At 57.5% G+C, this 121,141-nt stretch overlaps 4 protein-coding genes across 20 annotated transcripts; 3 read left to right on the top strand and 1 right to left on the bottom strand.

The window, feature by feature from the left end:
- The first annotated feature begins 14,093 nt into the window (after positions 1-14,093).
- On the top strand, positions 14,094-82,423 carry CAMK2B (calcium/calmodulin dependent protein kinase II beta). Of its 14 annotated transcripts, none has more exons than XM_066353689.1 (24): positions 14,095-14,303; positions 35,272-35,366; positions 46,701-46,760; positions 50,691-50,745; positions 54,294-54,359; positions 58,830-58,902; positions 62,537-62,639; positions 62,717-62,800; positions 63,338-63,432; positions 63,518-63,640; positions 63,749-63,832; positions 64,498-64,540; positions 65,322-65,396; positions 69,650-69,687; positions 69,783-69,854; positions 70,983-71,027; positions 73,007-73,055; positions 74,499-74,612; positions 74,845-74,925; positions 75,599-75,712; positions 79,958-80,033; positions 80,146-80,240; positions 80,384-80,618; positions 80,749-82,423. In XM_066353689.1, exons 1-23 carry the CDS (start codon positions 14,239-14,241, stop codon positions 80,614-80,616), a joined length of 1,938 nt encoding a protein of 645 aa, XP_066209786.1. In that variant the 5' UTR covers positions 14,095-14,238; the 3' UTR covers positions 80,617-80,618; positions 80,749-82,423. The 14 variants fall into 14 exon arrangements, with proteins under 14 accessions (XP_066209787.1, XP_066209791.1, XP_066209790.1 ...); XM_066353688.1 differs by having other exon boundaries at positions 69,647-69,687; XM_066353690.1 differs by lacking the exon at positions 70,983-71,027 and having other exon boundaries at positions 14,094-14,303; positions 69,647-69,687.
- Positions 82,424-84,439: 2,016 nt separating this feature from the next.
- YKT6 (YKT6 v-SNARE homolog) lies at positions 84,440-94,516 on the bottom strand. 2 transcript variants are annotated; one of them, XM_066353707.1, is made up of 8 exons: positions 94,269-94,405; positions 93,702-93,863; positions 90,669-90,751; positions 89,024-89,124; positions 88,116-88,220; positions 87,787-87,852; positions 86,705-86,806; positions 84,440-86,033 (listed from the first exon to the last, which is right to left on the bottom strand). In XM_066353707.1, the coding sequence occupies exons 3-8, from the start codon at positions 90,736-90,738 to the stop codon at positions 85,998-86,000; spliced, it is 480 nt and encodes a 159-aa protein (XP_066209804.1). In that variant the 5' UTR covers positions 90,739-90,751; positions 93,702-93,863; positions 94,269-94,405; the 3' UTR covers positions 84,440-85,997. The 2 variants fall into 2 exon arrangements, with proteins under 2 accessions (XP_066209804.1, XP_066209803.1); XM_066353706.1 differs by lacking the exon at positions 93,702-93,863 and having other exon boundaries at positions 94,269-94,516.
- A 43-nt stretch (positions 94,517-94,559) lies between these two features.
- GCK (glucokinase) lies at positions 94,560-116,391 on the top strand. 3 transcript variants are annotated; one of them, XM_066353704.1, is made up of 12 exons: positions 94,560-95,960; positions 96,513-96,635; positions 98,923-99,344; positions 108,768-108,930; positions 109,421-109,575; positions 109,996-110,115; positions 111,037-111,132; positions 111,290-111,389; positions 112,926-113,061; positions 114,350-114,505; positions 114,866-115,099; positions 115,394-116,391. In XM_066353704.1, the coding sequence occupies exons 3-12, from the start codon at positions 99,321-99,323 to the stop codon at positions 115,536-115,538; spliced, it is 1,329 nt and encodes a 442-aa protein (XP_066209801.1). In that variant the 5' UTR covers positions 94,560-95,960; positions 96,513-96,635; positions 98,923-99,320; the 3' UTR covers positions 115,539-116,391. The 3 variants fall into 3 exon arrangements, with proteins under 3 accessions (XP_066209801.1, XP_066209800.1, XP_066209802.1); XM_066353703.1 differs by having other exon boundaries at positions 112,926-113,109; XM_066353705.1 differs by lacking the exons at positions 94,560-95,960; positions 96,513-96,635; positions 98,923-99,344; ... (2 more) ...; positions 109,996-110,115; positions 111,037-111,132 and having other exon boundaries at positions 111,292-111,373; positions 112,926-113,109.
- Positions 116,392-117,887: 1,496 nt separating this feature from the next.
- Positions 117,888-120,240, top strand: MYL7 (myosin light chain 7). Its single transcript, XM_066353709.1, has 7 exons — positions 117,888-117,929; positions 118,154-118,267; positions 118,448-118,523; positions 118,778-118,882; positions 119,314-119,392; positions 119,549-119,597; positions 120,076-120,240. Exons 1-7 carry the CDS (start codon positions 117,927-117,929, stop codon positions 120,175-120,177), a joined length of 528 nt encoding a protein of 175 aa, XP_066209806.1. The 5' UTR covers positions 117,888-117,926; the 3' UTR covers positions 120,178-120,240.
- Positions 120,241-121,141: the final 901 nt, after the last annotated feature.

Raw genomic sequence — 121,141 nt, 5'->3', positions numbered from 1 at the left:
AAATGATACTAAAGGAATGCATAAGTAACAGGCTAATAGATGAGGGAGAGGAATAATAAAAAATACTGAAGCCCTCCCTACCCACCCAAAGGCAAGAAAGGAAAGGACTTAAAGGAATGTAAAACAGGTGAGATAAATAGAAAAAATCACCTCGTAGGTATAAATGCAAATATATGACAAAGTACCCGGAATATAAACGGACTAAGTTCTCTAAGTAAAGACTGAGGAAGACTGCATCCAACGACAAGAAAAAATGAAACCGCATGTTGCTGCAAGATGCACATCTTAAACACGAGGACGCAGAGAGGTTGACAGCAAAGGGATGGACAGATGTAACGGAGGTGCGTCACACGTCGCTAGGACCAGGCTCAGGCCCGGGTCACTAGAAGGACTCGCAGGACCGACACTGTCACGATCACAGTGGGAGATGGACTGAAATCAGCAAAGAGAAAGGAATTTCAGGAGACATCAGGCACCTGGTCCCCCTACCCCCATGAAGCTGTGTGGGACGTGCTTTCTTCTCCCAACAATGTATGACGACACACACGGGGAGGCGTTGCTGCTGGGAGTCCGTCATGCTGCCTGCATGACTACCCTTAGCGACTGGGTCTTCAGAGCCCAGAGATGGAACTGGTGCAGCAGGGCCCAGGGCCTCCCGCAGACAGAAGCAGGCATTCAGCACAAGTCACGTTGGCGTAAGCTGTCTGGTTGTATTAGTCAGCTCGGGCTGCCATAACAAGGTACCACAGGCTGGAGAGCTGACACAACAGAAATCACTTTCTCACAGTTCTGGAAGCTGGAAGATCAGAATGTCAGCAGGTCTGGTGTCTCCTGAGGCTTTTCTTCATGGTTTGCAGATGACTGCCTTCTTGTTCTGTCCTCACATGGCCTTTTCTCTGTGCCAGTGCCTCCCTGGTGTCTCCTATGTGTGTCCTAATCTCTTTATGAGGTCATTAGTAAGATAGGATTAGGGCTCACCCAAATGGTATCCCTTTAACTTAATTAACCTCTTTAAAGACCCTATCTCCAAATGCAGTCAATTCTGAGGTACTGAGGTTTAGGGTTTCAACATATGGACTTGGAGGGCACATTTAATTAATAATGCTGGTCAAATGGTATGGCCCAAGGCCTCGGGCATCCAGAAAAACGGTCTTTCTTTTTTCTTCTTTTCCAAGTGAGAGGAGGGAAGATAGATTCCTGCATGTGCCGAGACCAGAATCCACCTGGCAACCCCGTCTTGGGCTGATGCTTTGCCCATCCGTGGCCATGCTCGCAACCGAGTCAGAGAGAGGGATAGATAGGGACAGACAGACAGAAACTGAGAGAGATGAGAAGCATCAATCATTAGTTTTTTGTTGCGGCACCTTAGTTGTTCATCGATTGCTTTCTCATATGTGCCTTGACCGTGGAGCTACAGCAGACCGAGTAACCCCTTGCTCGAGCCAGTGACCTTGGGTCCAAGCTGGTGAGCTTTGCTCAAACCAGATTAGCCCGCGCTCAAGCTGGCGACCTCGAGGTCTCGAACCTGAGTCCTCTGCATCCCAGTCCAACGCTCTATCCACTGCGCCACCGCCTGGTCAGGCAATATACCAGCAACAATTAACAACATTTTAAGAATTGTCATTTGCAATAGGATTTTCAAAACGTCAAAAAAAGCCCAAAACACAACTAGTAATAAATCTAACAAAAGACATGCAAAACCTGTATACAGGAAATTATAAATTTTATAGAGGTAAATGAAAGTACACTTAAATGAAGGCTAAGTTAATAAAATTTAACTGAATAGACCGGAGAGCTGTTGGCTTTATAAAACGATTCAAGAGTGGAGTCTGGCCAAGAGGAGAGACCCTAGGAGGGATTATGCAGAATGGAAGGCCCGCAGGGCAGACAGTCACCGGCAGGGAAACATAAAAGGTCATTGGAGGGAAATAAGTTCAGGTAACAGGATAGCTTCTCATTGGCCGGGATTGTTGCTGGGCGAGAAGAAAATCTTCCTGCTGCCGGGTTATCAAGTGTTGCACTCTTCGGAGTGGGAGGTAGTTTCTTCCTGTTGGGGGTCTGTAACTGAATCCACGGATGCTGTGATTGATTGACAGCTGTGATTGACGGGGCGTCCTGTTCGGGGTAATGGACGGCAGTGGTGGGGCGCGAGAGCTCCCCCACTACAGGCATTTCCAACTCCCGTTTTAGTTCCGATTCCTTGACTTTCCTACATAAACGATCCTGTGTGTGAATTGGAAGGCTCAGTATGGAAATGATTACAGTTTTCTGCAATCTAAGCTATCTATTTAATGCACATCGCTCCCCAGAATACTGGCAGGGGAGTGTGCGTGTGTGTGTGAAATTGCAGGCTGATTCTAAAATTTCCTTGAGGCTGCAAAGGACCAGGAGCCGACGAATTAGAGGAGGAGGAAAAACGAGCTGTCGGGAAGCCACAATACTGTCCTACTTTCCAGCCGAAGCCCCCAGCTGTTAACAGTTGAGTACATTTGCCTCATAGGTCTTGTTCTCTGTATGCTGATCTTATTTCCGACTCACTTGGTCGTAAAGCTGTGGGCACGGTCCTTCATCACCCCTCTCCCACATAAAGCAGTGTAACACTTCCATCGAGGCATTACTCTTGCGGCTGCACCACCACGAACTCAAGACCCCGGCCACGCTGCTGGCTTCCCCAGTGTGTCCTCTGGGCTCCGCACTCCATCCCGCCCAGGGTGCACCTGGCCGTGTGCGACCAGGTTCTTTGGGCCCAGAAAGCTCTTCAGTCTTCACTTGCCTTTCAGGACTTGACGTTTTTGAAGAGTTCAGGTCAGCGGCTCCACAAACATCTCTTCTGTCTCGCTTCTTCTGCCTTTCCTGATAGGTGATGCAGAGGCGATGCTGTAATGTCCACTTGTCCTGCTCCTGGTGATGTTCCTTCTGCCATGAGGCTTGGATGGCACCTGCCAGGTCTGCCCCACTCTGTCACCCCTCCTGTAGCCCTGAGCATCACCTGAACGTCACCTGAGCATCCCCCCTCAAGCTGGGGGACGTCCAAGCCTGCACAGTGGGTCCTTCTGCCGTGGAGTCTCTACTTCATTTGCATGAATGTCTTTATGTCAACCTTGTTTTTCTGAGGGCATTTTTACTGGGTAAGAATTTGGGGGGGGGAGGTTGACAACTTTTGTCCCTCAGAACCTTGCTGATATCACATCACTGTCTTCTGACTTGCACGGTTTCTGGTGAGAACAGAGTTACAATTCTTACAGTTGTTCCCTTGTAGGCAATGTGTCTTTTCCTCTGGCTGCTTTCCGGATTTTCCTTGGTTTTCAGAACTGTGGGTGTTTGAGTGTGGTTCTCTTTATATTTATGCTGATTGGTGTTTGTTGAGATTACTGGATATGTAAATTGATGTTTTCCATCAAATTTGGGAAGTTTTTGGCCATTATATTTTCAAATATTTATTCTGCCTCAATCTCATGCCCTTTCTTCTGAGACTCCAATTACATGTGTGGGGGACCATTCGTGGTTGTCCCCCAGTCTCCGAGGCTCTCTCATTTTCCTTCTTACTCATAATCTTCAGACTCGATCATTTCTATTCATCTGCCTTTATGCATACCTTCTGTTTTGGGACTGAGATTTTTGATCCATTTACTGATTAAAACTGTATCTTTCCTTAGTTCTTGAAACATATTTATAATATTTGTCTTACAATCTGCTAAATTCAACATCTGGGTTATTTTATGCTCGATTTCTCAGTTTCTTTTTTTTTTTTTTTTTTTTTGCCTGGGATCACATTTTTCTGTTTCTTTGTATACCCAGTGTTTTTAAACTCACATACGGGACACTGGCTGATACCTTGTGAAACTCGCTATTCTGTTAACTTCTTCCGTAGGCAGTCCAGTCTCTGACCGATGACCTAAATCACTGGGTCTGGTTTCGTGTGTTGTCGTTCCTCATACTGGAACCTCTGAGGTGCTCCCAGAGCCCCCTCCTTCTGTGTGACCCCATCCTTCCCTGAACACGCACAGCCTGGCTGGCAGTCAGGACTCACGGGTCCCTACGTGCAGTCTGGGGGACCTGCACAGCCCCCTTTCTTGGATCCTACCCCTCAACCCCACTGCTCTGCTGCCCTGGCTCTGGTCTCTACCTCATCTGGCCCCTGGACTCTCTGTGCCAGTCAGGAGCTGTCTCCCAGTGAGAGTGGAGTGACTGTAAGTTGTCCTGTGGGGGACTGCAGTCCACACCGTCTGCCCACGGTCTGGGAACAGCTGTGTCGTACACCTTGTCCAAGGTTATGCTTACTCATGGTGGGAGAGTGGGTCTGGTACCAGCTCTCCGTTTGTAAGGGGACGTTACAGATGAGCTTCATTTTACTTTAAAATTTTTTTTATTTATTCATTTAATGGAGGGGAGGAGCAGGAAGCATCAACTCCCATATGTGCCTTGACCAGGCAAGCCCAGGGTTTTGAACCAGCAACCTCAGCGTTCCAGGTCAATGCTTTACCCACTGCGACACCACAGGTCAGGCACACATGAGCTTCTCGATGGAGAAGGCAATGCCTGTCTCCACTGCCTGCCCCACACCCTTCCAGACCCCCTGTGCCCCAGTCCCATGGCCTAGGAACTTCTCTGCTGGACACTCCCACCCAAAGCTTCCAGGGAGCTTGTCTCCCAGCCTCTCACCCCCTGCTTGGTCCTTCTTAGCTTCCTGATCAACCCTTCCTCAGACCATCTGCCCCGTGCTGACTTCCACCAGACACCCCACACTGGCCCCTTTCTCTCCTCCTGGTGACATGTGCTAGGCTGTGGCTTCCACTCCTTCTTTTTGATGATTCCAGGTCTGTGCCTTCAGTCCTTGTCTCTGTTCTGGCCTGCAGGCCTGTCTTGCCCGCACACTGCCTGAGCGGATCCAGACATCTTTCCCGTGAACCTGCTCCTGTCAGGTGCTTCTCCACCCTGATGCCCTCAGCAGCTCTGGTCCCTACACTCACTTCTCCTTGCAGTGGTCACCAATTCCCGATTCTGAATCAGCCTTCCAAGTGGACCCCTCTGGCCGCGACAAACACAGGCTCTACTACTGGTATTAACATCCACACAACAAAGATGGCGGGGGTGCGCTTTCCAGGTCTGGCTCCAGAAACTTCCATCGGGGCCAGGGCTGTGGTAGAGCAGGGCACGGGAAGGACAGGCCAGAGACCCTGGGTCTAGCTGCGGTCAACAGCCAGGCAGCAAGCCCTGGACACCACTCACTTTGACTGAGACCTGATGGGGGATTGGAGGGAGCCGTCCTTGTCTGCCAGGCCCAGGGGTCAGGTGGTGGGAGGGGCAGCTGCTTGGGGGCCAACCGCAGTCAGGGCTGCTTTCCAGCCTGCACTAGCCGCTGCCCAGCACCTGGCTGACCCCTGTAAGGGTCCAAGTCCACAGTCTGCTAAGACCCCACCTGAGTCCTGCTTTCTGGCTGCGGAGACCTGACCTCTGCTGCTGTCTCCCCGAGACAGCCCCTCCTCCTGGGGGCTCAGGTAGCCTGCCAGGCGTGGGCTGTGATGCGGCAGGGGCAGTGGGGCCTTGTCCACTGTGTGCAGTTTCTGCCCCGACTGGGAAGGCTAGATGCCGCAGTAGCCGCAGCAACCTGGGTGCCTCGGCTGGGGCCTGGGCAGGACTGGCTGCAGGGCACTTCTCTCCGCAGGGCTCAGGGTCCACCACGCTCCCTCCTCCACTCACTGCCCTCAAGACTCCTGGCTAGAGAGGAGACCTGTCACTGGGGGACCCTGAACCTGGAGACACCTCAGAGGGGGCTGACGGGGCTGGGGGTGGGAGGCGGACGAGGAGCATGGTACTTCTCATGTCCGGGAGCTCAGAGGCAGATGGTGCACCTCGGGGGCAAAGGACCAGGTCCTCAGAGTTCTGTCTTCCTCATCTGGACCCTTTGCAAGTGGCCTGCACACCCGCTTGCTGGCCCACAGGCCTGGGGTCTGGGGGGACCCTGCACCGGGCTGGTTTCCTTACCCCCTCACTGCCCTGGGCTCCACCTCTCCGAACCCAGTAGCCTTCTTTGCAGAGTAAGGTGACACAGTACCTGCACAGGAGGGCGACGACTGGCCGGCAGACACCGGGAGCCGCAGTGTCCCATAATTACGCGCTGTGTGCAAACTGCGTTATATTTGGCTCCGCCCACGCACGTGGCTCTGGTCTCCAGGGAGCTCTCCCTCCCGTCATGTCACGTGCTGGCATCTTCATCCCCTCCTCCGTGTATCTGCCAGGCCGGTCCCCGAGAGGGGGGGTTTTGGGTTGTTTCCAGTTTTCTCGGTTATAAATAGCACCGCTGTGCATGTCTTTATTACAAATCCTTTCTCCGAAACCCTGAATAACTGAGCCCCAGGGGCACCCAGGACCCAGAGAGCACATCTTACAAAACCCTTCTCGCTTCCCGGCGGGTCGCACCTCACTTTGCAGGTCACGCTGCAGGTGGACCGAGGGCCTGGGGACAGGACCCCCCACCCCACCCCCCGCAGGGATGCTGGTCCTTCCAGGTTCAGGACAGATGCGAAGCCAGTGCCAAAGGAAAAGAGGCACCAATGTTTCCTGGTGTTTTATTCCCTTATATTTAGGAAGGTCTCCAAACACCTGGGCCCCCGCGTTTGGAGGGAGACTTCATTCCCTCCTTGAGACTGCTGGGTTTGCTTGTTTTCTATATAATTCTCATTGGCATTTTTTATTAGTACAAATATGATATATGGAAACATTTTTATTGTTTCACGTTCAGCACAGGTTTTACATTTCTTTTATGGTATTTTAATTTTCTTAAGCCAAATGAAAAATTTCCCATTTCAAATACATTTTTCTATTTCTTGGTAAAATGTGCATGGTGTTCTTTCATCATCTAGCTCCTGTTTTGTTTCTGTCCTCCATTTTGTTATTGACCAGACTAATCAACGATTTCTCTGTTTCACTGTTAACACCTTTTTTTTTTTTTTTTTTCAAAGACCTGTCTAGGTTTTGGTGATCTTGATTGGCTATTCTGTTGATGGTCTTCATTTCATTTGTTTCTGTTTGGCCTTATCAGACTCAGCCTTCACCTTTCTTTTTTTTTTTTTTTTTTTTCCTTTTTATTTTTTTATTTATTCATTTTTAGAGAGGAGAGACCGAGAGGGAGAGAAAGGAGAGAGAGACAGAAAGAGAGAAGGGGGGAGGAACTGGAAGCATCAACTCCCATATGTGCCTTGACCAGGCAAGCCAGGGTTTCGAACCGGCGACCTCAGCATTCCAGGTCGACGCTTTATCCACTGCGCCACCACAGGTCAGGCCAGCCTTCACCTTTCTTGGGCTATTTTCTTGTTCTTTTCTGGCTGCTCCAGCTGTGAACCCGCCTCTGTCCCCTCCCCCCCCTCGGAAGTCAGCCGGCTCCTCCCTGCGTGCAGGACCGCGTCTGGTGCGCGGGGCTGAGCTCCTGTCTGTCTATAACCTTCAGTTTTGCAGTTCGTAACGTGAATTTCCTGCTGAGTGAAGCTATTTGGCTTCCTTCAGTTATGTCCTTTGAATGTGATTGCACTGTTGTCACTGACTCCTGCTTTTGCAGGGTTTCCTTTGTGTCCTGACCCTCAGCCAGTCACTGAGACTGTTCCGTGTGACCCAGAAGAACATCTTCTCCATGGGACAGCAGCGCCCATGCGGTTCTAGTGACTTTAAAGTTGAGGTATACTTTACGCACGTAATTACATGTAAACGATACATGAATTACATTGACACACAAAATTACATGTAACTCCAGGTAAATTACACGTACACCAACACACGCTGTTCTGAGCGCACCTCAGTTTTTGACAAATGAACGCACTGGTGTAACCACAAGAAAGCAGAACACTCCAGCATTCTGGAACCGTGGGCGGTCCTGGCTCACACGCAGCAGGCACTCCGCATCTCTGCGGGGACAGGCACCTCTCAGACTGTGCCGTGGATTCGGCCCAGGATCCTGCAGAAATGGAACCACGAGTGTGTTCTGTGTGTCTGGCTCCTTTCATTCCGCGTTGGCCCGCGAGGTTTGCCGTGCTGTGGATGTCACGGTTGACCTCGCCATGCACACGCGTGGTGTCCTGCACTCCTGACACTCATCACTTCCTGTACTGGAGACTATGAACATTCTTGTACACATTTCTCTCTCTCTTGCTCTCTCTCTCTTTTTACACATTTTTTTTTTTTTTTTTTTTGGGGGGGGGGTATACCTAAGAGAGGAATAAGTCACAGAGAAGGTATTTGTTTATGAGAAATGCCAAGAGCTGTCGTGTGTATGCAGATTTTCTTTCAGGTGTTTTGTATCTGTCACAAAGCAGAGACTCCTGCCAGAGTGAGAATTAGAGCTGGGCTGCTTTTTCTGACACACCAGCCTCAACAGATCCTGGCTCCTTAGGATCGATACCCAGAGAACAGGCAGAGCAAACACACAGGTGGGGAGGCCGCTGCTGGTGCCCAAGACCCTCTCTTCCCTATTCTTCAGTGATAGGTCCCATATTTTGAGGCAAGACCTTTTCCCCAGCATCCCTTGCAGCTAAGTGAGTCATGTGATTAGGTTCTGGCAAGTAAGGTCGTCAGGGGAGGGTCATGTGGCCAAAGCAGCCAAGCGTCCACTGTCCATCCTCACTTTCACTATCTGGTCACCAAGAAACTGGATGCAATGTTTGAGTGTCCAGGTTGGAGCCCAAGACGAGGGCCAGCCCTGACAGCAGAGCAGAGAGCTGGGTGTAGCCTGGAGCCCAGCATCATGAGCAGCAGGAATCCCACCTCTGGGTGCTAGGATGCAGGGAAGTCCAGGCTGGTGCACACAGTGCTCTGTGCCCACACCAAGAGCCTCACACTAGTAGCCACGTCAGCATGCCCTGCCTGCCAGCAAGGGAAAGGTGAGCAGGTGGGAATGGGAGGGACCCGAGGGCATGGTCCCCTGACTGACTCACCAACGACAAGTTCCGGTGTCTGTGGGGAGGGAAGTACAAGCTGGGAGTGACTCCCCAGCCCCTGCTGGCCATTTGGGACACTAGAGTCACGCTCCTGAGCAGCCCTCGTTGATGGAGATGCCTGTGTGACCCAGCACAGGATCGGGGGAGCTGGGTCGGGACAAGGCCTGGCCTTCTGGGGCCCAAGGCCAAAGGCACCTCCAGGAGTATGGTGGTGACACCCATCAGGAGAGATGTGGTGAAGTGGGACAGGAAGGGGTCACTCCCGTGGGGGTGGGGAGGGAATCCTATCCAGCCAGAGGCCTGCAAGGCACAGGAGAGGGACAGGAGCAGGGCTGAGTCTCAGCCTGGCAGTGAACTGGGCAGGGGTTCCTGTATTCTGAGACTGTGGCCTCTCATAGATGGCATTACCCACCTTGTCTTGGATGTCTAGTGAGGGAGAGGAGGTCTGCAGGGCCTGTCCCCTCAGGTCTTTGGGCTCAGCCTTTGTGCAGGACCCTGGCCATGCCTCAGGATTACTGGTACCTTTACAGCTTTGCTTGTTAGTCATTTAGGGAGCTAGATTCCCTTAGGAGACTCAGGTGCCACGCAGAATGTGCAGGTGAAGAAAACAGAATGTGGTGATGCCTCGTGGGCCCTTTCTTCCCCATCTTTTTTTTTTTTTTTTTTTCTTCCTTTCATTTTTCTGAAGCTGGAAACAGGGAGAGACAGTCAGATAGACTCCCGCATGCGCCCGACCGGGATCCACCCGGCACGCCCACCAGGGGCGACGCTCTGCCCACCAGGGGGCGATGCTCTGCCCATCCTGGGCGTTGCCATGTTGCGACCAGAGCCACTCTAGCGCCTGAGGCAGAGGCCACAGAGCCATCTCCAGCGCCCGGGCCATCTTTGCTCCAATGGAGCCTTGGCTGCGGGAGGGGAAGAGAAAGACAGAGAGGAAAGCGCGGCGGAGGGGTGGAGAAGCAAATGGGCGCTTCTCCTGTGTGCCCTGGCCGGGAATCGAACCCGGGTCCTCCGCACGCTAGGCCAACGCTTCCCCATCTTTTTCATCCTGAAACACCAGCCGGTTCCAGCCACGGGGCCTTTGCACAGTTGCTGCTTCTGCCTGCAGTGCCCTTCTCCTATTTTAGTGTCCCTCTGTCACTCAGATCTCAGCTTAGATGTCACCTCCTCTGAGGGGCCTTCCTTGGGCACCCACTCGGAAGCTGCCGCCCTGTCGGTCTCCAACAATCACTTTGTTTTAAATCAATGTGGAGTGATAGTGCTCCTCAGTGTTTCCTGGTTCCTTGTTGGTCTCGGGCATAAGCCCCCATCCTTCCCTGGTGTGAAACAGTCACCACGTGAACAGGGCCAGCAGTGCCTGTGAGCAGAGCACAGTGCTTAGAGCACCAGCTATGAAGTCAGGCGCATCTGATGCCAACACTGGCTTTGCCACAGACCCGCTGTGTGACCTGAGCCCAGGTATAGCATCCTTCTGTGCCTCAGTTTCCTGACTTGTAAAAGGAGGCTAACAGTAGCCCCTACCCTGCAAAGTTGCTATAAAGTTTTAAAAACTGGTGGATAGACCTTTAGAAGAGTTTCCAGTATGTAGTGAGTACACTGTAAATCGTAGCTTACTCTTCATCACCATCACCACCACCATTAGCAGACTGCCCTCCCACATGCCTGCCACAACACCCAGCACGGGCTGCCATGTCAAGGACCAGGTGATTAGACAGAGATGGAGTAGATCAGGGGTCGGGAACCTATGGCTCGCGAGCCAGATGTGGCTCTTTCGATGGCTGCATCTGGCTCGCAGACAAATCTTTAATAAAAAAATAATCTTTAATAAGAAAAATATAAAACATTCTCATGTATTACAATCCATTTCCTACCGCTCATGTTCATGGTTGCGGGTGGCTGGAGCCAACCACAGCTGTCCTCCGGGACAACACCAAATTTTTATTGGATAATGTGTAAGGTACACGGGTCGTTGTAAGGCTCTCATGGAATTACATTTTAAAATGTGTGGCGTTCATGGCTCTCTCAGCCAAAAAGGTTCCCGACCCCTGGAGTAGGGTCTTCCTGGTCTGGCGGATCGCAGCCTGGCTGTGACTGGGAGAGGTGGTGGCAGTGACATCCCTCCCGTGACAGCAGACCCTAGAGGTGAGGGGGATGACAGAGGAGACTGTGGCTTTCCTTAGGAGAACAAGCCCTATGTGCAGCATTTTTGGCTCTGCAGATGTGATGCTCGTTGCCATGGGGACTGTCCTAACAATAACCTCCCAGAATTGATATTCCCCACACCCTTCCCAGCTGCTACTTGGGAGGGAGAGCCCTTCTCACTGATGAGAGCCAGCCAGAAAGGATAAGGGGGGAGGCAGAGATGACGGAGGTGCGGGTGGAAAAGGGCCTTTCCTGAAAGAGGAGTGGCCAGCGCCGGATGAGAGGACTTCTGGGGCCCCGGGCCCAGGCAGAGTTGTGGCTGACAGTCCTTTACCCTTCCAGCTTTTCCACTCAGCTGCCTGGAGGTGGGGAGTGAGCTGATCTGTGAGTGGGGTGTGGGGTGGGGCTGTGAAGGCAGGGACAGTCTGGGGCTCTGGGAGCTCCAGCATTCTCCACTGTAGTCCCCAGTCACCCCACCCTCCTGCCCTCAGGGTTGCTCTGCATCATATACCTTTCACGTTTCAGCGCAGGGAGGGGCTGTCCAGGGAACCCCAGGTGCTAACAGGACTAGAAGGAGGATAGACTTTTAGAGGGGTCTAGCTGCACCCCTTAGTAACCCTGACTTCTTATGTAACGTTGGTCCTGGCCAGCGTCCCCACCCAGGGGAAAGAACCTCAAAACAAACCCCCAGAATGCTGCTGTGTCCTCATCTGGGACCATGGAGTGTGCGAGTGTGTGTGAATGTGTGACTATGTGTGCATTAAGTGTGACTTTATGTGATTGTGACAATGTGTGAGTGTGTGTCTGAGTGTGCAGGTGTGTATAGGTGTGTGTGAAAATGAAAGGTGAGAGACTTTATGGAGCAGTGAGGTTTCAGTCCCAGGTCCTTTGGCTGTGTGACTTTGGGAACGTTATTTTACCTGTCTCTGCGATCCATCTAGTAAAATGGGGATAATGGTAGTACCTGCCTAGGAACATTTGAGAATTAAATAAGACATGTAGAATGTGTAAGCAAATCAGTCATAACTTTAGTGCCAATTCACCGTGGCATGGACCGTGTTGGTAATAGTGTGTGTGACCCTGGCAGTGCCCAGGTCGCCTTGTAGTCTGTGGAGAGCCTGATTTGTCCAGGGGTGCAGTTGAGTTCTGTCTGTCAGCCAGTGGCATTCGATCCTGGGGACTGCCTCCTTCTCCCCTGAGCTCAGAGCCGTGCAGATGGCCCCGCATGTGGGGAGGAGACTGCTGTGGGGCTGAGCACCACCTCAGAGCCAGCCTCTGCCGGCCTGTGAGGGACCTCACGGGAGAGGTGAGTGTCACCTGTCAGGACCGGCCAGGAGCTCCATGAGGTGTAGACAGGGTCTCCCCTCCTGCCCTCCCTGCTAAGATCAATGCTCCCCACAGGGCCTTCCGTGCCCCCAGCCAGGACTCTCCATGATGCTGAGGGTCCTCTGCCTCTCCTGGGTGTAAGCTGGGTCTGTAGACTGGCTCCCAGCTGGTTGGCTAATCTGCCAGATAGTCATATGCCAAAACTATCCTAGTGGGGAGGCCCTGGCTGCCCTCACCCCAGATTCCCTTTGATGTGGACTTTTTTTATGTGATCTTTTGTCTAGGAAACACTTATTGTGGCCTCTGGAGCTGGCCCTGGGCTGGCCACAAGGCGAGCAACAAGCAGCACAGGCCCAGCGACCGTGGCTGGAGGCCGGCGGTGCAGTCAGCAGCGCATGTTAAGGTGGCTGGGCGACCCAAATCCAGAGCCGGCTGCTGGGAGCTCCCTTCCCCAGGGCTACCCAGGACTGACTCTGACCCTGGCCCCAGCCCTGGCCCCTTAAGGAATATGGGGTGCCAGAGCCCAGTGGGCCCTCTTCACTGTATCTGAAGTCCCAGTTCTAGGTGGCAGCCTGGGTGTGACCCTGGGGAGGCTCTTCTGTGGAAAAACGGGGTCAGCCCTGCCTCTCCTGCCTGGCCCTCCTCCCCACCTCCCCCTCCTTCTCCTCCACTCCAGGGCTACTTTCTAGGTGGACCCTCTTTTATGAGGCCAGAAGAGGGGGCAAGCAGGTGGACTAGGCCCGGGAGAGGGGAGAATGTGTCCCCTTACCAGGACAGGGGGGCTGAGAGCTCTCAGGACCCCAAGTTCCTGATCAACCAGCCCCTGATCCCCTGACTCAAGGACCCTCGGCCTGAACTCTCTCAGCCCCATCCCTTCCTGGGACCTCTAGAGCAGACACCCCAGAGTCCAGTGCTAGGAGGAGTGAGGAAAGGGAGGACTCGACCACAGAGGAGGGGTAGCTTCTCCTCTTCATGTCCTACCCCCAGTGTGACCCTGGTCTGGGAGGCTCCTGGATACTCTGTGGGGGGCGGGGTGATGGACTGTGCAGTGTATGGAGCGGTGGAGTAGCCTCTTCTCCTGGAGAATGTGAGGAATGAATTCTGTGGAGGGTGACACATGTGTCCCTGCCTCTCAGACGCATCCGAGGCCTTTCTTGCAGTCCAGGACAAGGTGGGCCTTCAGGGGAGAGATGGGCCCGGGTTCATGGTGTACAATCCCGTGTGTGTGTGTGTGTGTGTGCAGGAGGGTCACCAGCAGGAAGCAGAGAACCTAGCTCAGGCCGCTGGCCGTGCCTGTATGGCAGGTGAACCCCAGGTGAGTGATGTGAGGATGTTTGCACAAGGGGCATGGGGTGCACAAGCGGGTGCATGTGCAGGGCGCGCGTGCAGGTGCTTGTGTAGGGAACCGGCGAGGGCGCGCAGCTACCTGTGCGGGCGCAGGTACCTGAGCAGGGGATGCAGGCTGTGTGCGCGTGTGCAGGGAGAAGGTGCGTGTGTAGAACGCGGGTTCGGATGAGGGCGCGAGCGCAGGCTATGTGCCGCGCGCGGGTGCGTGAGCAGGGCGCGGGCTCGGGTGCGAGGCTCACGCAGGGGTGGCGGGTGGGGCGGGAGCCGCGGCGGTGACAGCGGCGCCCGCGCTCCCCGCGCGTAGGTGTGCGGCGCGTTCCTGGCGGGGACGGAGCGCGCAGATCTCGCGTGCGCTCGCAGCCCAGCCCGGCCCCCGCCCGGCGCCGCGAGCCGAGGTGTCGCCCGCGCCCGCGTCGCCGCCGTGCCCGCGAGCGGGAGCCGGAGTCGCCGCCGCCCGAGTGCAGTAGAGCGCACGCCGAGGCCGTCCGTCACCGCCATGGCCACCACGGTGACCTGCACCCGCTTCACCGACGAGTACCAGCTCTACGAGGATATTGGCAAGTAAGAGCCGCGGCGCGTGCTCTGAGGGCCGGGACCCTCCGCGCCGCCGGCTCCGGGCGCACTGCGGCCGCCAGCGTCCCTGGCTCCTCCCGGCTCCGGGCCCGGAGCGCACGGCCCCGCGCAGCCCCGAACCCCAGGCCCCGGGCAGGGGCCCTGGACTTTTGCGCGCGCGGCCCTGCCTGGCCCTGCCCAGCTCGGCCGGCCGGCCAGAAACCCCGGGCTCCGGACTAGGGGCAGCGGGGGCGGCAGCAGGTGTCCTCGGAGCGCCCAGCAGACGTGACGCATTTGGCGGCGGGAGGTCTGAGAGGAGGGGCGCGCGGGGTGGCCGTGGGGCCTACAGCGTGAGGGAAGGAGTGCCCCGGGCCAGAGGGTCGTCCCCGCGTGGGCCTCGCTGTCCCCACAGCACAGAGCAGCCGGGTGCGGGGGCGGCAGGACCTGCTCGGCTCCTCCGCGTGGCTCCATCAGCGCGGGGAGGGGGGTGCTCGCTGTGCTTCGGGCCTCGTGGGAACAACCTCTGCCGCGGGTGCACCCTGGAAATCTGGATTCTGGGGAACCCCCCCCCCCAGATCTTTCTAGAAAGAGGAGTCTGGAGAGCAGAGGACCGAGGTCAGGGAGGTGGGTCAGATAACTGTGCTGGAGATGAGGGGTCAGTGGGCAGCCTGATAGGCTCCTGACTCCAGGGTCACCGAGGCAGGTGGGGGCTGGATGGAGGAGTGGTTCCGGGGCACTGGTGGGCACGGCCTCCGAGCCTCCTTTCAGGTAGGACCGTACTGGGAACAGGTGGCTCCCGAGCTCTGCTTGCCAACGCAAGTGGTGTGGGGCCCTGTCCGGGCTCTGTCCGAGGGCTGCTGGCCACGAGGCCGTCCAGAGGCTTCCCTGTGGCCTGAGCTGTCCACTCTGCGAGTCAGGGTGGCTACTCCAGCCTGGTGCCGCCAGAGCCCCCTCCTCCTCTATCACCCGCCATCGCTCCGGTAACAGCGCAGGTGAGGTTTCCATTGACTCACCCAGGGCCCAGCCTTATTTTCCCTTTCGAAACACACGTTTGTGGTGATACCTTGTGTCGGCGAGGGATGCCGGATCGTTCATGGTTGTGGACGCCGGCTGGGAGGAGTGTGGGGGTGTGCAAATTCCCCAGCTCATCTGCAGGGGCAGGAGGATGCACCAGGCCTGGAAGCTGAGGGGGTGGCATGAGGGAGCCCACAGACTCCTTCTCCTCAGTGGGTGCTGGTTGAGTACCTGGCACCCAGGCGGGGGCAGTCGGGGACCCGGAGAACAGAGCAGAGGAAAGGGGAGGGTCAGCCTCAGGCCCCAGGGCTGTGAGGAAGGGGGTGAGCTAGGGGTCCTCAAATTGGGGCAGAGGGTGGCTGTGGGAGGAAGGTCACCCACTCAGGGTTGCGTGTGGTTTCTCGCTTGCGCCCAAGGAAGGCAGCCGATCCTCAGTCTCGCAGATGCAGCCTGTTTTCTTGATTTGAAGCTCCGCTGACCTCCTTCACCTTTCTGTGAACCTCTCAGTTCGTGGCTGTGTAGGGTGGCTCTCAATCCCTGACCTCTGGCTCCAATGGTAACATGCCTGCTGCCGCCCACCCTCACACTGGGGAGTGGAGGTCTTTGGGACTGCCCTCAGGGACAGAGCTGGGGTGGCAGACCCCACAGTGCATACTGGGCTCCTACCCCATCTACAGGGACAAGAGCAGCCAGTGGGCACTCATGCAGTGGTGCCCAGGGACTGGAGCCTGAATGGATGGGGAAGCCTAGCTGTGGAGGGTGCCAGGGGCCTGGGAAGCAACACAACCAGGGGCCAGAAGGGCTTCAGCTCAGTCCAGCACCTTTTTGTGGACCCCCCTATGTGCCAGGCCCTGTGAGGTCAGCTGAGGGGCCCGTCACAGCTCTGCTGGGGCATTCTGGGCGAGGAGGAGGCCAGGCAAGTGCCGGGTGAGCCCAGGGCTGGGGTCCACAGTGGCCATGTTGGCTGCTTGTTGACAGTGCCTGGCCTGCCGGAGGCACAGTTGGTGTTGCTTCCTGGCCCAGGTGGATGCGTCCAAGTTTATTTAAAGCTGCAGCCCCTGGCACCAGTCAGGCGACACTGAGCTCCCTGCCCAGGGAGGGCCAGGCCACTGGCCCACAGCTGCCTCCATGATGTGGCTGCCGCTTCCTCCCTCTTGCCCTCTTCCCTTCTCTGCCTTCCCCTGGCTGCTGCCTGTGCTGGGGATTGTCCCCTAGGGGCCTGTGGAGTGAAGTCTCAGGGCAAAAAGAAGCTCCTTTTTGGGGTTTCTGCCCTCCCTCGTCCAACTGGACACCAGCCTGACTTGGCCCAGGTTCCTGGGTCAAGAGCCGCCTCAAGTGGGGTCCCCAGACAGCACAGAGCCAGCAGGGAAGGGCAGACCTGCCCCGCAGTGTGGTTTTTAAAATGGAGAAAACTTCCAGGTTAATGAGCACTTTTATCTCTTCTATCCAGAATTGGAAACTGTTACTGTTTTATCATTTTGGCTCTAAGTTCTTTTTTTGTTACAAGCAGTAAAGCTTTCCAGATTTCCTCCTGCCGCTATCTTGCCTGTGGCCTTGATCCTTCCAGACTCTTTCTGATTCATTTACACACTAACAAATACTTAAGACTCCTCGTGTGTATTCTTTGAGCTTTATGTAAAAATCCTTAAACTTGTGTTTGCACTCAGCAGACTGTCATGGGCGTGTCTGTGTGTGACACACCGTGACTTGTGGCTGCTGGTCATGCCCTGTGACCATGGTATGAACACGCTGTCCTGCCCCTGGGGGCAGTCTGGGTTGTTCGAAGTTGTTCCCTCTCGAACCCCGAACCCCGTGGCAGGTCTGCCGAGGCACAGGCCTGTAAGTTCGTCCCTGGCAGTGGGGCCACTGGCCGGACAGTGAGTGCCCTTTCTGTGTCTCTGTGGGTCACGCCCACAAGCCCCCTCTTGGGGTCTTACATGCTGGACCCTTTGTTGGGTCAGAAGAGGGGCATGTGCCCAGGCTCCTAAGCCTTCCACTTTGGGGATCATCTCCTTTAAAATGGGGGTGCTCTCCCAGAAGAAAGCATCTCCTGGGAAGCTTTGGACGTAACTCACTTGGACCCTCACTGACGATCTCGAACGTCACTTCGAACCTGTGCTTTTATTTAATTAGTTAACCAGAAGCCCCCCACCCCCGCCCCCCACCTCACAGCATTTAACAGAGACGATGCTGAGGGAGGGTGGACAGCTTTGCCCTGGCATCGAAGAGGCCTGGCCTTCAGTCCAGATCAGAGCTGACCTTGGTGTGCCCTTGACTCTCTCCTGCGTCTGTCCTGAGGTGTGACCCCCTGCTGAGGCGGTCCGCATACTCTCCACTAGGCGGTGGTCAGTTAAGTGGTTCATAGATAAACTCTGGACATTCAGGGCAGATGGGGTGCTGGTCCTGAACTCCAAAGCCAGGAAGAGAAGGTTTGGGTGGAGGAGGAGCCATGGTGTTTGCTTCTTTCCACCCAGCAGCACTCCTGCCGCAGGGCCTTTGTCTGTGCTGCTCCTCCTGCCCCTGCTGCTTGGCAAGATCATATCCCAGACCCCCACGTCGTCTTTCCTGAGCACCTGGCACCATCTGAGATGCCAGGCAGTCAGTCCCCCCACACAAAGGCGGGGCTTCAGGCCCCTTCCCACAGCTAGCTGTGACCCCTTGGGTACCTGCTCTGCACATCAGGAGGGGGGCGACCAGCCTGGGGCCGGTGTCCTGACTCAGTGAGGAGGGTGCTCAGACAGAGCGAGCACGCTGACTGCTGCAGGACGTGCATGAAGGTGATGCTCGCTTAGTTACTACTGAGTGGTATTTTTATACCATAACCTACTTTACCGAGAGCTAAGAATATAGCTCGCGCTTGCTACCTGCACTCTTTCTCCTCTGGTGACAGTCGCCGACGGTTAGATGGTGCTTATTACATTAGCATGTTTGGTCTCCAGTCGCTGCTAGCTTGCAGGAGCGGGGAGTGAGGTGTGGGGACCTCCCCCCGGGGCCCAGGCCACACAGGGCAGGGCTACATCCAGGCCTTGACTCTGGACTCCGCCCCCGGCTCCGTGTGGGACCTCATCACCTCTCTCCGGTCTGTGCTTTAAAAATGCTGCCGTTCCATGGGCGGGCTCTCGCCTGCTTGTGGTCTGCTCTGACCCTCAGCTCCTCAGGCCCTCGTCTGTCTTTAGCGGGCCGTCCATCACCCTTGTGCTTTTCCATCATGAGGCACTGTCCTGTGGTTCCCTTTCCTTGTCTCTCCATGACAACCAACACTCTGTCCCCATTTGGGACCAACAGGGCTTGAAATTTTAGTTTATTAATTAAACAAACTATAAGGACAATGTCTTGTGCTTAAAAAAAAAAAAAAAAAAGCAATACACGTTTGTGCCATAAACGTGACTCTTAAACTCAGTGTTTCCTCGCTCCCCAGAGGACCCTGGACTTTGTTTAATGTCAGTGTAAGGATCTGTGTGGGTGTGTGGTACCTGCGTGTGTACAGACATGTATCCGTATGATGTCACACACACACACACACCATTTAAAAACGCTGGCGGAATCGCGGTATACGCGGTGTCGGTTTTTGGCCCCGACCCTGTTTCGGGATGTTCGCTCACGTCGGTCTTTGCCTCTGACCTCGTGCCGGCCGGCGCTCAGCAACAGGGACGTGTGTGGATATGTGCTGGCCATATTTTAGAACCCAAAGTGGGGGCTGTCCTCTGACAAGCGTGACAGAGGAACGAGAGGCCCTGTGTTGGAAGTGGGGCCCCCGGGGTCGTCAGAAGGGGGTGGCCGGAGAGCCCCCGTGGCTGTGGGTCTTGGTTCTTGGCCAAGAAGGTTCCCCCTCTGTTCTGCTCTGGAGGCTCTCCCGAGAGCCTGGGAGAGAGGTGCCACGTCTGTATGTCCTCCTTCCACCTAAAAGAAAAGTTTCTAACAGGGATGGTTCGCTCACGCGTCTACACCGCGCCGCCCGGAATCTAAGCGCTTGGAGACAGTGGGCGCGGTGTCAGCTCCTGGACAGGCCTCATCTCTCCCTCTGCTCCCTGGGCCACCTGGTCTGAGGCCGGACACTGGCCCTTCTGGAGATTTCAAATATATTTTCAAACATTTAATTCTCTCTCTGTCTCTGACAAATATGGAATCTGACTTGATTATTCTCAAAGCATCTTTCTCCACCGCCCGTTCGTTGCTTTGTTAGTTCAGAGACATAAAAATGCATTATGTATCAACGAAGTTTTCAAAAAATTATCATATTGGCATACTACATGAATCTATATTTTATTCATGTAAGATTGGGATCTATTAAAAATAAACACATGCTTTTATGTCAGCGTGGTTGCTAGCTGCCCAGCTTCCGACTGTCTTGTCTCCCAGGTGGTGGGTCAACAGCCTGCTCAGCAGCTCCTGGTGGACGTAGGTTCGCCTTGGCCGAATGATCCAGATAACTAAGTTACGAGTCTTTGTGAAGCCAGATTTGAGCTTCTGTTGAATTCTGGAACAGATTGGCGCTTGCCAGGCAAAGACTGAAGAACATGTCATGGAGGAAGCATGGTGGGCGCCAACGTGCAAGCCGCCCCCGCCCCCGTGACGAGGCCTCCCGCGGGAGACGGGGCCTTGCAGCAGAGGAGGCGGCGGGAGGTGCTGGCGGCCCCGGTCCTGTCACCCGTGAAGTGCTGCTGCGGGGCTGGTGTGGCCTGGGAGCTTGCGGCGGAGTCCGACGCTGAGAGGCGTTGCAGCTTTGTCCCCGGAGGGGCGCCTGGCCCCCAGGCATCGGTCCGGCCCAACCTGTCAGGGGTCTTCTGGGTGAAGAGTGCCGGCGTGGGTCAGAGCAGCACCTGCTGGGGACGGTGAGCAGAGCAGGTACTCCAGGCCTGGCTGCATGTGGGGGATCCCTCCAAACCAGAGGGGGTGGGGTCTCCGTGGTGTCCAGTGGGCAGCATGGACACAGCTCTGTGCTCAGCCAGGCCCACGTCCGCTCCTGCTTCCTGGCCCGAGAGCAGACTCAACTGACCGGCCATGTGGGGGGGGGGGGGTCCGCTGTCGTTTTCTTTTCCTTTTTTTAAAATTGATTTTAGAGAAGAGACAGAGGGATGGGAAGCAAGAAATATCAGCTCATAGTTGCTTCACTTTAGTTGTTCATTGATTGATTCCTTGTCGTATGTGTCTTGACCAGGCAAGCCCAGGGTTTTGAACCGAGGACCTCAGCATTCCTGGTTGATGCTCTGTCCGCTGTGCCACCACAGGCTTCTTTTGCTCCTCTGCAGGTCCCTCCCTCCCTCCCTTCTTCCATTCCTCCCCCCTTCCTCCCTCCCACCCTCCCTTCCTCCCTTCCTCCCCCCTCCCTTCCTTCCTTCCTCCCTTCCTCCCTTCCTCCTCCCTCCCTCCCTCCCTCCCTCCCTCCCTCCCTTCCTCCCCCCTCCCTTCCTCCCTTCCTCCCTTCCTCCTCCCTCCCTCCCTCCTTCCCTCCCTCCCTCCCTTCCTCCCCCTTCCCTTCCTTCCTTCCTCCCTTCCTCCTCCCTCCCTTCCTCCCTTCCTCCCTTGCTCGCACACCTGCCATTTGCCAGCCCCCTCTCGGGCAGGGCTCCTGCCCGTGTGTGACATGGTGGGGACGCAGGCAGGCAGCACCATTGCTCACAGGTCACTGTCTGGTGCAGGGAGGCCATTGGCACCTCTGTTCTGGGAGTCAGTGAAGAGGGTGGTGGTGCCAGTTAGCAGGGAAGTTGCGTTTATGAAAAGCGTGATCAGACCAAGAAAAAGGAAGGAGGCCTCAAACTGCTGAAGTCAGGAATGAAATTGGGGACATTATAACTGACCCTCCGGAAGTGGAAGGCTGGTGGGAATTCTGTGTGCGGCCGGGTGCCCACAGTTAGGGGACACAGATGAAGCAGTGCACTCGCAGAAAGGCACAGCGACTGGGTTGACACAAGGATAAACAGAACGTTTGAACAGACTTAACAACAATGAAAGGGATTAATTTTAAAGTTTAAAATGTCAGTGCCCCACAAAGCAAAGCCCAGGCCCAGGCAACTTCGCTGTAAACTCGATCAAACATTTAGAGAATTAATACCAGTCCTTCATAAACTTTTCCCAAAACAATAGAAAAGGAGGGAATGTTTCTCAGCTCGTTCTGTGAAGCCAGCATCACCCTGACAAACAAACCAAAGACACCTCAGGACAGACTGCAGAGCAGCGTCCCTTGTGAATGTGGACACAACACTGTCAACCAAACACCAGCCGAACACGCTAGCAACACGTGAGAAGGGTTGCGTGTTGTGAAAAGGTAACGTTTCATCCCAGGGATGAAAGGTGGGCTCAACACATAAAATCAAGTCGACGTAAACACCACAGTTAATACACAGAAATTATAGACCCATCTCCATAGATGCAGACAAAGCACCTGACAAAATCTAACCTTGTTTCCTGATTAAAAAAAAAGAAGAAGAAAGAAAAACACTCAGCAAACAAGCAATAAAAGGAACGTCCTCAGTTTGTTAAAGGGCAGCTGTGGAAAACCCACAGCTGCCACACTCCCTGGCAAAGGAGGGAAGCTTTCTCCCCAAGAGTAAGAGCGGGAGCAAGACGAGAGTGTCTCCTGAAATGTTGTTAGCACCAAGGGACGGAGTCAGGAAAGCTGCACAGCGCAAGATCACGGCACAGAAATTCGTTGTATTTCATCCCCAAAGTAAAATTAGGGAAAACAAGTTCCTTCACAGGAGTATCTAAGAAAACAGGAGACTTAGTAATAAATTCACGGAAGCAGTACCAGACTTGAACATTGAAAATACAAAACTGCCGTTGAGAGATGTTAAAGAACACCCACCTAAGTCGGAAGACGTCACGTTCGTGGATCTGAAGACTTCACGATTGCTTCCCTCTCCAAACTGACCTGCAGGCTCAGGGTGGACCTCTCATGATTCCAGCTGCCTTTTCTGTTTGTTTGTTTTAATTCACAAGCTAACTTTAAAATTCTTATGGACACGCAAGGGGCCCAGGAGAGCCAGAACCATCTTGAAAACACAGAATAAGTTGGAGGACCCCCACTGCCTGATTTCGAAACTAACTGTCCAGCGACAGCGGTCAGGACGTGTTGTGCATACGTGCCGGGCGAGTGTGGCAGGAGGGTGAAGAGGTCGATCAGAAGCAGGGTTGAGAGTGTGGACGAGGACCATCCGTCTCGGGTCAGCTGACTTTCGACTAGGAAGGAAGACAGTGGGATGAGGAAAGAATGGCGACCCATTCGGCAGCTGGGCAGCTGGGTATCCGCAGACTAAACTGAAGTTGGAACCCCACCTAATGCCGGATGCAGAATGCATCTCAGAATGGATCACAGATGTAATTGTCAGAGCTGAAACTGCACAATTCTTAGGAGAGAGTGTAAGAGGAACTTGGATTTGGCCGTGGTTTCTTAGATACAACACCGAAAGCACAAGCAACAAAAGAGAAATAGATAAATTTGGGCTCAACATGAATGCCTTTGTGCTTCACGGGATACCACCAGGAACGTGAGAAGACACCCCACAGAACAGGAGGAAATATTTGCAAATCTGATACCGAACTTGTGTTCAGAATATTTTAAGAACTTGTTGCCTCCCAGTAAAAAGACGAATGACCCACGTGGGCAATTAGCTCATGAAAAGATGCTCAACACCCTTAGTCGTTGGCCAGACGCAGAGCAAAGCCACGAGGAGATGTCACGTCACTTGCCCTGGGACGGCAAGAGTCAAGACAGACAGTGACACGTGCTGGTGGGAACGCGGGAGGAATCTGTCGTCTGTGGCTGGCGGGGAAGTGCAGCAGCTTCCGTGAAGACAGTCGGCAGCTCCTCAGAGCGTCCCGTGCCCGAGTGGGCGCCCGGGAGATGTGGGAATGTGTCCACACAAAAATGAGTTCACAGTGAAAGAAGCCATCCCAAAGGCCACACTGTGCGTGGTCCCTTTTATGCGAAGCGTCCAGCACAGGAGGCCCTGTGGGCGCAGGTGTGTTTGGGGGGATGAGAATGTTGTGCACTGAGACTGTGGTGATGAATGGATGTAGTAAAAAAAACCAACATTGAATTATGTGCTTTACGTGGGTAGATTATTTGGTATGTGAGTTAGCTCTCACTGAAGATGTTTGAAAACAAATAAAACCCACGTGGAAAAAAGCAATTCTTTTGCAAACCTGGATCACCAGGTTCACGTTGCTGAGAACTGAGTATAACACAGTGTCAGCAGCTCTGGCCAGGGCCTCCCCAGAGTGGTCACTCGTGGAGCCTGAGGACAGGGTCCAGAGCGCTGACCCTTCCCCAGCCTTCACTGCGTCCCACACCAGGGTGCCTGTGACCGTGCCCGGAAGCGGCTGGAACCGGACGAAGTGTGCGGCTGGCGTGCAGCAGACAGTGCGTGCACGTGCGCATGAGAGAGGGGGGCCCAAGGGTGAGACACGCAGCCCCTCTGCTGCTGGCTCGAGCATGCCGCTTATTCCCCAGATCTCGGCATTTCGGACGCCTGGACAGCTGGCCCAGGTTCCAGCAGGGTCTCAGAGCAGAGAGAGGGCATGGCTCCCGCAGGTACAATGTCACCACAGGCTGGTGCTGGAGGGGAGGCTTCCCTGGGAACAGGGAGGGTGGGTCCCAGTGGGTGTGGGGACAAGTGTGGGCGGTGGGGGAGACGCACTGTCAGCAGGATTGGCAGTGATGGGGGGGCTGGACTGGGGACCTCGGGGGAGCCCAAGCTCTGTCACGGGGACCTCTGGCCACCTCCTTCACACCTTGGGTGTCCCTCGGTTCCTCTGCAGGCTCTGTGTCCCTGGGCTCCAGCATGGGAGGCACCGTGCCCTCAGGTCTTGGTGGGGCCCTCTTAGCAGCAGCGGGTGTGTGTGTGTGTGTGGGGGGGTGTCTGAAAAGTGTTGCTTCTCAGAATTTGTCTGCAGGCCTGAGAAGGCACGTGTTTATCCCATATTCTTATTTTCTGATGGTCATAAACAGATGCTCTTCTGTATAGTTGCCTTTGTCACGCAGGCCAGGTGGCCTGCCTGGTGGAGGTGTCCTCTCTGTCTTTTCCTTGCTCTTCTTTGACTTCCACACACTTCCTGGTGTGGTGGCCCATGGGTGTCACCTCATTGTGCTGGGGATGCTGTCAGGTGGGGGCCTGGGGCCAGGGGGTGCCCTCCCTGCCCCCTCTGTGTCCCCTCCTTTCTTTTCTCCCTCCCTTAAAAGGTCCTTAGGGGTCTCTCCAGATGATGTCTTGGGGACCACTCCTCCTGCCTCCTCATCCTCAGTGGCCCCTTGGAAGGGAGCATTCAGGGCTCCACAGCTCCGTGAGGCCACAGGCACTGGGGTGGGGGCTTCTCCTTGGGAATGCAGTTGCTAGTTTCTCTCCAGGCTGAACCGTTGTCTCTGAGTTCCAGTCACCTCTGCCAGCCAGGACCCTGCGTCCCCCAGCCCCAGGGCAGGCACAGTGGCCGCTGGGTGGTGGGCTGGGGCTTGGCCTTGTGGAGACTTTTATGCCATCACACATTGAGGCACACGGGGTCTTCAGCCTGGGCCCCAGCTGGAGCACAGTCTGGTCGATGCCCTGGCAGAGCTCTGTCCAAAGTCAGCCAAGGCCGCTGCCCGGGGCGTTGCCAGACACGAGCGGACACGGGGCCTGAGCTCAGTGTCCTCCTCTGTGCAGTGACGCAGGTCCCTCCACAGCGGGCAGGGATGCTGACGGGTGTCGGGAGGGCGGGTCAGGGGAGGCTCCTCCCGCAAAGCCCCGCCTCCTCATTGTGCAAGGGTGTCCCTGTGTGAGCCACTCACACGGTGGCCGGTGGCCGCTCAGGAGGACACAGCTCAGAACCAGTGATGGACAGGCCGCTTTCCTGACCACATGGAGGAGAGAGCCAGGGCCAGTGGGTGGGGTGGGCACCCAGCTGCAGACGTCCGGGCCAAGCACCGGCCTGTGCTTGCCTGTCACAGTGGCTCGTGCCTCTGAGTTCACTGTCTGTGCTGACGGATTTTTTTTTTTTTTTTTTTTTGAGAAAGAGAGAGAGAGAGAGAAAGAGGAAGGGAGAGAAATGATAAATTTTAATTGTTCATTGATTGCTTCTCATACATGCCTTGACAGGGTGTGGGGGACTCCAGCCAAGCCAGTAACCGCTTGCTCAAGCCAACAACCATGGGGTTTTGAACCTGGGACCTCAGCATCCCAGGTCGATGCTCTATCCACTGTGCCACCACCCGATCAGACTTTTTAAATTTTTCTTGTCAGTAGGAGTTAAAATTTGACATGTCACATGGCACTGAGGGATTTTTTTTTTTTTTTGCTCTATCTTGTCACCTCTGAGGGAGCTCTTATTTATTTATTTAAATTTATTGATGTTAGGATTGAGAGAGAGAGAGACAGGAACATTGACCTGCTCCTGTAGGTGCCCTGACCTGGGATCGAACTGGCAAACCTCTGGGCTTTGAGATGACGCTCTAACCAACCGAGCTAGCCAGCCAGGGCTGAGGGAGCTCTTTTTAAAAACCTGATTTGAAAGGTGGCGTTACAAGTACCAACTTCTTTCATTCTCTCTGAATGATTTCTCAGAGACACGGCTGCATACACTTCCAGGTTTTTTATTTTATTGTGGTAAACTGTACTTCACGTGAAACCTACCATTGAATGTCGTAGCCCTTTTTTACCGGACGGCTTAGTGACATTAAGTACATTCACATTGTCACGCAGCCGCCACCACCACCACCGTCTCCAGAACTTTCCATCCTCCAGACTGAACCTCCGTCCTCATCACACACTGACTCCCCATCTCCCCTCCACCAGCCCCTGGCGCCACCACCCTCTCTGTCTCTGGATCTGGCTCCTCGGGACCTCGTGTAAGCATGTGTCCCCCTGTGTCCGTCTAATCTCACTGGGCATCACGTCATCGGGGTCCATCCGGGTTGTCGCCCGTGTCAGAATCTCCTTCTCCCACTGATGGACTCTGAGCTGTTTCTACTTTTTGGCCGTTATGAATGGCGCTGCTGTGGGGGTGGGCATGGGCGTGGGCGTGCAGAGGACATAACACGTGTTCTCCTCCGTGGGCCACCACACCACCTCTCTGGTTTCAGTCTCCCCAGGAAGTTTGGGAATGACGTGCTGGGGCCCCTTGGGCTCCGTGTCGGGGTTCTGTGGGAAGAAACCCCATGTCTTTCCTCTGTGACCTGCCCCCCCACTCACGGTGGGATGCTAGTTGCTCACGGGCTGACCTCGCCGGTGTTTGCTTTTCTCAGGAACAAAGCCAAAGACCAGGAAGTCTAATTGATCTGACACAACACAGTAACAAACCCCTAGGGCTTTAGTTGACACAGCTTGCAGGAAAAAGGAATCAAGTGGCCACAGGGCCATCCTGTAAGTTCCACATCACCTGTGGTCTGGGCGCCACGTGGGGCCTGGTCTGTGCTCGGAGGCCAGTGCGTGACAGGCAGGCTGTCCCCCCACCCCTTGCGCTGTGAGCTGCGAACGACTGCCTTCACTCTGCCGAGTGGGGCAGCGGCTTTGAAGAGCTGCCTTTGAAGGTCGCTCTGTGAGGCGCCGTGCTCCCAGGCCGGCTGCGGAGGAAGTCTGTTCACGGAGCCATCCTGTGACTGCGAGTCCAGCCATCCTGGACTGGCTTTGGGATCGGTCGGCAGTCAGTCCTGCTGGGTCCACTGCAGGTGGGGAACCTGGACCTGGGTCTGTCACCCTCAGACAGCCCTGGAGCGTACAGGACATCGGGGCACTGGCAGGGGGCCTGGAGGCTGGGGACCCCTGCTTCTGCGGGCTGTGGGCTCAGGCTCTGGGGGCTCCCCCAGGTGAGGTCGTGCCTCTGCAAACACAGTTCTGCCATTTTCACGGTTGAGGTGGGCTTTCCTTCCCGAGCCCACAGCGCTGTGGCCCCGCCCCCAGCAACGGCCACCTTCCCGGGAGGCCCCGGCATTCCGTGCTGTCTGGATTTGGGGCAGAGGAACAGCCAAGTTCATCACAGGGACAGACCCGCCTCGCTCCTTGCTGTCCCGTGCGGTGAGTGGGGTGACGGCCTCACCACACAGAGCTCCAACAGGTCGGTAAGAAAACAGGCAAAAATCCAACTAAACTATGGAGGAAGGATGTCAGCAGGCAGGTCACAGGAAAGGAAGGGAAATTCATTCAGCCTGGAAAATGGGGCGACCACAGATTGATAGGGCTTGTGCTCCCTGGTCCCCAAATTCACCTCAGGCTTCAGATCCGTGGTTCTTTTGGGGGGTCCCGTGGCTGATGAGGCCACCTTGGCTCAGCTGTCCTGCAGCCGGTGAACAGAGGCCCCGGCAGTGAGTGGCCCTGGATGGACCTGAGGCCTCGGTGTGGGCATTCAGGATTCCAGACATGCTTCCTCCTCCAGGCTGATCTTTGGGCTTCAGGGAGCCCACCAGCCTTCTTTCTGGAAGGTCCTCCCAGGGGCCAGAGGTCATGGTCTCTGTGAGCCCCGCCCAGCCTCTGCAGAGGCCAGCGCAGCCTGCGCCCGGGCGGGTGGGCGGAGGGGGTGCCAGGCACCGTGGGGTCCAGGGGGGTGCTGGGCTTTCCTGGCCCCCGTCCTATCTCTGTTCCGAATGCAGACCCGCCACTTGGGTCACCTCCACGGCTTCCGAGGGGCAGCGCCTCCTGTGGCTGTTGCCTGTTTCCTGGAGAATGTGTGTCACCAAGAAAAAGGTGAGGAAGGAGAGAGACAGACACCAGCATGGAGTCGTCGGGGTCTTTTTTTTTTTTCATATATATATATATATTTTTTTTTCATTTTTCTGAAGCTGGAAACAGGGAGAGACAGTCAGACAGACTCCCGCATGCGCCCGACCAGGATCCACCCGGCACGCCCACCAGGGGGTGATGCTCTGCCCATCCTGGGCGTCGCCATGTTGCGACCAGAGCCACTCTAGCGCCTGGGGCAGAGGCCACAGAGCCATCCCCAGCGCCCGGGCCATCTTTGCTCCAATGGAGCCTTGGCTGCGGGAGGGGAAGAGAGAGACAGAGAGGGAAAGCGCGGCGGAGGGGTGGAGAAGCAGATGGGCGCCTCTCCTGTGTGCCCTGGCCGGGAATCGAACCCGGGTCCTCCGCACGCTAGGCCGACGCTCTACCGCTGAGCCAACCGGCCAGGGCCAGTCGTCGGGGTCTTGGGGAGAGCAAGCGGCACACTGGCCGGCCGGAACCTCAGAGCCAGGACGGGCTGGATGGGAGGGAGCCCTCCGGGCTAGCTCTTGGCCACGCCTGTCCTGAGAAGAGGGTCCCAGGAGCTGCTGAGACTGTTTGCCCCTAAGAAGCCTCTGGCCTGCTCCGGACCGCGTTTACCTGACCCTTCCCCCACCCTCTGCCCAGGAGGTCCCAAGATTCAGTTTCTCCTGCTCCTGGACCCCCGTCCCACTGGAAGGTTCTGTCCCACCACCCTGTCAGACCTTAACCTTGGAGTTCTAGACTTCAGAACTATGAGGAAAAGTTTCTGTTGTGTAAGCCCCCGGTCTGTGCTGTTCTGTTCTGAGAGCCCGAGCTGACTAATTCAGGGCTCCTTATCAGGCTTGTCAGTCCTCCTCACTTCCCGGTTCGCCGGGAGCTGTCGTCGTGAATGGATGCTGGATTTTGTCAAATGCTTGCTTCTGTATCAGTTGATCTGATTGTGTGATTTTGCTTCTAAGTCAGCGGCATGCCTGTGGTTTGTTTACATCTAAACCTCATTAGAGCGTGCCCTGTGTTTTCTCGGAAACCTAATTTGGTCAGAAATCGCCCCCTCCACTCACTCAGTTCCGTCTGCTCCCAGCAGGGTCAGAAATGTAAAGAGAACGCCCCTGAAATTGTGTTCCTGTCTTGTCTAGGAAGACAGTGCAGGACCTTGCGGCAAATGTGGTTGGGGGAGGGTGTTCCTGATGGGCTTGGGAAGGAAGGAAGGAAGGAAGGAAGGAAGGAAGGAAGGAAGGAAGGAAGGAAGGAAGGAAAGAAAGGAAAGGAAGGAAGGAAGGGAGGATGGGAGGATGGATGGATGGAAGGAAGGAAGGAAGGAAGGAAAAAGGGAAGGAAGGAAGGAAGGAAGGAAGGGAGGGTGGGAGGATGGCAGGAAGGAAGGAAGGAAGGAAGGGAGGAAGGGAGGATGGCAGGAAGGAAGGAAGGAAGGAAGGAAGGAAGGAAGGGAGGGAGGAAGGGAGGATGGAAGGAAGGAAGGAAGGGAAGGAAAGAAGGAAGGGAGGATGGCAGGCAGGCAGGAAGGAAGGAAGGAAAGAGGAAAGGAAGGGAGGATGGGAGGATGGATGGAAGGAAGGAAGGAAGGAAGGAAGGAAAGAAGGGAGAAAGGGAGGATGGGAGGATGGAAGGAAGGAAGGAAAAAGGGAAGGAAGGAAGGAAGGAAAGGGAAAGAAGGAAGGAAGGAAGGGAGGGTGGGAGGATGGGAGGATGGAAGGAAGGAAGGAATGAAGGGAGGGAGGAAGGGAGGATGGCAGGCATGCAGGCAGGAAGGAAGGAAGGAAGGGAGGGAGGATGGGAGGATGGAAGGAAGGAAGGAAGGAAGGAAGGCTAGAAGGAAGGAAAGATGGGAGGATAGAAGGAAGGCAGGCAGGAAGGAAGGAAGAAGGAAGGAAGGAAGGGAGGATGGAAGGAAGGAAGGAAGGAAAGAGGGAAGAAAGGAAGGAAGGAAGGAAAGATGGAAGGAAGGCAGGGAGGAAGGATGGAAGGAAAGAAGGAAGGAAGGAAAGATGGAAGGAAGGCAGGAAGGAAAGAAGGAAGGATGGAAGGAAAGAAGGAAGGAAGGAAGGAAGGAAGGAAGGAAGGAAGGAAGGAAGGAAGGAAAGATGGAAGGAAAGAAGGAAGGAAGGAAGGAAGGAAGGAAAGATGGAAGGAAAGAAGGAGTAGGGTTGTTGCAGATATAGTTAAGATGAGGCTGTGCTGGTAAAGGATGGGCCCCCCACCCCCAGTACGACTATGTCCTCACAGAGGGGGAGTTTGGATAGAAACACACCATGTGAGTGTGAAGGCAGAGATGGGGTGATGCTTGCAGGAGCCAGGGAGCCCCGAGGGTACAGCACACCCCCAGCAGCTGCAGGGAGCCTGGGACAGACTCCCCTCTGGCCCCCTCTGTGGTGCTTGCTGTGGTGGCCCGAGGACGCTAGCAAGGGTGACTTATGCCTTTAGTTCTTGCCCAGGCTCAGAGGTCAGGGTTCCAAGAAAGAACCTCGTAAGAACAGAGGTCCATCATTGGTGTTGCAAGTTCTAAGTCACCCCGCGATTGTGCCTTTGGAAATAAACTCTATGGAAATAACCAAGAGTTCACGGTGGGCCAGTTATGAGAAGGGAAGTTGGGACCATCCCAAATGTCTGTCGATGGCAGAAGTCCTTGCCAGCCGTGGAAGGGCGCTCTGTGGAGATGCTCCGTATCTGATCTGGGTCAGAGGGGCTCCGTGTGCAGTGCTGTTAAATACACAAGGCGACTCACCTGGGGTGCTGGCAGAGACCACAGGGACCTGGTGTCCATCCACGCGGTCTGGGATTTCCAGTATGGTCTCTAGTTGAGCTACGTCCGGTTCTGTTTCTAGAACCCAGGCTGTTGGGAGCCGTAGCAGGAGTGGGACTCAGGCCCTTCAGTTCCTGGGTCGCCATCTGTCCATGGGTGACAACGGGCAGCACTGGCTTCCTTCCTGTGACGGGGACCTCAGCCTGTTACAGGAGGACCGTCTTGGGAGGAATTGCAGGTGGAGATGTTCTCACTGTGAGGGGACCTCTGTGCCCGACCTGGGTGGGGACTTAACAAAACAGACAAACAGGGTTTCATCCCTTTCTTTTACTCAAAGCACTTGGCTGTTTGTGGCTCTAAGATTAAAGTGTTGGGTCCCTGATGCGGCTGTGTGGCGGTCACTCATCAGGGATTCCCAGGCCGCTACCTGCGGTAGCTGAGCACCTGTGCACATGGACTGAGTCCCCCCAACCCTAGGCTGTTCAGCACCCAGACAGCTGGCACCAGGAGGGCCCAGTGGCGCCCGCGGAGGTCAGGTAGAGAGCAGGAGTCGTGTGCGGGCCCCAGCACTCTGAGAGCCACACAGGTAGCAGCACCTGGAGATAGAGTGGACGCCTGAGCTGTTGCTGCTTCTGCCAGGACACGTGGTGCAGCATGTGACACGTGAACCCCAGCAGCCCCAGTCCCAGGACTCTGGGTCCTGAGAGCCGCTGTCCACGTAATGAGTGGCTGGCTGTGCAGGCGGCTGGGGCGAGTGGGAGCCAGCTGGCCACCCTTGGCCGGTGAGAGGCCCACAGCACCCCAGGCAGCTCCAGAGCGAGGTGTCCCGGTTCTACTCGTGGCTGTTCGTGTGCTGTGGTCCCCCGGTACCCCCGTTTCCTTTGTAAAGTATCTTTATTTGTTAAAGCCCTGAAACACGCTCAGGGCCCGGGCCTTGGGATCCGAACATGTGATTCAAATGACGTTAACTGTGAGTTTAGCATCAGGTACCACATGCTGGGCATCAAGGGGTGACCTGGAGACTCAAGTGGTTCCACAGCCCAGGGCTGGCTCATTGCCCCCCCTCCTCCCTGCCCTCCACTCCACACAGGACACCTTCCCAACCTCTCCTGACAGCTGCCCAGGTGGCCTCCTTCCAAGTGGCCTTTGCGACCCTCCACCTGGCCACCGTCCACCACCTGCCATGTCGATGGGAGCTTCAGGCAGTGCCGGGCTGGCCTCGCCGTGTGTGCTGCTGCTGCTGTGGCCCCTGACGTGCTCCTGCACCAGCCTGTCCGCATGCACTGTCCTCCGGCTGCCACAGGGCTCACGGCCTCAGCCCTACAGGGGACACTGTGGACCCACAGCTGCCCCCCGACAGCCCCCCCCATTCAAGGAACCCTTGGGAGGTCCTCCCGGTCCTGCTGACCTGCTCTCTGGGATCCAGCGACTCCCCTTCCGGTCCTGCTGGCCTGCTCTCTGGAGCCCAGCGACTCCCCTTCCGGTCCTGCTGGCCTGCTCTCTGGAGCCCAACGACTCCCCTCCCGGTCCTGCTGGCCTGCTCTCTGGAGCCCAACGACTCCCCTCCCGGTCCTGCTGACCTGCTCTCTGGAGCCCAACGACTCCCCTCCCGGTCCTGCTGGCCTGCTCTCTGGAGCCCAACGACTCCCCTTCCGGTCCTGCTGGCCTGCTCTCTGGAGCCCAGCGACTCCCCTTCCGATCCCCCAGCAGGCGTGCCGAGGCCTCTCTGGAGGTTCAGGTGTCTGGGGGCTGACGCTGGCCCCGACACAACGTCCCCTCACCTCTGATGGGCGTTGCTGTGCAGATGCTCGGTGTCAGACCTACGGGGGTGGGGGTAGCTCTGTCTAAGACTTTCCCTCTGGCCAGGCAGCAGGGGCAGGACCGTCCCACCCCAGAGAGTGCCCTCCTCACACCTGGCAGGTGGGGCTCAGGAAGAGGAGTCCTGTGTCCAAGAGCAGGGTCCACCATTGAGCACCTGCTGGATGCTGAGCGCTCTGCCTGGGCCTTCACACTCCCTCGCTGTGTGGCCCCCTCCTCCTGGACGTGCACCACCCCAGACCCAAAGTGGGGTCTGATCCGTGGGGAGCAGGTCCCCAGGATGTGGGGCAGCAGGTGGCCAGGAACTGGGGTCTGCAGAGCTCTCTCTGGGGTGATCGTCTGGCTGTTGGCTCTTGGTCGTTTTATTTACATGCCCTGCTGTGTGCTAGGTTTCCGGCCATTGTTCCTTACTCCTGTGCGCACCCTGTCTGAACAGCAGCGTTGGGAAGGTCCCCGTGGGTCCCTGCTCACTCTAGGACCAGGGAACCTGTGGTGTCTGGTGCCTTGATGGTGCCCACCTACTGCAAGTTCCCTGTCAATGGGCAGGCTGACTGTGTGGAACTTCCAGCTGGGGGCCAGGCCAGCCCTGAGGTCGGATTCCGGCCCAGGAAAGCCCTGACCATCCAGGGAGGCCTGTAGAGCTGTGTCTGGATCTCCCAGCCCTTTGGGGGCCCAGGGGCCCCCGATGGCGGCTCAGGCTTGTCAGCATGGTGCTCTCAGCTCTCCTGAGCAGGAAGGGGTGCAGGGGCCAGCCATAAGTGAGGGTGTTGAGGACAAGACTAAAGCCGTCTGGGCAGATGGCCAGGAGTCCTTCTTGCTCCTGAGATGGAGGGGAAACTGAGGCTCAGAGAGTGCAGCTGGGACGCAAGGGAGCAGGATCGGAACCCAGGCTGCGTGAAGCCTGCCGCCTTTCCCCCTCGCTACACACCCTCCCATGCTCTGTCAAAATACCGTCTCCAGGCCCTGGCCGGTTGGCTCAGCGGTAGAGCGTCAGCCTGGCGTGCAAGGGACCCGGGTTCGATTCCCGGCCAGGGCACATAGGAGAAGCGCCCATTTGCTTCTCCACCCCCCCTCCTTCCTCTCTGTCTCTCTCTTCCCCTCCCACAGCCAAGGCCCCATTGGAGCAAAGATGGCCCGGGCGCTGGAATTGGCTCCTTGGCCTCTGCCCCAGGCGCTAGAGTGGCTCTGGGCGGCAGAGCGACGCCCCGGAGGGGCAGAGCATTGCCCCCTGGTGGGCAGAGCATCGCCCCTGGTGGGCGTGCCGGGTGGATCCCGGTCGGGCGCATGCGGGAGTCTGTCTGACTGTCTCTCCCTGTTTCCAGCTTCAGAAAAATACAAAAAAATAAAAATAAAATAAAATAAAAAATACCGTCTCCATCAAAAATATCGTCCTTTCCTTACGCTTTTTTCATATAAAAAAATCTTTTGAGAACGTACCCCTGCACATAGTGATAAAACCACACGGGCGTGAGGATGGAGGGTGAACAGTGCAGCCCGTCCCTGCGTCCCTGGAGTAGCCATTGCCCATTGTCCACCGGCTGAGAGAGAAGACACAGCTCTAAGAAGAGCCAATCGCTTGTTAACGACCTGGGTGGTTAAGAAAATGGTCAATTAGATTTAGTGTAACGTTTATCTTCTTTTTTTTTTTTTTCATCAGGAAGTGAACTGTACATTTTAATGAAGTTTTATCTCCAAAAGGATTATAGCAAAAAGCGTTCTCTATTTAAGAGACCACTTTTCCGTCACCTAGAGCCCTGGGCTTGGGCGCACGCAGGTGTCAGGCTGTGTGGGTAGTGGTGAGGCTGGTCCCCTGGGGGACTGTGCCTGTCGGTTCCAGGAAGGGAGGACAGAGCCAGACCAACCCCTGCACCCTCTGGCCCCCAGCAGCCCCCTGGACTAAGACCTTTTCCCAGACATTTTCTTTTCTGTCTGAGCCTCGCGTGTGCTGGGTCTGACGTTCTCAGAAATGAGCTGAAATCAAATTAAACCAGTGGTGGTGACGAGTCAAATACCAGGAAGGACCTTCTGATGGGCCCCAGGCTGCCTCCCGCCTGTGCCGGCTCTCTGGGCTCCAGGCTCCCCACGTCCTGCAACCGGCCTCCTCTCCTGGGACAGTGTTTGTGGATTCGGCAATCATACCCCACTTTCCTGCGTGTTTTTCTTTCTCTTGGCTCTCGGGGGGCTCTGCTGCCTCAGAAGCACTGACCTGTGGGTGTGTAATGTGGGACTTGCAGCATCTGCTGTGGGAAAGGGGACAGTGGAGGTGAGAGTAGTGGACGCGGGGGACAGTGGATGTGGGAGACAGTGGATGTGGGGGACAGTGGTCGTGGGGGACAGGCCCTCTTCTCCAGCTTTGCAGCTTAATGAGTTGATGCTTCTCCATAACCCTCAGTGTGTCCTCTGTGGCTGCACTGACCCACCCCCACAGAGAGCACTCACTGGGTCTTGCAGACTTGGCACAGGGTGCTAGGGGGGCCGCTGCGTGCACCCTGGGTCTTGTTGACCCACGAGGACCCAGGGCCGGAATAGGTGCCGGGTGGACTCTGCCCGTTGCCAGGGAAGGGCCCCACGGGGATGGCACAGAGAGGAGGGGGAGCTGTTTGGGGAGAGGGTCCTTCCCTCTCACAGATCTCTGCCCAAGGCCTGGCCGTGTGGCTGGGTGCTGGGTGTCCACAGGGGACTAATCATCTCTCTGTCTCTGTCCCCATTTGACTCCCAGGGGGGCTTTCTCTGTGGTCCGACGCTGTGTCAAGCTCTGCACCGGCCATGAGTACGCAGCCAAGATCATCAACACCAAGAAGCTGTCGGCCAGAGGTAGGGTGGGCCGCATGCCGTGGACGGGGTGCTGGGGAGCAAGGTCCTGGCTGCCGTGGGACGTGACAGGCAGGGAGGTCACGGGCTCCACCCTCAGGTCTGGGATCACACCTCCCCGGGGGTTCGGGGGCCTCCCCCAGGGACGGAGAGGCAGAGGCATGGTGGTCGGGGAATGCGTCTGCTCTTGAGCTGGGGCCGAGGACTTGGGTTACGGGTGGCTGGGGGTTTGCGTGCGCTGTGCAGTTCCTCATCAGCCCCTCCTGGCCTTTGCACGTGGACGCCTCTGCCTGCGCTGGGGAGGGTTCAGTGGGCCTGCAGGGCAGCTATGATGCTGGCCAGAGCCGGCCCTGGGCCCCTGGCCTCACCTGCTTCTGCCCCCTGAGCCCTTGTTGAGTGATGGCCCTCACAGGTTGGACAGTGTCCCGTGTGTGGGGTGGGGTGGGGCGGAACGTGGGGGTGAGGACATGGCTGTGCAGCTGTGACAGGGCTGTGTGTGGAGGAGGTACTGCCCTGAGCAGGTGACATGGGACTACAGACAGAGGGCTGGGAGGTGTGGTGCAGGACCCAGGGTAGGTATGCAGGATGGGCCTCCTCAGTGCTGTGGGGGTCCCACAGCTCCTCCACGCCCAGGGTCAGGCAGGAGGGTGTGCACTAAGCCCCTGGCCTGGAGCTCTCCCAGCTCCCCGGGCACTGGGTAGCCCCATGAGCACCCGCGCAGATCTGAACTAATTGAGAAGCCTTGACCAGAGTTTCCTGGCCTGAGCCCCTGCCTCACTGGTGCTGACCTCCATCTGTGGGGCCTGCGTCCACAGCCCGGCAGCCCTGGGGACAGGCAGCTGAGCTTAACCCATGAGCCTCAGTGAGCTGTGTGTGCCTTCAGGGCTGAGCATCTCCAGGGTGGGCACTCCTGTCCCAGGCCAGGCCTCACCTCGGGCCTCGGGTGCCAGGGTGGGGTCAGTCCTACATGCTCAAGGCTTCCTTGGTATTGGGAGGACAAGGAAGAGGATGACACAGGGCCTGAGGGTGGGACAGGGATGTGAGGAGGGAGGCTTTGGGGGGCCCAGCAGCACCAGCTCAGAGGCCAGGGGCCTGTGGGCTCTGCTGGTACTAGTGGGCTGGGCTGGTTCTGGTGGCCTGGGCACCACGAGAGAGAGCTGAGCTAGAGCAGTGCTGGGCATGGGCATGGGACAGGCTGATTGTGACAGGGACAGTGGAGAATTGCAGACACAGGAGGGCCACCAGAGCTCCTGTGGTCCCTGATAGTGGGTGACTGCACCGGTGTTCGGGGTATGTGTCCACCCACGTGGAGACCCTACAGCAGGAGGAACATTCGGTCTCATTCTGTAGGCTTGTGCCCCCGAGGAGTAGGGGAGAGAGCCCACCTCACAGGTCCCCTAGACTAATGGGGGAGCCCCTCACTTGTCCATGTGGACACCGTGAGGAACAGACACAATAAGTGCCCATGTGCGGAGGGCACGGGGCAACCTTGAAGGATGACTAGGATCTCGGGAGGTTCAAGCCAAACCACTGGGGTTTGCTTCCCTGGACTCACTGTTTCTGAAGTAACCGCACCCTCCCAGCGACACCCTCAACGCGTTCTCCAGCAGGAAGGTCAGAGCAGGGGGTCTGGGTTCCAGACACGGCCTCCCTCAGCGCCTCTCTTTCCTGGGTCCTGCTCTCTAGCCGCTGCCCGACCACAGCCTGCTCTCCCCTCTGAGTCCCCCCACAGCCCAGCTCCCTGCCTCGGTTTCCTTGCTGAGTGCAGCCTCGGTTGGGGGGTGGGAAGCAGAGCCACCACCCGGGGCTGGTCTGGAATGGAAGGCGGGTATTTTGTTTTCCTGCTTAATTCCTTACTATGGAAATTTTCAAATCTCCCTGAATACAGAGAAAATGAGAGAATGAGCCCCATCATCAAAAGTTACCAGGTCCTGGCCAGTTCTGTCCCTCTGCCACACCTCACCCCTGCCTGTGTCTCACAGCCGAGCCCAGACTGCCAGTCAGTTCACCTGACGTGTTCAGCATGTTTCTCTAACAGAAGAGGATTTTAGAAACAACCCCCCCACACACATACACTCACACAGGGGCCTTCTGACGCTCCTAGTTCCCTGGGGTTTTCTAGCTGAGGGGGCAGTCGGGGGCATGAGAGGGGAGTCTCAGGACCCCGACTCTCACCTTTTTTTAAAAATGTTTTTATTTTCTTTCTTTTTATTTACTGCTTTTAGAGAGAGGAGAGAGAGAGAGGAGAGAGAGGGAGAGGTGAGAGAGAGAGAGAGAGAGAGAGAGGTGGGGTTCTGGGTAGGAGCAGGAAGCATCAACTCGTAGCCGTTGCTTCTCATAACGGTGCTGTGACGAGGCAAGCCCAGGGTTTTGAACCTGCGACCTCAGCATTCCAGGTCGATGCTCTATTCACTGCGCCACCACAGGTCAGGCCCGACTCTCAGCTTTATGCTGAGGTTGGGCCAAAAATGCTCAGCCTATCTGGAGACTTTGGTCTTGTCATCACACAGCCCTGACTCTGCCCCATGTGGCCCTGGCCCTGTTACTTAGCCACCCTGTCCCTCAGTTTCCCCAGAGGCAGCATAGGGATAAAGCTAGTATCTACTTCAGAGGAGCACTGTGAGCAGGAAGGGGAGTGTGGTGCTGCCTGAGGCCTCTCCTCTCCACCTCGCTCCCAGGTCCTGGCCAGTCCTCTGGCCCCCACCTCCAGGAAGCAGCCCTGGATCCTCCCACCCAGTTTGGAAACCTGCAGGCCCTGTGGGCATTTCTTCATTGACCTTTGTTCCTTAAGGGCAAATGTACCTAGGAGCCCAGAGCCTGTGACCTGCCATCCCTCCTTAAAGGCCGTAGGAGCCGATTAGAAAAAACCTGAAGCTCTCAGTTGGCCTGGCACAGTGCCCTGCCCTGTCCCTCCCTCCCAGGCACTCAGCCTCCTCCAGCTCTTCACACCCCAGGGCCTTTGCACACGTGTCCTCTCTGGACATGCTTTTCTGGAACTTTGTACCTGAGCTGTGATGACACTTCCTCAGAGAGGCATCCCCTGGCCCCCAGTGGGACTCTAGGACCCCAGAACCTGTTGTTTTATGGCTGTCTCCCATCAGATGAAGAGGCCATGAGGTCAGACACTTCACCTGTTTGGTTAAGCATGGTCTCCCACACCTCACCTAGGGCCTGGCAGGTGGTGAGCTCTCCATAAGTGCTTTTGAATGTGTGGATGCATTTGAACACACAGGTGTGCAATCCATGCGGGAGTCAGTCAGTCTCCCAGGGGTGAGGCTGGGCGGGCACTGAGTACAGGGGGTTCTGGAGTAAGGTTTGCTTCAGGGGAGGCCCCTAGTCACTGGACATCTGGACAAATGGAAGGCCCAAATTCAGGAGCCTGAGGGTGGGCAGGAGGCAGGAGGGGAGGCCAGGTGGTCACCTGCAGCCTGCACCTGTGTCCCACAGGGTCAGATATGCTCCCAGCAGTGTCCCTGAGCCAGGGCTCCCAGTCTGGCTGTCTCTGTGGCATGCACCAGACCAGCTCTCTCCCCGGGAAGTCCTTTCAGAGTGGCCTGCCCCAGCTGTGTCCTGGAAGGTGGGAACAGAGGGGATACTAGGAACCTAGATGGCGGGAGAGTGGGGAAGTAGAGGCTGGACCCAGAGGCCAGAGAGGAACTCCTCACCTTTATCTCACCTGTTATCTGAGGCCCGTGCCATGTGATTGCCCCACTCACCTCCGTAAGGCAGGGAGTTGTGCTGTCCCCAGGCCCCACTGAGGGGACAGCCTTCTTCCTCCTCCGAGGCTTCGGATAACAGAGAAATGGCCAGAGGACGACACAGAAGACCACCCGCCCCTAATGGACAGCCTCACCAAGAGGACGCTGTCCATTGCCCCGGCTTGTGCCAGAGGCTGCAAGAGTTAGGTTTTAAAATTTAATAATTAAATAGAGGATTGTGAGACATTTAGAGTCTGAGAATGCACTGAATAATTAGAGATTATTAAACTGCTGTTCACAGAAGCAGTTAGAGAAAAATTAATTGACTGGGGGGGGTGAAGAGATCATTGGGGACATGGGTTTTCTAAACGTCTCTGGTTCTTGCCGCCCCCACCCCAGCTCATTGTTGGCACTGTGCGGCTGTTTGGGGGTGATTTTGTTGCCTTGGAGGGCACCCTGTGGAGGGGATCTGAGTCAGCGCCCGCCGACGGGGAGTGCCCAGAAAGCAGGCGGGCACTTGGGCCCAGAAGTGACCTTGGGCCAGTGGCTGCACACAGCTGGGAGGAGGGACCCTCAGGGGACAGGCCCCTTGCAGTTCTCCTGCCCTGACCCTCAGCAGCACGGAGTCTTTCCCTGGCGGCTTCTCAGTGACCCTCAGAGGTAGAGCCAGGGAAACTGAGTCCCAAGGAGCAGAGACGTGCTCAGTCACAACTGCTGAAGTGAGCAGCTTGGGTCTGGGGCTCTGGACTTCACCCAGCGAGGGGGGAGGGGGCTCATCAGGTATGGGGCTGACCTGGTGGGGGTGAGGGAAGACCAGCCTCACAGGTGAGATTGACCTCACAGGTGGGAGACTGACTTTGCAGGTGGGGCTGACTTGGGAGGAGGTTGACCTTATAGTTAGGGGCTGACCTACAGATGAGGAGACTGAGGCCCCAGGGGCAGGCATCTGGGGCTCACATCTGTGCCTCCTCCCACCTTCAGCATGATGCCCAGCTCACCCCCCAGCCCCCTTGTCGGGTCACCTGGGGCCACCCCTTCCCCAGAGCTTTGGTGGCTCCTTCTGCCTTGGGGACGCCCCAGCAGAGGGTGCGACGGGGCGGAGCTTCCTGGTGGCTCCAGGCTGCACCGCCCACACCTGCCTGGCGCACGGCTTCCCGTCGCCCACGACCCACAGCCGGGAACACGACCCCACTTGGGATGACGGCGCCGCTGCTCCGCGGAACTAGGTTAACGGAGGCCTCGGCGCCGCATTGCAGGGGCGGCCGAGCATGCGCGGCTGGCGGCGGCGGGCGGGCACCCCGCCCCTCGGTCTCCGTGTCCCCCCATCTCTCCCCCCGTTCCTCACCTGGGCGCCCCTCCCGCCTCCTCCTGCCCGTCGTCCTGAGACCCTGAGGGCCGGGCTGGAGGCTGGAGGAGTGCCCGGGGTTGGAGGGCTGTGGAATCCACTGTGGACTCCGCGGGCCTGCTGTCAAGGTCCAGGGCGTTTCATCAGGTTCTGACCCAGCGGCTCGGGCCGCAACAGGCTGCCCGCCTGGGTTCCTGCGCTCGGTCCCTGGGGTCTCCGGGAACTTTGGGTCTGATGCCCACAGTGCTTAGCATGAGCAGGGGGCACAGGAGGGAAGCAGCGAAAACAGCGAGGGTGGCCAGGCGGTACCAGCTCTGCAGGACCATGGTGGAAGTGCCCCTGGGGCTCCTCCCTGCAGTGGCCTCTCTCTGGGAACCCCCACACTATTCACACGTTGGAAACAGACTCACAAAGGAAGCTTGGCTCCTTCAGGGCCTGGTGGACAGTGTCCCCAGGGCCACCTGAAGTCCGCACACAGGTGAGTCCACCATTCCCCAGCTGGGTGATGTTGGCTGGGGTTTGCAGCTGGGTTAACCCAGCTCTGGACAGTAGACAGAACCTGGGCGCTGGCTTCCCTTAACATTCCCCCAAGCGGTCAGCTTTAGCATGGCCCTCCTCCTCCCCTGGGACTCTGTGTCTGGCTGGTGTGTGCCCCCCCTCCATCACAATGTCAAATGAGGCAGCAAAGGACAGGCTGCTGCCAGGGGACCCCCTGAGGCCGCAGCCCAAAAGCCAGCCAGCCTTGTTCACCGCTTCTTGCTGGACCGATTCTCCCCTGGGTGCTTGGCCACCCTTCAGTACAGAAGTGGAGGCTGACCTCCGGGCAGGGGCTGACCCGAGCACAACACTCACATTTCCACTTGCTCTCTCTGAGGTGTCCTGAGCAACATCCAAGATGGCCCGTAACCTCAGCTGGTGCCCTGATGTGTCCCAAACGACCCGTCCCAGACGAGGGCCCCAGCAGAGCCCCCTGCTATCCCTGTGGGCAGGGTTGGGAGCTGAGAAAGGTGGGGGTCATGCTGGTGAATGTGGGTGTCTCCCAGGGAACACAGCCTGCCTGCCTGCCTGGTCCCAGGAGTCTGTGTCCAGCCTATGTTCCAGGAAGAGAGAGAGCCCTGGTGCTGGGCAGAGTGGACTTTGCATGTAGGATTTCACACCTCGTCATTGTGCCTGGCTTCCAGGCAGGTGGCCTCCCTTTTCTCCCCACCCCGTGGAGCCTGGAGGAGGGGGAGGCAGCCTGTCTCCCCTCCCTCTCCCGCCCGCCCCGCTCCTCTCAGATGTCCTCTTGCTGGTGACAGCGCCGCTGCTGCTTCGGGTATTGGCGAGAGGCCAAGCGCCCACCCACGTCCCTCCTGTTCCTCCTCTGCTGGCTCTTCTCTCCCCAACCCCACAGCCCGGGAGCAGGTGGGAGCCGCCAGGGTGGGGGATGGGCCTGGTACGGGGGATGCGGGCAGGACAGAGGGAGTCACGAAGGAGGCCACCAGCCAGGGAGGGAGTCCTGGCCTTGAGGACCCTGAGGGCCTTCTGCATGCCTCAGTGTCCTCTGCTGTGACCGTGCCCCTTGCTGGTCCACACTTGTCCTCTCCCACCTTCTGCTGACCGCAGCAGCCTTCTCTTCATTCTTGACTCAGCTCAGGGTGCCCCCACGTGGGGAGACCCTGCCTAGGGGACCAGCTGCCTTGCTGAGAGGCATGTGGGGATGGTGAGGAGCTGGATTCAGTCCCTGCCTCCCGCACCATTCCTCAGAGTGTTATTGGAGTTCAGCGGCCAAGGCCTGCATGACCCCCTGACCCCCACCCGCCATGCAAGCACCTGTCTCTTCCTTCGCCTTTCCCCCACGGTGGTGGGTTGAGCACCACCCCTGACAGCCTCTGGCAGCCCCTCCCCTCCCAGCCCCATGGGGCGGTACACCCGGTTGGGCCTGAAGGGCTCCCTCCATTCTGGGGGGGTTGGTCCCTGCCCCTGATCCTGGGTGGGGGGCACACCTCTCCTGGCCCTGGAGTTTATGCAGTTGGGCATCTGATGGGGCATGCAAGTTCAGGTTAGCTGTCTTTTTTTTTTTTTTTCAGAGACAGAGAGTGAGTCAGAGAGAGGGATAGACAGGGACAGACAGACAGGAACTGAGAGAGATGAGAAGCATCAATCATTAGTTTTTCATTGCACGTTGCAACACCTTAGTTGTTCATTGATTGCTTTCTCATATGTGCCTTGACCGCGGGCCTTCAGCAGACCGAGTAACCCCTTGCTGGAGCCAGCGACCTTGGGTTCAAGCTGGTGGGCTTTTGCTCAAACCAGATGAGCCCGCACTCAAGCTGGCGACCTTGGGGTCTTGAACCCAGGTCCTCTGCATCTTAGTCCGACGCTCTATCCACTGCGCCACCGCCTGGTCAGGCAGGTTAGCTGTCTTTGAGTAAAGCTGGTTTTGTTTTGTTTGATAAGCGATTTTATGGAGTGTAAATGAATGCTGTGTTTTATGTGTGAGTGTATCTATGCAGGAAAAGTAAATAGCATGCTCGATGCCTTTGCCAGCACCCCCCCAACAGGGCAGTGTGTTCAAGCATCACGTGCGTGTATACAAGGTTGCCTCCAGACCTTTGGCTCAAGTGTGGTCACACGCTCTTAGGCTTATCTGCATGTGGAGTGTGAGCTCCTAAGCTGTCTAGGCATTTAAGATGTGCCTGAACTCAGAGTTCCTCTGTGAGTCTCGGTCCCCTTGAGTCACCTACGGGCAGCATCAGAGCCGCACGCCCTCCCTGTCACCCAGGACCTGTGTCCCTGGGTCTTTAGGACCCAGTCAATGCTGCCTTGGGCGTGCAGGTGGTGAAGAGCACGGGCTCCCTAGATGGAGTGGATTTCCTGGAGGTTGTGGGAACTTGACCTGTGCCCCCACTTCTGTGCACGTCCTGTTTCAGTGGGGCCCTCAGACCTCTGCATGGAAAACTCGATATGGAAGGCGCAGTCCTGGGGCCATCACATGTGTGGGGGGTGATGCATGCAAGTCTGACATGGTCCCGTGGGGAGAGGGAACCAACACCACTGGGGGAAGGACACAGGGGGGTTGAGGTGGGCCAGTTCTTGGGCCCCGGCCGGCACAGGTGTTACACGCGTTCTGTGACATGACAATGTGGCCGTGGCACATAGCAGTGGGGCCACAGTGCAGGACCTCCTCCTCCTGCCCCTCCTGCCCCTTCGACATCGTGTGATGTCAGCTCAGATTCCTCATGTCAGGGCACATGTCACTCATCCTCTTCATATTTGATCTGTGACTTCTTGCCCATTGGAGACAAAATCAACTATTTTTTAAAAACAACATTTTGCTTGCCCTGGCCAGATAGCTCAGTTAGACCCCCGATCAGGGCACTTACAGAATATTTCTCTTTCTCTCTCTCCCCTACCCTTCCTCTTTCCCTAAATCAATAAATAAATTTAAGGGGAAGAAAAGAATGAGACCTTTTCTTCAAAAGAAAAAAACAAAAAACTAATTTTGTCTAATTATAAAAGGAATACAAGATCATTGCCAAAGTTGGGAGAACATATAAAGAAAAAAAATAAAATGATTTGTAATTCTGCCACGCAGAGTGAAGCGCTGTTACCATGGTGATGCATTGTACTCCATCCAGTGATGCAGTCCTGACCAAGTTCTCTCTGGCCAGGTGCCACTGTACTCAATGTGGACAGGTGGTGGTGGCCAAGAAGGCCAACCTACCATGATGGGGTGGACACTGGTGCCTGGGCAGGGCAGTCAGGTGCCCTTTCTGGGCCCCACACAAATAAGTTATGTCTCCAAACACGTGCAAAGAGGAGGTGGAGACCCTCTGGATGGGGTTCTGCCTTCATCAACAGGTTTCATAATATAATACAGTCCTTTAAATCATTTACCTCCCAAAGATGGGCACCCACATGCGTTTCTCTCCTGAATTTTATCTTTGACTGAAGTCAGGCAATTTTTCCAAAGAGGACCACTTCCTTACCCTCCTGGCTCTTGCCAACCTCAACCTCGCTCTGCCCCAGCCACTCACAGCCTGGCATCTCAGTGGCCACCTGCATGGGTGGGGAGAATCAACAAGAATGTTGTTCGGGCCTGACCTGTGGTGGCGCAGTGGATAAAGCGTCGACCTGGAAATGCTGAGGTCGCCGGTTCGAAACCCTGGGCTTGCCTGGTCAAGGCACATATGGGAGTTGATGCTTCCAGCTCCTCCCCCCTTCTCTCTCTCTCTCTCTCCTCTCTCTCTCTCTCTCTCTCTCCCTCTCCTCTCTAAAATGAATAAATAAAATTTAAAAAAAAAAAGAATGTTGTTCAGACAGTTGGCAAAATTGAACGTGGACGGAAGGTTGGATTCAAGTGTCATGTCCGCATTGGGTTTACTACGTGGGGTAACTGCCCTGAGACACACTTGTTCTTACAAAGTGTACAGTTGGGGACGTCTGGGGAGCACGTGTGCATGCGTGCACTTGTGTGCATGTGTGTGCAAAGGAAGAGAGACACACAAAAGCGCTGTCCATGAGAATTCTGTGCTGATCTTGCAGCTTTTCTCTAAGTTTGAAAAATGTTCAGACTAACAAGTTTTTTAAAACTAAGAAAAAAGCGTCCTGTGGGCCCACCACCCAGCACCTCTAGTCTCCCCACTGTACCTTCCAGGGAGGGACAAGGGGCATCGGGACATGGCACCCTGCCCTCTGGTGCTGGGCCACACGTACCCAGACCCACCGTTGTGGTTAGTGTTGGAAAAGCAGAGCCCAGACGTGTTCTGTTGTGCTGCTGTCTATGTGTCCATCCTGGTGGGGTGCTGGGCTGCTTCCGGTGTCTGCTGCCACCTTGGCTGCCCCCACAGTGGAAGAGAATGGATTGTGCTGCTGCGTGGGCTGTGAGGTGAGGGGGCCCTCCCAGTGCCAGGGACAGATGGCAGCCAGGTGAGCTGTGCAGGAGCTGTTAGCCTGTCCAGGAGGCTTGAGTGCCTGTCCTGGGAGGGTGGAGAGCCAGCTGGATGCCCCAAGCGTCCCCCCCCCTCCCCTGAGTGATTCCTGTCTGCAGGTGTGACATCCCTACTCAGAAATGGCACATGTGGGTTTGCAAATATGTATGTGTCCTGATCCTCCCAATCTGTTATCAGCACACATATATGCAGTGGCATTTGAATGTGTGTGTCTGCGTGTGTGTACAGTGGCATGTGTGCACTGTGTTTGTGAATATGTGTAATCATGTGTTTTTGTGTGCACACACATGTACACACTTATATGCATTTGTGTATGCAAGTTTGTGTGGACGTGTGTTTGCACGTGTGTGCTTGTGAATGTGCCTGTGTGCTTGTGTGTATGCATGTGTGTGCACATGCATTTGCATGCATGTATATCTGTATGCGTGTGTGTACATGTGCACCTGTATGCATGTGTGTTTGTGTGTGCAGGGGCATGTATGTGGGAGCACTGCATGATTTGGCTCGTTCTCTGTGAGTGGCATGTCTCACTCAGCCTTTCATTGGGTTTGGGGTGATGCACACATGTTGACAGATGTGTCCTGTTGTGTGACTGCAGCCATATTTGTTTCTCTGGTCAGTGGAAATGGGGGGGGGGGTTCAGTTTTTTACTATTGCAATCTTTGTCAGCTTTTAAAATCCTCCTGACACCTCTGTCTGTTTGAAAAATATAATTTCTGGCTGGTAAATTGCTGGGTCCTCGAGGGGCGGCCTCTGGTGGAGGTCCTGCATCTGAGGGGGGATGTGGGTGTGTGCGAATGCAGGGCCAGGACCTGGATGACCTCGAGTCTCCCTCCTGCCAACACTGCATGAGCACCCCCATCAGACGGGCCCCTGGTTGTGGGTTTGTGCATGGGGTGGCGGTCAGATCCTGCACCCCTTCCCAGACATCCTACAGCCCACGCCACAGCCAGCCTCCTCCGGATGGCAAGTTAGGCTCCAGCAGAAGGCCCTAGCGTGGGATGAGGACGAGTGAGTGAAGGCTTCGCCAGCGCTGTCTGCCCAGCTGCGGACATGCGTGCCCTCTTCCTGAATCACCTGGAGGGGCTCTTGAAGCAAGTCAGCACCGCCCACCCCCAGGTCCCGGCAACTCGCCAGCCTCCTGCCCTAGTTCTGCCGGGAAGTGGGGGGACCCAGGCAGACACAGGCCCCTCCGCACACAGTCCGCAGGCTGAAGTGGCAGGTGGCAGTGGGTTCCCTGGCTCTGAGCTTCGTGGTTGGTGGCTGGTCTGGTACACAATGGCCTGGATGGTGCCAGGCATAGGAGGTGACTGGCTGCTGGAGCATGAGGTGATGACACCGTGTCCCTTTTTGTCCCCAGATCACCAGAAGCTGGAAAGAGAGGCTCGAATCTGCCGCCTTCTGAAGCACTCCAACATCGGTGAGTAGCCTGTGGGGCTGGAGTACATTCTCCCTCCCGGTAGCAGGAAGCCTGTCCCTTGCAGACACCAGAGGCTTCCTTTCCCCGGAGGGATTCTTGGGGTGGGGGAGATAAGGCTTGCTGCACCCTGGAGGGTCCCTGTCCACCCCTCTGTAACTGCCAGCCGGTACACACACAGGGGCCCTGACGTCTGATGGATTCAGAAAAGCCACAAGATGGCTGGTTACAGAGAAAAAGTTTGGAAACCAGAACCAAAGCCCGCGCCAGGTGCAGCCCTGGCCCGAGGTCCGAGGTCCGGTTCTACAAGCCTCTGCCTTCCCTGCCAACCTAGGGTCGGAACTGAGATCCGAGGTCTGGTTCTATGAGCCTCTGCCATCCCTGCCAACCCAGGGTCTGGAACCGAGGTCCGAGGTCTGGTTCTAAGAGCCTCTGCCATCCCTGCCAACCCAGGGTCGGAACTGAGGTCCGAGGTCCGGTTCTATGAGCCTCTGCCATCCCTGCCAACCCAGGGTCAGAACTGAGGTCCGAGGTCTGGTTCTATGAGCCTCTGCCATCCCTGCCAACCCAGGGTCTGGAATTGAGGTCCGAGGTCTGGTTCTACGAGCCTCTGCCATCCCTGCCAACCCAGGGTCGGAACTGAGGTCCGAGGTCTGGTTCTAAGAGCCTCTGCCTTCCCTGCCAACCCAGGGTCGGAACTGAGGTCCGAGGTCTGGTTCTAAGAGCCTCTGCCTTCCCTGCCAACCCAGGGTCGGAACTGAGGTCCGAGGTCTGGTTCTATGAGCCTCTGCCTTCCCTGCCAACCCAGGGTTTGGAACCGAGGTCCGAGGTCCGGTTCTATGAGCCTCTGCCTTCCCTGCCAACCCAGGGTCGGAACTGAGGTCCGAGGTCCGGTTCTATGAGCCTCTGCCTTCCCTGCCAACCCAGGGTCGGAACTGAGGTCCGAGGTCCGGTTCTACGAGCCTCTGCCATCCCTGCCAACCCAGGGTCTGGAACTGAGGTCAGGGGAGAGGTCCCACCCCACAGCTGCCCCTCGGGGACACGTCAGACTTGGGCGTCAGGTCTTGGTCTTGGGGTGCAGCTGCACTGCCGAGGAGGGTCTCTGCTTCCTGACACCCCGAGCGTGTCAGAGGTGGTGGAGCTGTCGGAGCTGCTTGGCCCTCCGGCTGTGCTGAATCAGAAGTCGGTGTGGATCTCCGCCTTGGCCACCTGGCCTCCCTGCCTGCCCTTTGCCCCCTCTGCTCCAGGGTGGTCCCTGCCTGCCACCCTGTGGAGCACGTGTGTGCCCTGCTACTTGTCCTTCTCACCTCTGGTCCCTAAGGACTGTGGGAGCCTGAGACCCAGGCCTTGCCCACACTGGGAAGCAGCCAGGACGCCTTGAGGGGACAGTGGACTCCTTCACCAGGGGACCTGAGGGTGGATTCCTGGGCCCCCTCCCACCAAAATTCTGACTCAGTTGTGCCAGGACAAGCCCAGGAGTCTGTTTACACGAATGTCAGGGTGTGTTGAGTGGTGAGTTGAGGTGCCTCTGGTCTGGGCATTCATGCCACGACCAGACCAGGCTTTGGACACGTCTCTCTTGGGTCCTGAGTCTTCTCCAGCTGTTCTGACCCAGATGGGGGAACCAGTGTTCCATTTCCTGGGTGCCTGGGGTCCTCCAGTCCTTGGGCCTGAGCCCAAGCTCTTTAATCACAGAATCTCAAGGCTGAGTTTGCTGGCAATCCTGGCATGCAAACTCCTGACCTGCCCCCAAAGAGAGACTTGGGGGCCAGGAACCTGCCTTTGCCAGTGCACTCGGGATTCCAGCGTGGGTGTCTGCAGGAAGCCCATACCTAGCGCTCTGGTCTGACCCCACCAGCCAGCTAGGGCCCCACTACCTCCAGGCGCCACCTCCTGGGCAGCTCTGCCCACGCCCTTTCCTCGCCAGCCCCCTTCCTCTGTCCCCTGAACCCCAACTGAGGCTGGTCCCCCATTCTGAGTGATAGTCTGGGATCCCCTTCTTTACGAGATAAGACCCAGGTGTTCTCTGGGTTGGTGTTTTCAGACAGCTCTCCAACAAAACGCCTTCGTGTGCTCAGTGTGGTTGTGGGGCGGTTCTGAGCGGCGTCCGGGGTCCTTGTAGTAGCGTCATTCCAGACCACGAGAGGCGGAGCTGAAACTTTAGGGTTGAGACAGAACATTCCTGACCACGGGACAAGCGGAGCTGTGAGCTGACCACTCTGGGGACCTCAGCGATGTGGGGTCCTGCAACACTTGTCCTGTGGCCGCTCATTCCGCCCCGCGTCATGTCTTCAAGGCGTGTCTGCGCCGTGCGCCGCGGCAGGTGGCTGATCAACTTCCTCTTGAGGCAGGCGGGGCGGTCGTCCGCTGGGTGGGGGTCTCAGTCGCTTAGCCACTCGTCTGTCGTGGACATTTGGCTTTTTCTGCCAGATGGCTGTGTGGCTGATGCCATGAGCACAGGGTCTGTCTGGGTCCCGTCTCCCGTTCTGCGGGAGTGTGCCCCCCCCTTCACTGTGCGGCTCTGCATCCTCACCCAGGGCTTCCCCACTGTCCTCCCTCAGGGCCTGAGACGCTGTCTTCATGTACCCACATGTCATTTACTTGCTGTTTTTATTTAAATAGATTCTGAAAAGTCATTCTACTCATCCCTGTTTGTGACATCATGGGTCTAGGGTGCTAGCTAGGTTTTCTTCTTAACTATGAAAATGACATTCAATTATTTTTAAATGTTAAAAGATATATTTGGAAAACTGTTCATGTGTACACGGCCTCACCCACGCAGACCCCGGTGTTTTCCTGGGTGGGGAGACAGGACTCCCCATCTGCCAGCAGGGCCTGGGGTCTGCCCCTGTCACTGGCACTGTGGGGCTGGGCCTGGCCAGGGCCTCCACCAAGAAGGCCTTCAGCACCCCGGTGTTACCAACCCTTTGACCAGGGAAGTCAGGTTCCCCTGCATGGGAGGAGAGAGGCTTGCAGGACTGTCCAGGGGGAGGGGGCTGCCTGCGAGCATCAGGACTCGCTGCAGTCACCTTGCGGTTCCTGCGAGTGGGGGGCGGGCCCCTGGAGAGACCAGAACTGGAAGTGGGAGGATGCTGGTGCCAGTTAGAAACCAGGGAGGTGTGGAGGGCACCAGGAAGGGAGGGGGACCGGAGGGCAGCTTTGTGGGGGTCTGAACCCCTCCCCATCCACACTGCTGCTCGGTCTTTGTGAGCTGTGGGCCCTCAGCCCACTTAACCTCTCTGTGCACCAGCTGCCCATCTGTAACCTCTCGGGATGGTTGGCTACCGGTGGGCACATGCCCGGTGCTTAGAGGAGCACCCAAGTGCAGCTGCCCCAGACGCAAAGGCAGAGTCCAGCACATGGGGAGCAGTGTCCAGAATAAGCCATGTGCCTCCTGCTCAGGGCAGGGAGGTACCAGGGTTGCCTTCCTGTGCGGGAGCCCACATGGCCCTCACTCCCTCACCCCTTCAGCACCACGGGACTGAGGGGCGTGGTTCTGGGCTCAGGGACAGAAGGAATCTGATGAAGCCATGATGGGGGAGTGTGTGGTCACAGCACCAGCCTGCTGACCCTCACAGTCTGTAGTCTCTGGAATTGGGTCTGACCCTTTGGCAGTGGTGCCTCACTGGGTGGGTGGGCCTCTGCCTGGGGTCCCTGCCCCTCAACCTGCTGCGCTCCTCTTCCCAAAGCCCCTCGATGGCTCCTTCTCGGGACCTGGTACGTAAGCCCGTCCGAACACCTGGATGCCCCATGAAGGCTGACCTGGGGTTGCTGGCCAGCAGGGCCCACAGTCCCCCTGCAGCCCTGCCTGCCCACCCCGTGCAGTGGGAGCCCCGGGCCCTCGGAGGGCAGGCTTCCCCCTGCACAGCAGTGGCGCAGGGGCATGGGCGGCCCGGCTGCTGCCTGCTCTCACGGTCTCTCCTGTCCCCACAGTGCGCCTTCACGACAGCATCTCCGAGGAGGGGTTCCACTACCTGGTCTTCGATCTGTAAGTGCTCAGCCTCACACCAGGGGTGGGATCTGTGGTCTCCTTAGCCCCTGGTGGACAGTGCCAGCTGCCCAGCCCAGCCTCGCTTGTCACTGCCTTGTTTGCTTAGCAGCAGGGTGGGCAGCCCCGCCAGCGGGGGCCCCCATGCTGGGCCCTGCCCTCCAGACAGAACGAGCTGGGAGAGGAAGTGGAGGCCCGCAGAGGAACAGGTCCTCGGCCCTCCGTCCCTGTCTTTCCCTTGGTGTCCTCACCACAGCTAGACGGAGGCACCACTGGCCGGCACGAGCGTGTGCATGAGTGTGCATGTGTGTATTCCTGGGGGCATGTGTGCATTGCTTTGTGGAGTGTGTTCATGTGTGTGCACATGTGGTTTTGGGGGTGTGTACATGTGTGTTGTGTAGTTTAGGGGGTGGGCGTGTGTGTGTGCGCGCGTGTGCGGGGGCTGAGTGAGAAGGCATCTAGGGCCTCTGCTGCCTCTCGCTTCCTGCTGGTTTAGAAGTGGTGATCTCACCCCCTCGCTCCCTGACTGCTCCCCTGAGCAGTGCTATATTTAGCTGTCCGTGAGTCACTGCCACTGAGGACATGGGGTGCTCAGGACATGGGGCGGGCAGGGGCCGTAGACTTTGGGCAGCCCTGTCTGGCCTCCAGTCTGCCACAGGGCCAGGAAGGCCCCACTGAGTGCTGTCACCGCGGTGATAGGGGCTGCCTGCATGGACAGCTCTCTCTCCCTTAAAGGGCAGCTGCCTCGGGTCATGGGGCGTGGAGGCCTGAGGAGCCCTCAGCCCACTTGGGTTCCAGTCAGGAAAGGCTGGGACTGTCTCTGCAAGGGCGTGGCTGCCTCTCAGTGCCTCTGTGTTCCACAAGAGTCCACTTCAAGTCACCAGTAGGGTGGCCAGGGCCACCAGGCCAAGGCTGTACCCTGAATCGGCTGTTCTATGGCCCCTCAGAGGTGGCAGGCTCACTGTTACCCCCTCTGCCCCCAGGAAATATACAGGCCACCAAGCTGGAGGGTGGCCTGGTCCAGGGACTCGGTGGCCAACAGAAAGGTGTGTGTGATTCAGGAGCAGACAGGGGGCAGGAATGCTGTGTGTGCACACCTGTACATGTAAATGTGTGCACCATGTGAGTGCACACCTGTGCACATGTCTGTGCCTGTGCCCTTGAGAGATTCCTTCCCTCCTGCCCACATGACAGGCAGCATGGGGAGAGGTCAGAAGGGAGCTGGCAAGTGGAAATGGCTGTTTCTTGGAAGGGGTGAGGAGGAGGGGCCTGGGTCCTGCACTTCCTCCTCTCAACCTCTGTGGCCCCCAAGCCTGTGGTGGTCCGTACTCTACTAAAGTCCCACCCTGGGGCATCCAAGACACCCTGGGTCTCAGAAAGCCATTTCCATGTTGGACGGGGAAGGTCTGTGCTGGGAGTCTGGTGAGCACAAGGAGTGATCCGGCCACTACCTGCTCCCACAATCCTCCAGGTCACACGGTACCTGCCCCCACAACCCTGCAGGCCACACGGTACCTGCCCCCACAATCCTCCAGGTCACACGGTACCTGCCCCCACAATCCTCCAGGCCACACAGTACCTGCCCCCACAACCCTCCAGGCCACACAGTACCTGCCCCCACAACCCTCCAGGCCACATAGTACCTGCCCCCACAACCCTGCAGGCCACACGGTACCTGCCCCCACAACCCTCCAGGCCACACAGTACCTGCCCCCACAACCCTCCAGGCCACATAGTACCTGCCCCCACAACCCTCCAGGTCACAGCACGGTAGCCCCAGGACTGGGAAGCACTCTGGCTTGGGTTGGCATCTTCAGGAGGCCCCAAGGCCCCTTGGCAGTTTGGGGGCTCTGTGGATTCAGAGGTTGACGGCTTTTTTTATTTCCTATGCCTGGGAATGTCACAGGGCCTTGGGGACCAGGCCTAGGAACAGAGGAAGGGAGTTCCCCTGAGGGCTCTGACTGCCGGCCAGAATTGGCCATGTCCTCTGTCTAGGGCCAGAGGAGGGAGAGGATGGAGAAGATACTGGCCTCTAGACCAGACCCTTCCTGGGCAGCACGAGACGCTAGCACCCCCCACAGCTAACGCCCTGCTCTGCAGCTGTGGGCCACATGGCCTCAGGTGCTGTCAGCACGGACTGGAGTCTCCTGTGGACACAGGAACCCAGAGGGTGTCCCCAGCCCCGGGCAGGGCCCCCTGGGGGTTCCTTGTGCTCCTGCTGCAGTGCTCGCCAAGACCTGGTGCCTTCATTCCTGTCGGGGCCGCAGGGCCTGGCCCGTGAGCTGTGTGTGAAGGGAAATAGAGTACTGCTCCTGGGCTGGACCTGGAGCCCCTTCCCCATGACCCAGGTACATAGACCTGCCATGCACAGACTTACACGCATGCACGTGTGCACATAGGTGCGCACAGGCACAGGAACCCCTGGCTCCCTTGGTGTGTGTCTGCTCTGAGCCTCAGCTTCCTCCAGTGGCAAAATGGAACCCTAAAACCTCCTCTCCCCCACGGTTGTGGGGGTTCCACAGGGAGTATGTCTAGCCAGGACTGGGGGAGCACTCACACCCAACACCCCCTTGGTTTTGTTTTCCTCCAACGTTAAGAGAGAGCCTGCCTGTGCAGGGTCCCTCCATGTTTGCCCTCACCGTGGGCCTGAGTTCTGGGCACAAAACTGAGGCCAGCCCCACCCTACCTTAGAACTTAGTGGAAACTGAAATACACATGCAAGACCATAGCACGTGGGCAGCTGCGGACCAACCTCAGGAGGAAGGGTACACTGCACAGCAAGGTATCCTCGGTCCCCACAGGTGCAAGAGGGCAGCTCTGGACCTCCTGGGTTGGAAGGCTGTATGGAGGTTCCTGGTGGATATGGAGCCGGCCAGGTTGGGCGAGGGGTCTGGGTAGACCCAGGGGACACCTCCCTGCTTCCCTGTACATGTGTCTCTCGACCCTGCTCTCTGCACCTTCTGTCCACGCCCACGTTGCCCAGCCCAGGGGACCCTGGACAGCCTGGACCCTTTGTAGGTTCCCAGAAGCCCTCCAGGCAGTGGCTCCTGCCCTGGGGGCCCATCCTGACTCTAAGGACTGACACACAGCAGGAAAGTCTGTGGACACAGATCCCACCCTCCTCCTGGAGGTGGGACTTGGAAGACCTCACGTCCCATCTGCCAAGGAGGCCAGACCCTCGGCTCTGGGGGTTTGAGAGGGGGAACCAGATCTCCTCGGGCCTGGAATTAGAGCCTGGGTACCACAAGGCCTGGGTACCACTGCAGGGCCTGGCGCAAACCTCTCAGCTGCCCACTCTGGGCAGAGCCCTGAGGTAACTGACACAATGTTCTGAGTTTCTGAGTGCCATGGTCACAGAGGGCATGAGGACGAAATGTTAAATGCCACCGTGTGTGAGTAAGTGCTCAGTGAGCCGGCAGTCCTCGATGACGGGGCCACGGCAGACGTGTGGCGGTGACGGGGGAGGTGGAGAAGGTGGTAGACACCGTGATGGAGGGGGCGGGGGTGACGGGTCTCTAGAATCGTGACTCCTGTGTGCTTTCCCACAGGGTCACTGGTGGGGAACTCTTTGAGGACATTGTGGCGAGAGAGTACTACAGCGAGGCCGATGCCAGGTGGGTGTGGAGCCCTGACAGTGTCCTGCCCTGCCCCGCCCTGCCCTCAGCCAGCCCCAGCCCCGCCCCTCTGGCCCACCTTGTCCTAACATGGGCAGGGCAGACAGTTGGCTGGCTGGAGGTGCCATTCCGTCCACCCTGGCTGAGCCCACTGGGAGCTCTCTGAGCAGGTTAAAGGAGCAAGGGCAGCTCTCTGTTCCTGCCGAGCACGGAGGTGTGGTCCGAATCTGGGAGGACCCAGGCCTGCTTTGTTCCCCGGGTGGGAAGTGGCCCACAGGGTGCGATCCCTGAGGTGGCTGGTGACAGGCGGGGAGCAGCATGGTTCCTAGTTGTCCTCCTGACCCTTTCTCGGACATCAATCCGTGGCCCACAGCAGGCACCTCGGGTGCCTTCCTCATGCGGAGGCGCAGTCTCCAAATGCTTGTCCCAAAGACCAACCATGACTCCCTTTCCATCACCCGCTGGGGCCACCCTGAAGGCAAGTGAGGCCTTTGCCCTCCGCTGTCCTTCCCGGGAGGCCTCAGGGTGGTGGGCGGGAAGCCAGGTCCCTGCGTAAGAGACCAGGGACCTGGGCAGCCCTTCCTGTGGGGGTTTGCCCTCACCCGGGGATGAAGATGCCATCTGCAGTGTGGCTGCTGGGCTGGCAGGGCCCCGCCCTGGGAGGGAGGCCACTGAGTCCCGTGCTTGTGGGCCAGATGTCACCTGATCTATGGCAAAACCGTCCTGGAGACAGCTGAGGGCGTGCACATGGCCCAAGAGGCACGCATTTAGAAAAGAGAAAAGGCTGACAGTGGCCCTCTGTAGGGAGTGGAATTGTGGATGCTTTTCAGATTTTTTATCTTTTTTGGTCTATTTTTAAGTTTTTCTTTAATGAATATGTATTACTTTTCTAATCAAGAAAAATGAATATTTTTTAAAGTAGCTTTTGGTGACTTGCTTCTGCCCCCACAGGCTGCCTTGCCGGCTGGGGATGGCCCGAGTCCCTGTGAGAGGGTGTGAGTGGGCCCCGGTGCCACCCAGAGCAGGCAGCTGGGGGTGGGGTGGGGTCTGGGGTGGGAAAGGGAAGGCCAGACCACAGAGGGTGCAGAGGCACCGGCCAACTTTCGGAGGCTCCTGGAGGAAGGACTTTCACTTTGCAAACAGCCTGGGAGTGCCTGTCCGTTTTGAGAGGAGGAAAATGCTTTTTATTTCCCACTGACCATGAAAGTGGACATTGGGGTCCACCATGCTCCACTGGGCGTATCCAAGTGAGGGTGCTGGCCTGAGAGAGGTCAGGAATCCAGGACCCAGCACGTCCTCCCATCTGCCAGGGTGTAGGGCTCCTGGGCGGATGTAGGCCAGGCCAAGTGAGGAGAGAAGGGTCCTACTGGCCACTCCCAGAAGGGACTTAATGGCCCAGGGCCAGCACCTGGACTGAACTCTCCCTTGGAGGAGGATAACACCACCTGGATGCTTGCGAAGGTTGCTTGCCTTCACTGTCCTATTTCCCTACCTGGACCATCCATCCCCGGCTCTGAATCCTCAGTGCCTACTACTGAGCACTGCCCAGGACTGGCACCATCCCCTGTGCTGCAGCATGAGGTCTGAGGTCCTGCAGGGGGCACAGCCCACTGCCCTAGTGCACCTCTGGGCCTGAGCACTGGGCCTGCCCACATCCCCGCTGGTGCCCACACAGCACACCCACACCTGCGCACGCCCACATTCCAGTCACAGCTCATGCCCCCCAAACATGTATGGCCTCAGAGCTCCTCTACTGCCCACCTGCCCCTCCCTCCCTCCCGGACTTCACCCCTTCAGGCGTGAGGATCCCTGCCCCGTGGTAGGGTCCCTCCACAACACCTGGTTTTCTCACCACCAGGCTGTGAGGAAGGGTGGCAGGGCGGAGGGACACCCCTCTAGCTTCTTTCCACGGGGACTCTGAACCCTCCTCAGAGACCTGCGCTTGACCACCGTTTGGCGCCCTGCCTGGGTCAGGAGGGCGTCTGGAGGGTCCGTGGGGAAACGCTGTGAAGAGCCAGTGGAGGTGGGTCAGCCCGGCCTGCCGGTGGCGTGGCCGCCGCCTTCTGTCCAGGAACCTGGCTTGCTTAGCCAGCTCTTCGTGAGCACAGGGGGCGAAGCCAGGGAGAGTCTGTCCTGCCTGCATGGCTCACCGTCAGGGTGGCCCTGGAGCGTGAGCAGGGCTGCGGGACAGGGGGACAGGGCAGAGGGGCGGGACTGGATGTGAGTGACGCCGGCCAGGAGCCCAGTAACCCCCTCAGATGGGACTTGGAAGAGGGTAGGAGCGCAGACCCCCCCCCCCCGTCAAATCCTACCCCAGAGGGGTGCTGTGGCGGGTAGGTCTGTGAGTCCAGGAAACATCTGAGGACCAGACCGTCTCCTGCAAGGTGGGGGCTGAGGACAGGACACGATTGAGATGGGAGATGACACATCCGTACGGTCACTGGGGCCACAGTCAGTGGAGATGGATGCTGCTCGGCCACCCACAGAGGATGGAACTGCCCACAGCTGCCGTGGGGACAGAACATGGAGACTCCTGGAGGGCAAGGCCTCTAGGGTGAATGAAGATGCAGGTTGCCAGGTTGCCTTGACCCGAAGCTGAAACCCACGTTTGCAGCTGTTGGGCAGGTCAAGCTTGGAAAGGTCACTCCAGAAGCGTGGAGAGCAGTGGGAGGCTGTGCAGGCTTCTGGTCACTGTTGGAAGGTCAGGGGCAACGCAGGACAGCAGGGCTCACAGCTGGGCACACAGACCCCTCGCTCTGCCACCCCGGGACAGAGCTGGCATCTCGCTGCAGTAGTAGTGCAGGACAAGGCTGGTCAGTGGTTGGAGTCACGCAGGCTCTGTGAGGTGCTGCCAGGACCCTGCAGTCCCCGAGTGAGGGCCCTGGGGGCTGGGAAAGCCCATGCCCCCTCCCTGGACCCAGGCTCAGCATCGTAGCTAGTCCTGGGGGCTTTTCCTGGCCTCTGCCTCCACCCAGTGGCCTGTCCTGACCTCAAGAGCTTCTCAGACCTCATGGCTAAGCTCTGCCCTCTGGAGCAAGGCAGGCCCTTGGACCAGCGTGCAGGCTGGCTCAGTCCTCGGGGAGTTTGCAGTAACAGGGCAGTGGCGATGGGGCTGGTGCAGGACGTGGGGCTGGGGACACAATCACAGGATTGTTCTAAGCAGATGAGGGCGTTGCGGTGGTGGTGGGGGGGCCGTGGACAGGGCTGTGGTTCCAGCCCGTGGTGGCCACTGAAGGTCAGGGCCTTCCACAGGTTTGGGCCTGGCTTCTTCTGACCCCACAAACCTCAGCAATTGTCCTTGCTGGGCTTCTGTGGTCTGGGTTCTGCCGGGTTGAAGGGGACTCAGGTGTTCCCCGCGGTGGTTGCTGGTCTTCAGATGTGGCCACAGTTTTTTGAGGAGGGCTGGTCCCCATGCTTCTGCCTCATTTGTCATTAGAAAAGCAAAGCCTACCCCTCCAGCTGACCCTCAGTCACTCCTCAGGGTCCAGCAGTGGCAGGAAGGGTCCTGGGAGAATCCCGTCTAGAGGGGCTGGGAGGGAGAAGCCAGACGGCAGGCCCCGGGCGGCCTGTGGCCCTCCTGTCTCCCGGAGCTGACAACGCCACAGCGGTGGTGGGGGACCCCAGAGGCCTGTGCCTGGCTCTGGGGGCTCCTGGAAGCTGTCTGGACAGTTGGGGAGGCATGCTCAGGTTTCAGGGTGTCGTGTGTGCAGGGCAGAGGTCATCTGGTCTGTTGTTCAGGGGACAGGAGAAGCACTGGTATTGGAGGTGCCTGGGGGCAGCCTGGACCTCTCCCTTGGGCCAGTCTTACCCTGAAAGGCGGGGAACTACTCCCTGATCTGGAGGGAGCCCCTGGCTCAGGGCCCCGGGCAGTGCCTGGCTGCGCCCTCACCAGGACAGGGTGGGAGCCCCGGGCTGCTGAGAAGCTGAGCAGTGCAGGGGGCAGGGGTGGGGGGCGGCCAGTGTGGGTGTTCCCGTGTGTTAGGATGAAGTGCACCTGCTCTGGCCCAGGAGTGACTGGGGGCTGCAGCATCAGCACTGCCTACACCCCCTCTGCCCTTTCACCTCTGCTTTTTCCCTGCCTGGGTACGCCCCCCACCCCTCACCCCCCACCTGCCTTGCAGGGTGTGGGCTCCACCCTGGCCTCCCCCAAAGAGGGCTCAGCTCAGGGTCAGGCTTGGCCAGCATGAGCTGGGGGAGGGGCCGTGGGGAGCCAGGATGTTTCCTTTGAGGGTCTCTAGGTGGGCCTGGGGGCACAGGGCCTGGCCACGCCTGAGCTGACATGAAGGTAAGGAGGCGCCCCAGAGACCCCTCCCGGCCAGCATCTCTGCTCCTGTGTGGCAGACGGCCCCCTGATGTCCTGCCTCCCACTGCCCCGCCAGGCTGGGACCCCACCCCAATGCCACACAGCCCCCCGCCCGCGCTCCTGCACTCCCGCGGGCCCCGCACTAATGCACGTGCTGTCTGCCACAGTCACTGCATCCAGCAGATCCTGGAGGCGGTTCTCCACTGCCACCAAATGGGGGTCGTCCACAGGGACCTCAAGGTGAGTCCTGCCCCGCCCTGTGCCAGGGGTCTGTGGTCTGGACCTGCATGTCCCGTCAGCGGAGGCCTGGGCAGTGCAAGCGCCAGACACTGTGTGCGTGAGGACATGCCCGTGCATGCGTGCATGAAGGTGCGTGCGTGCGAGACTGTGTGCGTGAGGACATGCCCGTGCATGCGTGCATGAAGGTGCGTGCGTGCGAGACTGTGTGCGTGCATGCGGGTGTCTGCACACAGCCTTCACACACTTCCAGGCTCCAGGGTGAGAGGAGACAGTTTTTAAAAAGCAGCGTGTGACCGTGTGGCTCCTCAGGGTCTCGCTTTCAGGGCTCTGGCTCAGATGCAGACCAGGCAGGTGGGACACAGTGACAGGTGTGCACAGGGGCTGATGCCACAGGAGCAGAGGGAGGGGCCTGCCTCCGGCCTCTGCAAACTTCCAGCCTTTTCTCCAAGTTTCTGAGGCGCTCAGCTCAGCGCTGGGCAAAGTGACTACAGACCTTTCAAGAGGTTTTCACCCTCAAGACGCAGGATGGTAGGAGAGCTCTTAGGAGGAATAACAGCCCACTCTCCCTCCTCCCCTTTTTCCTTCCCTGCCCCCCTCCCCCCTCTCCTTGTCCTCTCACCCTCCTCCTCCTCCGTTCTGGCTCCAGCGTTCTCCAGGGTGGTTTCATTTGTTTCTGGTCTGGAGTGGGGGACTCCTGGCTGTCATTCCTGCTGAGAGACCCACTAGTAACAGTTGAGACAGCTGTCCCCTGGTGCTCGTGCTGAATGGGGTCACACTTTCCTTGGGCCATTGAGGTGTGTGTGTGTGTGTGTGTGTGTGTGTGTGTGATCTCTGTGGGATGCTCTGGGGTGTGTGATCTCTGTGGGATGCTCTGGGGTGTGTGATCTCTGTGGGATGCTCTGGGGACGATGTCATGCCAGGACCAGGCCCAGGACCCTTTCTTTCCCTTCATGTGTCCCTGCTCCCTCTCTGCCCACCTGAGTGGTCTCTGCCCTTCCACGTGTCTGCCTTGTGCTCCTGTCCCACCCTCTGTCACTGTGTCTTGTCTGAATGGGTCACACGTGGAGGCCTCCGAGAGGAGGGGCCACCTCGCTCCCGGACCCCATGATTCATGGCTGACTGAGGCCACGGCAGAGACCTGGAGGCGGGCTCTCACCCAGCCCACGAGTGACCTGGGGGCAAACAGAATCCTTGCTGGGAGAAAGGAGAGGCAGACAGGGCCTCCTGCCAGGCGTGGGGAAGCAGCCTGTCCTGCTCCAGGGAGGACCCCGTCCTGACAGAGCTCCAGGAGCAGTGCCATGGTGGGCCTGCTCCAGCCAGGCAGCAGAGCAGTGTGGGGCAGCAGAGCAGTGTGGGGCAGCAGTGCAGTGTGGGGCAGCAGTGCAGTGAGGGGCAGCAGAGCAGTGTGAGGCAGCAGTGCAGTGTGAGGCAGCAGTGCAGTGTGGGGCAGCAGTGCAGTGTGGGGCAGCAGAGCAGTGTGAGGCAGCAGTGCAGTGTGGGGCAACAGAGCAGTGTGAGGCAGCAGTGCAGTGTGGGGCAGCAGAGCAGTGTGGGGCAGCAGTGCAGTGTGGGGCAGCAGAGCAGTGTGAGGCAGCAGAGCAGTGTGGGGCAGCAGTGCAGTGTGGGGCAGCAGAGCAGTGTGAGGCAGCAGAGCAGTGTGGGGCAGCAGTGCAGTGTGGGGCAGCAGAGCAGTGTGGGGCAGCAGTGCAGTGTGGGGCAGCAGAGCAGTGTGGGGCAGCAGTGCAGCGTGGGGCAGCAGAGCAGCGTGGGGCAGCAGAGCAGTGTGAGGCAGCAGTGCAGTGTGGGGCAGCAGAGCAGTGTGGGGCAGCAGAGGGTGCCACCCTCTAGGCAGAGGCTTCGGGAGGCAGGGGGAGTGCGCCCATTGGAGGGTGCTCTTCTTTTCAGGGCAGGTGGGATGAGGGCTACGATCTGGATGCACAGCTCCAGCCCTGCCCTATTTCAGGAGGTTGGGGTCCCCGGGCCAGCGCATGCTAGCTGTGCGAGGGGCTGCAGGCTTTCACTCTAAGGAGCTCTCACACCTCAGGGTTACAAGCAGAGCCCACAAAGTTTGGTCGTGGCATGGTGCAGGCGTCCCCAAACTACGGCCCGCGGCCGCAATGCGGCCCCCTGAGGCCATTTATCCAGCCCCCACTGCACTTCTGGAAGGGGTACCTCTTTCATTGGTGGTCAGTGAGAGGACCACTGTATTTGGCAGCCCTCCAATGGTCTGAGGGACAGGGAACTGGCCTCCTGTGTAAAAAGTTTGGAGACCCCTGTAATGTGTGTTGATGTAAGAATGTTTAAACCTGTTAGGAATTGATGGGTTTATCTGAGCCAAACGGAGAGCAAGCTCTCAGACGCTCCCGAGGACACAGTGTTGCAGCTGTTTTCGTGCCTCTGGGACTCAGGGGGACGTGAGGAAGGGCGCGTGGGGGTGGGGGAGGCGAGGCCGGGGCTGGTTGCAGGAGAGCTAGCTACAGTATCTGCTCTCCTGAGGGTGGTTCTGCTTATTTCAAAGGTGTGCTATCCTGGGTGCACAGAAACAACGGACAGTGTGCTCAAGGCAAAGATACACCTTTTATTAAATAAGTTACAGGCCTGGGGTGTGATGACTCACCATGACCTGCCCAGTGGAGAATTTATAGTCAGATCACCCTGTGAGCTACTTTCCATCAAACGTCTTTGTGGTCCCCAAGTGGCAGTGTGGTCTTAGTGGGCTTGCCCATGGGGCGGGAGCCCCTGGCGGTCAGCGCTGGGAGCCCTGAGCGCTGATGGCTGGGAGGTGACACCGGTGAGAGAGCCCAGCATCCAGCCCACAGGGACCCACTGGGGCTGTCAGGACCAAGTGTCCCCATCAGAGGGCAGCAGACTCCTCGGCACTCCGGCAGACAGGGACCGAGGGTTCTCCCGCCCTGAGCAAGGGAGGCAGACAGTTCCACCCGCTTTGCTGGACAGGCGGGAGGTCAGATCAGGCCCCTTCCAGGGACCGAGGGTTCTCCCGCCCTGAGCAAGGGAGGCAGACAGTTCCACCCGCTTTGCTGGACAGGCGGGAGGTCAGATCAGGCCCCTTCCAGGGACCGAGGGTTCTCCCACCCTGAGCAAGGGAGGCAGACAGTTCCACCCGCTTTGCTGGACAGACGGGAGGTCAGATCAGGCCCCTTCCAGTGGACCAGACCCGTGGGTACGGTGAGAGGATGTTCTGCACTGTCCAGGCTTCAGGCCCTTGGTCGTTCCTTTTTGCCCTTGGGGGTCACCGTCCTGCAGGAATGCCTGAGCACCCGGCAGGCAGCCCCCTCCATGTCTCTGAGCAGAGAGACCTGGGGCAGGGAGGTGAGCAGGGGGGGCCCGCAGGGGGGCGGGGTGCACTCGGTTTTGATCCTGTGCCGTGAGTTCCCTGTGCTGGGTCTGAAGGACCCCAGTCCCACTTTGGAGAGCTGGCTTTTTCCTGTGAGGCTCTTGTCCCTGCCGCCAGAGGTGGGCTGTGGGGTGCGGGCCCAGGGTCCACAGGTGTCAGCAGTGCCAGGGAGACACCCACATGGCGGGGTCAGACCTGTGCGCCCACCTGCAAACCACTGTCCTCTCTGGTCGTCCCTCCTCCGGGATCCCGGGTGTAAACCACATGGCTTCCCTGCAGCCTGAGAACCTGCTTCTGGCCAGCAAGTGCAAGGGGGCCGCGGTGAAGCTGGCGGACTTCGGCCTGGCTATCGAGGTGCAGGGGGACCAGCAAGCATGGTTTGGTGAGCGCCGTCTGGTGGGGGCAGGGAGAGGGGTCAGCTGCCCCCAGGCCCTGACACCACCCCTCCCCCGTCACTAGGGTTTGCCGGCACACCAGGATACCTGTCCCCAGAGGTCCTGCGCAAAGAGGCGTATGGCAAGCCAGTGGACATCTGGGCGTGCGGTGAGGCCGAGTGCGGGGCGGGGGGGGGGCAGTGGGGGAGGGAGCATACAGGACCGCCCTGGGGGTGCCCCAGCCGGGAACCCCTCACTCCTGGACTAGACCTGTGACCCTGGCTGTGGCTGAGCTCACCATCCGCGTTCCCTCCCCTGCACTCAGTGGCCCTGGGTGCTGGGGGTCTGTGCAGACCCCCTGTGAGGCAGGGTGAGGGTGGGCAGAGATGACAGGGCTTTGGGGAACGTTCTGCCAACGTGAGGGCCCTAAATAATGACACTGGCTGCTGGGGGGGGGGGCAGCTCAGGGGCCCTGTTGTCCTCATGGGGCTCGCTGGCTTCAGACAGGACCCCTGTTTTGGCTGAGGAACTGACTGAGGGTCCCACAGCTTTTGAACGGGGCATCTGGCCCCCAGTGGGCCACATACTCGACACCTCCCAGCAGAGCCCGCTGACTGGCACACAGCTGCACAGTGGACTCCCCAGAGCGTGGGGACAGGGTGGGGCTGGGCACGGCAGCAGGGTGAGCCTGTCCTCGGCTCCCCAGGGGTGATCCTGTACATCCTGCTGGTGGGCTACCCACCCTTCTGGGACGAGGACCAGCACAAGCTGTACCAGCAGATCAAGGCCGGCGCCTACGACGTGAGTGCCTGCCCTCCAACCTCAGAGATCCGGCTCCTGCCCGAAGAGGGGTCCAGACTCCACTGAGCGCTGTTTCCCCTTCCAGTTTCCGTCCCCTGAGTGGGACACCGTCACGCCTGAAGCCAAAAACCTCATCAACCAGATGTTGACCATCAACCCCGCCAAGCGCATCACTGCGCACGAGGCGCTGAAGCACCCGTGGGTCTGCGTAAGTCGCCTCGGCGTGGGGCCACCCCGGGCGGGGCTGACCCTGAGGTCCTGTCCTCACACCCAAAGGCTCCCTGCTGCACTGACCTTTCCCTGACCTCTCCCACAGCAACGGTCCACGGTGGCCTCCATGATGCACAGGCAGGAGACGGTGGAGTGCCTGAAAAAGTTCAATGCCCGGAGGAAGCTCAAGGTGAAATTCGGGCTCCAGTACTGGCCCAGTGCCCTGCTGAGGGACCTGTCCCTCAAGGGCCCCACACCGGGGTCAGGGGTGGCTGCAGGGGTCCCAGCCGTTCAGGATAGGCTGCTTGTCAGCAGACCGCACATGTCAGATGGACTCAGGGCCCCCATGGCAATGACACCAAGGTGCCCAGACGTGGGTCTGGCCTCCAGGTGCACAGCTGGCTTCTCCACAGCCGCTCACGTCACCCCTGAGGTGCTCCTGGGCGGCACACCTGGGCCCTCTGCTCAGCTCTCCTGGTGCGAGGGAGTCACCAAGCTTCCTGCCCGGGCCAATGCGGTGAGGACAGCAGCCCTAGTGCTCGGGCGGTGTGGGGGGGGGACGAGAGGGAGGTGGCCCTGGCGTGCCTTCCCTGAAGGCTGCGGCACGCAGAGGGGGGGGTCCGGCACAGCTGAGCACATGTGGAGGAGCCTGCCGCGGACAGGTAGACTCCCAGAGGACCCCCCGGGGTCTTGAAGTACTTTCTAGGCTGTGGTCGGTGGGCAGTTGACTGCCCAGGGCACATCCCTGTTTTGATTCTGGAAGTGGGTGGCTTGTCTGGGTGCAGCTGGCGAGCCCTCCAAAGATTCCCCTGCCCGTCCTCAGCCTATGGGCCTCAGCTGTGTGTCTCTCCCCAGGGCGCTATCCTCACCACCATGCTGGCCACCCGGAATTTCTCAGGTGAGAACAGCCTTCTCCAGGAGGGCTCAGAATGACCCACCACCAGCCACCCTCCCTTCTCCCACCCGCCTGAGCCCCGGCTGGGTCTCCGCCCTCTGAGACCCTGGCAGGGTGGCACTGCGGGCTCGCCCCGCCCCTGCGTGTTAGGTCTGTGTCCCTGCCTGACGCCCCAGCTCCGTGTGTCTGTCTAGACGTGGGTCGGCGCCTCTGTGGCCTGTCGTTGTCCTGAGACTTCTGAGCACCGTTCTGTGTGTGGGAGGTGAGGAGGGGCCAGGGCCTCTCTGCAGAGCTCTGCACATGCTGGTGGCCGCTTCCCTGGGTCACTGAAGGTGGGCAAAAGCGGGGCGTGCGGCTGCTGTGGGGGGGGTCTGCGACCCCAAGGCCAAGGGTCCCGGCAGGCCCCTCAGGGACAGCAGCACCGAGTGGGGCTGGCCGCCCACGCCCTGTCCTGTGGCTTGTGTGTGCGGGAGTCTGTGGTCTGTCCTGTTTGTATCGGCGCCCTCCTGTGACTGCTGGGGAGCGGCTGTGGGCACGCGGTCACGCCAGGGCTGGTAGGATGAGAGGCCCCGTGGGGTTCTCTCAGAAGAAAAGAGGCAAACGCTTCCGGATGTCAGTGGTCTGCGCCTTGTTTCTGTCCTCCTGTGGAAGGGGCTCTGGAACCAGCCTCACCGAAGCCTGGACTCTAATCTTCTTCTGCTTCCTTTGTCTCTTCTCTCCCCTCACCTCGCCCACCCCTCCTCTGTGTCCGCCCCTCCCCTCGTCTCTAACCCGGTGCTAACAGTGGGCAGACAGACCACCGCTCCGGCCACAATGTCCACCGCGGCCTCCGGCACCACCATGGGGCTGGTGGAACAAGGTAGATGCTTTGGACCCGTGTCCTGCAGTCGGCATGCGGCTCCCCTGGCTGCACGCAGCCACCCAGAGGCCCCGGGAGCTGCGCTCCCGCCGTGGACATGTTCCGCAGAGCCTCCACAGCCTCGGGCCCCGCCCGTCACCAGAGGCAGGGACCAGGCAAACCCTAGGCCGTGCCCCACATGCATCTGACTGAACTCCCCAGTCCTGGCCCCTGAGTCTGCGGGTCAGGAGACCCCTCTGGTCAGAGTCCTTTGCTTCTGAAACTCTGTTCCCACTTGTCCATCCAATCGATCCTCATTCAGAATGACCTGGACCACCCACAGACAGCCTCAGGGCTACATCTGGGGGTCCCCAGGAGAAGAGCAGGGAGGCAGAGACCCTGCCCTGAGAACCTGCTGGCCGCCCTGTCCACCCCGGGACTCGCCCTGGCTCCCCGCGGCCCGCACGCTGCCGGTGGTCTGTGTCGAGTCTCCTACGTGCACATACGTGCCCTGTAAGCCCCGAGCAGAGGGAGTTCAGCCGCCCTGAGAATGACTGTGAAGGCCTTCTTTCTATAAGGACCTCCTTTCCCTGTTCCAAGCCCGTGACGGGAGACACTGGTTCTCCCAGGAGGCCCAGGTCAGCTCCTGCCCACCTGAGGCCTTGGCCAGACCCCCTGAGGGCTACTGGAACTCGGTCCTGCCCGTGGCCCCGTGACCCCAGCCCTTGCTGAGGGTGGTACCAGCTTAGGGTGGGCAGCCACTGCTGAGGACGGAGTGTGGTGCTCCTTGGGCTATGGGGTCCAGGCAAAGCCCATGTCTCTGCCCAGGGCAGGCCCTTTCTTTCCTGCATGCCCACCCTGCTCCTGCCCAGGGCTGCACAGGCTGCGTGGCCTGCCTGCCCCACAGAGGACCCAGTGTTCCCAGCCACCTCCTCCCCGGGGTGCTGGGGCAGGACCAGCCTCAGGGAGGAGGGTCTGTGCTCTTGTCCCCGTGGACATGTCCAGCTGGCAGGCCCCAGGGGGCCATCTTGAGATGCTTCCTTTTCCTGGTCTTTCTGAAGCACCTGGGGGGTGGGGGGCAGGATTCAGGGAACTGAGGCCAGAGGCTCCCAGGGAAGCCTGGCCCCCCTCCCCACACAGAGTGAGGCAGGCACCTGAGTTGCCCCCTGCCCGGCTCCCGCCTGCAGCACCACCTGCATGTATGAGGCCGCGTGCATGTGTGGCTCCGCCCTGCGCGCTGAGGGCCGCCTGTCCTGGGGGGTGGTCAGTGCATGTGGACGGAGCCCAGCATGGCTGTCCCCGGGTGACCAGCTCCAGGACGAGGCAGAGGCTGGCCCTGTGGGCTGAGCGACCTCCCCTGCTAAGTCAGCCCACCTCAGTGGCCGCACCGAACCCAGCAGACACGGCGAGAGCAGGGCGCGTGTCTCAGTTCAGGGGCCATGCTTCTCTGTGGGGACGCAGCGCCCCTCGGCCAGTGGAAGACCGGCGTCTTTGTAGGGATGTTGCCATTCATCAAAGCCCTGGTCAGGGGCAACGTCGCCATCACTGAGGGGGGACGCAGGCAGGCTGCGGTGGCAGCCATGGCCGGGTGCTGAGGAGGACCCCGGTGGAGTGGGTGGACAGAGGGTATGTGCTTGTTTCCCAGGGGCCTGGGGTGTGTGCCAGCTCCGTCCGCCACGGCTCCTGCTGGGCAGTGATGCACTGGACTTGAGAAAGCACAGCGGGACCTCCCATGCCTTTGGCCGCTCGTGTAGACAGGACTCAGCAGGATTCGGAGTTACTCCAGGGCAGACCAGATTTCCAGGAAGCGCAGTGGCCGGAGCTGCGCTTGGACAGACGTGTGCAGGGCTGGCTGGAGGGGGACTGAGTGAAGGAAAGGTGTTTGCTTGGAGCTCGGGCCAGGGGCCGGGTTCCTGCAGCCCCCGCGGGGTGGCAGCTCTGAAGCCTGGACCACTGGTTGGATAGAATCAGGGACTGAAGTGGACCCTCTTAAGACCCAGGACCGCCCCAGGGTCTCCATCTGTCTCGGCTGGAGCCTGACCCAGGGGCCCCTTTCTTGCCCAAGGGGCAAGACCAAGACTGGGCAGGACCAACTGCATCTCTACCAAGACCAGCGTGGGTCTACACTGCTTCTAGCTCAGGGCTGCGCTGGCCAAGGCCGCTTGGTGAGGGGCGTGGGGACCAGCCCCAGCCCGCCCACTGTAAACTAGAGAGTGGGGGCCTACTTGCTGAGCTCGTAGGACTCGTGTCTCCAAGACGGGCTGGGTGCCTCTCCTCCAAGCCCAGCTGGTCAGCCAGCACCGACAGTGGTCCCCTGGGCCCCACAACCTCAGACGACCCCCACTTGAGGGGAGGTGGAGCGCTCCCTGTCCCTAGAGCTGGGGACAGGAGCAGAGGCCAGGTGAGCAGGGCGGTGAGGGCTGTGCTCTTCGGGGCTCTCAGGAACAAGGCCGGTGGCCCGGAGCCCTGAGCTGGTGTCTACAGGGCCGTCCTCTCCCTCTGTCCTGAGTGACAGGGAGGCAGATTTTAGCTGCCACCCGGGGAGGTTCTCATGTGGCCCCAGGAATTCCTGGTGCTTGGATGCCTGAGGGCAGGGTTCCCAGGGTGTCAGGGTCCTGAGTCTGGCTACCCAGGCCTTGCCCTTGGGGGGTCTGGTGGGGCAGGGAAAGCGACAGCTTGTGGTCTTCCCTCGCTGGGACCCTGCCGCGCTTCTCACACGGGTTTGGTAGGGAGGGGACCGGATGAGAGTCAGGCTGCTGGTTAAACTCTGCCCTGTGGATCCCAAGAGGGAAGCTTCTGAGAGAATTGCCAGGTCCCTGGGGGAGGCAGGAAACCGTGTTCTGTGTGGCCACTTGCGTGGCCCTGCCGGGCCTCTGACCTGGTGCAGCCGCTTATGTCCCCACACAGAGCCCCAGGGGACAGTAGTCAGTAGGCAGTCCAATGGCCCTGGCCCTGGCCTGGTCACTGCACCAGGGGTCTTGACCCTGCTTCCCAAACTGAGCAGCATCAGGGCCCCTTGGAGGCCTTGCTGAGCAGATGCCCATCCCATCCCAAGTTTCTGCCTCAGGAGGTCTTGGGGGTCCAGGCTAATGCTGCCAGCAGAGATCCCCACACCTCTCTGGCTCACACCTCTCTGGCTCTAAGTACACGTCGTTCGCTGTGCTGGCCAGGACAGGGGCAGGGGCAGGGGTCTGGCCCAGGCCCTCTGTGGCCACCTTGTCCCTGTGAGCAGGCAGACCCCACTTCAGGGCTGGCCCGGGGCCCAAGGCGAGGGACCCTCTGCTGCTTCTCTGATCTGCACCGCCCGCCGTGCTGGGCACTGCTTGTCTGGCGGTGGGCAGGGTGGGCCAGACACAGGTTTGCTTTCCGCCTGAGCTGACACAGCCTTGTTTTCTCTCTCCCTCCTCACACCCTCTCCTCCCCTCCTCACCTTTGCTTTTTGTAAGGTAAGTTGACTTCCCTTTTTTTTTTGCAGTTCTGTAATTAAAATGAACCCTCTTTGGAGGGTGCAGATGCTGGGGACATAGGGACATGGGGGTGTGACAGGTGGGCACGTACAGAGGGAGGCAGGCCAGGCTGCCCTGACCGTCTGCTGAGCCTGGGCGTCGGAGGGTTGGTGGCAGCTCGAGATACAGGTGGCCCTTTGACCTTCCCCCAAGTGTGTCATTCTGCTGGCCCCACTCGGAGCCTAAGATCCGGAGTGGGTGGGTCAAGAGGCCAGCGTAGCCCTAGCCAGCTGCCAGAGCAAGGCCGAGTAGCCCCAAAGGGAGAGGCAGGCTACCCCTCGGGGCTCTGGCTCTGGCTCTGGCTCTGGGGGTAGAGCTCTGGGTCTTGTCCTCCGAGGGAGGGGGCCAGGAGGCCCAGGGCAGGCTGGCACTTAGGGTTGGGACAAGCCCCACCCTGTGAATAACCAGCTGCAGCTCACCCGCCCCTTCCAAGAACGCGGGAGTTACAAGGGATGCCCACCACCCAACCTGGTACCCGTCCTGTGTTCTCATCTGGGGGATGCCCGCCTTCCTTCTCACAGAGCCTGCCTGCCACCCGGAAGCCAAGGGTTCCCAGTGGGAGGAGAAATCTCGGTGTCCCTCAGGAGAAGGGCCAGTCCCAGGGACAAGGCTTTCCCTTCAGGTCCTTCCCCAGGACAGCCACCCCTGCCTCAGGACCTGGCCACATTCTCACTCATTCCTGCGGATCCTGGTGCCTTGCATGCCGGGGGAGGAGTTGCAGTGGGGCGGCCCCTCCCTCACAATTCCTGTTTCCTCCCAATGCAGCAGCCAAGAGTATGCTCAACAAGAAAGCAGATGGAGTCAAGGTGAGGCCCTGTCCCCAGTTCCTGCTAGAGCAGACCCAAGGAAGGGGGTGGCCCTCCTTCTCCCCCTAATGCTCCTCTCTGTCTCCCCCCTGCAGCCCCAGACGAATAGCACCAAGAACAGTGCCGCCGCCACCAGCCCCAAGGGGACGCTTCCTCCGGCTGCCCTGGTACTGAGCCCCACTTCCTAGCCCTGCTGCACCCCGGCCTTGTGGTGGCCGCCTGTCAGGAGACCTGCAGTGATGGTGGGGTCCAGCTCCCAGCCCGTCTCTGATGATGACACTTGGTCCTCCACCGCCCGCTGCCTCTTGGGTGTGGGCTGAGGGCCAAGCCCATTGAGGCTCTCAAGGCTAAGCTGAGAACCCCTCTCAGCAGCAGGGGACAGGCTGACCTGCTGGGTCAGTGGTGCGAGGCCTTCAGGAGAGACCAGTGAGGCCCAAGGTGTTGGCCTTCAGCAGGCTCAGAGCCCAGGGCCCAGGGCCAGCTTCTGCAAGGGAGACAGTGACAGCGGGGACTCTTGCCCAGTCCCCTCAAGTGCTGCACAGACCTACTGTCTGGGAGATGAGGCTTCACTGTCTCTTCAGGAACGGGGTGGGCTGGTCTTAGCTTCTGAGCCCCCCAGGGATCTGGAGGGAGGCAGAGACCCATTGCTGGCTTCCCATCAAAGTTACATTCTGCGGTCCCACAGCGGCCACGGGACACATCGGTGTGGCTGTGAGGCCTGTGGCTGCCCGGAGGGAGGGCCCTGCTGGCGAGGGTAGGTGGACATGGGCCTCACCTGGGGGTGTCCTGTCCAGAGGAACCTCACAGCTGGTGGTCAGGGTTGTGGCTCTGGTGGAGGTTGGGGTTTGCTGGTCTACAGGTTCTCAATGATTCCCAAGCCCTGGCCCCATGTCTGGGAGCCAGCCTGACTGCCCAAATGACCGTCCAGTGCGTGTGGGGACGGTCTGGGCCCAGGCCTGGGGGTCCCGTGTGCGACCTCGCAGCCAGCCCCATTGTGGACCCATCCATCCCATTTGCCTCTTCATCCCCTTGCCATTGTCCAGCCTGGGCCCTCACGCCAGCCCCTCCGCAGCCTGGACCCCACTGCAGCTTCTCACCCACACCCTGGGCAAAGCTCTGCACCCCCCATGACCTGTCCTCTCCAGCTGGCCGGTCCCAGGGCCCTCTCCCAGCTGCTCCCGCCGGGCAACCCCTCCATTCCGCTGCCTGTCCCTCCTCCCCCAGGCTCTGCTGGGCACCCGCTGTCCCTCTTCTCACCTCCCTCCTTCCTTCCTCTGTGCTTCCTTCTTCTATAGGAGCCTCAAACCACCGTCATTCATAACCCTGTGGATGGGATCAAGGTACTGCACTGCCCTCACCCTCCTTGAAGCTTCTGGGGGGGTGGGGCAGGAGGCAGACCCTCGGCCCCGGGGAAGGTCTGGACACTGACAGTGTGGGAGCAGGTGTCCCGCCACCCCTCCCAAGGCCAGGCAGGGCAGGGCGCTGTGAGTCCAGGGGCTGCTCCTTTTGGAGAGGCCCTAGGTACTTACTGCCTTGGAGACATGGTTGCACCCAGCCCACTGGGGACACAGGGATCAGGGCTGCCTGGTATTCAGAGCAGGACCCTCCTGGCTACTGTCGGCCCTGTCCATTCTGCCCTGGCAGAGACCAGAACCAGCACAGCCAGAAGCCACTGAGTGTAGGGCCGGGGCGGGGGGGCAGCACAGACCCGTGACCCCGCCCATGCTCCCCTCTGCTGCCCAGCGTGCCTGCTGAGCTGACCTCTCCCCTGCACCTCCTCTCTGCTCTGCATCTGCTCCCATCCCACTGGCATCTCTCCAGCGCCAGGGAAGGGTTGGCCCTCTGGGGTGGTGGGAGGGATGGGCAGGTAGCCTAGCTGTTTCTAGGACCAGCACCCTCCACCCAAACCCAAGCCTGCAGCCAGACTCCCCCTTAACCATGAGCTCCTCAGAGGGCCTCCACGCTGTAGCCATGGGCTGGGTCCAGAGGATTGTGGCCACTGCCTCTCGGCTGTCCCAGACACAAGATGCTACAAAGGGCCTAGACATCTGCCCTGCGTGGCGACCAGGGATGGTGTTCCCTGGATCCTGTGTCTGGGGTTCAAGTGCCTCTAGACAGCTTCCTGTGGCTGCGGTGTGAGCCCTGATCTTACAGCCTACAGACGCCTTTCCTGGCCCAGGGCCTAGAGCAGCGGTTCTCAACCTGTGGGTCGCGACCCCGGCAGGGGTCGAACGACCAAAACACAGGGGTCGCCTGAAGCCATCGGAAATATGTATTTTATTTAAAAATGTATTGTATAATAAATATGTATTTTCCGATGGCTTTAGGCGACCCCTATGTTTCGGTCGTTCGACCCCCGCCAGGGTCGCGACCCACAGGTTGAGAACCGCTGGCCTAGAGCAATGTGTCCTATCCAGCCCAGTGGGTGTCCCTGGGGGACCTATTAAGGTATTCCTTCTGAGGAGCAGGCAGGTTCCCTGGGAGCTCGGTGACAGGTGGATGACATCTGCTTTTTCATCTGAAGGGCAGCAAGCCTGAGTGGGGTAGTAGTGCTGGGTGCGTCTGGCTTTCCAAGGCCACTGGAGAGGTGGGGACAGGCCTGGCTGGACAGTGCAGGCCAGGGAGGGGCAAGTGGTCTTTCTGGGAAGGAGGTGTAGGTACAGCCACTCTATGCCTGATTTCGGAGATCCACTGGAGGCTTCCCACCCACCTGTGGGTGCCTTTCTGCTTCACGGGTAGCCTTGGACTTTCATAAAGAAAATCATCTGAGGCCCTGGCCAGTTGGCTCAGCAGTAGAGCGTCGGCCTGGCGTGCGGGGGACCCGGGTTCCATTCCCGGCCAGGGCACACAGGAGAAGTGCCCATCTGCTTCTCCACCCCTCCCCCTCTTCTTCCTCTCTGTCTCTCTCTTCCCCTCCCGCAGCCAAGGCTCCATTGGAGCAAAGATGGCCCCGGGCGCTGGGGTTGGCTCCTTGGCCTCTGCCCCAGGTGCTAGAGTGGCTCTGGTCGCGGCAGAGCGATGCCCCGGAGGGGCAGAGCGTCGCCCCTGGTGGGCGTGTCGGGTGGATCCCGGTCGGGCGCATGCAGGAGTCTGTCTCTCCCCGTTTCCAGCTTCGGAAAAAAGAAAAAAAAAAGAAATCATCTGAGCACACTTGTTGGTTGTAGGGGCACCTGCACCCTGGGGCCACGTGAAGGTCCCACTGCCTGTGGGTCTTGGGGACTGGGGTCCTACAAGGCCACTTACGAAGCCCCCTGACAGGTCCTGTGGGACAGTCCGGGGCAGCCATGTTCTGACTGGCGGCCTTCCTCTGTCTCCCCAGGAGTCGTCTGACAGCACCCACACCACCATAGAGGATGAGGACACAAAAGGTACTGTGTGTACCCCCTGGCAGGGGTGCAGGTGAGGGGCATGGGTGGGTGGGGTTCCCTGTGAGGGTCTGGGACTCGGACGTGGCCCTGGGGCTGACCATGATGAGCAGCCATGATTATGGCTGAGCCAGGGTGCCAGGGCCTTGCAGTTTGTGCAGGTGTCCACGTAGCACCTGCCGGGCCTGGGCTCCCTGACCAGTGAGGAAGCCACCTCCCTTCACCCTCCACATTGGTCCCTACATTTGCCCATGGGCGAGGTGCCCAGTTCCCACGGGAGAAATGAGTTCATGGTTGAATTTATTCAATTTCTTCTCTAAAAGTTCCTTAAAGTCATGGCTGGCTGACAGTTGAGTGGACGGAGCAGTCAGGGGCCTTTCCTGGGTTCTAGGCATTTCTATGGCCTTGATGTGGGCAGGCAAGGGTCTGGTGCCTACATCCCCAGCCCAGGCTGCCATCCCCATGTGGGTTTCCAGACTCTATCACACACCAGCTCCCTCTGGACTGCCCAGAGCACCATGGCCAGCCACTCTGCAGTTTGGGGGACAAAAGCCAGGCCCGCCTGACCAGGTGGTGGCACAGTGGATAGAGCATCAAACTGGGATGCAGAGGACCCAGGTTCGAGACCCCGAGGTTGCCAGCTTGAGCGCAGGCTCATCTGATTTGAGCAAAACTCACCAGCTTGGGCCCAAGGTCACTGGCTCGAGCAAGGGGTTACTCGGTCTGCTGAAGGCCCACGGTCAAGGCACGTATGAGAAAGCAATCAATGAATGACTAAGGTGTTGCAACGTGCAATGAAAAACTAATGATTGATGCTTCTCATCTCTACGTTCCTGTCTGTCTGTCCCTGTCTATTCCTCTCTCTGACTCTCTCTCTCTCAAAAAAAAAAAAAAAAAAGCCAGGCCCATTCCACACTGCAGAAGGAAGGTGAGCACAGGCTTTGACCAGGGCGACTGGACACCTGTGTGGTTTCCCCAGACAGACTGAAGCAGGCTGGAGCCACCACTGTGGAGGCCGCCACCCCATCCTCGTGGCCCTGCCTCGCCCTGGCCTCAAGGGGGCCTTAGACCTGGGTCTGCAGGAGGCTAGGGAAGAGGACCAGCTTGGCTAGCTTCTTCCCAGAACTGACCCCAATGCCAGTCTAGCCAAGAGGGTGGGGGACGCCTGACTGGCCTGGGAGGCAGGGCGGCACCCAGCGCACGGCGGGGTGTGTGCGGAGGGGCGCAGCAGGCAGAGCCCTCCCCCCCACGAGGTCCCGAGTCATCCTCACGCACCTGCTGTGATCGCACAGCCTTGGGCAGGTGCAGGGGTGATGCTGCCGTGTGGTCTTGGAGCAGCCAAGAGCTTGTCACAGGTCTAGGGGGTCCTCCTCATCTTTCTCCTGTCCCCTTCTCTTCTGCACTCCTCCCGCCTGCCTCCTGTTCATGTCTTGTCTGTCCACTCAGCCCCCAGGGTCCCTGACATCCTGAGCTCAGTGAGGAGAGGCTCGGGGACCCCGGAATCCGAGGGCCCCCTGCCCTGCCCATCTCCGGCTCCCATTAGCCCCCTGCCTGCCCCATGTAAGTAGCTGGGCCTCTCCTGCTGTGGGGTCTCTTTGAAGGGCCTGTGGCATCTCTCTGAGGGGACCCTTGGGAGCCAAGGGTGAAGCTGAGCCATGCCCCCCAGGTGGGCTGTTCCCACTGTTTCAGGTCTCACTCCAGTCTCAGGGGGCTGCTTGCTTCTGAGACAGGCTGAGGGGCGGGAGACAGTGGCCTCTGTCTCCTCCTCATATGTCTACCCCCATCTGCCCAGCCCCCAGGATCTCTGACATCCTGAGCTCTGGCAGGAGGGGCTCGGGGACCCCAGAAGCCGAGGGCCCCCTGCCCTCCCCATGTAAGTAGTGTGGCTTCCTGTCCCTGCCATGCACGGCCAAGTGCAGCTAACGCTATAACCCAACTCCCCCCCCCCCCCATTACATGCACACTGCTGTCCAGCCCCCAGCCCCAAGCAGCCTCCCAGGTCATTGGCCTGTCTTCCCTGACTCCCTCAGGCTATCTGGTGTGACCTCTGCTGTCACACCAACTTCACATGGCCCCATACCCTGAGCACCCAGCCAGGGCTTAGGGAGACCATGGCCAGGAGCTATTTCAGAAAGCCCTGTCCACCCACAGGCCTGTGGGCTTAAAGGAGCAAAAAGGGCCTGAGGACCAGTGGGTCCTCTGTGTGTCCTTCACCTTCCCACCCTCTGTCACACGCTTACCCAGGGCCTGTCACACTCCCTGTCTCCTTGGCCGCACCCTCTGCTCAAAGCAGGTTCCCATACCCCAGACCCCCCTCTGCCCCCACATGTCCCACGTCACCTCCCTGTGAGCCTCTCCCTCCACCATGACTCCCAGTGTCTCCCCATTTCCTCTGTGATCCCTTCCATCCCCCATAACTCCATTTGTCTCTCCAAGTCCCCTCAGGACCCCCTCTGCACACCCCCTCTGCACAGCCCCTAAGTTTTCCGCATCCACCCACCCCACCACCACCTCCCTCGTGTTCATGTCTGTTCTGTTCCACCCAGCCCCCAGGGTCTCTGACATCCTGCACACGGTGAGGAGGGGCTCGGGGACCCCAGAAGCCCAGGGCCCCCCACCCTGCCCGTCTCCAGCTCTCCCAGGTCCCCTACCTGCCCTGTGTAAGTAACACCTTGGGTGGCCCTGCTGTCATCTGAGGCTCTCCGGGAGTCCGGAGCCCTGCTGCCCTGCACTGCCCCCACTCTGCGGAGGGGACGGCTGGGGGTGACGGAAAGGGGCACAGGGATTCCACATGAGGAGCTTTTGGCCTCCAGACATGGATTTGTGTTAAAGACATGGGGTGTGAACACCTGTGTGTCAGAAAAGAACCTGAGAATGGGTTTGGGGTGAACAGGGCCAACCCTCCCATGATTTGCGGGTTCTCTGTGGATGGCGGAGTACGCGGAAGTTAGAAGGGCCGGCCAGTGAGGGCACTGCTGGGGTGGAGTCTGGGTCTGTCTGGCTGAGAGGTTGAGGGTGGAGGAGCAGCTCTGGATGCCAGCGCTCGAGATGGGGGGTGCACTCTAGAGGGAAGGTCTGGCATCAGCTGGGAGGGGCCGGAAGGGGGCGGCAGCAGAGGCTTTGTGGGCTCCCCCCCCCAGGCAGGGAGGAGCCCAACTGCTCCAGCCGTCTGCCGACTGCCTGCCAGTATCACTTACAGGGATGGATGACACCCCAGGGCCGCAGCCACCCCCACCTCCAGGGAGACTCCAGGCTCTCAGAGGAGAGGCTGCTGGGCCCGGGGCCGGGCATGGCAGGGGAGTGGCTGGGTGAGTTCTGACCGCTGCCCACCCCTTGCAGGCCAGGCGGGTGGAGGGGGGGTGTGGCAGGGCAGAGGGGAGCCGTGGGAGGGCTGGGGGGGTGGTCTGTGGCCTGCAGGCTAAGAGCCCATGAATTCACCCTGGTGGCCAGGAGGGAGGGCAGGAGTGTCCTCTGGGGGACCAAGGACCTGCCAAGAGCGCTGTGTGTTGGCCCGAGGGTCAAGGGCCAGGGAGATGCCCAGTGTGGCTGAGGGGGTTGGAGGCGAGCTATAGGGGCGACCCTGGAGTCTGGCTGGTGATGGGAGTGGGTGATGCTGTGGTGGGCACATGGGACTCTGGTGGGGTGGTCGGAACCCCACTTGTACAACACCTTATCTGACTTCAGAAGTTCCATGTCCCATCTCCCTGACCCTTGGCCCTGGCCTGAGGAGTGGAGACCTGGAGGGGTGCTCCCAAGGGAGCCACCTGCATGGACCAGCCCAGGGCTGTGGCTCCCCCTTCGGGGTCAGCGCAGCAGCCTCGGTGGGGGGCTCTGAGGACTAGGCCTGTGTGATTGCCGCAGCACAGCTCTGCCCTCTTAGGGGTCTGCGCTGAGCTTGAGTAAGGGAGATGGGGGCCACAGAGGAGCCGTGGGCAGGATTAAATAGAGAGGACAAGGTCTGGAGCCAGCAGACATGCCCTGGCCTGTGGGTGTAGGGCATTGGTGTGCTGAGGGCAGGGGCTGCCCCAGCCAGGGTCCCTCAGGGACCGGAGTCTTTATTCCTGGACGTGTCTCACCCAAGTTCTTGGCATCCCAGCAACTTGAGTGTCAGGGTCTCCGGGGGACAGAAGGAGGTAGAGTAGGCCGGGGGAAGGGACTGTCTGGGGCTGAGATCTGCTCTCAGTGGGCTTGAGCTGTGTGTGTCAGACCCGGGTGCTCCCTCTCTAACTTGGGGACCAGGGTCTGCCTGTCCAGCACTGGGGCCCAGGCACTGGGGGTCTTCCTGGGGTGGGCCATGGGCCCCTCCTTCCTCACACTTGTCCCAGCCAGCTGTTTCTGTGTGTAATGGGGTCGCTGCTCACTGGCCTGGGGCCGCGTTCTCCATAATCGGGGATTACACACAATCCAGCCTGATCCTGTGCAGCTGTCTGCCTGGGTGCCTGGAGGGCCCCTGGTGCCCTGACAAACACCAAGGGCTGGGGCTTGGTGCCAGCAAGGAGTCACCGGGTTCCCCAGAACCCTTTGCCAATGGCCAGGCCTCCCCACGTGGGGCTCTGATTCACCCACTGGAGACAGGAGTGTGTGCAGTCAGGCGTGTCGGCCCCTCCCAGGCTGGGATGGCTGTGGGGTGGGGCTGCTGCTGTCCCCCAGGCTTGAGGCTTTAGAGATTTTGTATTGTGAGCTTAGAAATGTCCTTCTGCTTACTTAATGCTTTCTCTTTACACTGACTTTACAATTCATTTTAAAACACTCAATATTTTGTTCTGAAGTGGAAGATTGAGTTCACTTTCAGTCTAAGGTGACTAAAATCAAAGTACCCTGGAAACAGAGCAGAAAAAAGGCCACTGGCTCCAGCAACACGGCCGATAGCTGAAGGCTTTGAGTGGTGGGGGCAGCTCCCGACATCTGAGAAGGGAGACAACAGGGTCGGGTAGGAGGTGGGGCTCCTGAGCAGGGGCTGGACTTGGTACTGGGCAAGGGGCACCCTGAACAGGACAGGCAGGGGCTGGTGGCTGTGGCAAGGAGGTGGCCAGGCCTTGCCGGTCAGGGTCTGAGGGGGGGATGGGGGCTGCAGTCAGAGGAGAGGGAAGTCTGAAGCTTGAAACCACCTTCAAAAAGGCAACAGGTGAGCCAGGAGGGGAGTGGATGAGGTACCAGAGGAGAGAGGGATGCTCAGGCAGAGGGTGGAGAGATGCAATCCTGAAGTATCAGACAGCTCCGCTCAGCGCTCAGGGGACGGTCAGGACAGAGCTCTGCAGGTGGGCCTGTGGCCTGGGAGCGGGAGCCCGCAGCCACCCCCCTAGAAGCCAGCCTCCAGGGCCAACTTGGCAAGTGGGTTTCTGCAGAGCCCAAACCCTGCCCCGGTCCAGACACAAGTTTGGCAGTACAGGAAAACAGGATAGTAGCAGCAGTTCAGTAATCCAGAGAGGGTTTTCAGGACAGGGGAGCCCATGCATGTTTGTAGGCTTGTGCAGACACACACACACACATGTACCCAACCCCTCAGGTGTCACTGCACGCCTGGGCTCACACGCAGCACACAGAGTCTTCTGCTGTGGACTCAGTCCCCCTCCGCTGTGGGTACGCTGCAGCAGGAGCCCCAGGACAGCCTGGTACTGGTGGGAGGGTGAACGAGCGGCCAGCATGGGCCGTGGGCACACACTTCCAAATGCTAAGTGCTCAGGGCATTGAGCCCACAGATCAGTGCACACATGAGCCCTTCCTGGCAGCTGGAGTGGAGACCTGCAGACGCCCATCAAACATGGCAGCCATGCGGAGAGCCCATGGTGTGCACAGGCACGGCGGGGGCTGCCTCGGCCCGGGGGGGGGGGTCCTGGGATCTTGTTTTTTTAGGCCACTTCCTGGGTCTGCGTTTATCTCCGGCATGTCGTTACTTTAAGAGATCGCCATGGCGTGTGTGTTCCTGTGTGCACATGTGTGTACGCTTTGTGGGTGCATGCATGTGCATGTGGGCAGGTCTGTGTCTGCATGGAAGTGGTGCAGTACTCTTCTGAGGACAGTGACTGAGGAACTAGATTGAGGAAACATGGACACCTGAAACTACATATGTAAGGTTTTATTTCTCTTAAAAGTGTCTACAATAAATAAGATAATGTTCAGATTTGAGTCTGCAGGGCATGGGTTGAATTATCCTCTCTGCTTGTTCTATGTGTTTAAAAAGTTCTGAACAAAAATAAATTGTATTTAGAGACATAGGGGCCCTAGGCAACCACCAGGTCTGACTAGGACCAGAGGCAGGAGCACAGAGGATGGCGTGGAGGGTACAGAATGGAGAGGTTGTACCATTGGCTGGCACTTGGGGCCAGGACTGCAAGCATGTGGAGAGATGGGAAGCGGCAGAAGCCAACACCTGGTCTTCTGGCTCCTGGGGAGAGAAGGAATGAGGCTCTCCACTTTGCCTGGACTCCACAGCCCTGCTCCTAGCCTTGGGGCAGAGGCTTCACCGGAGCCCTCAGCCCTTCCCTGCTGTGCAAGCCCACGCTTCATAGCCCCCAGGAGGAGCTTTTGGATTTAGGACAGAGCTTGTGTGCGAAGCCCAAGCAGGCTGGAGCCAGGAAGGCAGGTCACACAGCATCATTGGTGCAGAGAGGGCCCAGGGGGCTGCCAGAGGGACTGGGGCCTCACATTGGGTTCTGGCGGTCCTGTTACCCCTTGATGCATTTTCCAGACATTTTGTACCATGGATGGAATTTTCTGTCATTCAGAGACATTTTATTTATGACAAAGTAGAAGCATGTTGGACTTGGAAATGTGCAAGCATGGTTGCCTTAGAGGGAACGGTCTGAGCTGGACATTTTGGGTGTGGGACCTCGGAGTCCCCCTGGAGAGGAGAGGCGGGTGGGGACTGCGTGGGGTCGTGGGTCACTGGGCCCGTCTCCTTGCAGCACGGAAGCAGGAGATCATCAAGATCACAGAACAGCTCATCGAGGCCGTCAACAACGGCGACTTCGAGGCCTACGCGTGAGTCGGGGCCTGTGCGGGTCCTTGGGCAGCCTGGCTGGTCTGTGGAGAGAGGGCTGGAGGCCCTGGGTGGGTTCAACGGGGCCCCTCCTCACCTGGGTCTGCCCCCCAGGAAAATCTGCGACCCAGGCCTGACTTCGTTCGAGCCTGAAGCTTTGGGCAACCTGGTTGAAGGGATGGACTTCCACAGGTTCTACTTCGAGAACTGTGAGTAAGGGTGTGGGTGTGTGGTGTGGGGAGCGCATGGGAGCCCAGGGAAGCCCACCCACTTCGTGCCCACAGCCTGGCCCAGGAGGTGGTGGTGCGGTGTAGGGGTGCGGAGCCGCTGAAACACTGAACCCCTCCCCCAGTGCTCGCCAAAAACAGCAAGCCCATCCACACGACCATCCTGAACCCGCACGTGCACGTCATCGGGGAGGACGCAGCCTGCATCGCCTACATCCGCCTCACGCAGTACATCGACGGCCAGGGCCGGCCCCGCACCAGCCAGTCCGAGGAGACCCGCGTGTGGCACCGCCGCGACGGCAAGTGGCAGAACGTGCACTTCCACTGCTCAGGCGCGCCCGTGGCCCCGCTGCAGTGAAGGTGAGCTCCGCGCCGAGGCGAGCCAGTGGGGGCGGGGGGCGGGGCCGCGGCGGGCCGGGCCACCCACCACGCAGCCCGCACACCGAGGGCGCACGCGCGCGGGAGCTGAACCGCTGCCCCGCCGTTTCAGAGCCCCGACGGATCGTGTTTGGCGCCCAGCCGCCCTCCGGCGCACGGCCTGCCTGTCGCATGTTTGTGTCTGCCTCTTCCTCCCCTGGTGCCTGTGTCTGCAGAAAACCAAGACCAGATGTGATTTCTTTTTAAAAACAAGATGACAGCAACAACCACACACATACAAAATAGATGTATGAAATGGGGAAAAAAACTAAACAAAGGAAAAAGCTGTAAAAATGACTGCCATTTGTGGGGCTTCGAACCTACTGGTCACTCCTCACCCAAGCTCCACGTGTATGTCCACTCCTGGCCTCCAGACCGATGGAGGTGAACTTGTCCACAGGAAGGACCTGTTGCCCTAACCTGGTTTGTTTGATGGTGCCCACCCCTCCGCCCTGCTTGTGGTGGGTAGTATCAGGTGTCGTCTGGGGGAGCTGTAGGGGGCCATGGGCCTGATCACAGCTGTTCCCTCTGTTTCTTTTCCCTTCCTCCCTCCCCTCCCCCAGAAGGCGGGCTTGGGCTCCTCCCCTGCGGGCCCTGGTGCCCAACATGGATGGCAGTGCAGAAGCCTGGCCAGCTCCCACCCCAGGAGGACCAGCCATGTGAGAAGTCCTCATCGGCCCAAGGCTCCCAGGGGTGGGAGGTGCAAACAGGCACACCATAGCTTCAGACTCTGGCCCAGCTACAGAGCAGCTGTGAGGACAACCTTGGGAGCAGCCCTGTCGGGAGGGGACCCCTGGGCTGGCCTCCCTCCTGTTCATGGGGCCTTTCCCCCAACACAGAGGGGCAGGGCTCAAGGGCCCAGGGTGCAGGACTTGGTCCTGATGCAGGAAGGAAGGGTCAGAGGGGCAGGTGGCTCCCCAGGCCTCAGACCACAGCAGGGTCAAGGCCCCTGGCAGTACTTTGGGAGGGCGGGTGGGGGTGCTGACAACCTCCCCAGGCTGCAGTGTGAGGGAACCCTGAGGTCAGGAGAAGGTGGGGTGGAAGTGGCTGGGCTCACCTCAGCGGTGGCCAACTTGGTCGGATGGCTTCAGAGAGCAGCCAGGGGTAGGGGATGAGTCTGACGAGGACTTGTCACAGGTATGGGACCCTCCTACCCCAACACCCGTCCCCCTTCAACTCACGTTTTCAGCAAAGATTTTCTTTTATCTTCCCCCACAAATGAAGCCAAGGGAGGGGCATGGAGGGGGGAACAGGACACAAGACCTGATCTCCAAGGACTATCGTCAGACACTCCAAGTGGACACTCACCTGCTTGTCCACAGCTGTACCCATGGACACAGGGTAAACATCTGCCAGGCTCCCTGGGCACAGGCATCGAGCGGCAGGGCTCGCCACAGACAGCGTGTGGCCTGGCCACCCTCACCTCCTGGGACCGCCTCCCACCTCTCCCACTCCCCCATTATCTCCACGGAGCTGCCTGTCTGGGTTAATTTGAGGATTTTTTTTCTGGGGGATCGTTCTTTTGCATGACCCCAACAAGCAAGCCACACCCGCTCTTCTAGCTAGATGTCCGTGGTGTGGTCTCGCCGGCCCGCCCTGCAGAGGGTCGGCTGCCGCGGTGCTGGCCGGCTTCCCTTTTCTCTCTTTTTGCTGAGTTTCATTGTCTTTTCTTTCTGAGCCTTGTAAGTGTACAAAAAATTATTTTGTTTTGTCTCGGAAAACTGCAAATAAAAGAAAAACAAGACCAATTGCTTCACGTTCAGCAGGGTACTTTATGCTGGGACCCTGCCACCCCCAAGCCCAGCCCCCTCCCTGGGGGGCCCCCAGCTGGCCCTGGCTGAGAGGCTGAGTCCAGACCTTCCTGAGCCTGTTGGGGGTGGACAGTCCACCCAGGGGTCCCTCTGTGCAGCCATAGGCCACAACTCCAATAGCTTTCCCCTCAATTTCCCAAACCTCTTGAATCACCCCAGTGGCCTCTGAAGTAAGGCTGGAGGGCAGTTGTTAGTAGGAGGAGCCCAGGACCAGGCTCCAGTGTCCTGCTGAGTCACTCCACCACCCACCCATTCCACCTGTGTGTTTTGCTCACCAGCAGGCCCAGAGCCTTGGGACATGTGGTGTCCATGGCCACCGGCCTGCTCACATGAGCCACCATGCTGAGTTGTGCAGACAGCACGCAGACCTGCATAGGTGTCAGACACCAACGTCAAACGCAGCACAGTGGTGGCTGCTGGGATGCAAAGAAGAAATGGCAGGTGATGATCATGGGGACCAGGACAGGCTTCTCAAGGAAGTGCAAACAACAGGAGCCCATGGCAGAGATCTGGGGACAGAGGACTGTCAGGTACAGAGCCTGAGATGCCCGAACTGAGAGAGGGAGGGTACGAGAACCGGGGTGGCAGGGCTAGGCGCTCCCCAGCAGGCCACCACCTGCAGCGGCCCCAGCAAGAGTGGTTTTCCGGGACACCTCCAGGCCTTTCCTGTCTTTGGGCTCTTCCCCACCGTCTGTGCCTCTGACCTGTCCCTCAGGAGGGATACATCACCCAGCTGTATCCCTACAGCATGGGGACACAAAACCTGCCAGGACTTCCCTCAGGAATGCCCATCCTCTGCCTGTGCCAGCTGTTACCACTGACCACATGGCTACATGACTTGACTGACCACCTGGCCCTAAGGCAATTTGATCACATGGTTGCACACTCAGGCCTACCTGAAGGCCTGTTGGCCCTCCTCCCTTTCAGACACACCCTCACGTGGAGATGGGAAGCCTCCTCTTCATCCCTGACCCTAGGCCTCGCTGCTGCCTGTCTGTACCTTATGCCACATGCTTTCTTGGGACAGAAACATGGGCCTCAAAACCATCCGAGATGGCAGATATGTCCACCCTGTGGGTGCAAGAGACTGATAATACAGGTACCCCAGGAGCACCTCGGGCCCTCTCGGTCCTGTCCACTAAGACAGGACAGGCCACCTCCTCCAGCTTCAGCCCCTGGTGGCAGACACCTAACACAGGCCTAGAGGCCCTCCATAGCAGCAGCTCAGTGCCTGGGCTGCACCTGGCAGGTGTTCTCAGGTGGGTGGGTGGGAGGGCGGGCTGCACCTGGCAGCCCCTTGGGAGAGCTGAGCTGGCCTGGGAGAATGTAGGACAGAGTGCGAGAGTGTAGTGTCGTGGCACAGTATCTCCTCGACTCAAGCCTATCAGCTGTAATCAGAGGAGCCTTCCTGGGCCAGACCTCCCTGGGAAACTGAGCCTGAGATGGGAGGTCTTATCCTGGTGCGTGTGGGGTAGGCCTTTAGGCAGGACCCAGCACTATGGAAGAGGGAGGTCAGTGAGGGCCTTCATCCCTCCTAAATAGCACCTACTTTGGGCAGAGCTCCCAGGGCCTCAGCAGAAAATGCCAGCATACTCAGTCCCACCAGAGCCCAGGGCTGCTTGTGACTGTAATGGTCACAGTAAGCTGAAAGCAGGATCCTGGGCCAGCTGCCAAGTCTTCACAAACTTCTGACCAGCTATTGAGGTCATTCCTTAACTTGGGCCAGACTACCCAGCCTACAAGGACCCCCCACAAACCTCAGAGCTCAGCCTGCTCCCTCACCTAGTTCCCGCTAGGTCTCTGGGAGAAATATTACAGCCTGGGCCTTCAGTTGGTGCAGATGTCACCTCCCTGCACCCCCCCAACCAGTCCCCCCAGCTGCACAGCAGTCACAGCACAAAGGAGAGAACTCCCTGAGGAAAGGCCTCCTTCAGCTCAAATAAAACACAACCATTTTGAAATTTCAAGACAACTTTATCCAGATAGGAACCTCTTGAACAAAAGAGAAAAGTTAGGCAGCAGTTATTAAAGTACACACTTAGCCAGATGACTTATCATTAGAATGACAGTATCAGGGGACATGCTGGCACAGGGCCTGAGCCAGACCCACACCTTCTACTTCTCCACCAATCCACCCACTCCCCAGTTCCTCCCCATCATCCATGACCAGACCTTCCTAAGCGGGGTCACAGCCATCTCAGGCACCAGTGAGCAGGCTGGGTCTGTGCCTTCTGGGGCACATCTAGCAGGAGGAAAATCACTGGGCAGGCAGGTCACATTAGGGGTAGTCCAGCAGAGCCCAGAGGAAAGGGCAGCAGTGGGTAGACCTGTGAGGGACAGGGTTCTTGGAAGCCACACAGATCCCATGTTCTGGCTGAGGCCAGATTTCAGGGCTACTGGCACTTCCTGTTGGGTGGGTGGGACCTTTGGGTTTGGCAAGAACCAGCATGGGGAGGGAAGGACCCGCTGATGAGACCACACTGGTCGATGCCACCCCAGCGGGGCTTCTGTGGGGGAAGCCCCAAGGGTGTATTTTGTCCCCAGGCGGCACAACAGAGCAAGAGGAGGCAGTGTGGAACAGAGCAGTGTGACCTGAGCAGCCAGGCAGGCCGACGGGAGGGCCGGAGCCTCCTGGGCCATGGCCTGGGCTATTGGCCTGGGCACTTACCCTGGGCCCATCCTCCAGCTGCTAGGAGTCGGTCGGTCAGTGGGATGTTGAGAGTCCTTGGGTCAGCTGTCACCTACTCTTGGTGCCCATGGAAAAGTCCACTTGCTATGACACACAGGCCCCAGGTGGTTGTGTAGATAGCCTTGTTGCCAGAGGCGCATGCCTGTGATCCAGATGTTCAAGGCCAAACCGCAAAACCGCACGACAGGGCAGGTGAACTGCCCCCTCCAAACACCTCCAAGGCATCAGTGTGGAACTCCATGGAGGTCAACCTCACAGAAATGCAAAATGCATTTCAGGATTTGTGAAGCCCAGTGATTGTCTCATCACAACCTTGGCCCTGACACACTGGCAGGTGCCCTGCTCGACCTACTCCTAGTGGCTATGGGGGGCCTTCCTAGGAGAATCAAGTGTGCGCTCTGCTCCTCTTCAGCCCTGTGGATCAGGGTCCCCCCTTACTGAAAAGTTAACATCATTAATGTACAAGTGAAACCCAAGGCTGCTGAGGATCAACACAGAGCTGGCTCTGACCCCAGGGGCTGTCCCAGGATTAGAAATGAGCCCTTCCGCATCAACAGGAGTCATGGAGTGTTTATGGTTTCATTTGGCCCAAAAATACACCTCTGGGGAACTCAAATTATCTTCTCAAAAATTACTAGACACATGAATTTGAACACTCCCCAGCCCAGATCCCTTCCACTAGCCCTCAGCTCCTCCCAGGCGCTCCAAAGTGAATGAGGAGTGTCCACATTCATCCTGACACGACCACGCCGCTTCTCCAGGAGCTGCGGTTCTGATGTGAATGACCGGGACTTTGCAGCGAGGGGGCTTTGTGGGCTGTGGTCACATGACTGCACAGCACGAGTTTTGTTTCCGGGCCTAGAAAGAGAAAAGAGAGTGCAAGGAGGCACTGAGGATGTGGGTACACATAGTGTGGGAGCCCCAGGAACCAGAGAGCTGACTGGAACAAGAACTGGAAATTTTCCACCCTCGCCGTCTCCTGGGAAGCTATCGAGAAGCAGCTCACAGCCAAGACCATTTCCTCCTCAGCGTTCCTGCCACCAGGAAGGCTACTGACACAAGAACAGGCATGGACATTGGCTGGCCGAGGACTTCCCTTGCCCACTCTGTCCCCCAAGGCCGCCTGGCCCTGGTGTTTCTTCAGACAACAGAGTGATTCCTACTTGGTTCCTGGGTCGCTGTGACCTCCTCTCTCACTTCCTGTTCAGACACCCCAGCTCCACAGGCCAGCTCCCTCCAAGGCACACAAAAGCCAAGTATACGCACAGGTAAGCTCAGACCCCACTGTTCAGTGAGAGATATCTGTGCAAGGATACATGAGAGGGTCGGCTCAGAGCCCCACCATTCAGCAGACAGATGAGGGTGAACCCAGGGTCAGAACCAGAACCCACCTCTGGTTCTGCCCTCCCACAGGGAGCCAGGTGGTGGCACACAGGCCCCTGATCACTGATGCTTGCACAGCACCCCAGAGACAAGGGTATGATGCTCCTGTGCACTGCAAGGGCCCAGAGGCAGCCGGCCATACCCACCGTTTTGTAGAAGGCTTTAGAGTGAATTCCCAGCACTTCAGATTTGGACACCAGGTCATCTATCTTCTCGCCTCGTTCTAACAAGGACTCCATGGTGTTGTGCTGCACAGAGGAGACAGAAGTGACGCTGTGCTCTGCTCACACAGCGGCCAGGAACCCTAGCCAAGCGCCCTCAGGGGAAGCACTTACCCTGGGCCCCCAACCCCGCACATGAGCACCCAGACACAGGTCTGACTTGGATTTGTAACAGGATCTAGTGAACTTCCTTTGGGCCCAAGGTTCTAACTGGCCTAAAAGTGTTTCCCAAATTCTGCACTGCTGTTAGTGAGGTGTACACTGAGCAGGGACATAAAGATCAGGACAGCTCACACATGAGTCAGGGAGGAACAGAAACAAGTAGTGACAAGGCAGTGACATTCAGAAAGGACCTGGAGGAACCTCCCGCTACTTCGGAGGCCTGAGCGTGGGGATGTGCCTGGGAGGGCGCGTGTCAGGGAGCCTGCAAGGTGTCCACAGCTGACTTGAGAGCTGCTGAAGGACTTTAGCAGAAGAGTGACAGTTCAGTGGCTATGGTCAGGTGGACAGATTGGAGGTGGAGGGAAGCAATGGGACCAGTTAGAGGCAGAGGCAACAAGGACCAAAATTGATGTGAAAAAAGAAACTACTCAGGTGCTAAAGGCAGCTCAGAGTTAAAAGCTGAAGTAGCAATTACAAACCAGGATACTTCCAATGAAAATGTGGGGTTCCTGACAACCCTGAGTCCACAGGGAGGTGCCCACCCAGCTCTGAGAGGTAAAGAGGACATCAGGGCTGGGGAGGCAGACCACAGAAATAACTGTCCCAACCCAGGGACTTCCCAGGGAGCCAGGACCGGAACAAGGGCCAAGCTGGCTACCAGCCAGGCCCCTCGTACAGCAGGTGCCATTCATAGAGGAAGGACAGACGTGGCCTGTCGGGCTTTGAGGCCTGAGCCCGGGGAGAGGCTGGCAATCACCACCCTCAGAAAATCGCTTTGGTTATGACCGCGTGCTTGATAAGTTGTCTGCAAGTTGTCTGCCCTCATTTCTGGACTTCTTCCTTACCAGAATGATCTTGGTCTCATCTAGTTCTGCCTGCACTTTACTCATGGGGTCAGCTTCTCGGGGATTCTAGGAAAGAGCCAAAAATAAAAGTGACATCAGGACTGGAGGGGCCACCTGGAAACCAAGTTCAAAACCAACTGAGCAGGATACACTTTTGGGGGCTACTAAACACACGACAGAGAAGCGACAGCTGCTTCGGAGCCCAGGTTCCAGGTCACCCTGTAGTTCCCGCATTTTTCACAGAGGCATCAACATCGAGCCTGTCAGGAAGTGACACAGAGCTACACTATCAGGGCCAGGAAGTCTCACACGGCTCTGGGCCACCCTACCTGGTATGCACTCAGGTAGCCGTCCAGGGCTGTGTAGTGGATGGTGGCAGGGGATCCAACGGGCCATTTAATCCTGTCAACCTGCTTGGAGAAATCGTCCAGCACCTGCAAGACAAAGGAGCTCCTCAGTGACACTCACCTGTGCCCACCACGCCCACAGCAACAGGACTTGGCCCCAAAGAGGCTCTCAGGTCCCCAAGCACCTGGGGGAGGGCAGGGGCAGACAGACAACAGCAAAGGGGAAGTCCAGGCTCCAGTTCCTCCTTCCCAAGTACTCTGGACATTCAGAACAAATTGTGCTCAGCTTGAGATGAACTTTAGTTGGTGAATGATAAAGGTATTAGAATTTTAACTATAGATTCCACTTTTATCAGGTTATGACCTTGCAGAAAATTAGCCCTCTAATTTTCCAACCAATTCTTCAAAAAGTTAAGATTTAAGCCACCACCAAATTTCAGGTGCTTATAAGTGTTATCAGTCCTTTGGGAGACAAGACATGGCCAGTGTCTTCGAGGAGTCTGTAATTGGCACCAGGTGAAGAAAGAGAACACTCAGGTGCTGAGCCCACACCAGGAAAGAGAGCCACTGGAACTGAAGGACAGGTCAGGAGGGGACCCCTGAGTGCCCAGGAATGGCTTGACAAAGGGGAAGCAGGTCAGAGCTGGAGTCAGGTGTGGCTCAGAAGGAAATGGGAAGTCACACGGGGTGAGGACACAGCCACAGTGGCCCTGGGGCACAAGGCTGGACACAAAGGCAGTTATCAGTGTCACAGAGGGAGCTGGGGAAGGGCAAGGAGAAAGTTGAACAGGGCTGACTCTAGACACGCGACTTCACCCCCAGGCCTTGGGCACTGTCACCACCATGGCCCCAGTCCACCCAAGTCCAGTCCAGCCAAACTACAAACTCACCTTCTCCAGCAAGGTGAATGCCACCCGGGACGGGTACTCACTGTCAGCAATGACCACTCCTGCAAGACTGTCGTTCCTCACATAGACATGGCAGAGGTATTCTAAGGAGACACACGGAGACAGACAGGAGGGCTTTAGACTCTTTACTCCTCTATTAGTCAAAGCATCACCATGCTGGACTCCTGCCTTTTGGGTCAATGAAGCCACTAGACCCGCCATATTCCCAGAGAGAGGCAGGCTTGAGGGCTGCTCTGCAGCACAGCTCAACAGGACACACACAGGATGGGACCCAGAAGGGACGGGACGCATGCAGGATGTGCACACAGGAAGGGATGCACGCGAGACAGTACACAGAGGAGCTCAGCTATCAGTGCAGCCCAACACCTGCTTTAGGATGAGGAAATGCCCTGAGGCCTGGTGTGCAAAGCCCGAGTCTGCAGGCCCGTTTCCAGGCACAGCCTTGAGCCCGGGTCAGGCCTGACAATGTCTGGGAGAGGCTCCCATACTGAGGAAGCCCACAGCAAGCACAACAGCCCCGCGTTCTTTAAACCCTGTAAGAGTGGTCCCAAGTCAGGCCTCCAGCCCTGGGGAGGGGAAGGGAATGAGGAGAAAGGCCCATCCAGGAAAAGTACTGCCACTGCTAGCAGGGGTCTCAGGGTTTCTGTCCGTCATCAAAGCAGCAACACGCATGGTCTGTACAAGGGTTTCTGCCAATTGCTCACAACGCACAGGATTAATTCCTGTGACTTGGAAAGGACTGCAGCTGATGAGTAAGAACCTCAGCCAGGAGATTCAGAAGCAAAACAAGAAAATCAAATTAAAGAGGAGACGGAGGCCGTGAGCCCTTGAAATCAGAAATGGGCAGAGAAAAACAACTGCAGGATTGAGGCGGAGAGGAGCTCACCACCAACACACTCCAAACTTCCATCCCCAGAAAGTCTTTGAACGTGCAGGTAGAGCACACACACCACAAAGAACCTGGGTCAGTATCTGAGGAACGTTTGTAAGTACCAAGTTGGGAAGGCAGACACGGCCCGAGGGGACTGAGAGAATCCAAATAAATGTCCATGATCCAGCTGCACAGCTGGACGCAAGCACACAGGGTCCCCCACAGAACACAGTCACTGACACTGCCTACACAGCACCTCCATAGCTCGGGACCCACGGTCTCAACAGGCCTTGTTTCTGCCTGAAGTTCCCTCACACCTTCCTGACCTTTGTCTCTACAACAGATGTCTCTAAACTGAATGCCTTACAGTTTTTACATGAAACCTGCATTATGAAGAAGAAATAATAATGTCTTTAGGTTCCTTGTCAAAATCTAAGGAGCACAGAATGTGGTAATACCTGGAGAGGACGAGAGGGAAATCCTTTTCTGAGATGCCTATACTCTAGAGAGGAACGGTTGCTTGTGGCTCCGAGAGTAAGACCCTAATGTGAGTGTGTCCGAGCTTGGGGGACTTTATCCAGGCAACTAGTCACCAACAGTGGGTACAGAATTTTGTGCAAATAGGAGAGGAGGAGGAGGGAAGCGATATCAGGCTAGCAGACTGGGTCCGGGCAGCCCTGTCCTTCTTGAGGCGACAGGCTGCCTGAGGCATGGTGGCCTGGCCGGCACACACGCGTGGGTGGCAGGTCCTCTTACCTTGTTCTTTGACAGAAGCTCTGCTGCCTTTTGCTGAACGCTCCACAATAAGCTGACTTGTGAAGGTCATGAACTCCTGAACACTAAGAAACACAAGACATATTACCTATTCCCGTCATCTTGTCCCAAACATGTGAAAAGTGACCTGAGCTTATCCTTAAGGAAGCATTGCTTCTTGGTTACATTCCTTTCCCTCCCAACCTTAAACAAATAATACACACTGTGTAAATGGACAGATCCAGAGAGTCACAAATCATTACAACCACTCAAACCACATCTATTTGCTACTCAGCTCATCCCACTGACCCACTTCCAGACACGGGGCATTTTCTATAGGCTATCATCCATTTAACAACTTGGTCAGAGTATGATTTGAGACACAGTAGCAAAGCAGACACCACTTGCTCTCAGAGCCCCACTCACTTCCAAGAAGCAGGACAAATATAAACTTCACTGGAAAACAAGTGGCAAGAACTGTCTGGCAGATGCGAAGGCTGTGTAACCCATGGGACAAGCTCTGGGCACTCTGGAAGGAATGGAGGGCAACAGTTTGGCCAGCACATGGAAATGAAAAGTGGCTGGAACAACGACTTAGAGGGAGGGAGCTTGTCAAGGGCCACACAATGTCGATCCGGCCAACAGACTGCATCCATGACAGTGGTCCCCTAAGAACTTCCAGGACAGTTCACACAGTGAAGGGCTTAGCAGATGTGTTTGCAGAGCTCAACAAGCACTGTGTGTGTGTGTGTGCGTGTGTGTGTGTGACACAGAGACAGAGAGAGGGACAGATAGGGACAGACAGGAAGGAAGAGAGATGAGAAATATTAGTTCTTCATTGCGGCACCTTAGTTCATTGATTGCTTTCTCATATGTGCCTTGACCGGGGCTACTGCAGAGCAGTGACCCCTTGCTCAAGCCAGCAACCTTGGGCCCAAGACAGCGACCACGGGGTCATGTTTGTGATCCCATGCTCAAGCCAGCGACCCTACGCTCAAGTCAGATGAGCCCGTGCTCCAACCGGCAACCTCGGGTTTCAAATCTGCATCCCAGTCCAATGCTCTATCCACTGCACCACCCTCTGGTCAGGCAATAAGCTCCTTAAAAAGTATGAAAACATGGACCCCAACACCAAAAATTTTCAATAATAGAGAAGAAAGTTTGTGGTGTACTATCTGCTTACAAGCAAATCTATGATGAAAAAAACAAACTCAAGGCAGCGGTTCTCAACCTGTGGGTCGCGACCCCAGCGGGGTTGCCTAAAGCCATCAGAAAATACATAATGCATATCAGGTATTTACATTCCGAATCATAACTGTAGCAAAATTACAGTTATGAAGTAGCCACCAAAATTATTTTTTGGTTTGGGGTCACCGCAACATGAGGAACTGTATTGCGGGGTCACAGCATTAGAAAAGTTGAGAACCACTGCTCAAGGAAACACCCTATGAACACATTTCAGGAACGAGTGACACAGCCTCAAAAGCCTCAACAGGTTCTTGGGGGGGGGGGGGGGATGGTGTCCAGAAGAAACCATTGTTATCACAGGAGAAGGCAGCTCCATGTGTGCTGCTGCCCCTGAAGACCTTCGAGAGGGACAGGATGTGGAGTTGGGAGACTGAGATTGCCAAGCCTGGTCCTGTGTAGACCTAAGATAATGTGTGTGCTTGAATGTTTAAACAAAAGAGTTTTAAAAGGTAAAAATATTTAAAAATTAAAAAACAAGAAAATAGCTTCTAGAGCAAAGATATAAAATATTTTTCTACAGCTATAAACAACATATTGTGTTTTAAGCTAAGTGTGTTATAAGTTTGAAAAATTAAAAGTTTGTAAAGTTATAGTTATAGTAAACTAAGATTAAGTTCTTATTGAAGGGGGAAAAAAGTGATATTAGTGTCGCCGAGTTGTCCAGGGTTATAAAGTCCACAGTAGTGTGAGTCATGTTCTTAGGCCTTCATATCACTCACACTCACTCCCAACTCACCCAGAGCAATTTCCAGTCCTGCAGGACCCATTCATAGGAAGTCCCCTACACAGGTGCACTATTTTTTATCTTTTATTCTGTATTTTTACTGTACTTCCTCTATGTTTAGCTACACAAATACTTACCGTTGTGCTACAGTTGCCTACAGTCTTCAGTACAGTTAACATGCTGTGCAGCTTTGTAGCCCAGGAGCAAGAGCTGTGCATACAGCCCAGGTGTGAAGTAGGCTGTACCATTTAGGTGTGTGTGTGCTGTGATGTTCACATAACAACAAAATCGCCTCATAACACGTTTCTTGGAATGTATCTCTGTTTAGTGTCACATGTCTGTAATCCCTCAGAGAAAAAGTCTCCAAATAAGAAGTCCTCACACTAAAACCACAAAGAGACAGAGCTTAGAGTAGGACCATAATTAGACAAAGAAGAATGGCATTCACTGTAAGAGCTGCATCCAAGGGCCAGAAAAGCAGGGAAACCATTAGTAGATTTTAAGCGTGGGGTCTGGTAATCATGAGGTGGGTAAGATGTGAGGAAACCTTGTAAGAAAAACAAGAGCCCAGCTGGAATATGTGTTGTTACTGGACATATCCCTGTAGTCTTGCAATTGCGTCAATCACCTGAAATAGGTGTGGGCACCCCAAGTGAGTGAGGTGTCAGTCCCACACTGAAACCCTTAAGAATCTTCAGTATTTGTGAGCAGTAAAAAAGAAAAAGAATCAGACCCGGCTGGCACAAACACAGAAAAGCAGCCCACAAAGCAGAGAATGGAGCCCATGGTACAGAAAAGCTAAGAATCAAGAAAACACTTCATGACCAACCCGAAAGCAGCAGGAAGTTTCAACCAAATAACAAATTGTTTTAGATCCTGCTAGCAAGCCACTCGCATCAAGAAAAAAACGCTCCATGGAAGCAATGAAAACAGAGTCCAGCTGGCAGACTGCACCAGCCTGGAGACGGGGCCACAGACACTCCTGTAGGGTTCCTCACCTTCCGTGCCTGGGTCACCTCACCCTCCCACGGACAGGCTGGAAGTGTCCGTCTTCCAATACCCACCTGCTTGTAATCAAGTGCCCCAGAAATGTTTAAAAGCTTAAAGTCCTACAAATCCCCTGCTTCCTTCCAAGTCTTCAGTGTAGGACCCTTTAGTGCAGAGAACCAAACATAAGAGGCGCACAATTTGGGTTTGCATCCCGGCTGGCCTCAGCGACTTCACCCCTAAAATGAAGAGTCACAGCACCTGTCACAGTGCTTGTTGGAATCAACGGGGTTCTCCAGGCAATCGCGGAGCGAAAGGGGCTGGTTTACAACACAGGTTTCGGGGTCTCCACCTACAAGTTCGGCTGTACCGCGTGAACCTGAGCAATCTGCACTTTCAAAGTCTCCTTGTAGTTTTTAAAGGACGGAAATTTGAAAAACACTGAGCTCAGGAGCGGTTGGCACGGGCCTCTACCAAGTGCAAGGGTGATTCCTCAGAGGGACCGTCCGCAGACCGAGGGAAAGGCCACCAGAGGCCACCCCGCCACCCCCGACCCTCCCCGAGAGCCAGCCTCCCCCGACCTCGATCTCGGGCTTCCCGGCCCGGCTTCCGCGACCCCCGGCCTCCCCGCCGGGCCCGCTCACCTGGACCTCTGGAAGAAGCTGAAGGACGACACGTCGTAGGCGGCCTGCAGCAGCACCACCTTGGGATCGCCTTTGTAGAGGACGCTCAGGCTGTACAGCTTCATGGCGCCGCGCCGGGGCCGCCCACCCGGCCGACGGAGCCGCTCGCACCCAGCAGCGCGGCCACCGCCCCTCGAGACGCCGCCGGCTGCTGACGGGTCGGAGGCCGCTTCCTCCTGCGGGCTCGGGCCAACTTCCGGTTCCGGTCTGGGGCAGCCGCCCGAGTCCCACGGAGACTGTCCGCGCCCGGAAACACGCAGCAGGGGGGGCGGGGCGTGAGTGCGCGTTCGCGCTGGAGCTGAGCTCCGCCTCGTAGGGTGTCGCGGCCGCGCGCCGCCTCTGGATGCTGTCAGGTCCTCTCGGGCGCACCGTCTTCTCGGGTCCTCGGGGGCTACCCGCGCCGTCGAAGTGGCGCTCTGTGAACGGGAGGGCCAAAGGCGGCAGCTCCCTCAGGCCCTCGGCTGCGCTGTGGTCAGGCAGGGTCCCGCGGGAACACGCCCGGGGAGAAGAGACGTGGTGAAGTGCGGCTAGCGAGTCAGCGTGGAGGGTCTCTGGGGTGCTGGGGGCTGTTTCCGCAGCCGTTCCGTGAGGGCCGAGTGCCGGCTCTCTTCACGAGGCCCGGATGAGCCTCCGCCGCTCGGAGCGCGGGGCGGCGACGTGCTGACTGCTGTGCGTGGAAGCGTGTGAGGAACAGCAGAGGCGAGAGGGTGCTCGGAGGACCCCACTCCCCGCTCAGAAAGCAGGGTCCGCCCCAGGGAACGGTCCTCTCTGTCCCGGGGCAGGGCACACACTCCAGCCGCAGAGGCTGGCGGGGCCACGGGAGTCTGCATGGACCTCGCTGACCCGCTGACCGTTCACTGCCCTGGCCCAAACCCTCCCTCTGTTCTTCGTTCTTCGCAAACTTACCGTTTGTTTGTCTAAAAGAGAAAAGCTTTCTGCTCTGGGCAACTTGTTTACATCCTCGTTCTCCTGTGGAGGCTCTTACGCATGTAAAAAAAAATTATAAAAACCTGTAAGCTTTTCTCCTGTTGGTGCCAGTTTAATTCTTAGGCCCAGCTAGGGACCCAGCGAGAGCAGAGAAGGATATTTCCTCCCGTGCACCTCACACCCAGCATGAGCACATTCCTGCCACCATCAATGGGTCCGGTGGGCAGATCCAGCCCCGCAGGAATTCTCCTTACCACAGCCCCTCCTGGAGGAGTCCCTGGCTCCCACCGGGTTCCCGGGACCACAGCACAGGTGCAGGCGTGTCTGTGCCACCAGCCTTGAGGGAATAGGAGATGTCAGAGCAGGAGAGGACAGGTTCACCTGGAGGCTGTGGGCAGGGAGACAGGAGGCAGGCAAACCAGCTGGAGGCTCTCGGAAATAGTGAAACAGGTGCCCTCTGAACTGCCTCCCCTGTGGGGGCTTCACAGGCCACTCAGGCTGGTGGCTTGACCTGAGGACGGCATCCTGACTATGAGGCTGCCCTGCACAGAAAGCGTTTGACACTTGAGAGAAGCCGTGGGATTTGCACAGACTAAGAAGGCGAGCTAACCCCAAGCGGTGTCGGCACAAACTTCCGGTTAAACGTGGAAGATTAAATACACATGTTTTTATGAACTCCCTGCAAGTCTCCACAAGGATGAAAAGACAAGGGGCTGGAGGAGCACAGTAAGTGGGCAGTGCCACCCAGGGTGGGCAGGTGTAAGCTGGGGAGACACACAGTTCGAGAGGGGGGCTGCAGTGCGAGTGCCCTGGAGAGGCCCTCCTGCCTGCTGCCAGATTCTCCAGCCAGGAAAGCACTAACTCCCAGGAAGCAGGAGCAGATGAGGGTCTCAGATTCTGCCCTGTGAGGTCCCCAACAGAAGCATCCACGTTTCAAGTAGTCCCTGTTGGAGAAATGTGTCCTGTGAGGCCACGCTCAAGGCTCTGACCAGTGTGCAGTGTGGCTGCCTTTGGGTCAGGTCACCTGGTCAGGGAGGGCGAGGCTGTGCCTCTGCAGGAGAGACTGTCTGTGGTGAGCACTGCAGACTTTGTGGCCCAATCCTTCAACCTCTCTGGTCTCAGTGACCTCATTTGAAAGTGGTGATAATACCACCCTGGCCCGCTGCCCCAGATTGACCAAGTGACAGAATGAATACAGAAGTACTTTGTAAACTATAAATGTTTAAATCAATATTAGTTATGACAATTTCTCCTAATAAATATGTTGCCTTTCTTTAGGACTAAGTCTAACAAGAAATAAGAGAAAAATAATAAAGCTCACCTAAAGGACATTAAAGGAGACCTAAACAAATGGAGCAACATACCGTATTTCTGAGTGAGGAGACTCAACATTATAAAGAGGTCAGTTCTCTAACATGAATCCCCAAATCCTCAAGTTATATGCCTTTCCAATGAAATTGTCAATAGCATTATTTTGTGAAATGGGATGAGTAGATTCTAAGGTTCATATACAGATAAAAAGCTCATGGCAAAGAAAATTTTGTAGGAAACAAAATGTTTGTCCCACCAGATATCAAAATGTTAGCAAGTTATGCCACAAGAAAGAGTGTGGTGTGAGCAGAGGAATGGACAGAGAGATGCCAGCGTGACATGGAGAGCTGAGGCCAAGGCAGGCAGAGTACCAAGAGCCACTCTTCCTTGTCACTGTCACTAACACAGGAATAGAAAGAGCACCAAAGGTGCCACTCCTCGGCCTTGTCAAGGACAACACCCAAACAAAAGGGGCTGGATGCTGTGCTGGCCAGGTAGCCAAGTGGTTGGAGCATCACCCCAATATGCCAAGGCTTCAGGTTTGATTCCCCAGTGAGGGCACATATAAGAATCAACCAATGAATGCATAAATAAGTGGAACAACAAATGGATGTTTCTCTCTCTCAAATCAATAAATTAAAAAATTTTTTAAACAGGCTGGATGCCTACAGCCTGAGTCACTCCCTGCATGGCCCCTGGCTAGCAGCTCCTTCTAGAGGGCAGTGAGACCCAGAGGGGCCCAGGAGACAATAGGGAATGTTTATGAAGGGAAGAGCAGGAGATGACTTCTGAGCAGCTGCTCACAACCCTGTCTTCTGTTCCGGGGGTCACAGTGTGTTGTTCTGAGAGGCTCCATTTCGCTGTGGTTCTGGAGCTGGCCTCGTGGCCTCTGCACACCTTCTAGGTGACCAGAGCTGAGCCATTCCTTACAACAGAATAAAGCAATGAAGTACAAGCTGTGATGCAGCCAGCATTACCTGACAAATACCTTACACCAGGATTTTCCAGCCGCTGGCTTACAGACTGGTTCGCTAGAAGTTTTGTGCCAGTCCACAAAAGAGTTAGCCACCCTGCTATTGTATGAAGACTATAGACCCAGTGATTTTAGTTGAATTCATTTATGCTCAGGGTGATGTCTGCCTTAGCAGTCCCCAAAATAATTCTATTTTCACCAATCCCCAAGTGTAAAAAGGTTGAAAACTTCTGTACCACACACAAAACACAGAAGGGCCAAAGTGTTAAACATTAAAAAATTGGAAAGAAATGTGGGAGAACATTTTCATAATTTGGATGGGAAATGCTTTTCTTAAAAGCAAAGATTGAAAGACACTATACAAGGCATAAGTTTAACAGACTGGAGGAATATTATAGCATATTAAACATAGATTAGTAGCTATAGTTAGAATATAAAAATAATTTATACAAATTGAAAAATAAATCATAATTCAATAACAAAATAGTTAAATAATAGAAACAATATTTAGGGGAAAATACGTATGAAAGGGGAAAAAGCATATGAAAGGGTATCCAGCACTTTGCAATTAAAACAATGAGTCGACAGATCAGCAAGAAAATTATAAAGATTTATCATCTAAGGATTGGCAGGAATGTAGCCGAATGCCTGATGTCCGTGGAAAGATTAGTAAACTGGAGAGGGCGTGTGAGGGCCAGTGAAGTCCTGTGTGGCGATTCAGCTCTGGGAACCACCCAGAGGAAAGCGTGCACATGTGACCTGGGGGAGAATGAACCCTGGAGCCAGCAGGGGAGTCACCTTCAGCACCCAGCTCCCTGCTCTATTCCCAAGGTCCTCCCACTGTTGGGTGTGAATGGGGTGTGTGGGCCTCTGTCTGGCTGGGCCCACTGTTCCAGCTTAGGCTACAGGACTGTAGCCAGGAAGGCAGTGACAGAGCTGTGGGTGCTCTGGGCACAGGTGCAATGCCAGTGGCCAAGCTGCTCACTCCCTCTCCTTTGGTTCCCACACTCTCAGAGGCCTCTGCTCTTTAGGACATGAGTTTAGAAGCCCCTGTGACCCTGCCCTGGGAACTGGACAGGTGGCAAAGACTGCGGAGACAAGGCCATTGGGTTGTTGCTATGGTGATGGGGATGGAGGCCTGTTGCCTTCAGACCCAGTTTTCTGCATGGCAGCTCTAATGACAGGAGGCCAGCACACAGACCCCCCCTCCTGGTTGCCATGGCAGCCCAGGCCCTCTCAGGAGCAGGAGGCCCTGCAGGAGAATTCCCCACTTCACACCTGGTCACTGCACACCTGGCCACAGCAGGAAGGGTCGAGTGGTGGCTGAGCCTCAGGAAGCAGGTTGGGGTGTGAGAGAAACAATCACCTTCAGCCTAATTACTCAAACGCTGTTCCCAACTACAGGAAGGGACAGGAGTCTTTCTGCTGAGTCCATCTAGAGGCCACTGCACCGCACAGCTCAGCATGGTCTGGAAAGAAACTGACCAGCCCCGGAGCCCAGTGATGGCCCTGCCCTGACCACACCCAACCTGACGAGGCCTCTGTGGGGAAGGGTCTCAGCTGTGGCCCTGAAGACAAGGCTTGTGGGCTTGCTGGGAATGATGAAAAGGAGGAAACTGTGATTGAAGTTCTAGCCAGAAACCAGCCAAAGGTGGACCACGTTTTCCCAGACACCAGGGCCCGTGAACCCTTGGTTGGGGGAAGCTTGGGACTTTCCTGCTTCAGAAACCTGTTGGAGAACGCTGAGGGGTCCCAGCTCACACGAGCTGGCTGCAGAGCCAACACCGGATGACAGTGCCAGGATGGAGAACGCCAAGAAGGAAAAGGTAGGTCTGCCTCCTTTGTTTCTAGAAGCCTTTGTCCTATGCCCCCAACATCCAGTGTTTTGTTTAGGACGGACACGCACCTGCTACTCAGGCCCTTTAGGGAAGACTATGGGGAGTGAGCAGAAGTGCCCTTCTTCCCAGCAGACTCTAGCCCTGTGACCGGGAAGTTGGGCAGCCAGGAGGTCCAGGAAGCAACTTGTGTTGGTTAGAGGTCTGGGCGTTTAGAGCCTGGGGTCTTAGTTGTGTTCAGTCGCGAGACAATGCTGAACAGACACGATGCCATTTCTCAGGTGCCCACACTTCCTCAAAACAATCTCTTCATGAAGAGCCTGAGGACCATTCCTCCTGGTGAGGAGCAGAGAGGGGTTACTTTTTCCAAAACTAAGAGAAATCCAGACTGAGCCATCCCTGTGCCCAAGTAGTGAACAAGTAGAGCAAGCAGGCCACAGGGAAAGAGGCCGGGGCCAGGGCGCAGTGGGGACACAGAAGAGGCCCGTCCACCCCTTCGGCATCATTTCCTCCTCACCATCTTCTCCTTCTGTGAAATGATGAGGTCAGCACAAACCAAGGCTGGCTGTTCCTGGCAGAGCTAATGATGTCAGGAGGAAAACAATGAGCCCAGGGTAAGGTGCCCACAGCTGCAGGCAGCAAGACAGGCCTGCTGGTCCCTGCAATGGCAGGAGTTTGGAAAGGGGCCATGCACGGCCACCTGAGGAGAAGCAAGGTGATGTCTTTGGCACAAGCAGAGAGAAGGCTTGGTGACAGGGCGAGGGTCCTGTGGCTGCCGTGGGTAACTAACTGGTGCTGAGCACCTGTTCCCAGACTCGGGCTGGACCATATCCCTTCTCGTTTGTCCCAGGGGACATAGGGCTCCACAAGGCAGACTGTCTGTGTTCTAGAGCAAGGGGTGCTGGTCCCTGTTTAGGAGCCAGTCTGGCTGCAGGCCGATGCAATTCTAAAGAATCAAAAATAATGCAAAATTTATGATGAAATTCTAAAGTAATAGTAAAATTCTAAAGAGACCACATGAGCAGCACTGATGTTTTTCACTTGTCTCAGCCCTGTGCTGGCTGCTCCTGCCACTGAGGCCCAAGGGAGGCCTGGGGCTGCCATGTCTGGGCACCTGACTGCCCAGGGGTGGCAGCTTGGGTTCAGGATCCTTCTAGGGATGTGAATTTTTCTGCCAGGCCCACCAGGTCCAGCCCTGTGTCCCATGGGAGGTGTGACCCCCACGCCAAGACAGCATTTGGCTTAGAGCAGTAAGCAGTGCCCTGATCACACTTTTAAAAGTTGTCCCCAACAGGCCAGCTATGGCTGTGCCCACCACGGGCTCCCAGGAGGGCAGCATTCAGGTTGCTTTGGAGGAAACCTTAGTGCTGCTGGTCTCTCTTCCCATTTGTTGGATTCCTCTCACCTGTACTGACATTCAGGTCTTACCTGTGGTCATCCGTCTATCATCTGCAGGACTGTGTGGCCTCAAGAAATTGTCAGTGGCTTTCCCACATAAATGTCAGCTCTACAGTTTCTAGAGCTCCTTAGGGGTAGGTCGCCTCCCACTGATGCTGCCCTAAAGTTGAGCCCTGGGAACCCCTTAACAGGCATCCCCAAACTGCGGCCCCTGAGGCCCTTTATCCGGCCCCTTGCCACACTTCCGGAAGGGGCAACTCTTTCATTGGTGGTCAGTGAGAAGAGCACTGTATGTGGTGGCCCTCCAACGGTCTGAGGGACAGTGAACTGGCCCCCTGTGTAAAAAGTTTGGGGACCCCTGCTTAGAATATGGTCTGTCCTTCCCACCCACCCCCTCATCTGGGCCCTTCTGCTGGCTCAACACTCCCCACAAGCACCTGGAAGGCAGCACATGGGGACTCTGAAGTGCATGCAGTTGGCCTGTGTTAGTCACCTCTGGAGTCATAACAAAATACCATGGACCCAGCAGTTTAAACAACAGCTCTGGAGACTCACGTCCAACACCAGGGTGCCAGCATGGTTGGTCCTAGTGCAGACCTCTTCCTGGCTTGCAGATCCCACTTCTGGACGGGCCGGTGGGCCCACCCTCATGACCTCATCCAACGCTGATCACCTCCCAAAGCCCCACCTCCAAACACCATCATATTGGGGACAATTCATTTATAGCATTGGGGCCAGAGTATCCGTGGGAACAGCCTGGGTGGAGCTGACCTCCCTCCTTTCAGGCCCTCCAACTGCCCGGCAGTTTGCCCTGAGGAAGGAAAAGGCTCAGAGATGGGGTGAGGCTGCATGCTCACTGGGTTTGCCTGGCCCCAGCAGAAAAGTCCCCAGCTGGTGTGCTGGGGAAGGGGCCAGCTCTGGGAGGAGGCTGACAAGACCCTGAGTGTGGGGGACAAGGCTCCCCGTGGGCAGGTGGCCTGGGGCCTGGTCAAGTGTGAATTCAGCAGTGTGGGGACTAGGGCTGCGCCTTGCTGAGGCTGCTGGTCTGAGCCCCGTCAGTGGTGTGCTGCTCTGCTGTAGCTGATGGAGTCTGTGATGGGGGCTGGGCTGGGAGGCCATGGCCCAGGGGTGCTCTGCCAGCCACCTGTGTGCCTGCCCTGCGGTGAGGCCTCTCAGAAAGAGCATTACAATTCTCAGCACATCCCTGCATCCACCACAGGGCAGGAGGATTGGGGCTGTGCTGGAGCCTTTACAGAAGGTTTGGGGTGGCCAGCCATGTTCCCCAGTCCCCATCCCTGTGACAGAGGGCTGTCCTGCCTGGCCCCTCCTGTCCACATTGATCTTCCCTTCCCTTCCTCTGGAGTGGACACTGGTCCTTGTCCCAGTTCTCTCAGGACACAGTTCCCTCTCTTTTTCTCTCTCTGCCTCTCTCTGTCCCTCCCTGTCTCTGTTTCTCTCTGTGTATCTATTTCTGTGTCTGTCTCTATCTCCCTGTCTCTCTCTCTCTCTCTCTTGGTCCATGTTTCTGTCTCTTGTCCGAGTCTCTGTCTGGGCTGGATACACAATGAGAAGAGACCCCTTCATCATCCCTCAAGCCTTCTTCTCCCACATCACCCTTGTGTCCTCAGCCCAGGACTTCACCTGGGCCCAAGTCCTACTGTACCAGGCCTAGTCCCTTCTCAGCCCCCAGAAGCCTCAGGGCCAGTTCCGTGGCACCCACCCTTGGTCGTCTGACCACGCTCTGTGTTCCTATTCCTGTCTTCACAGGATGGCCTGACCCAGCTGTTTAGAAAAGCCAGCTTTATAGGACTAAGTTCCAACAAGCCATGTGCCTGATGAGGACCCATTTTTCTGATTGTTTCTGCTCCGAGGAACTGCTCTGTTTGGCCAACTCCGTTTTACATGTGTTCCGTTGTGCTGTCTTTTGCCTCGCCTTTGTCAGTGAGGTTTGGAGTTATTGGTCAGATTTCATAGCAAGCATGGTCAGGGTTTTGCCTTCTCCCAGAATGTGTACCACTCCAAACCCAGTACCTTTAACTGCATTTGGCCTTGGCTGTTGTTGGTGCCCTACCTGGACATTCCTTCCATGTCTTCATCAGCCAGCTCTCAGTGTGGAAGCAGGCTTGGTGAGGCCAGAGGAGAGAGAACAGAGGAGAGGTGGGAGTTAGGACACTCTTAATGGCTGTCACCAAGTCACCACAGAGGCCAGCATCCTTGGTCCCCTGGTCCACTGGTTCATCTCCAGGTCTCCTAATCTCCTGGCGTCCTCGTCCCCTAACTCTGACCCTAGGAGGTTTTATTGTTTGTTTCTTTTTTAACAGAGACAGAGAGAGAGAGTCAGAGAGAGGGATAGACAGGGACAGACAGACAGGAACGGAGAGATGAGAAGCATCAATCATTAGTCTTTTGTTGCGCATTGCGACACCTTAGTTGTTCATTGATTGCTTTCTCATATGTGCCTTGACCACGGGCCTTCAGCAGACCGAGTAACCCCTTGCTCGAGCCAGCGACCTTGGGTCCAAGCTGGTGAGCTTTTTGCTCAAACCAGGTAAGCCTGCGCTCAAGGTGGCGACCTCAGAGTCTCGAACCTGGGTCTTCGGCATCCTAGTCCAACACTGTATTCACTGCGCCACCGCCTGGTCAGGCCCTAGGCGGTATTTGATTAGAGAATTACATTACTCAATTTGTGCTTTTCAGAGATCACTCTGGGTGCTAAGTAGAGAAGAGATTGTAGGGGTCAAGCATGGAAACAGAATGACCAGGAATTGTTGCCAGGATTGAGCTGTGAAAAGAAGACAGCTCTGGACAGTGGGGTTAGGCTTAGGGAGAATGCACTGCTGGAATTCCAAGCAGACAGGATTTGATCATGGAAAACCAGTGCTTCCAGAGCCACTGGCAGGACAGACTGGGCTTCACGTTGCTCCCTGCGCAGTCCCAGGGCACTCTCTCATGGGCCCTGCAAGTTCTTCATAACTGGACACAAGGCATTTTATCAGCACAGCTCTGTCAAGAGGTGAGGGTGAACCCCTCTCCTCCTGCCCCTCTGCAGTCCCAGGCCCACTTTCTTTCCCACTGGACTGTGAGGCCTGGGGATTAACTATGACCCCCCCCCCATCTTTCAGAGACTGGGCTTCGAAACCTGTGCACAAATATAGCAGATAAGGCCCAACCTTTTGTGTTTTTAACTGATTTTTAACATTACTCCATTAGTACACACTCATTGCAGAAAATGTAGGAAATACAGATAAGCAAAGAAGAGGATTGGCCCTGGCCGGTTGGCTCAGTGGTACAGTGTCGGCCTGGCGTGCAGAGGTCCCGGGTTCGATTCCCGGCCAGGGCACACGGGAGAAGCGCCCATCCGCTTCTCCACTTCTCCCCCTCTCCTTCCTCTCTGTTTCTCTCTTCCCCTCCCGCAGCCCAGGCTCCACTGGAGCAGGGATGGCCCGGGCGCTGGGGATGGCTCCTTGGCCTCTGCCCCAGGCGCTGGAGTGGCTCTGGTCAGAGCATCGCCCCCTGGTGGGCATAGTGTCGCCCCCTGGTGGGCGTGCCGGGTGGATCCCAGTTGGGCGCGTGCGGGAGTCTGTCTGGCTGTCTCTCCCCATTTCTAGCTTCAGAAAAATACAACAACAACAACAACAGCAAAAAAAAAAGAGAATAAAATCACTCATATTTCCACCATTAAGGCAATTACTACTGTTGTGTAGCTGTATTTCCTCCCCATGTGTATGTTCTGTGGGTCAGGAGTCTGGAGGGCACAGCTGGGGTGGTGGGCTCTCCTGAGCTACAAACAAGGTGTCAGTGGGCCACCTTATTTGCTCCAAGAGGGTTCACTCACTTGCCTGGCATTGCAGGAAACCTCTTTCTCGGTGGCCCTGAGTGTCCTCACAGCCTGTTCTCCCAAAGTGAAGAACCCAAGAAAGAACAAGGCAGAAGCCTCTAGCAGGGGTCCCCAAACTTTTTACACAGGGGGCCAGTTCACTGTCCCTCAGACCATTGAAGGGCTCCCACATACAGTGCTCCTCTCACTGACCACCAGTGAGAGAGTTGCCCCTTCTGGAAGTGCGGCGGGAGCTGGATAAATGGCCTTAGGGGGCCAAATTGCGGCCTGCGGGCCGTAGTTTGGGGACGCCTGCTAAAGGCTCACTCCACCATTTCTGCAATGTCCTAATCACTGCGCAGGCTAGACCTGCCCGGGCTGCAGAGGGACCATGCAGGAGCTGGATGCAGAGGTCGGGTTCAGGGGACCCTTGTGGAAGGCAGACAGCACACAGACATCTTTCTCTGCCAACAGAGGCAGTCAATTGTATAATTTTTAATATCAATATGGCATAATTTATTTAACCAATTCCATATAGTCAGGCATACAGGTTATATCCCATGTTTTGATCCTGGAAGAAGCAATCTGGAATATCCATCATTGAACTTAGATTATTTCCTAGAGATGAAATAAAAACAAACATCAGGCCAGTGGATCAGCTCCTTGGGCAACCGAAGGCAGAGGATACCGAGCGGGCATCGGGCAAGGTCCCCTGCTCTTGCTGGCGTCTCCCCATGGGGTGGAGAGCCCACTGTCTCCTGGGACATGCTAGCCCATGGTTGGCAGCTCTGGGTTTTTTAGAAAGCCTAAGCAAGCAGAAACCGTGTCTGTCCATCCTCAGGACAGCCTGTCCTCTCCAAGGCCCTCTCTCTCCTGGCTGCTTTCCTAGATTGGTCTGTCCTCTGCTGTACTGAATCTGAACGCAGCCCAGCGCTGACCCTCTGGTTTCACACCCTCACCTATGAGGCAGCAGTGAGCTGGGGCATGTGGTGGGTGCACAGGAGGGCTGACCTGAGGCATGCCCATCTGGCCCTGGAGGATTACCTAGTATTGGGAAGTGGGGGCGTTAGAGCCAGGAGTGCAAGGAGGAGGCCCCAGGAAGGGTCCCTGGGATGGACGCTTGCTAGTCAGAATGCAAGCTAGAGAGGGCCCTGGCAATTCAGCCCAGTACAAAGGGGGCCATCTGCCTCTGCCCTCCCCCAATCTGGGTCCATTCCCGCCTCCTAGAGGACATGGCTGGATGCTCCAGGTCCTCTTCTCGGGTCTGTGTGTACTGACCAGGAGAGGGCGCTGCTTCTTGGCTTGACTGGTCCAGAAGGGATCACCCTACCCCCTACCCCCCACACAAATAGTGGCTCAGAGCCAGCAGGGTGGTGACCGGTTAGTGACCTGTCACACTTGGTCTGGTGATGCCATTTTGCTGTGTTTTCGGAAAGAGATCAATTGTGCCAGCGCTTTCTCGGGTGAGTGACCACACTGGCCACCAGCAGGAAAGCCTGGCCTTTTGTCAAGCCACCATTCTTTATCTGCTACTCCAGGCCTCCTGCTTGTTTTAGCGGGGCTTGGCAGTGGTGGGTGTGCCCATGGAGAAACAAGTTCAAACCTGGAGGCGTAGGGGACCTGTCTGCATGCCGTGCAGGGTTCTGCAGGTCCACCACACAGGAATGGCCTCCCCGCCGTCTGCAGCAGCTTCTGACCATATCCAGTAGAAAAACCCTGATGAAACCAAGCATTTTTTCCTTTGGTAGACAGCCCTGGAGAGGGGGTGAGACCAACAGTCACTCAGGACAGCCCTGTACCTTCACCTGTCCCCAGCTCATCCCCCTCCACCTGCCTGTTCCGTCCCTCGCCCACCCCTGAGTCCCTTACCCCTCACCTCTTCCCTGGGCCTGATCCTGGCTCTCAGTGGCTCAAGTGAGGTCTTACATACACTAGAACCAACCTGCCTGACCAAAGGGACATGCCCACCTGAGAGGCAGGATATGGGGACCTCCTTGAGTCTTCATGGTCCCAGTAGTGCATGGGGCTCTTAAGTGCTTGTGGGACTGCTTCTTAGGATAAAAATTGTTAGATGAACATTAAAGGTCTAACAACTCCAGGTTGCCCTCTGACCAGATGGTTTCACTCCATGTAGTCTTTGGGGTTCAGCAGAGGGGTCTTTCTAGCCTTGAAGCTGCAAAGCCTGGGCTTTACTACAGTCAGTGGCCTGGACACAGGAGGTGACCCAGGGCCCTTGATAAATCCACGCGCATGACCACCAGGCGGACTTCCAGGACAGAGGCTCCGGAGGGTTGGGCCTCACAGCATCTACATCGTGTTTGTTTAGAGCAGCGGTTCTCAACCTGTGGGTCGCCTAAAGCCATTGGAAAATACATAATGCATATCAGGTATTTATATTCCGAATCAGAACTGTAGCAAAATTACAGTTATGAAGTAGCCACCAAAATTATTTTTTGGTTTGGGGTCACCGCAACATGAGGAACTGTATTGCAGGGTCACGGCATGAGAGAGGTTGAGAACCCCTGGATGTCTTATCATCAGTCCTTGTGAACAGTATGTCTTGAGGGGGATGCTGTGACTTCTTGAGTCTTTCCTGGTCTGAAAGAGGAGCAGATGCTGGGGCCTCCCCCAGATACTGGGCTGCAGGTGTGGGCCTGTGCAGAGCACTTCGCTCAGGGCCTGGGACGTTGTCCCTGTGGAGGTGTGTGGAAGAAAGACAGAGGAGGCAGAGTGGTCGGCCTGGGCCCTGAGGACCCCTGTGCTCCCTCCCGTGCCTGGAGCTGCAGACCACACCTGAGCGCCAACACTGGCGTTTGAATCTGTGCATTTTCTCCTGGACCTTGTCAGCCCACCCCTTTGTGACCTTCCCTGGGTTTAAGTTTTGTGTGGTCTTGATAAGAGGCATGATTCCTAATTTAGGAAATGTATCCATTAGGTATACTTTGGGCTGCAGGAAGTTGAAAGCCTAACTGTGGCTTCTGGTATTAGTATATGCTCCCATACGAGCATGCGGAGGTGGGTGTGGGGTTGGCTCAGCACATCGGTGATGTCATCAGGGCCAGCTCCTCTGTCTCTCCTCGTCCCCATTCATTAAGGCTTGTAACAGCTTCTCCCTTCAACCTTGGCTCCTCATGGTTGCAGGACAGCTGCCGCAGTGCCAGTCGCCACGCCCTTACACAACTGTGTCCACAAACTTAGATGGGCACTGACCTTCCAGAAGTCCTTCTCCTGCTAAAATCAGACTTCCCTTCACCTGTCACTGGCCACATTTGCAACTTTATACCAAATTACCAGCAAAATGGGATGAGCTAGCTGTGCTAGGCTTAGCCCAGTCACAGGACGTACCCTGGGCCGGGGGAGCGGCTGCCTCACTTTAATATGCTGCCTTTCACCCCAACACAATAGCTGTGTTGCTTCCTGGCTGGATTCCCAGTGTCTGCACCGAGTCCACGTGGAGGGGGAGACCCACAGCTCTTATCCAAGTATCTTTCATTCCTTTCTCGTCCAAATAGCCAGTGAATCAAAGTGGCCTTCTCTTTGGGCAAAAGTGGGTGGGCAGTCACACCACCACCTACACTAGGGAGCAGAGCAAGGCCCAGTTCACTGGGGGCGCTTGGGCTCAAGCAGCTGCGTACAGGAGGAGACCCTACCCAGGCCATCGATACTCACGGGAAAGGTGGCATCCGTGTGCACGGGCCTCGCTCTTGTCACTGCACAGGAGCCCTTGTGGCCTCGGAGCCTGCCACGCTATGTATGGCCACGCTTTAGTCAGCCAGGCGCCTGCCTGCCTTGATGTCCCCGTGCTCAGTGTGCACACAGTCCCATCAGCATCATCAGTCCCAGAGCAGGAATGACCAGGTCTTTCACACAGTAATGCCAGCTGCCCCTCGCCCTTCGAGACAGGCTGTCCCACCCCATGTCTCACTCACCCTCCTGGTTAGAGCCTTCTCCTCCCCGTGCCTCTCACATCTACCCTCTGTCCGCAGCCCTGACCCCCGGGCACATCCAGGAGGCTGGTCTTGGAACGCTTGCTCTAATTGCTCAGCTGGTTTTAACTGTGGTGGTTTGAAATGATGGGTCTCCCTGAGCCAGGGCCAGAGGGCCAAGAAGACCCTCACTGTGAATGGGGAGGGCCCAGTGACCTGTGATGGTGCTGCACAGCCCCTCACCCAACCAGCCGTGCCCCTCCCCCGGCACAGGTGGAGCAGATCCTGGCAGAGTTCAGGCTGCAAGAGGAGGACTTGAAGAAGGTGATGAGGCGGATGCAGAAGGAGATGGACCGAGGCCTGAGGCTGGAGACTCACAAGGAGGCCAGTGTGAAGATGCTGCCCACCTATGTGCGCTCCACCCCCGAAGGCTCAGGTACTACCCTGGGCCAGGATGGGGCAGCTCTTCACAGGGGCAGCTCTCCCCAGTCCCTTCCGACGGGTCTGTCCACAGTAGCCCCGAGACAGGCCCCCAGTGGCTGAGCCCTGACAGGCCAGTTCCCCCCTCGCTCTGCCCACCCTGGAGCTTTCAGGCTCACCCCAGCCTCAGAACCTGGCTTTGTAAATCTCTGCATTGAGGAAGTGGCTCCCTGTGGCCACTTGCTACCCACACCACTAGTCCTGAGTCTGGACCATTTTGCTAGTTTTTCAGCTGAGCCCTGGACTTGGGGTGGGCTTTAGTTCAATGCACAGGGTTTCTTCGGACTTCCTAGTTCACCTTTGACCTCTTCCACCAGTGACTGTCGTGTCCCCAGAGGTCTGGCCTAGCAGCCCTTGGCCAGCTCCCGTAGGCCTGCGTTCCTTCCCTCCTTCTTTCCTTGTGGGCACAGCCCCTGAAGCTGACAGGCTTTTCCCTGTGGCTGCAGAAGTCGGGGACTTCCTCTCCCTGGACTTGGGCGGCACCAACTTCAGGGTGATGCTGGTGAAGGTGGGGGAGGGCGAGGCAGGCCAGTGGAGTGTGAAGACCAAGCACCAGATGTACTGCATCCCCGAGGATGCCATGACGGGCACTGCTGAGATGGTGAGTGGACCCGCAGCACTCTGCTTGTCCTGAAAGGGGGCCCACCGGTCCACCTGGGGGAGGCTGGTCCTTGGCAGAGGCAGGAATGGGTGGCCAGGACACCTGGACGCAGCAGAAGGCACTCTGGGTGCTGGAGACAGGAAGTCATATTTACGGCCAAGGAGGTGCCTCTGTACAAAGCGTGACGCCCAATGTCGTTGTGACAGAGCACAGCTGGGTTGGGGACCAGCCCTGTCCTGGAGCTCCCTGCCCCTGGGACTGCCATTAGCAGGATTCTGGGGGAGGCTGAGGGCTTGAGTCCTGACAGCAGGATCAGGAGTGAGGAACAGCTCAGGCATGGACAGGATTTCTTGGAAGCCTGGGGTGACATGGGGTGGGGTTCTATGGCCAGCCTACCTGCTCTGTCCGTGGCTCTTACAGCTCTTTGACTACATCTCCGAGTGCATCTCTGACTTCCTGGACAAGCATCAGATGAAGCACAAGAAACTGCCCTTGGGTTTCACCTTCTCCTTCCCTGTGAGGCACGAAGACATCGATAAGGTGGGGCCCAGGGAGGCTGGGCAGACGCACAACAGATGGACGGATGAATGGACACACACCCCAGAGAAAGTCACCCTGTGCTACCTTTAAATGCAGCCCCCTTGTTGGGAAAGAGCCTTGGATTCAAATTGTGCCTGTCACCCACATTCTGTGACACCATGGGAAATAACATCAGCTGGCTCTCATCATTTGCCTTAACCTCTCTGTAACTCTGTGCTGTTTCCACCTCCATTGCAGATTAGGGAACTGAGGGTTAGGGGTTTGCCCAGGTGGGAAGTGGCAGTGCTGGGGCTCAAACTCAGGCAGGAGGGCTTGTCTGGCACACTCGAGTGTCGTCACTGTGCTGGACACCTGTGCTGGGCACTGCGGTGTGTGAGGGCTGAAGCTGTACCCTGCCTTCGAGCTGGCAAGGCAGCCTGGCAGAGATGCACACACACACGTCAATTGTATATACATCTGTACATGCATCAGTTACATACATTTGCATGCAGCAAGTGCACGTGCCTCTGTGACAGGAGACGTCGTGGCAGGGCAGCAGCAGGAGCGGCTTCTGCCTTCTGTTCTCCCAGCCCAGCCCTCACAACGCACTGCATGTCAGCTGGCGCCTTCCTCGCAGTGGGGGCACAACAGGAAAGGAGCTCCAGACTTACATGGGGCTGCTCCCCTCTGGACGACATCCTTACTCTGGGGCGACATCTCTGGGGTTTACCAGACAAACATCCTTAAATTGCTGGGACCCAGCCCTGTAGAAATATGGATAGTTGTAGAGAATTGTCTCCAACACCTCTCAAACCTATGTGAGCCTCAGTTAGCTTACCCACAAAGTGGGGTGCCTGTCCCTGTGGTCCGAGGTAGCCCCCCACCACTTCAGCCCTGCCCCGGTACTCAGCAGCAGCCACTGAGGTCACCCTCCCCCCACAGGGCATCCTGCTGAACTGGACCAAGGGTTTCAAGGCCTCAGGAGCAGAAGGGAACAACATCGTGGGGCTCCTGCGAGACGCCATCAAGCGGAGAGGGGTGAGGAGGCACGACCCCCTGGCTGCCCTGGCCCTCCTCTTCCTCCAGGCTGGGATGCCGGGGGGCCTTCTGGGAGTCCCCCGAGGAAGGGACCTCTACCTTCCTCATTGTGCTGAGACCCCCAGTCCATCACTACCTCCTCTGTGCCTCCTGGCAGGACTTTGAGATGGACGTGGTGGCGATGGTGAATGACACTGTTGCCACAATGATCTCCTGCTACTATGAGGACCACCGGTGTGAGGTTGGCATGATTGTGGGTAAGGACACACACTCTGCCCTATCCAGGGGCTCCAGCCTCGGGCCCTGAGTAAGGGCCGCAGTACTGAGCTGTTGGAGACGGTCAGTGGGCCTCTGTGCCAGGCACCGGCCCACAGATGCTGGGTCCAGGGGCAGGCCTGGGGAGCAGCAGGACTGCCCTGAAGCACAAGCTCTTTCCTGGCAGGAAACATTTCGACATGTGCAAGTCACTGCATCAGATGGCACACCAGCTGCACATGCACCTGGCCCATCAGGACTTAATTAAAACACTTTATCTGGTAAATGGACCAAACTAGACAGATTTGTCCAAGTGAAAGAGGATAAGCAAAAGTGTCATCACCTTTTCCTGGACGGTGGGACTGCCCAGGGCCTCTGGCCTGCCCTGCCTAAAGGGAGGCAGACCTGCACTGGCCCCAGGGGGCCTTCACACCAACTGCCCGCCTTCCCTAGCTGTATTTACTGGGCAGCTGTCCCATCAGGTCGGCTCCCCGCTGGACTCTCCAGGCCCGGCTTACCTAGAAAGTCGGTGTGGGAATTGTTTGCTTCGATGGGCCCTTCAGAGCCAGAGCCTGACCTTGTGTTGTCTCGGCTCTTGTTCCTCACCTCTTCCCTTCCATTCTCACCTTCCAGATGCAGAGTGCTCTTTAAGCCCACAAGACCTCAGGGCCCTGGCTGTACCTCTACTCTACCTCTCCCCTGGGGTAGCCAAGCCCGGGGCAGTTCCCCAAGGCACCCCAACCTAAGCTCTGCAGCCCTTGCCTCCTGCACGCCCTCCTGTGGCAGGGTGGCCTGCAGACACCCTTGGTTACTCTGCTCAGGGCTTAAAAACATGTTTATGATCATTTCCAAGAGGTAAAAATTAGGAGAATTCACATCCAAGTCTGGATTTCTGTTTTTTTCCACAAAAGAACTGACAGGCCCAGCCACACTAGGCCCCATTCCTACCCGCTGCTGTTTCCGGTGGCTTTAGGGCATGTGGCCCACACAGTCACACTCAGAATAATGCCCTGCTGGCTCCCAATGGCTCCCTGCAAACTACACATTTCCATAGCCAGCCCTACCTGCAGTAACCCAGACCCCCACTGTGCCTTACCTCAGGGTGCTCCCAAAACGGGGCCTAGGATAGAAGATCAAATGCATGCATGGAAAATGCTGGAAAACAAGGTGTGGAGCATAGACAAAATCATAACATCCCATACCCATCTTTAGTTGGCACATTTGACATGTTCCCTCAATCCTCCCAACTGCCCAGATAATGAGAGGAGAAGGTGTTACCATTCCCTCTTGGGAAAGTGGAACAGCCCAGAGATGGGTTCATCCACCTGCAGTCACACAGCAAACCCGAGTCCTGTGCACCTGGGAGAGCCTTCACGGGTGGTGAGAGTAGGGGGCTGGAGGAGGCTGGGAAGAAGGATGCAGGGTCTTCCTACAGGCAGGATGGGGGGGAGGGGGCGGGGGGGGGGGCGTCTAGGAAAGCTGAGCCTGGCCGCGGAGCCCCTGCCCCCAGGCCCCAGCCTGATGCTGCCGCCCCGCAGGCACCGGCTGCAATGCCTGCTACATGGAGGAAATGCACAACGTGGAGCTGGTGGAAGGGGACGAGGGCCGCATGTGTGTCAACACCGAGTGGGGCGCCTTCGGGGACGCTGGCGAGCTGGACGAGTTCCTGCTAGAGTACGACCGCGTGGTGGATGAAAGCTCCCTAAACCCGGGCCAGCAGCTGTAAGGTCCCTCCCTGCCTCACCCTGCTGGCACAGATTGGGGCTGCCACGCAGATAATTGGCTTGTTTGTAAACGGGACTGGGGAAGAGCAAATTGACAGACTGTTTATATAAGTTGGCTTGTCTCTGCTTCCAGCTCACACACATGTGCCCCTCTGTGAACCAGGAATAGTCAAAGATGTGAATGTTTAGTCCTCAGAAAGGGGTCTGTGGCTAGATGAGCCAGGACTTCCCCGTTCCAACAGGCATGGGAAGGCTCTGAGATGCCCCTTGCCAGTTTACTGGGTTTAACCCAGTTCCCCAAAGTACATATCTGCCCACATTCACAGAATGATATAGCATTTTGTGGAACGCTGCGGGTTTGCAGAACACAGCTTGTCGGGAATCGTGGCTACCCTTTAAGAACCGCGGACTGCTCCAGGCACCTAATTCCCTCATTAGCTTTGTCTCCGGCACTCAGAAACCTCTGCTAGGTCTGTAGTGGTCAGTACGCTACAGGATGAGCTATGGAAGCTCAGGAGCCCTAGCAGGCGCACCGCAGAGCGGTCATCAGCCCTCTGAGCACTAATTTCCCCAACTGCATCTGGGTGATAACAGCATCCCATCACATGTGAAAGGACCCGTGTAGTCTCAGCGCAGGTCCAGTCACAAGGCAATCTCAAGGACTGGACCAAGGCCCCGCAGTAGAGTCAGGCCTGTAGTTTTTTTCTTTTGTTGTTTGTTTGTTTTAGTGTGAGGAGGGGAGGCAGGGACAGACTCGTGCATGAGCCCCAACCAGTCGGGATCCACCCAGCATGCCCACCAGGGGGCGATGCTCTGCCCATCTGGGGCCCTTGCTCATTGCACTGGAGCCATTTTTTAGCTCCTGAAGCGGACGGAGGTCATGGAGCCATCCTCAGTGCCCAAGGCTAACCCGCTCTAATGGAGCAATGGCTGCAGGAGAGGAGAGAGAGAAGCGAGGGGGAAGGGTGGAGAAGCAGATGGTTGCTTCTCCTGGTGCCCTGATTGAGAATCAAACCCGGGACTTCCACATGACGGCCCACGCTCTACCAACTGAGTCAACCGGCCAGGTCCTGGGCACCTAGTTTCTAAAGCATCAGTTGGTAGATGAGCAAACGAGCATGAACCCAGGTTTGGCAAGGTGGCAGTGCCTGTCGTGGCCACGATGGGGACAGTGGTGAGTCCCTGGCCTGCGCCTGGGGAACTCCCTGCTGGGGATAACCCAGCCACCCTCTGTCCAGGTATGAGAAGCTAATTGGCGGCAAGTACATGGGTGAGCTGGTGCGGCTCGTGCTGCTGAAGCTGGTGGATGAGAACCTGCTCTTCCACGGGGAGGCCTCGGAGCAACTGCGTACGCGTGGCGTCTTTGAAACGCGCTTCGTGTCACAGGTGGAGAGGTGCGTGGGAGCCACGGGGGCGGTGTGGCCTCGGGTCCACAGTGGCGCCCACGCATCCCGTCTGTGGCTCTCATCTGCCATGGACGTCGTCTCACTTCATCCACGCAACAGCCCAGAGGTGCGGCAGTGTCACCCACTTTAGAGAGAACACCCCGGGCTTAGAGAGGAGTGATGATCAGGTTGCTGATGGAATCAGAACCAGTCACCCACTCCCACGCACACCGGCCTAAGCCCCAAGTGCTGTGCCCGGGTGAGGTGGGCAGGGGGAGGGCAGGAGGCAGGCGCTGGTGATAGGAGACAGGCTGGCCCGGGCCTGGTGACCCTCCAGCAACTCCCTCCATGTCCCGCCCCGCCTTACAGCGACTCTGGCGACCGCAAGCAGATCTACAACATTCTGAGCTCGCTGGGACTGAGGCCCTCCGCCTCCGACTGCGACATCGTGCGCCGTGCTTGTGAGAGTGTGTCCACGCGCGCTGCACACATGTGTGCCGCGGGTTTGGCCGGCGTCATCAACCGCATGCGCGAGAGCCGCAGTGAGGACATGATGCGCATCACCGTGGGTGTGGACGGCTCGGTGTACAAGCTGCACCCCAGGTGAGCCTACGCCGCCCTGGCACAGCTCCCCCAAGCGGTGCAGCTTGATGGTGCACCGGCCTCAGTCTCGAAGCGATGAAACCAAGGGGAGAAGGACCCGCTCGCGGGGTCCCTTGCAGCTCACAGATCTAGGGGTTCTTATCTCTTCCCTGAAAGCTCCGGGCGCAGTGGGGAGTCCCCTAGGCTTAGCCTAGAGCTGAGCGCAGCGCGTGGCAGCGTCTCTGGAGGGTGGGTCCAGCCGAGGCCCTGTGGGAGCTCTGGGCAGAGGAACCACAGCCCTCCTTCCCTGCTCAGCTTCAAGGAGAGGTTCCATGCCAGTGTGCGCAGGCTGACACCCAGCTGTGAGATCACCTTCATCCAGTCGGAGGAGGGCAGCGGCAGGGGCGCGGCTCTGGTCTCTGCGGTGGCCTGTAAGAAGGCCTGCATGCTGGGCCAGTGACAGCAGCAGCAGCCAGGCAAGAAAGAAGCTGTGGCATCGCTGGACCTGGGGCTCTGGGGAACAGCTCCCACACAGGTGCACCCGGCTGGGCCCACCTCCCATCCCCACGGACACCTGAAGATGGGGAAGGGCCTGCAGGATAGTGTGGGTACCCCAAGCAGGCCAGTTCTTCCTGGGTCAGTCAGTGGGTGGGACAGCCCCAGGGCCCTAATTGGTTTGGGGGCCGAAGGAGCAGGAATGGAAACCCCCCACATCTCCCATCTTTCTGCTGGAACCAGCCACCCAGAAGGGAGCTGTGTGCTCAGGACTGTGTTGCATCCTGCACTGCTGTGCCTTGAAGCCCTTGGCTTGGTTCAGCCACGCCTGGGCCTTGCTCTGGGGAGGGGTTGCCCTCTGGACCCTGCTGCTTTCCCTGGGAACTCAGCCCGCATGGGGAGGCAGCTTCAGGGACGTGACCAGACCTCGGCCTGGGCTCCACAACGGGACAGGAGCTGCTGACAACCCCAGCCTGGCAGGGTTTTATTGCCTGGGTTATCAAGGTGGGGGGTGAAATGAGAGGGGACCAGCTCCAGCAAGAAGTGGAGTAGAGGCCCGAAGATGGTAGCCTCTTCCCTCCCACATCATCATCCCTGAGTGCTTGGTGGTTCTGGGATGGACCCTCACAGGAACTACAAGAAACAGAACCCCCAAAGCCCTTATCCAAGGGTCCAGGAAGATGAGAACACCCCCCATGGGGCTGCCATGCTGTAGAACAGCCCCCAAGGGACCACCCAAGCCTTGCTCTTCTCACCAGAACTCCACGTGCCACACCGACCTCTTCATGCCCAACCTGGGACTGTGTGGTTTTTTTTAAATTAAAAGTTTTAAAAGTTGAGAACATGACCTTGTCCACGGTTCTTTGACCTCTGTGCATAGGGACTGTGGGACAGTATGTACACATGGTCACATGTGCACAGACACTAGTTTGCCATTTCCTCTGGCCAGCAATGTCAGGGGTGTGCAGAGTGACAGACCAGGCTGTGGGAATAGGAACAAGGTGGCATTTAGATGGTGTCACAGGTACTGGCGTTCCCCAAGCCCCCATGCACCTGTGGGATTTAGGGTGTGGATGCACCAGTCTAATCTGCAGCAAATCTGAGATCTGAGAAAACCCCAGAACTGCCCAGGAGGGAGCAGGATTGGTCTCTGGTCCTGCTTAAGGTCAGACTCAGCAGGGGGTCCTTCGGTCCCGCAAGTAAACCTAGTTATATAGAAACACGTTTGTATGATTTTCAGTAAGATAAACTACCCAGCAAATCTGGAACGACTTGTTTCATTCAGAACTTAACCCAAAGTTGTGATTTTGAGCAGGCAGCCCCGCTGTGTGCTATGTACATTGTTCCTGGTCACTAATCCTCTCGAATCTAAATTATGCACCAGTGTCTGTGAGCTCGGGTTGCCTGCGCTCAGGCGCGCTCACTGCAGCAACCACGCGTCGGATCTTCTTTCAATAGACATTACTTCCCGGTTGTCCTTATGTTCCAGTTCAGGACATTGTATCACTTTTTAAAAGTTCTCTATGTGGGTAGGTTATATATCCTGTGAATTTCACTTTAGGAATGTAAAGGAGGTGTCATAAAATATTTACTTGTTATACAAAAAGGGCGTTGGATCTGACACGAGAGTCCCTGCTCCACCGGCTGGGCCGTCTGCATTCCTCACCCCGTCCAGCAGGGGGCAGCGAGGGACCACTCCTTCTGATCAGGGTTCAGGGGTCATCAGGACCACTCCTGCTCTGGAAGGTCCCTGCTTCCCACGTTGTCTGTGCCCTGGGCTCCTTACTCAGTGGTTGAGTGCCGTATCAGGGACTTACAACACACTTCCATGGGGGTCCAAGGGAATGTTTGGGGTCACAGCCAGCTCAGGGCTGCCTCCTGCCTCTTGGTCAGGGGCCAGAGGCCAGGACCAAGCTTCTACACCAAAGCCTCTGGGAGTCCCTGACGGTCTCAGGCCACAGGCCATCCTCAGAACCACCCACTGCTGTCTTTTTAGACTGGGCAGGTCTGGGCTGGAGCTCAGGAGGGACAGTCAGAAGTAGGTGACAGAGACCCCTCATTTAGCACCGTGAGTGGTAGAGCCAAGAGCTGGCTGTACTCTCTGCTCTAGGGAGGCCTCAAGCCCTGCACCGCCTGGATGCTGGACACCCGGGTATTACACCTCAGGGGCCTGAGGGTCACTGGAATGTGGCTGGAATCCATGTGGGGCCCTGTCCTCCCCCAGCCCAGGCAGGGCCTGCCAAGTTTGGGTCTGTCCTCTCCTCCTTTCCTTATTTGGTGCTGCAGGTGATAAGGCTGAGACATAAAGGGGGCTGTGGGCCCCTCACGGCCACCAATCTGCCACAAAGAGAGGATGGTGAGTGCCAGGTTGGGGGACTAGAGGGCAGCAGCCCCCTGGGGGTTGTCCTGTGGGGTGGAAGAGTAGAGCGGCAGCTTCTGTGCCTGCCCAGCCTGGAGAGGTGGTCTCCAGGGGTGGGAAGAGGACCCTGACCCCAGACCTCCTGGGAATGCTCTGGGATGTGCAGGGGGGCATCTAGGGGGAGCCCTGGAGAGGACCCCTCTCCACCCACACTGTCGCAGGCCAGCAGGAAAGCAGGGACCCGGGGCAAGGCTGCGGCCACCAAGCAGGCCCAACGAGGCTCTTCCAATGTCTTCTCCATGTTCGAGCAAGCCCAGATCCAAGAGTTCAAGGAGGTGAGTGCTCCACCTCATGGCACCCTGCCCCCAACCAAGCACCCCTTCCCTGTAGGTCCCAGCCCCCTTCCCTGGTCCCAGCCCCTGTCCCTGCTCTCCCACCACCCAGCACTTCCTTACGTCTCCTCTCACTGGGGTGGAGGCTGTTCCCACCTGGACACTGTGGCCCCCACCCCACAGGCCTTCAGCTGCATCGACCAGAACCGAGATGGCATCATCTGCAAGTCAGACCTTCGGGAGACCTATTCCCAGCTGGGTGAGCACACCCACCTTTCATCCAACCCCACCTGCTCACCCAAGGAGGCTGCTGGGAGAGGACAGACCTCCTCCCTCCCTCCCCTTTCCACACTCCCCTCCCTCCCGTTGCTGGCTGTCTCCTGTCTCACACCTCACCTCCCCCACCCACAGCTGCCTCCCACTCTCCAGCCCTGGTTGGGAAGGAGGGGATGGTGGCCTGAACCCCGCTGGGACCCCCAGCGTCCTTGTGTTCACCTTGTGCACCCCCACTAGGGAAGGTGAGTGTGCCGGAGGAGGAGCTGGACGCCATGCTGCAAGAGGGGAAGGGCCCTATCAACTTCACCGTCTTCCTCACGCTGTTTGGAGAGAAGCTCAACGGTGAGCTGGGGCAGATCTGAGTCCCCCGGGCAGGGCAGCAGGATCGAACCCCATCTGTACCCCACCTGAACCCCTCCTGGCCAGGCGGCCAGCCTGAAGCCCACCTGGACCCCATCCAGATGCTGCCAGTCTTTTGCCCACTGAGAGAATGTGGGGCCCACCCCTGCATCCCAGATCCATGGCACTAGTCACCCCAGCTCCCAGCTCAGTGTTGAGAATTACACCTTCAGCCTCTCTCCCAAATCCCAGTCTCCCAGCCAGATCTGTGATCTCGGCCTGTCTGAGCTCCAAGGGACACTTTGCGTTAGGGAACATTGTCCTGGTCCTGCCTCTTCTGGGATGTGGAGGATTCCCTCTGCACCCTGGGTTCCTCCTATGGGGACTTTGAAGGCTGAGGGTCTGCATGCTCACCTGCTCTCTCGGCCTCCCAGGGACAGACCCCGAGGAAGCCATCCTGAGCGCCTTCCGAATGTTTGACCCCAGTGGCAAGGGCGTGGTGAACAAGGATGAGTAAGTGTGAGCTGGCTGGAGGGGTGGGACACCCTTACTTTGGGGCCCTCTCTGCTCTTTGGGGGGTGGCCACCTGGACCATGGGAGCCTTCACCCCTTCCCCATGCAGCCACCTCCCCACACTCTCCCCTCTGCTCCTACACCCCCCACCCCCAGGTTCAAGCAGCTTCTCCTGACCCAGGCAGACAAGTTCTCTCAGGCTGAGGTAAGGATTCCTGGTTCCTTCGTGGGCGCTCACCCCATAGGGCACTGGGGAGACCTCAGTGACCCGTGCCCTCCTGGACACCTCTGGAGGGGGTGCCATCTCTGTTGAGATCTGGAGGTTGAAGGTTGTGGAGTCAACAAGGGAGGAGGGCGTGCCAGGCCAGGAGAGCCCAATGTGCAAAGGCCCCAGGCTGAGAGCCCAGAGGCACCTTCAGCATCTGGAAGAGGGTTTGTCACTCTGGGTAGGGGTGGCACAGAGAAGAGAGGGGGCGTCCAGGGCCAAGGTGGGGCCTTTGTCCCATGCTCCCCTTTGAGGCGCACCCTCTCCCCAGGCTGCCCAAAGTCAGACAACAGAAAATGTTAACTCAGTTTTGGGTTTGTGCCTGAAAAGGCTGAGGACCCCAAGACACAGCCGGGAGGCAGGGGGAATTGTGACAGGTCCCCTGGCAGAGCAGTGCCTCTCACAGAGCCACCCCCAGGTGGAGCAGATGTTTGCCCTGGCGCCGGTGGACCTGGCTGGGGACATCGACTACAAGTCCTTGTGCTACATTATCACCCACGGGGATGAGAAAGAGGAGTGAGCAAGGATATGGAGAGACTAAGGGCCACACCCCGGCCACCTCAATAAATGCTGTTTCCAACGAGCCCTGCGTAGTGGCCTTTCTGTAACAGACAGGGTGGGGGATGGGCAAGGGGACATTGAGGCCTGAGAGGGAGGGCATCCTGCCCTTGGCCAACCTCTAGGAGAAGAAACAGCAGGCTCTGCACGCCTCACCAGGCCCCGAGTGAGCCAGCGCTCAGCAGAGTTCTGCCAGCCACATCTCTGCATGTACGCACAGGGTGTACTGAGTTGTGTGGAGACTCTGAAGAACCCATCTGAAAACACAACCAGACTTTACCTCGGAAATACAGGCCAGGCACCATGACACCAAGGAGGGGCTGGAGTCAGGATTAAGGATTAAGGGCCAGGTGGCTGCAGAGAGGGGAGCTGGAGAGGGAAATCCCTCCATCTGGGTGCTGCAGGACAGGAGTGTGCAGGCACCCATGGGGGAGGGGGAAGAAGGAGGAGGAGAGTGGGACCCCGGCCAGAGTGGGGCACACAAGTCCTCATCAGGACAGGGACAGCTGAGTGAGCCTCCCACTTCCCTCAGGACCCCGCCCTGGAGGGGCTGACCACGTCCCCTTCTGGAGGCCAGCAAGAGGGAAGGCATTTTTGTGGGAAGAGGTGCTCAGTTTCGCTTTTTATCTGGGACTTGGCGATTTTAATTACTACATGGACAGGGCTTCTGAAGTTAGTTATTTTTCTATTGCTTACCGGTGATCACGGAGCTGCCTGAGAGTCTTGGTCCAGAGACGCCCCCCCCCACTCCCCTAGAATCACTGAGCAGGTGTCTGAGCCTATGGCCCTCCCCAGGACCATGTCCAGAATCTCCCCCCGCCCCAGCTCCTGGAGGAACTTCCATCAACTCTTGGCCCCTGCCTCCTTCCCTGCCAGGGGCTCATATTCAGTCTGGCCACCCCCTCCCACCCCAGGCTCCAGCCCAC

This window comes from Saccopteryx leptura, chromosome 12 (genome assembly GCF_036850995.1).
Source record: "Saccopteryx leptura isolate mSacLep1 chromosome 12, mSacLep1_pri_phased_curated, whole genome shotgun sequence".
NCBI classification, from domain to species: Eukaryota; Metazoa; Chordata; class Mammalia; order Chiroptera; family Emballonuridae; genus Saccopteryx; species Saccopteryx leptura.
Note: the sequence above shows the minus strand (reverse complement) of the source record. Positions and strands in the feature narration are given on the sequence as shown.

Bases quoted from the DNA above. Each gene is read 5' to 3' on its own strand.
- GCK (XM_066353703.1), top strand. From the start codon at position 99,321: ATGGAGAACGCCAAGAAGGAAAAG. The intron at 99,345-108,767 runs GTAGGTCTGCCT...CCCCCGGCACAG, and splicing joins AGAACGCCAAGAAGGAAAAG to GTGGAGCAGATCCTGGCAGA. The intron at 114,506-114,865 runs GTGCGTGGGAGC...CCCGCCTTACAG, and splicing joins TTCGTGTCACAGGTGGAGAG to CGACTCTGGCGACCGCAAGC.
- YKT6 (XM_066353706.1), bottom strand. From the start codon at position 94,372: ATGAAGCTGTACAGCCTGAGCGTCCTCTACAAAGGCGATCCCAAGGTG. The intron at 89,125-90,668 runs GTAAGAGGACCT...GTGTCTCCTTAG, and splicing joins AGCTTCTGTCAAAGAACAAG to AATACCTCTGCCATGTCTAT. The intron at 86,807-87,786 runs GTAAGGAAGAAG...TCCTCTGTGCAG, and splicing joins ATGAGACCAAGATCATTCTG to CACAACACCATGGAGTCCTT.
- MYL7 (XM_066353709.1), top strand. The intron at 118,883-119,313 runs GTGAGCTGGGGC...TCGGCCTCCCAG, and splicing joins GTTTGGAGAGAAGCTCAACG to GGACAGACCCCGAGGAAGCC. The intron at 119,598-120,075 runs GTAAGGATTCCT...AGCCACCCCCAG, and splicing joins ACAAGTTCTCTCAGGCTGAG to GTGGAGCAGATGTTTGCCCT.
- CAMK2B (XM_066353688.1), top strand. From the start codon at position 14,239: ATGGCCACCACGGTGACCTGCACCCGCTTCACCGACGAGTACCAGCTC. The intron at 54,360-58,829 runs GTGGGTGTGGAG...TGTCTGCCACAG, and splicing joins TACAGCGAGGCCGATGCCAG to TCACTGCATCCAGCAGATCC. The intron at 63,433-63,517 runs GTGAGTGCCTGC...TTCCCCTTCCAG, and splicing joins TCAAGGCCGGCGCCTACGAC to TTTCCGTCCCCTGAGTGGGA.